Raw genomic sequence first — 122,625 nt, forward strand, 5'->3', positions numbered from 1 at the left:
AGTTCGAATTCGTCTAAGTTAATATTAAGGGTAGTTCAAGTTTGACTTGAATTTATGGCTCAAAATCATAGCGTAAATATATGATTCAAATTCATGGTTTATTAACAAAACGATATTGTTTAATAATTGTTTAATATAATTTAAATTGAGTCGTGAGTCAAGTTTGAATCAAATTGAATCATTTATCTAATTCGTTAGTCAAATCGAGGGAAACTTTCTATAGTTTTAGCTCGGTTTTAAAATGAGTCAAATCTCTTAATTCAAACTAGGATCATATTCGAAGCAAACGAATTTGAATCGAGTTAGTTCAATTCAGTTTGGATTTAACCCTAAGAGTGAGTGTTTTCATATAGTGTTCTATTATTAGTCAAATGGTCTAGATGCAATGTTAAAGTTTAGAAAAAAATATATATATTTTTTTTATAAAATTATATATATCTAATTTTAAATATTCAATTGATTAGTCATCTTGTGATATATAAATTTGATAGTTAAAATTAAATGCAATTAACAAAAGTTGATCTCAAGATCACACTTTTCTAGGTACAATAGAGACAAATTGTATCTTAATTTTGTGTACTCATTTTTTTATTATTATTTCTTAAGAAATCAAAATTTTCAAAATTAGATTTCCTTTTTTAGATAACTTTTATTCTCTTTCACTGGTATTTTCTTTTTTAACGAAATTAGATTTCCTTAAGAAATCATAATTAAAAAATTAGAATGGTGGGAGCTTGTGATTCCCCGTAAACTTGAGTGAAAGTTTGATGGGATATGAAGGGTAGAAAGAGAGAGGATGACATGAGTGGACAATTTTAAAAGGTCCATTTTTGTTTTCTTTATTTGTGATTGCAGAAAAATTAGAAAGATGGGAGGAAAAATAAAATAAATTCTAAATCCATATCTATGTATCATCTTAGTTTATGGGAGATTTTGAAGAGACATGAAAAAGAGTATGTGTGGAAATGTCCAAATAGAGAGAATCTTTCTGTAACGGGATCCTCCCTAGGAGCACCGCTCATACGCGGCGAACGGAGCCGAACCCATCTCTGTGCCACGTGTTCCCCACTCCATATTAAACCCTTTCCTTTTTTTTCAAGTCTTCTCCAAATTTGGGCCGAACATTTATAGATTTTCCACCCCCAAGTTGTAGTTAAAACAAGTCCGATTCTATGAGAATAAAAGTTTGAATCTCTTTAAGTGATATTCTACGATAAAATTCTTAATTTACTTATTTTAGTGATTTTAGATCAATCATTAGATTTAAAATTTTACATATTTAGTATAATTAATTTAATCTCAAATGAATAATTTTATTAAAATAAAGTTTTCTCAATAAAAAAAAAATCGGATTTTTCATATATTTTATTTAAGAATGATTAAATAAAAAAATTTTCATTTATTAAAAAAATTTTCATGATAAGATATGATTAAATATAATGATTAATTTTTTTGGTATTTTTACTTTGTGATCAATAACTTTCAATAGATTATAATTCAAAATAAGTTTGTGGGTTATATATTCTCCATTTTTATTTATTTTAAGATTTTTTTTTTTTTTGGGGGTCCATGCTTATTTTGAATAATTAGGACCAAACTAATTCAGTTGAAAATTTGAAACATATTTTGACAAATCCAAACTTTTTTTTTTTAATTCAAGCTTGGTCTAGACCGAACAATAAGCACCACTTTCTCACTTTCTCCTTGAGAATTTATATTGAAACAGGGTTAAGATGTGAAAAAAAGAAAAGGAGAAGAAAAGGGTTGACAAGGGAAAAAAATATTAGAATACAGGCAAGGTCAATAAGTGGAATTCATGTGAATGAGGTTACCAAGCACTAACAACAATAATAATTCCACCCAACAACTCTGAAAAGCAGACAAAGACACCCAAAACTCTAAACATTAAAAATATATGTATAAATAATATACATAATTTTACACATAAATAATGACATGTCATTGTATGATTGGATATTATTTTATCTTTAATTTAAAATTATTTAATCATATAATAATATATTATTGTTTGTGTATAAACAATAATATGCATAAAAACAGACAAAAACACCCAAAACTCTAAATAATAAAACTATATATACAAATAATATACATAATTTTATATACAAATAATGACATGTCATTATATGATTGAGTATTATTTTATCTATAATTTAAAATTATTCCAATCACATAGTAATATATCATTATTTGTGCATAAAGTTGTATACATGGGATTACTCAACTTTAAATGACAAAACTACCCTCTTAGAAAAAAATAACCCTAAGATTCCGATCTTCTTGACAATGTAAAAAAGATATCTTGAGGCAGCAAGCGTCATTCTCTCACACATTCACAAAAATGGGATGAAGAGACGTTGTCATCACGTGAAGGAAGCTTTCTTTTAAAAATGACAAGGATTGGTATTTCATGTCTTCTTTCTTCTTTTCAAAGCATAAAATAAGGTATCTTTTTTTTGGTTGTTTTGGATTCAATCTAGTTGCTTTGTCTCTTTCTTAAAAGTGAAAAGACATGGTCTATCTTTTTCTCTCTTATTCATTGAATAAAATCTTTACCAATAAAATTTTATATATCTAATTTTAAGTATTCAAAATAGATATTCAGATAACGTATCATCATATAATATAATGATTATAAATTAAATATAAAATACTACTCAATCACGTAATAATGCATTATTTAAATACTTAATTGGGTGCACTTAACATTACTTAATATTTATTTATGTTTTGTCATTGGTAAAAAAATATCAAACAATTATAAAGTTTTAAGAAATTACTTTAAAATTATGGTAATTAATATAGTTTTTAATTATTTAAAATGGTAACTAATTAGGGGTGTGTATGATATGATTTAATATGATAAAAATAATTTTAACCAAATTAAAAAATATTTAATAAAATATTAAATCAAACCAAACCATTTTGAACTTCAAACAAAAAAAATTGGATTCTTGATGTGTATAGACAAGAATTTTGTGTTCTTGGTGACTTTGAAAGAGGAAAAAGTTTTATTTGTGGTTTTATTGTGAGTTAAGTAATCAAAATAGAATCTTTTGCCTTTTTTCTTTGTCTTTTCCCTAGGAAAAATCCAATGGGATTATTAGTGAGGAAAGATACATTAAAGAAATTGTGAAAACTATAAACTAAGTTGAACACTTTGGTCAAGCGACATTAGATCATAGTTAGGGTTTATCTTTTTATTCTTAGAAAGGAAACTATAAAGTTTAGATAAATTTAAATAAACACTAAATAAAAAGTGTATGTTTAGCAATTTAAAATAAAATTTCTTTTAAAAAAATTCCATGCAAACAATGTCAATTAAGAATATGAAACATTTTTATTTGTCGAACAATATTCTCCTTTTGTATGGTGTAAATTTAACACTAAACTTGGGTTTTGCGACTCTTGTCCATATTATTAGTAGCACAGTAAGAAGAAAAAATTTAAACATATTATAAAATATCGGTATTTGATATAATTAGTGTAATATTAAGTGATATTGTCTCTCTCTTTATATATATAATATTGCAAAGTCTCAGTACCTATTATCGGTCTGAATTGGACCATAACGGATTTTTGGTCTATGTGGGAACAATAATAACATATTAGGTTAATTTTTTCATTTTGATGAATTATAAAATAAAAATGACATTTTTTAGTAATTTAATCAATTATCTGATTATTTTTTATCCTAAATTTAGTGTTTTGATTACCGTTGATACTAGTATCCGTATCAATCCAAGATTGAATATATAAAATGAATTAAATCTAGATGTAATTTTTAAAGTAAGCTTTTGAAAATGATAATTGAAGAAGATGTTTAAAAATTGATGGGTTATTGTAAAGATAAGAAGGAATAAAAGCAAGTTGGGTGGCAAGAGATACCAAGTCTTGGATTCCAAAGGATGAGAATGTGAAAGAGATGCTCTTTGTTTTTTTTTTTGGGTTTAATTGTTTGGCTGTCTTTCGGTCAACTCAAGCCCTTCTCTTTCTCTTTCTCTTTCTCTTTCTTCCAAGAATAAATTCCACACCTACCCTTTCATTTTTCTTTTCTAGAATTGACCAATTGTTTCTTTTTAAATTTTATATATATATATATACAATAAAACTGTGTACCCATTTTGGGTACATAAATATGTATACATTTATATGTATCATTATATGATTGGATGATTTGGAATTAAGAATAAAACAATAACCAATCATATGATGACACATATGAGTGTGTATATATTTATGTATCAAAAATAGATACACATAGTATTGCTTATATATATATATATATAAAATGTTATATTTTATATTGGGTCCAATTCCATACAATCATTTCCTTCATTACAAGTAGGATTTGGGCCACTTAGACTTGCAGAGGTTTGAGTTGGCCCATGGGCTGGCACGATCTATATTGTTTAGAGATAATTTAGTTTTGATACGATCTATAAATTTGTAGATTGATATAAAGTTTACAAATATGATGATCATATTGGAGTTTCGTAAAAAGAGGTTTATAATATAAATAAATACAATTTTAAATTAAAAAATAATTATTTTACAACAACTTACTCTTTAATACCAAAATAACTTTGGTGTTTATCGGCTACTTTATTTTTTTATTTTTCTATAAATATCACATTAATTTTTTTTTATTTCTTCACATTCCGCCTATTATTTTCAATTCTCTCTCGACCATCAAACTTACTTAATTTTTCTCAATTCCTTATTTATTTTTAATAAAATATTAAATTAAATCAAACTACTTTGTACAACCAACAAAAAATAAAGTTGGATTCTTGATGTGTATTATCAAGAATTTGTGTTCTTGGTGATTTTGAAAGATTAAAAAGTTTTGCGTGTGATTTTATTGTGAGTTAAGTCTCCAATGAAAAGATTCGTTTCAAATTACTTTTCGTACGTTGGCTAACGGTTTATAATAGACGGAGAAGGTTGTTGACATCAAAGATGCTAAGATTTAGAAGGAAAAAAATATAACTTTTCAAAAGTTATAAAACTTTAAATAGAATTAAGAGAAAAATATAATTAATTATATATATATTTTAATATTATTAATAAAATAATAAATTTATTTATATTTTTAACCAACAAAATTTAATTCTAATTAATCTATAAAGTGGATTTTAAATTTTTTTAAATTTTATAAATATAATTTTAAAAATATATCAAAATTTGAGGTAAAAAAATATCCAAAGGCCTAATTTAAAAGGAATCTTCATGTCTACTTAGCTAACAGATGTTTCAATCCAATCCAACCCAAAATCTCAAATGGGTCCCTCAAGATTCCTTCTCTCTCTGTTTATAACCACTTGTCATGTTCATTTGAATCATTTCAGAGAATTTTACGAATCCACTCCACGCGCTTTTTTGGTGCGTGTTTGAGACCATCCAAATTGAGACAGTCACAACATGTCAAATCAAATATTCTTCTGCCTTCAAAGTTCATCTTTATCTGTTTGTACTCTACTTATTTTCAAAGCCTAATTATTTTTTTTTGTTTTCTCATATTAACTAATTTCTTCTTAAATGGAAATTTATTTTTTATTTTATTATAAATGAATTTTATTGGACATTTCTACCCCACATTACTAAAGAACATAAAATTATCTTTTATTTATTAAGTTTTTGGATTAGATACAAGTGGAGATCAAATATGACAGAAAAACATCTTATTTCGCTTAAATCAATTATAAGTTTTTTTCGGTTTTCTTTTTATCATTCATTGTTCTTAATCCAACCTCTTATGAAAGACCAGTACGATCGTATAATTAATTTCTGATGTACAAAATCTCTTAAAAAGATAAATACATAGCATACTCATAATCACAGAATAACAAAGATCATTAAGTTAGAGGAAAATGATAGAATTAAATTATTGTGCCAAGTAAGAGACCGGGATTACTAAGTTAGAAGGGATATAATTAAGTTATTCTGCCGAATAAAAGAGGTTTACTAAGAAAAAGCTGGAAAAAAATATGATAAGGGTTTTTCTATCAAGTCTCATCTTCCTTTGAGAAGAAACGAGCTTATATAGAGAAATCAGTTAGATACAGTACAAAAAAATGTTATTTATAATTATATAATTAAATGTTATATTATCTTTAATTTCAAATTATTAAATTAAATAATAACAAATATATTCAAAAGTATGCATATAATTTTATTGATTGATTCTGAAAGATAAAAAATAACTAATTTTTTAATCGATAGTATAAAATAAGTTTCTGGAATCAACAAAAAGAACCTAATTTTATAGTCTACACTATCCATCAACCCACCTGCTTAGAAAAAAATGGTGCTTTTGATTCCCTTAGAAATTGCCAAATTGTTAGCCCCTTTTGTATTAAAATATTTCTTCCAGGATTTTGACCGGAAAATAGACATGAAAGCGGGTCATGACAGCTCGCAGGTCATGCGAGCTAGGTCATGGGTCTTAAGACGATGCTTGCGACTCATACGTATCATCATATAATTAGATACAATTTTATTTTTAATTTGAAATCATCTCATCACAATGACATCATAACATATATAAGTGTATATATTTATATATCTAAAATGAATATATATAATTTTATTAAAAACTTTAAATTATTAAAAAATAATAAAAATTAAAAAACGTGTAAAAACAGAGAAGTTTTAGGTTATACCACAGGTCTCGATATGTTAATAGATAGTGTCAAAGCTAACTAAATATGACCCATTATTATACATATTATAATACCCATAAAAAATTATTATTAGGTAAGTTAAGATTTGATTAATTCTAGATTTTCTATTCTAAATTACGGAATCTATGTGATCACAAGATAGTAGATTAGTTACTATTTGTTAATGTTTTCAAAGAGTCTATTTTGTCAAAATTTCGTTTGGCATGGGCTAATTAGTCATTCAGAAAGAAGTTGAGGGTAATTTAGGAAATAAGAAAATTGAAATTTAGAAATTTCGCAACATGATATTCTCCCCAAAGGCCTGCTAAAATAGCGGTAAATACCGTCTGCGCGAGAATCTTATGAACTGAAATTTATTAATTAATTGATTTTTTTAATATTAACTTTAAGTATTCTCCACAAATAAATTAAATATAATTTTTTTATAAATATTTTAATGAAACCCTAAATTAATCTCTAAACTTTGTTGATATCTAAGAATTTTTTCGATAATTATAACCATACGTATTTTTTATAATTATAGGTAAATATGGAGTTAAAATGGGTCGATATATAATATTTTCATATAATTATAATTTAAATTATATTTTTATAACAGAAAATGTATAATATTAATTGGTTTTTTAAATTTGTTTTAATTTTATAAGAAAAAAGTGGTGGGTAACCGACTAAGTTACAAGTGAGTCTTAACTGAGTGGACTCAGAGTTATGCATAGAGGACGCGGAGACGCGAAAGTGACTTTTTAAGATAGAAACGAGTAGCAGAATCTTCGCGTTTCCAAAATTTGGTTTCCAAGTACTCTCCTCACAAACAATCTTTTTCCTTTTCCATATTTCTTTCTTTCTTTCTTTCTCCCCAAACAAACAAAAATCAAAAATCAAAAGAAAATACTTCTCTCTTCTCATCTCAATCTCCATCTCTTATCTCATCTCAACAAACACATACACGTATTTTTGTTTTATTTTTTTTTCTCTTTTGAATCCATCTATTTTTCTATGTATTTTCTTCCATCTCTATATATACACCCAGATCTCGGCTTTCAATTTTCCTCTCTTACTTCTCTATCAGCTTCATTGCCCAGACCCTGATCAAACCTAAGACAGAGAAACATTTTTTTGATTGAATTTTGATACGAAAGAAGGGATTTTTCAGATATGGGTTCGGTTCCACCTGAACTCAGCTTGAATTTTAAACCAACTTTTCTACCTAAAACTGTCAATGATTTTCTCCGTGAGGTTTCGATGATCGGAAACGTTTCTGATAAGGTTTCTAAACTTGACGCCTTTGTCAAGGGATTAGAAGAGGAAATGAAAAAGATCGATGCCTTTAAACGAGAGCTTCCTCTTTGCATGCTCCTCTTGAATGATGGTTTGTTTTCTTTTTCTCTGGAGTAATTCGTTGATGCTTTGTTTTATTTGTTTTTCATCTGGTATTTTTATTATATGGTTTTGATTGGTGGGTATTGTATGAAATTTAGTAGTGAAAAAAAAAAGGAAATTCCAAAATTTAATGCTTTTGGTGTTTCTGATGATTTTGTTGTGATTTGGTGGTGGTTGTTGCAGCAATTGTAGCGCTGAAGGAAGAGCTAATGCAATGTATATCATCAAAGAATGTGAAACCAGTTTTGGAGGAATTTATTCCCTTGAAGAAGAGTAGTTCTGATGATGAAGATGAAGAGACTCCAACCGTTAAAAAGGAAAATGATTCTAGTAAAGATAACAAGAAAAATTGGATGAGCTCTGTGCAGCTCTGGAAAACTGATGACCATAAAACTACTGATCCCATTGTTAATCCCAAACAGAATACCGATCTAAAACTTAAGGTAAGTTTTGAAACAAGCAAAAGGAACTTATGAAAGACCGAAATTTTGATGGTTGATTAACTTTTTTTTCTTGTTCCGGCAGAGAAATGATGAAGAGAATCCATTTAAAAGCAGGACTGAAGCAAGGGCATTTATGCCGTTTAAAGCCTATCCTGGTTTTGCAAGGAAGGAAGACATAGAGGAATTCCCTGTTCATGGGTTGTCTCTGGTTACTCCAGGAATCAAGAATCCCAAAGAGGATACAGGTTCTAGTGGTTCAAGAACCAGTTGTAGCAAATCAATTTCCTCGTCTGCCCCTAATGCAACTGGACCACAACCACCACACCAGCAGACTAACAGGAAGCAGAGGAGATGCTGGTCCCCTGAGTTGCATCGGCGGTTTGTTAATGCCTTGCAACAACTTGGAGGCGCAGCAGGTTGGCTAATGATAATGAACTGAATCTCTGAATTATGTTGATGATTTTGTTGTGATGCATGATACTGTAATTGAATTGAATTCCTTCAGTGTTTTTCTTTCCATTGTATGATTAAAGATTGAATGGTAAAAGAGATGGAAACATTAGCACTGACACATTTATGTCGTTTCGTTTCGATGTTGCAATTTATAGACATGGTTAGAAATTAGCCCTCTTTATAATGATTTTCTTTATCTTGGAAATGTAATCTAATTCGATTGCTGAGCACTAATATGATCTTTACTGATCATTTGCAGCTGCCACTCCAAAGCAGATTCGAGAACTTATGCAAGTTGATGGCTTGACGAACGATGAAGTGAAGAGCCATTTGCAGGTGAGTTCTTGCTTTACCACCAGCTTTACTTTAAGAAGAATGAGTAAAATAGTAAACATCTAAAACACATAGGAAAGGAACTCTCTTCTAGATACAATAAACTTTGCAAATTTTTCTCCTTTTAATTTTGAATGAATGAACTGTAACAACAATTTTTTGGTCATTCCAGAAATACCGACTTCATACTCGTAGAGTACCACCTACTACTGCAGCTGCTCCTGCAAACCATTCCGAAGTTGTTTTGGCAAGTTTGTGGATGTCCCAGGATCAGTATGGCGACTCCTCAAAGGGAAGCAGTTCTCAGTCTGGTTCTCCTCAAGGCCCTCTTCAGTTAGCTGGAAACACTGGAGGGACATCCACAACAGGAGGCGATAGCATGGAAGATGATGAAGATGCAAAGTCTGAGGGTCATAGCTGGAAAAGTCAAATGAACAAACCCGGAAAAGATGATGTATAGTGTGCGTCCACCATGAATTTTGCAGATAAAAAGTATACATGGGAGGAATATTATGACTATATAGCTATAATTATATAATATATAAAGGAGAAGGACCTTTTGTGAGACAGAGGCTGTTAAATTTTGCAGGATTAGCTTTCTTTCTGTATATTATGTGAGTTCTGTTTTCCTCGAATTGATATAGGGACTCCAAAATGTTTCATGTTTTCACAGATGAAAGTGAGACCAGCTATTTCCATGTCATAAAACTTCTAGTTGCCTCTTAAATTCTCTGCTATTTTATTATTACTATTTGAACTTCCATTTTTTTCCCCATGAATTTGAGTTTTGGAAGAACGATGAAACTTTTGCTGGAACCCTTATGAGGAAAACCACAATAAATTCTTCCCTGTGCTTTGCCTTGTACACAGGGAAAGACAAGACAGAAAAAAGTTGGATGAAATTATTTCTTATTCTTTCCATCTTTTTGGGGAATTCAACAGTAGGAGTTAGGATTCCTTCTATTACAATGTTATATCACTTTTTAGTAGTCAATAAGATTTGACATTAGAATTGACAAAGAATCTCATAAAACTTGTTACACATTCTCAGAATCAGTTTACTTCTCCAGGAAAAAAGATATTTCTCGCATGAATTGAGGGCCATGATGCCCTTTCAACCTAAGCCAGACCCTTTTAAACCCCACCAAGAAAAAAAGATTGCCAAACCAAATTCCAGCTTTTTACAGTTGAAAATAGAGACAATTCCTTTTTCTCTCACAACTTGTGCTAGGATGCTGTGTACTGTATTTATCAGAGTTAAAATTTCCTGAAATGTTTCAACATTTGAGGTCCATCTGAGCAATGTACTGTTACTGTTGCATTTACCAGGATCAAAAGAATCATGTTGGGAAGAATCGTTATCATTCAATGTTCCATTTGGTGGTTTGAGAGTTGTGTCTCTAGCCTCAAAGAGCAACTTAAATAGCAAAAGTGGAAACTCCTTGTATAAGAGAATATGAATTCAAGTCTCTTTCGACGATAATTCAAGATTAAACTCTTGACTTACTTAATTCAGTAGTTGTGGAGTCAATCATTGAATCCGAGGTTTTACCTACTTGATGTAGTTGGTTTGGCTTAAAAGGGAAGGTTCAATTGGGCGGGTTCCTCGTTATAAAAAAAAAAAAAATGTATTTCTGGTTGTACAAATTGCAAGAACTAGATGTAGACTTTATCTTTGTGATAATATATTTATGCAGAATTCTCTTTATTCCTGTGATATCTTATGCTTATATCCAATTGTAACATCCCTGGTCCAATAACCCGGCCCACTGTCAAGATATTGTCCACTTTGGACACACGGTCCATCATGGGTTTGTTTCTGGGCTTTGCAACCCAAAACGCGTCTTAACAGTTAAAGAGTTCACAGGATATTTAACTAATCAAATTCTCCCACCACTAACCAATGTGGGATACATAGATAGACCCAACATCTCTCTCGTGCTTTGTCGATGTGGGATTTGTCTAAGGGTATCACATACACCCCCTCTCGTCATTTGAATATGTGATACCCTTATGCGAATCCCACATCGACAAAGCATGGGAGAAATGTTGAGTTTGTCTGTACTCTATCTATGTATCCCACATCGGTTAGAGGTGGGAGAATTTGACTGGTTAAATAACTTGTGTGCTCATTAAACTGTTAAGACGCGTTTTGAGTTGCAAAACTCAGAAGCAAAAACCATGATGGACTGTGTGTCCAAAGTAAATAATATCTTGACAGTGGATCGGATTATTGGACCAGGGATGTAACACCAATTTCAATCATTCTAAATGAGATTCCTCATGTCCTTGTTTTATATTTTTTATAATTAAATGATTCTTCAAAGGAGAGAGTCAATGAATCACATTATACCTCATAATTTATCCAACAAACTACTCACTTTACCAGTCTCAATTGAATGACTGCTAGCTAGGGAAACAGAATTCTAACCAAATTCAACTTTGACTTGGAGCCTAATTTATTCTTTTAGTTTAATGATCCAAAAAATTTATGGAACTTGTTTTGAGTTCAAAACTACAGCCCCATTGAACCCTCACAGTTCATTTGATCATGTAAAAGAATCTGGAAAGAAAAAACAATTTAACCTTTTACTATATAAATACCCACAAGGGATTTTGAATTTGTTTTGCAAACTTGTGTTGGAAACTGCAATCACACCCCAGCTTTAGAATCTATTCCTTGATCCAAATTAAAACATTATTGAAGCAAACTATGCAGGACTAACTTCCAGACCTTAGTTCAATACTAGATAACTATGTAACACGGTAATACAGGCATAGAAACGTGGAAACGCGGAAATGAAATATATACACTTAAAAATATAGAAAACAGGAATGCGAAAACGTATAAATATAAAAAAAAAAAAAATGTTTGAATACCAAATTTTATTTTAAAAAATGCAACCTATATTTTTCCTTTAAATAGGGTTTTTGATTTTAACACAATGAAAAAAAAGAGGTTTTATATACTAAAGGGAAGAGGAGACAACATAAAAGTTAGGATTTAAAATTGTAAATATTTAAAATATTTTTAAAACGTTTTATACTAATTTTAGGCATTTAAAATAAAAAACGTGACGAAAACGTAGGAATAGATTTATATGCTTTCTAGCTAGATAATAATAAAGGCATCAAGTCCTGTAAATAAAAGCAATAAGCTTTAATCATGCAAATTAGGACAAAGGTATCAAATGGGTTACATAGTTTAGAAGGAGGACCAATAATTTAGTATGAAGAAAAGCAATGGATTGGCGAAGTTGTTGAAGATCCCCAGATTTTTATCCTTTTCACCTAACCCAGTCATTTCATATTCCACTAAAAAAACACAATCACTTGTTGTTATGTTATGTTTATCTGGATGCATGACAAAACAGTCACAGGCAAAATAATACAGAAAATCTTTTTGACAAGACATCATGAAATGGGTTGAGCCCACTCTTGATAGTTAGTTCCACTTTAGTCTCTTGGTGAAAAATTATGGAGCCTCTGTTTCTAATCTTGGCTTCATTTTTTTCTCTTTTCTAATCAAGATTCTTAATTTCCAATTAGGGATTAGGGAATAGAATATTATGCAGCTAAGCAAAGGTTTTGGTTATTGACATCACATGGGCATTGAAAGCCTTGAATGATGCTTGATTCCTTATTTATTTTATATTATTGCTATGATTATCATATGTTTTCAATGGTAAAAAGAAAATAAATCTACCCAATTGGTTAATTTGATTATGCCAAACAGAACATAGAAAAACACTTTCAACTAACCTCAAATGATAACTTAAATGACGAAAAATAAGACTTTATATATAAAAGAGTATGAGTTTAAGTATCTTTTGATGACATATCAAGATTAAACTTTTTATTTATTTGATTCAATGATTGTGAGATCAGTCACTAGATTTAGAGTTTATTTTACTCGATATAATTGATTTTGATCCAATATAGTGGTTTGACTCTGATGAGGTTTCTCAATATAAAAGAAAGAAGACATTTGTAATTGTTGTTATTAGATGCTCTATTTCACCTAATTTACTTAAGCAATGAGATTAAATTTTGAGTTGTCCTTTAGGGTTTAAGCTAAGCTTTGGAAAATCTTATATGCACAATATTATATACATATACTTTTGAGTATATAAATAATATGTCATTATATGATTTAATATTATTTTATGTTTAATTTAAAATATTTAATTACATGATGACACATTATTTGTATATTTAATTATTATTTTGTAATGATTTTATTCTCATGAATAAAAAATTTCAATTTGAATTGGTTCCCACATAATTTAAGTCTAATATCATAGTTTTTTTTTTTTTCAACCAATCAAAAAAAAAAAAAAAAAATCGAATGGGAAGTTTTATGGCACAAAAGACACAACTTCAACCCAGAAAAGGCTCATTTTGGGTCTCAATGATTGGTCCATTAGTGGCTCATAAGCTCAATATAAGTGGGCCTAAAATCACAAACCAAGCCCTTAACATAATCAATAAGCTTCACTTTCTATTTTTACTTAATTTTTTTCTAATTACACATTTATTCTTAAATTAAATTACTAACTTGCAACTTCTACTTAGTAAAATTAATTTTGACATCTATTTTGAAGTTTATTTATCTATTAAAACTTGTAATTTCTTAATTTTGAAATGATCAAATTACCCTTAGAAAGATTTAAGGGAAAAGTGTTTGAAACTACCCTTTTTGTCAAAATCCAAACCTTAAAATACCGGTCAAACCCACAAGCAACGGTCAAGTGTCAGAAGAGTACCCATATTTTCGCGCGAAACGTGGATTCAATTCAATATCAAGTTTACAGTTACTAAAGTTGAGGGGAGAAAGAGAGAGAAACCAAAATCAATTAAACAACATTTCGCAGACCTGCAAAATCCAAAGAATGGCTCAAGCACAAGCCGTGAGGATTGAAGAAAAGACTACACAAGACAAAGAAGGGATGAAGAGCACAACAAATGGCGGTACTAGTAGTGGGAGTGTGCCCTTCAAATTCAATGCTCAGGCGCCTGAGTTTGTGCCCAGATCGCAAACCCGGATGCCCATTTCTGGATATTACTATCCTTGTTTTCACTATCTTGGTGGGACTGTTGGTGCTTCTGATTGGATCTTTGTTGGGGATCAAGAACCTGTTTATGCCATTTCAAATTCTAATGTCACGCTCCCCAATTCCTCGAAAAATGTCCTCACTGATGATCTCAAGCAAAAGATCATCAAAGAGGTTACCCTTCTTCTGCATTTTGATTATTTCTGTTTCATGTTTTGTTTACCTATGAAAGATCGAATATTGTTTGATGAGGATCGGTTTATGAAATGGGATATGAAAGACTAGTGAGATCACTCTAAACTTAGATGGAATTTCACCTTTAATTTAGATCAAGGGACATTTCCCGGCATTTCAAAGTTACGAGATTTTTAAAGGGTTGTCATGATTTTCTTGACATTAATTCAGACCTTTTCACATATGCTTTCCATTTCTCTTCATCCTCCTCCTCTCTCCTGATTCATTTATGATAGACTTTGAGCACATTAGAGTGGAATTACATTGATATGGTTGGATCCGTATTATGATGAAATGCTTTGCGAGTGTGTGTCACTCTTGAGTTCTGACAGGACTCTCGTTCATTCTATAAGGAGGGCTATTTATACATTTAGTCTTTCGGCATTGGATAGGATAATTTTTCCAGCTCAAAACATTGTGAAACAATATTTTCTAGTTCATAAGTTTCCCAGTTTATTTCCAGGTACCTTTTGGTCTAAGGGTGATTTATGACTTTGTGAACAAAACAGGTGGAATACCAGTTCAGTGCCATGAGTCTTCTTGCAAATGAAACTTTATCAAAACACATGAACAAAGATCCAGAAGGTTTTGGTAAGGATCGTTGCATTTTATTTGTAGAGTCCAATTTCTCAAGTTGCTGTTTCTTATACTTCCAAATGAAACAATTTTGATTTATGATTTTTGGCTCTTCACAAGTGCCCATATCTGTCCTTGCTTCCATGAAGAAGATCAAGTCTCTTGTTGGTAATAACCAGATACTTACCCAAGCACTGTGGTCCTCTTCAAAGCTTGTAAGTTTTTTCCGTTAAATTTACACAATCATAGCTTATTATGACAGTGATCGTAGAAAATTTACTATAATTTCTTCAGATCGCTGTATAAATATTCTCATTTTTTTTAAGGTTCTAAGTGATGATGGAAAGAAGGTGAGGCGTAAACACCCTTTCACGGAGAAAGAGAAAGAGGAATTGCAGGTAAAGACACTTTAATTTTTACAGTACATGGGTTATTCTAAACTTGTTCTTTGAAAACCTTTTGGTGCAATACAATTTGTGTTATGTTTTGCAGTCTTGTACTGTTGTAGCAGAGAACTTACCTGAAGATCACTCTCACCAAAACTTGGAGAAAATATTTAGTGTGGTTGGGAGGTTGGATCTATAAATTAGTCCTAATTTTTCACAAATGCCAAGATTCAAGATTGTCATTGCTGCATACTAATAGTTTATATCATCAACAGAGTAAAAAGCATTCGCATTTGTCATCCTCCTGAATCCAATTCTTCGCGCTCTAAAAGCGATTTCTTTGTGAGTAACAAGGTATACAAAGATAAGATTTAGCTCATTTTGTTTATTAAAGTTAGAGATATGACTTCAAAAAGTTTTTTATGTAACTTTTATTGTTTCTTTTGCTTAAGCTACATGCCCTTGTGGAGTATGAGAATTCTGATATAGTTGAGAAAGCGGTATGCTAACACTAGACTTCCATTGTATTTATGTTCAAATTCTTTTTAACTCAATTTAACAGCATTGAGAGTGTGCTACAGGTTGATAAGTTAAGTGATGAAAGAAATTGGAGGAAAGGGCTTCGAGTAAGGCCACTGATTAGATGCTCGGTATGTGTAATTATATTGTTGCTATTTGATCATAACGTTATCTTTGTTTATTCTGTTCTTATGCTTATGCTCCATACAACATTTATAGTTTCCAATTTACAATTTTGTAGCCAAAATCTGTTCTAAAGAACAGAAAGTCAGACTTTGATGGCATTTTAAACGATGAGGAAGAGGCTGAAGATACATATTGGCCAAACCACCCAGATTTGGTCATAGAGAACAATGTAAGTGTCATAATCACAGAATGGGAAAACTGGCATAATGATAACAACTCTTTTGCTGTTTACTTGAAAAATATGCAGAAAAAACTTATCTAAAAACAAAAAAAATAAGAAAAAAGTGAATGAAAATGTTACAATCTCATGTAAGGTGTTTTGGCAGGCTGAAGAACATTCAATAGGATCAAAGAAGGGATGGGCTAGAGGGCGTGGACGTGGACAAACCCACATTGGACGTGGGTTGTTGGCTCCATCTCTTCAATCGAGCAGTGCAATTCAGTCTGAAACATTTGTTAAACAGACTTCTAAGGGTCCTAGAATGCCAGATGGAACTAGGGGTTTTACCATGGGGCGAGGCAAGCCATCAAGTCCACAAGCTCTAGCCACTTCACCTTAAAGATTCTGCCCCTACTAGGCTGTGCTCTAGCTATTAGTTACTGAAATGGCTCTGCAATCCTGAAAGCAAGAATTGAGCAAAACTAGCAATAATAATATGTAGTAGATGGGTTCATCATTTTATATTTAGTCATTCATTGATTCATGTTCTTCTTAGTTATTCAAGATGTATAGTAATGATATGTCACAATTGTGACAACGTTTATTTACTAAATTTTTTCAAGTAGAAGATCGAAAGTAATTTTATGTGTATGAACAAATACATGTAATGTATGTGTCTTGTTTATGTTTGTTATGTCAGAAGACATAACATATTAATAAAAGCTACTATAAAAGTTTATCATTTACATTAACTATTTCATTGTTCATGGCAAAATTAAATATTATTCTATCTCTTAGACCATTGGTTGTTAAAGAGCAGGAGACAATAATTATTTGCACTGACCGACTGGCCTATTAGCTCAGTTGGTTAGAGCGTCGTGCTAATAACCTGAAGATCTCAAATTTTCATGAATTTTTTGCTGTAAACTCACATGGCTAGTGACTTGATCTGACTCCGGTGTTAAACTCTAGTGGGTTCAGTAAATTTCGTGAAGACAAGGCTTCTCAATTTCATGCAGCTTTAGGGTCTACTGGGGAATTCTTTCTTAATGTTATCTCTTAAATTTCTATACTAGCAGTAATTTCATTATATAATACAAAGTGCACACACAAGTATCTCATAATAACCTACCTTAAACTGACACTTGTATTAGCACTCGAAGAAACTGGTTAAGATTATATAAATGGTGTCTTTTCTTTGGAAGTTGACTAACTATTTCAAGCCCTTCGCATGCCTTTTTGATATGAAATCCTAGTCATGTTTTAGGGTTTGGTTTCACTAAGCACACGTATGAACATACTTTGGAATACTTTAGTTTACTTTTCTGCAATAAATGACTTCAAATGGCTATGTATTTGATGAACATGTGGCTTCTGCATCAATGGTGATAGTTTGCAGTCTTTGACTTGGATGAGTGTAGATTGTTATTAAGAAATAATTTTAGAAACTCGCACGTTATTATCTTCTCATATTATAATTCTGTTTAGATTGGATATATAGCTGTCTCTCTTTGTCACAGTCCACTACAGATTTTAGTGGGAATATAAGCAGAGTGAACATCTAACTTCGATTTAAACTTAGGGGTTAGGTTAAGTGGTTAAATGAAAGAATCTCCTCATAAAGGAGGGGATTCGATTAGCATGATTTCTCCCTTATGTGAAAAACTTGGATTGATTGACTTGAGATCAAATAGTAATGTTCCAGTGCAGTAATTGTGAGTCTAATAACTACATTTCGGAATTTACTTTTTCGACTTTGTCAGAACAAGGTTCTGCGGTCATAATCATATATATATATACACACATATAAACTTCAGATATGTCTTCCCTAGTTAAATTATGTGTAGTTGATATCATCAATATATTCAGAATTTTCTTAAAACTATGAAATAATTGCTGTGGCCACTAGGTACTGATCAGTGATCACCATAGTGGCATGGCCACCTTCCAAGCTTAAACCAATGAAAATCCTTCGACCCTCCATTCATTTTGCTTATAAATTAATCATCATTCCCGTTTGAGTTCATTAGAATCAGTAGTTTTAATCTTCTTCAAGCTATGGGTCATAAACTCTTCTTCTGCACCATTCCCTTCTTTTTCATCTTCTCTTTGCTCTCCCTCGTTTCATCCTTTCCTTCTGGGCAGTTCGGCCAGTACGATAACTTCTATGCTAAATCATGCCCCTATTTGCCAATGATTGTTAAAAATAATGTTCAGGCGGCTATCATGAATGACTCCAGGATGGCTGCATCCCTTCTTCGGCTCCACTTCCATGATTGTTTTGTCAATGTAATTGTTGCTGTAATCAGTGAATGCTTTGTGTTAATACTTTGTTTTGGCCCCCTTGAACCCAAGATGAACACTTGTAAATGTATGCATTCTTAAGAGTGTTTTTGTCTTATTTTATTCTCTTTTCTGCACAGGGTTGTGATGCCTCAATTCTTCTTGATGACACTGATAAATTGGAGGGAGAGAAAAATGCATTACCAAATCGGAATTCTGTTCGTGGGTATGAAGTCATCGACATTATAAAGGCAGACGTTGAAAAAGCCTGCCCATCAACCGTTTCATGTGTTGATATTTTGGCTCTTGCAGCTAGGGAGGCTGTTGTTCAGGTAATCATCAAAGTTCACAGTTAACTTATGAGCTCTTTCTTTCAACTAATTGTTTCTTTTGTTCTTTAATTTCTGGTAACAGTCTGGAGGACCCTTCTGGCCGGTTCAATTAGGCCGACGAGATGGATTAACTGCAAACAAAGCAGCAGCCAATTCAGAACTGCCATCCCCCATTGAGCCTCTGAAAAACATCACTGCCAAATTCATTGCAAAGGGCCTTGACATAAAGGATGTTGCAGTCCTCTCAGGTTTTTTGATTCACTTTCTCTTATTTACTAAATGTAATTGATATGGATTTTGTTGCTTTGCTCTTTTACAGGAGCCCATACCATAGGCTTTGCTCAATGCTTCACCTTCAAGTATAGACTGTTTAACTACAAAGGCTCAGGCAAGCCTGATCCTGCACTTGATTCCTCTGCACTTCAAAATTTACAAAGCTTGTGTTCGAATCAGGATTCATCAAACACCAATGTTGCTCCTCTCGACCCCTTGAGTATTTACAGATTCGACAATGTGTATTACACAAACCTTTTGCAAAACACAGGGCTTCTTGAATCTGATCAAGCATTAATGGGGGACTCAACAACTGCTGCATTGGTTATGGCCTATAGTATGAACCCTTATCTTTACTCCAGTGATTTTGCTGCATCAATGGTGAAGATGGGAAACATTGGTGTACTCACAGGGCAAGATGGGGAGATCAGGAAGGTTTGTAGGTCTGTCAATAACTGAAACCAGCAGATTAGAAGAAACTTGTGTAGTTTAACTAATACTCTAATCTATATGAGGCCACCAGCTATAAATAATCTGGTTCTGGTGTGTGCTAGCTTCTGTTGTAATTGGTAAGTGAAGTTAATGCAAAGCATAATTGCCTCTCAAATTCTGATGTTTATATAGTCTATATGTTTGCTTTCAAGGGTGTTTGATTGCCAATTAAAACTATCATGATTCCTTTTGACATATCACGACTAAATTCTTGATTTATCTTATACAATAATTATAAAGTTGATTATTGTGTTCAAAAATGATACTTTTTTGGTATGATATGTTCAACCTCGAAAGGACAATTTGTCTAAGGGTCTATGTAATATGAGTTGTAGAAATGTGTGTACTCTCCCATCAAGCACACATAATTTTATAAATAAAAGAAGTTGATTTCAGCTTTGAAATAAGAAGGAAAAGTGAAAATTAAGAGAGGGAATTGAATGGCACAATGGTTTGGAGCAGAAGCCGACAAGGAGTGCAAAGTTGGATAAAAAGAAAGAAAAGAAAAGGCGGTAGACGCCTGAGACTGAACCCATTGAGGTCCCAAAAATCACTCATAAAATGCCACCCTTTTATATAATTGGATCTGCAAAAACTATTCTAATTCATGAACATTATCATCATCCTCATTCATACACTCAGACAAATATACTGACTGTAGTTCAAAGTTGGAATCTCCTCCAACCCTGCCAATATTTTTTTGGGATCTCTATTCGAGGCTGGAGGAGTCAAGACTCTGATCTATTCACTACCCAATTGCCTTGCGCTTTTCAACTTCAATTTCAATGGTATACTTTTAGTTTGCAAGTATATCTCCCACAGAGTTGTAGCCGGAGCCTCAGCTTGAATGAGACAAGCCCAATTCATTTATCTCAAAGTCATCAAAGAAGCGTGTGTGTGTAAGTGAGCATGCTAGTAATTCTTAAAAGGAATATAAATAGGAAAGTGACTACTTGAGAAAATCTCATTATTTCCCCTTATAAATGAGACAATATTATTGAATTTGTTTCTAATTTTTTTTATTTTTAGCTCAATTTTAGATGAAATTATGGATGCAAAAATGTTTGTTCGACTAAGATTTACTTAAAAGGTTACAAATGGAGATAAAACATATATTAATTTGGGTTACTGACTATATTCTTATAATCTCTGGAGTATCATATAAATATTTTAATTAATTTCTCTTAATTTCACCTGAAACAGAAGAGAAAATGAGAAGGAAAAATGGATGGATTGTGAAAGTTGGAAAACATTGATGAAAAATTTCTGAATATTGTTTCAAATCTCCAAGCTTTTGCTGGTCAAGCTGTGAACATGTTATTCTTCCATTGCTATTAAGCTATCGCTTTACCGTTTCTAACTTATCCAGAAACAGTTTCTTTCAGTACTGAATGATCAGAAAAGAAACAACTTTCTTTCTTCATTTTAAAAGGTATTCTCTCAAAGTGCTTTTGTTTTTGTTTTACCCTCCAATAACTTGACACACTCTCCCTCTTTTTCTCTTCTTTCCTCTCCACTTTTCACCAAACTCTTCATCAAACTCCATTTTCATTTCTTAACACTGAATATTTCTTCTTTTTCGCCATTTTTGCCAGCCAAACTGACCGATTCAATTTTCAACCTCAAGAGTTTGCATTTAATATACTATTTGGTGGGTGTGTTTTCATTAGTTTCATGTCTACGCCGCCGCTGCTGGATCAACAGCCACCGCCTATGGTGGTGACGCAGCAAGAGTACACAACCCATTCGGGTCACGGGTCGTTCGGGCCTGTTATTGCTGTGCTTGCAGTGATAACGATTCTGGGAGTGATAGCTGGCATGATAGGGAGGCTGTGTTCGGGTCGTCGGGTCATGGGTCGTAGAGAGTACGATTTTGAAAGTTGGGTTGAAAGGAAATGCTCTTCTTGTCTTGATGGTAACATCGACCCGCATCCTACTCGACCTGAAATCCCTGTGGCGGAGCCGGTGGCACAAGAGGCACCACCTCAAGAGATAAAGGAAGAAGAAGAAGAAGAAGAACAGAAGTCTCATGGAGCACAGCCAAAGTAATGAATCTTAATTTGTTCCAATTATTGGCTTTCTGTTTGTAGTTCCCTTTTTTTTTTTTTTAAATTTTCATTTACATTCTTCTGTTTGGGTTCTTCTATGATTAACAAGGGAGGTTATGGCAGAAAGATTACAAAAAGACTAGAATTATTTTATTTGGAAGTGGGATAATCTTATTTATTGGTATTGGTTTCATTGGATTCTTCTGGTTTTGACATATTGAAGAAGAATAAATAATTTGTCTAGCATTCCTTTTTTAGGCAGAAGAAACAACATTAGGGAGTAAGACCGGGGGTTTTGGACTTCCCTAGACGATATTACCATTGCTGCACCTAGAGATGGCAATGGGTCTTATCGGGTCGAATATCCTAATCCAATCTTTGTTTTTGATATAACTATGATGGGTGATTCTCATCTCCCTTTGCGAAAAAATTTCTTTTCCCTTTCCTTCCTATTCCTGTCAGAAAATTTTTCGTATTTAAACCTCTTCTTTATTTTATATTAAATAATAATAAAATATTTATTAAATCTCAAATATATTTATAATAATTCAAAATTTATAAAAATAATTTAATAAATAAGCCTTTAAACAATATATAAGGAGAGGGACAAATATCTCTATTCTCGATTACAAAGATTTTAGTCTGATTAATCGAATTGCCATCTTTAATTGCAATATTATTCAAGTCTTCCGAAATAATTTCAATTTTCTGTACAAATAAATTCAAGTCTTTAATGGCAAGAGGTCTGGATATATCTTTACACTTCTCTGTTTACGACCAAAACAATAAGAGACACACAAGATTCAACTTTTTAGAGGGAAGTGAAAGTATAAAACCCATCATTCTGATAAAAGTATGGAGGAAAACAAGTTCTGGGTTTCAACGGTACTTTGTGACATGTGTCCATATTTACACCGTCAAAATTTTTCATGCGATTCAACGATGGAATCACCAATCAACCACAGAAAGGTTATCTTTTTATTTGTGAAAAGAAGAGAAGAGAAGAAAACCCTGTAGGCAGAAAGATTTAGTAATGGAAAAAAGACTGAATAGAAAAGAAAAGGAGAAAAAGTGGCGGTGGGTTTGGCTTGGCTTGGCTTGGCTTAGCAGCTAGCTCTTGAAACTTTGTCTCTTTGACTCGAAACGTTCATAATTTTCCCCAAGAAAATATAAGCTGAAAGCTACAGAGGCACTATGATGAGTTGATCACATGGGTCTGAGGACCGAGGGGCTAAAGTCTAAATCCGATGAGTTACCTGATACTTGAAAAGCCATGTGAAGTGCGCAGCTTTTGTCAACTCAAACAAAACTGAAAGCCACAAGGTGAATGTCCCTAGAGCTCTGCTTTTGTGGGCAAATTTTGTACTCTTCTTTTAACCTTTTGATTCTTCCGCCAGTCAGCCACTTTGGGGGACATTTTCTTTTCATCCTTAAGGTTTGGGATATGTTCACTTTACCCTAGCATTATTTGTAACTAATACACCAATCTTATCATTTTACCCTATCAAGAAAACTAAATGTATCTAATTTGAGTACTTAATTGATATGTCATTATATAATTTAATAATTTGAATTAAAAATATAAAAATAAAATTATATCTAATCATATGATATATTATCTTAAGTCTACATAGTATTATTTATATGTTGGTAGACTAATTGATATTTAACTTTTCACTTAAAAATTTACAATACCCTTTTGTTTTTTTTCTTCAACCTTAGTAATGATTACCCAAAAAATGCATTTTTGAGAGGCCAAAGGACTATTTCCCACCCAAGGTATACTTTTTCTGCACATTGTCATCTGTTAACTTTGAAAAGCCTATTTACCTATCCATGGGCTATTAAAAAAAACAGATTCAAGGGTAAAATTGTCATTTTATCTGTAAGATTAAAAATAAATTAAAAGTTAATCCTCTTTTCCCCTCATAACCCCGAAAAACTAACCATTTCCCTCTAGGCCAAGTTTTGAAAAATAGCATTCCCCCCCTAGAGTTTAGTTTTCAATCCCCGACACCAAATCCAACGCCATCGCTGACGACAAAGCTTTCCCGATGCACCACCATGCTCCGACGGCCTCTCTTCTCTCCTTTGGAACATCGATCAGCCCAGATCTGGTATCGTCTTCGCTTGAAAATTTGAAGAGCTTTGTTTTCCCAGACGAAGACGACGACCTCGTCTCTATCTGGGAAGACGATCGTCAGGGATTGAAAACTAAACCCTAGGGGATGCTATTTTTCAAAACTTGGCCTAGGGGGAAATGGTTAGTTTTTAGGGGTTAGGAGAGAAAAAGAGATAAAATTTTAAGACGTTAGAGTTCTGTTAAATTTAACTGTTTATGGGTGGATATTTGGTATTTTTATAGTTAAAGGGGGAAAACTTAAGAATGTAGTATACCTTGGGTGGGAAATAGTCCTTTGGCCTTTTTGAGATGACCATGTTCATCCAAACTGCATTTGTATAATGAGGTCACACCATATCATTAAGAAGAAATTAAGAATAAGATATAAGAGAGATAAGATAAAGGAAAAAAACATAAATAATTTCTAAAACATAAAAGTGCTTTAAGTGAATTCTCTTTGACCTTCTTTTATTCCTACATGTCGTATTTGATTTTATCACCTTCATTTATGAAGTTGGAATATGTCTTCCATCACTTCAGCCATTTTGTACCAACTTTGTCTCAGGCGAGACCAACTAATCTTTGACTGTCAATCACTGTGATAATGAGCTGCAGAATCCAGTTCAACTCTGGTTATTTCATTGTTGTCCCTTCATTCTCCTATCAACATTTAAGTGGATTCCAAAACACTTTGGTCAGGCCAGCCCAACTCAAAATATGGGCTGGACTAAATATAGACTCCAAAAACTCCAATGCTCTTGAAGATGGCACCCAAATGCAAGCTTCTTTGAACTAATGCATCTTAACCCACTTTCCATAAATCTAACTCGCCAAGCGGGGTTTAAAGGGATACAATTAATTATATACACCTAATTTTGAAAATCCATTTGAGTTTTTAGATAATATGTTATTATATAAATAAATATACGATTGATGACACATTATACCCAATTGGGTATTCAAATTTAGATGAACGTAGTATTACTCATATAATTATGATAAAATAATAAAATTATATGTATCTATTTTGAGTATATAAATATATAAATATTTAATATATATCATTATATAATTAAATAATTTTGAATTAAAAATAAATAATACTCAATCCTATGAAAATACTTATAAAGATATATATATTTACGTACTTAAAATAAATATACATAATTTTGCTCCTCGTGAAATGTCTCAATCAACTTGGTAGGTTGAATTTGGATTTGTCTATTATCCACCTTTCTAAACAAATCACAAGTAGTAGCAATTGGGATGTCGCAATTGAAAATGCACCCACTTGGCTATATGGGTAGGGCCCGAGTGGTTGTTAGACAAAGCGAATGAATTGATCTATTAGTTCGTCTGTTCAAACAAGATTGGATGAAGAGGCAGTATCTACTTGAAATGGATTGAAATTGAAGTATGGCAAGATTAGACTTGCCCAGCTGTCTTAGCCACAATTGCCCCATTCATGCACGTCTCAACTAAAGAATTCAAAAAAAATCCAATGCAACTAGCTTACTTTTGGTCACAATTGCCTCATCAAACTGCCCCACATTCCCAATTATTTACAAGAGACATTAAACATCGACATTGAAGCTTAGGTAATTTAGCCAATCCAAGTGCCCCCCACTTTTCTCCAAATCACACTATTTATGAGTCAGCTTTTAGTGGGATTCAATATTTTAGGTGGGCATTTTCTATGCTCTCATATGGTATGCAGGTATGGGTTCAATTTCCATTGACGTCGCCCACATAAATTGCTTGGATGCTTTAATTACACCACTACAATTAGATAAACACACAAAGTGAAATAGAGGCAAGCCAATTGGTAAATTCTAATTCCACCATTCAAATATTGTTGCAATTTTTTTTTTTTCCTCTCAATTGAAAGTTTAACCAATTGTTTAAAACCGGACCGGTATCGAACCAATTGTCTCCCTGGTTCATGATGCGACCAGTTTAATTTATTATCAAATTATAATGAATAAATTTTGTTTAAAATTTTGTAAAAAATAAAATCAATCAAAATACTTATACGTATGAAGATTAAAACATATCTGTGTTAAGAAGTAACAATTATTTATTTGATTTCAATAAAATAATTAAAATAAAAAAGTCTCAATCTCAAGATACAAAAAAAAAACATAATTCTGTAAATTATTATTTATAAAAGACATTTCAATTGATATAAGATACTTTTTTTTCATTTTTATTTTATTTTTGAACTTATTTTTCCTTACAAACTTTTAAAAATTTATCTAATCTAATAAAAAATAATCTAATTACTCAAAAATAATTAAAATTAAAAAAATCAACAGTCAAACCCAATCAAACTCGGTTTTAACCGGTTCATCTGATCAAACCTGATTTTTAACCAAATCAATAACAAAACTAGTTTTTTATATTAACCAGATAAAACTTAGAGTTGGTTTTCGGTTCAATCAGTTGAACCAATTGATCTGATCCGATTTTTAAATCATTGAGTTGAACTATAACTTAGCTCAAAACCTATAACACTCTTTGATTGCTCTCCTTTTGAAGATTTTGAAGGCATAGTAACTGTGCACATTTTCAATATTTGTATTACAATTTTCAATTTTCAAATAATTTATTCATTTTTCTTTATATTTCCATGTTTTCAAAATCTTGTAAAATATTAAATACAATAAAGTCATATATATGCATTTTTAATATATTATTTGGTTACATAGATAATATATCATCATGTACAAATAAAATAACGCCCAATAAGATAATAATATATAATTTGTGTACCCAAAATATGTATAAAAAATATATACACATAATATTATTCTATTAAATAATCCCCTATTACTTAAAATAGCTAAAAATTGCTTTTTCTCCTACAAAATGACAAATAACACTTAAGTCCACTAAGGATAAGTTAGAGTCAAATTAAGTTAAGCTACTCCACTTATTTTGAGTAGAACTAAAATTAAACTTAAACTTGTTTCAAAGGTATTCGAGTTTTGGTTTGTTTGAAATGAGTCAAACTTGAGTTTGACTCAAATTTGAGGTCAAATTGAGTTTTTAACGTATTGGTCAAAACAATATTGTTTTAGTTGATTTGTATCGAATTTTTTACCCAAAGCTTAAGTTTGAATTCAAAAATATTGAATTTTTAGACTCAAATTCATTGAGTTGAGTTTGTTTTAGACTCGTTCAAATTAAACTTGAATTCAACCGTTAATTATAGATGAATATTTTTAGTGCGTTTGGTCCACCAATTCACAATTTACATCAATTCTAATTAAAATTCATACGAATCTTTAATAAAAACAAGAAACAATAGACGAAAAAACCAAGTATCTAATTAAACTAAGATGAAATTATCATCAAATTTTGTAATTTTTAAGTGAAATTTTACTAAAATTCTTCATAAACATTGAGAGTAATCGGATGAAAGTGCAATTTGATTTTGTTGGCTTTATCTTTATAATCTCTAAATTATTGATTAAAATTGAATATATGTATGGGTAGTGGTGTCAATAGGCCGGGCTCGAAGCCCAAACAGTCATAGACTTTCGAACTGGGTTGACCTATTAATATATAAATGTCTGACCCATATAAAAATGGGTCTTAAATGGGCTGATTCGGGTTTTAAATATTTAAAAAAATTATTTAAAATTTTTAAATATAAATTATTTTTTAATTATTAAAATCGAAGACAGTATTCAAAATATTTTATTTATAATCTCTCACTTATGACGGAGGAATACCATAGTTATATGATAAAAAATATTATAAATTATAATACAGTATAAATTAATTAATTTACATACTATATCAATTATAAAACATAAATAAATATATACTATGATAATATTCAAATGGATTGAATTCATTTGATACTCGATTAATTTGTAATATTTTGTAATGATAAAATAAAAATAAAATTATAAATACAAAGAATTATTATTTATGAATTTAGATATTTTTTGAAAGATAATTGATGAGAAAAAATGAGATTAAAAATATAATAAAATAATTGAGATTGAGAGATTTATAAATGAAGGTGAAAATGAGAAAAAATTAAAAGGGTTTATATAAAAAAAATAAATTAATTAAAAAATTTAAAAAAAAAAATGAAGGAGGCTAGCAGAAGCATTGCTTCCCTCTGTCTGACAAGGCTTCTGTCTTGCGACAGAAGGCAAAAGGATACACAAGGCAGGAGTAGACTTCTGCTAGTAAAAATAAAAAAAAAAATTTTAAATAATATCGAATTGGTGACATGTTACAGTATCAAATCGGGTTTTCTTATATTTTTTTTTGTACTTTATTTCGAATTTTTATTCGATCCGATTCAATTAACATGTCTACGATCTTTTGCTGATGACGTGTCCTTAACCATATGGCGGTTCTCGCTACCCCCTCTCTTACAACAATTAATCTTCATTAATTTCATAAATTGGGTCACATCAATCTTTTTCTGGGAAAAAAGATAATTGCAGAAAAGTCCCTGGAAAGTTACATATTACAAGGAAGACAATACGACCATAACAAACAAAACTGAGAGCAGGGTCGTTCTAAAGAGGCAAGCGAGCGAGCCTTAATTTCAAACTATAAATAAATAGCGCGACTCGGGACTAGGGTTGTTTTGTTTTCTTGTGTTTCTTCTTCAAAGAAAAGAAACCTCTAGAACCTGTGCAGGGAAGAAGAAAATATCAGAGACGAAGAAAGAAGAAGATGATGAGACCGAGGTGTTTCCTGGACATAAGTATTGGAGAAGAACTCGAGGGAAGAATCGTTGTGGAGCTCTACAACGATGTCGTTCCGAAAACTGTTGAAAACTTCAGGGCTCTGTGTACTGGTGAGAGGGGCATTGGCCCTAACACCTCTGTGCCGCTCCATTTCAAGGTATCTTTTGTTTTATGTCTGTGGTTCTTGGCTATTTGATTTTTGATCTTTTGCTTGCATTTGAAAGATTGTGGAAATGGTGGGTTGATTGTGATGGCTTTTGAGAAGATAATGAAAGGGCATTGCTGTTTTTTTTTTCTTTCAATGAATGTAGTGTTGGTGGGTTGGCTTTTGAATCTTGATCATCGATGGTTTTAATTCTATGACGTATTGTTTTATTGACTGTTTGGTGACTGTGAGCAATTAGTTCTTATTTAGTTCTGCTTTAGTTCGATTTTTTCTTTCCTTTTTTCCTTTCATAGGTTTTTTAGCAATGTTTTGATTGTCTTTTGCTTTAGAAGGGATTTGGAACAGCAATACTTTGGATGAAGAAATGAATGAATGTAACAGCTGTCTTTATGAAATGTTGTTGTATTTTTTGCGGCGTGTATGTCTAATGGTTTGTTCTTTTTTATGGAATTTCAATTAGGATTGTGCGGATACGGGAAGAACTTATGCATATTGATTTATTTAATCAGAAGAGAAATTTAATTTTCTGTATTTGATCATCTGGTACTTGGAAAGCATTGCTTTACCTCATTTATGGTTTTGTGTAAGTTGTCATCATTTGTGTGTTTTTAGTATTAGCATTTATAGGAATAATTTCTTCTTTCCCATAAATTTGTTGCATACTGATATTTCCTCACATGTATTTTGTAGATTTACTATTTATTTTGGGTATTCAGTAATATTAGTTCTTCAATGCCATTCAGAGACTAAACTTCTTTTTTTTTTTTTTTTGTTTCTTTTCTCCATGATAATTATATCTTTGTTTCAGGGAGTATGTTTTCATCGTGTCATTAAAGGTTTTATGATACAAGGAGGAGATATTTCTGCTGGAGATGGCACTGGTGGAGAATCAATCTATGGATTGAAGTTTGAAGATGAAAATTTTGAATTGAAACATGAGCGAAAAGGAATGTTATCTATGGCTAATGCTGGCCCAAACACAAATGGGTCTCAGTTCTTCATCACAACAACTCGCACTTCTCACTTAGATGGGAAACATGTCGTGTTTGGGAAGGTAATTAAAGGAATGGGAGTTGTTCGATCAATTGAGCATGTTACAACTGGTGAAAATGATTGCCCCACTGTTGATGTTATAATAACTGATTGTGGAGAGATCCCTGAAGGGGCTGATGATGGGATATCTAATTTTTTCAAAGATGGTGACATTTATCCTGATTGGCCTGCTGACCTTGATAAGAGTCCCAATGAGCTTGTTTGGTGGATGGATGCTGTTGATTCTATCAAGGCTTTTGGAAATGAACAATACAAGGTAATGAGTGCCATTATGGATCTATCTCGCATCGATTTATTTGGTGAGTCAAATTGTACTTTGTGAAATATGTTATTGTAGGTGGAAGTGAATGTTGGAACATCTTTTGGGGTATTTGAATTACTCTTAAAGTTATTTATTCTAGTACCTTCACGTTTATCTGGCAATTCCTTTTTTTCTTCTCTCTCTAATGCATCATTAATGATAATGCTGATATCCTTTTTCACAGAAACAAGACTATAAGATGGCTCTCAGAAAGTACCGGAAGGCTTTACGTTATTTGGATATCTGCTGGGAGAAAGAAGGAATTGATGAAGGTTAATGAACTGTTTATGGAATTCTGTAGTTTATTGCAAGTTTCGCTTAGTGTAAGTTACACTGACTGTATGTATGCTTGATTCTTGTGTTTCTGCAGAGAAGAGTTCATCTCTAAGAAAGACAAAGTCACAGATTTTCACAAACAGCTCTGTAAGATTTATTTTTTGTTCAAAATATAAGGGACTGTTTGAGCATGGAGCATTTTATACTTTTAGTCATGCAGGTCAACATATCTCCATACACCATTATAGATGTTGAGAGTTTTAATAGGATTTCTAGAAGTCGTAGCAAGTTATGGAATTAGTTTTTCTTTAGTAAATAGAAGCCATTGCCTCAATGCCTCTTCCATATTTGTTTGACTCTTGTTTGGAGTGTTTTTAGTTGATATTTCTTTGCATCATTTCCTCCTTACTAAATTTTTGAGTTCTTGGACTCTGTGGTGGGATTGTATTGAAATTCTGAAACAGTGCAAACCTTTTATCAGCTGATTGTGTTTGCTTCAATTTTTGGCACCATGAAGATCACTTCTGTGAAATTTTTTTTCCTATGCTTAACTTCTTCCAATAATCGATGCTGTGTATCTTGCTGTAGGCTTGTAAACTGAAAATGGGAGATCTTAAAGGGGCATTATTGGATACAGAGTTTGCAATGCGTGATGGAGATAATAATGTCAAAGCATTGTTTCGTCAAGGTCAGGTTAGTATCATCCATCTGTAAGAATTTCAATCGTTGGTATGACAGATTCAATGTGTAGTTGTTGTGGGTGTGGTCAATGTTTCCTGAGGTTTACTCGTTTGACCAAATAGGGCGGGGTTCCCCCGGTTACCCAAAAAGAAAAAAAAATTATATAGTTTCCTGGGTGCCACATAGAAATTGTTCTTGGAAAAGAAAAAATTTCCTTCGGCGTGTAATAGAAGCTCTAATTGTTGTGCAATCTATAGCTTTCAGCTGCTTTGGTTTTTTGCTTGGTGGATTTTGTTGAATTTTATCTAATTATGCTTACAATTCCTTTATATTATGATGTTACCCGTGTAAAAATTTCAACTTTTAACAGTGGAGCAGCTAACTGACATGTTTCTTTATAGTTATCATTTGTTTAAGTTTCCTGCCTTTAGATATGGTTTTTTCTTTCTTTTTTTGGGGGGGGGGGGGTGGTGGTGGGTGGGAGGGAATGTTTACATCTATTTGCAAATTTGTTCTGTTGCATTTTGAGTTTCATGATAAGTTTCAAATTCTTATGTGTTCCTTATCTATCAGGCGCACATGGCCCTTAATGATGTTGATGCGGCGGTTGAAAGCTTTGAGAAGGCACTAAAATTGGAGCCAAACGATGGTGATGTTCTAGATTAACTGTCACATTACAATTGTAGATGTGTAGAGAGTCAATTGAATTTAATTGAATTAGTCATCTGCTAGCATGATGTTTACCTACACAAATGCATTAGTAATCAATTCAACTTTGCTTGTATCTTAACCTCTCATATGGATTCTATCAAAAGCTTCGCATGACTTGTTATCTTGTTCTATTCAGGTGGAATAAAGAAGGAACTTGCTGCTGCCAAGAAGAAGGTTGTTATATTAAACTTTATACTGTAATTTATGTTTCGATGATAGAAAGTTAACAGTCACACGTGTTTTTAATAATTAAACTTTTTACAGATTCATGATAGACGTGAACAGGAGAAAAAGCAATATCGCAAGATGTTTCAATAGCACATTGGCAATTAACTGGTATTTCAATTACCAGCTGAAAGTTGTTGTCTGCCCTTACTGTCGGCCTTACGGGGTTTTCTGATGCAGGCTGCTAATATCTTAATTTTCAAAAACTTTTCATATTTAGAGCAGTCATCTGGTTCAACCTTGTTTCTTTTTCCTATTACAAGCTCCAGCAAATTTGGTGGGAGTATTTTAGGTAAAATAATTTCAGAGTTGACTCTAATTCTTATTTGTTTCTATAGTTGATAATAAATTTTGGTATTGTTATTCTTTCTTTATCAGGTTCTGTTTTACTGCAAATTCAACTGTACAAATTTGAGGCTTGAACCAGTTCTTACCAGGGTTACCATACAAAATTTGGAGTGTAGCTTTTAGTGATATAGAACCGTCAAAAGATGTTGAACTTGTACTAAATTACATTTCCATTTTTTCCATTTGAAGTCAGCTATAAAACGGATAATTTTCATTCGGATTTAGTTTTTATGTTGGATTTATATCCTGCATAGCTTCTGTTATCAGTAGCTTCTTTGATTGTTCCCTTCCAAAATTGATCAAAGCTATGTGTATCTAGACTCTGAATAATTAATTAAGTACCCAGATGAATGCTGGAACACAACAAGAACAATGTCGACCAAAGAGTTATGATGCCAAAAGGTATAGAACCTTATAATAAGGCATGCGTAAGATTACTTTACCAATATACACTCCTATTGCTATAAAGTTTTAGTTCCTGATCACAGTAAAAGAACACACACACAAAGCAACAAAATGTGGTAAATCTAATGTGAAATAAGCTATTTGTTATAGTCATCAAGGCCCAAATCTCTTAATGCATCAGTAGCAGCATCCTTACAGCTTTCATGGTTCTCCTTTGCCTGCCTGATAAGTTTTTCAATGCCATTATTCAGCAGAAGTGTTCTGTCCCAAAAAAAAAAAAAAAAAAAAAATGTGAGACAAACTGTTAATTGTGATTCCATTAAGGATTATATGAAATGGTAATTTATCCCAAAATTAGCCACAGCTCTGCGTTATTTGACACAAATACAGGCTTTTGAATCAGCAGGTTAAAAAAAGGCAGTGCCTTATCAGTGAACTTGCCTGTTTTCTGGGTTTCTTACTACAAGATTGCGGATCATGAAACAGGAATTTCTTTGCAGTTGCTGTGCCTTGGGAAACTTTTGCATGACTTGAATAGCAAGGTCACCAGCTCCAGCTTCAATGGCACGGGCTGCATTGTCTGGAGATCTCAAGGACAGTACAGTAATAATAGACATAACCTGAAAACACAACAAAAATGGTAAGTGACCAAATCATGTATATTTATTTGTGAGAGACTTGCTGGAGGCTTACCTCTTGAAGAACAGAAGGATCATCAGAAAATCTTGCTGAGAGTTTGACGAGCCTCTCCATTCCGCCCTTCTCAATAATTGAACTCTTATTGGAGTCACTTCCTGCCAACTAATTAAAAGAACATTTTAAAAAAGTGCTCAAATGCTTCAAGAAGAAGCAAAAGTGATTTAAAGAAGCCAGGATATTGAATTTTAATTGACGAAAAAAGGGTGAAAGGGAGTGATTTTCAAGTCTACCTTGGATAACAAAGAACAAGAAGTTCTAGCTACAGCTTTGTTGCCTTGTTCGCCACTCTCATCAATACATCGGAGAAGTGCATCAACACCACCACATTCTGCAATGGATGTGCATATCTCATCCTGCAGCAAGAATAAAATAAAATAAAATGTCAATATAAATAACATACCTGCAGATAACTAATATGTGCAATATCTTTTCATATATGACATTAGCAACTCTAATCTTCTGAACTCTATGGGTGAGATTAAGAAACAATCTAGTGATATAATTTGAGATACTTACCATGCTTTACGCATTTGAAGGGGATTATTATTGAACACAACTTTTAAACTTTATGAAATCAGTTCATGTGATTAGTATCAGTTAGTTCCCTAGAACTAACTTTAGCAATACCGCCAGAAATATCAACAAATTGACAATAAGAATGTGTTTATATTAAGAATATGATAGCGGTAATAGTGTTTTTGTCTACACAAATTTACATAAATTCAACAAAAAAAATAAAAGAAAAATTATACACAAAGAGTTAAATTAACCAAAATGAAAAAGGAGCATCGATGCTGATACTTTCAACAAATTGAGCTAGTGCTAATGTATATTATATACATTCTGTAGAGGATTGGCTTTCATAATCACTAGAGTAACAGCCAATAGAATGTTTTAAATTTTTCCGCTGGACAGATATTGCAGACTCAATATCATTGTAACAATCAACAATTTAAAAAAGACAAATTGTTTAGATACATGCAGTTTGTTAGCTTGATTACTGTATCATTAGCAAGTCATACACTGTTAACCCACTAAATTGTGCGTGCAACAGCAAGATTTGGCAAAATACTTCATAAAAAGAACTTTCAAATTCCCCCTAACTTGCTAGCATAAAATGCTTAGACTATTCCAAATATCACTAATCATACTAGTTCACATTAACATAACACTCAACAATTATCGATACCTTATCAGTTTAAAAAACTTACATTGACAGCAATGGCTTTCATCACAGAGCTAGTAGCAACAACATTAGGTGAGGCAAGCCCTTCAGCTAATGAAACTGTAAGAGCTTTTGCAATTCCAATCTTTGCAAATCTACGGGCATAACCATAAACCTGAAAGTTTGCAAATTAGTTCCGAGTATCCTGATTACTTGAGGTAGTCCATTTCTATCACAGAAAAATTGAATTAAAATATATACATAATTACGAAAGAACTACTCCCTCTAACTGATGAGGTTTTGACACCATGACCTGGCTTCAAAACCAGCCTCACAAAAGTTTCACTATCCATCATATTGAGAAAAAGAAAATGTATAAATAAGCATTAAAATGGTCTTAATATCCTGCTTACATGAGGAATCCAGTCTTATAGTCCATTTCTAGCACAGAAAAAATTAAACTAAAAAATATAAATAATTACGAAAGAACTACCCAGTCTAACAGATGAGGTTTAACCGGCCTCACAAAAGTTTCACTATCCACCAAAATGAGAAAAAAGAAAACGTATAAATAAGCATTAAAATGTTTACAACTTCATAATCCGTCATTGAGCTTAATTTTGGTAATGCACAAGTCAACATATATTTCTATTAAGCCTTTACTTACTTGGGAAGCCACAACACGATCATCATCAGCAGTCAACAGAACGCGCATTGCATAATATAAATTTTGAATTCTGTCATTTCTCTGCCTACTCAATACTTCCAAGACAAGCTCATCAATTTTCAATTCCATAAATGATTCTTTGACCACCTCATTACCAGTTGCAGATGCAGTAACAATGGCAAAACAACTATTCAGAATCTCTGAATCTTCGCTGCCATTTCTTAGGATATCAACCACCATTTTTGGTCCACCATTTACCCGGAATGTTTCTGAACTTTGAATATCTGCTAGACAACACATTTAAAAAAACAGCCATAACAATGATTCAAAACAATTCAAGTTGTATTACAACAACTATCTGACATGTAAAATTCAAAACAATTTGGTCCAGCTTTCAGTTTAATTATTTTCTTCAGAGGTTAAAAACACAAATGGTGGTACGGTAAAGTTCAAGATACAATAAAGAACTTCTCTCGCTTCACTTAATCGTTCACTCTAACCCAATATTTCCATGCATCAAAAGATCGAAAAAAAAAAAAAGGAATCATAAACCAACCAAACAAAGGAAACCGAATCAACTACACATCTAAACTATTTACCATGAATGAACAATGCCATCATTTTCAAGCACGATAAGAGTAGTCGTTTTGATCCAGCTGGAATCTTGGAACAAATGGCACAAACCAACTCCACTGCACCATTTCTAGTAGCAATTGGAACATTTCCTGATACTTCATTGTTACACCCACACAACTCTATTAGCTTATCAAACAACTCCCCCATCTCATTTAAATCTTCACTGTTTATTCGATCCTTGGAATTTAATTGCTTCAATCTCTCTAATGATTGTATTACGGGATTGTCTTTAACACTACACTCTCCTGGAACGCATTTCACAATCCCTGTAATATAAGGTAATAAACTAATTAAATAAAACAAAAAAATCCATGAAGCATTTAAAAAGCTTGTAAATGTGATGCCACTCTTTAGTTATATAATGTAAGATAGATCAATGGATGAAATAAGATGGATGCTAGAAACCACATGAAATTGAATGAATGAGCTTCTGATTTGAAGCTTAGAAAATGCGGGAAAACAAAAGAAAGTGATTTCTACTCTTTTTGAAAAAAAAGATAATTACAGAGATATTTTAGGCACTTCCAGTTTGATAAACGAGTATGGAAGCATCCAAAAGAATGTCAGAAAACAGTAGAAGATTTTTCTTTCTATTTTCTGGGGAAACAAACGGAAAGTTAGAAGAAGACCGGAGAGATCAACGCCTTGAAGAGTAAGAGTCTGAATGGCGTCTTCGAGGGCCTCGACGGGCTCCATTCCTAGATCCTCCATGTTCTCCTTCACAACTTCATCGAACGCTTCCTGCGAGATCACACGGCCGGTGTTGGCGGGACCCATGGATGCTATAATCAACCGTTGGATCGGACTGCTCGGAGGATTGTCTTAGGGCGAAGCAACTGAGTGAGAAACAGGAGTGGCTGTTGTCGTGCGAAGATCTGTTTTTAAAATTTGAACAACCGTGTTTTGGATCTGATAGGCTTTCGGCTCGGGCCACTCCGCTACCCGAATCCGGTTTGCACTGGCTCACCCCTATCAAAGTAATATTTTTAACAACACTAAATAATATTTCCCACCCAGGGTTTAATGAGAGACAAAATTCTTACCTTCAAATTTTAAAATACTAAATTCTCACCTATCCTTCATCCACATCTATCGGTAAATTTATTAATTTTTTCTTAAAATAATTATTCTCATCTTTTATTAAAATTATAATACTATTATAAACATTTAATATAAATATCAAATCATTAATATATTTTTATTAATTATATTTTAGTTAATTTTTAAAAGTTGTAACAAAACTGCTATTAAGATTTCTGAAGTAATCATTTGGTTGAAACTTTTCTAAATTATGTGGGTTTTAATTAGAATTAAATTTGAATCAAACTAAACTCACACATGACTTAATTTACATAGAATTAAACTCAAACTCAAACTTCAACTCATCAAACTTGCTTTAAATAAATTTGAACTCAACTTGTTTCAAGAGAGTCAAATTCGAATTCAATTTAAACTCAAATTTTTAACTAGTTCATTATTAAAACAACATCGTTTTAATATATATTAATCAAAACAATGTCATTTTGTGTCAAAATTTTTAGCTTGTGAACTTGACAAATTAAACACTTCAAAGCTCGAACTCGAACTCAAAAATATTGAAGTTTTAAGTTCAAATTTGAGTTTATTTTAGACTCATTTGAACTAAACTCGATTCAAATCCAGCCTTAATTTTAATATTATATTATGAATACCTATTTGCCATTGGAAATGATTAAATAGCTAAACCGGATCTTGGAAACTAAGTAGTCAGAAAATAGATCAACGAATCAAATGCCAATGTGCAAATCCGCGGATAAAAGATACAAACAATGAATGGTCAAGACTAATCAAGGTTTGATGGTAAAATTTTGGTAAAGCTTCAGCAGTACTATAGATCAATAATTTGAATCTGGAGAGAAGAAAAGAAAAGTCCAAGTAGATAATTGGGATGATGTCTCTGTGCACAATATATTGTAACTATAAAGTGGCAGGATCACTTTGGGAACTTGCCTCTTGAAATCCATCTAACTACTTTCGCAGCTGAATGCTCACTTGCTTTAGATATTTGGAGAGTTCCCGCCTCTGGAAAGTGTGTCCGTCGACCGTAGCTGTAGCATTAAAATGAGGGGCATCAGCTCAGTCCTCAGTTATACTACAATACACTGGTGACTCTTGAATTTTGTATCAAGAATAATTCTGCAGTTGGACACTGTATTGGCATTTTGTTTACAGTGACACCCTTCAAAGAGCTCAGCTTTTTGTGTGCCTCAGCGGGAACATCAGCAAAGTATGCATGAATTAAGACACTCAAACGAGGTACTAATGACTCCAGCTCAGAGCACTCATGAGTAAATGCTTGTGGTTGATGAGAATCCAGATTCATCAAAAGATTTGGCTCATCAAACTGAATCCTGGTAGCACCAGCAGCCTTCCAACCCAACCACAACCTCCCTGCCTGGTTTAGTAAAATCAATTGGGACAATCAAGGAAAGAAATATCTACAGAGTACAATCAGCAACATGAGCATACTGACTAAAATCAAGCATATCTAACATTAATAAACATTGTTCCCATATGGCTTTTAGATAGGCAGAATCTGTCTAATAATGGGATTAAGGGAAAAGGATTTCTCCACACTCTGTGCTGGAATAGACAGTAACTACAAGGAGAGGAACAGAATTAACTCAAAACTGCAGTAGAGAAAGGCAAACAACATGAAAATTCGTCGATCAAAAAATTCATAAAAAGTTAAGTAAAGAAATTATAGAACTCAGAATATTAGTCATTTGATGTATATTCGTCAAAAGAAATTCCCTTAATCGAACATCAGCAACACAAACTGGAAAACTCTGTGATACAATCCAAAAGTTTCCTATTATCCTCAATTTACAAATGTTATACTATAAGAGCAAAATCATAAAGTTCAAAATATTGTGGTTAATTATACTGCTCGAAAACATTGAAGATTAATAAGAACCCTTGTATGTTTCATTTGGTTGAGATTATGTATACCCCACAAACAAAACTTTCATTTTAATTTCACAAAATTATAGATGAACTTCTAATTTATTCGTATTTGATCATCTTATAAGTATATCATTCATGTTATAATATAATATCAATAATATCTAAGCAAACTTATGTCTTTAGCCATGGAAATGGCTGTAGTCAAATCATATGTGAATTTACTTTTAACAATTGAGAATCAATAAGATGAAATGCATCCATGTAGTCCAATATTGTGCAAAAGTACAATGCACAACCAATTAGATATATAGCAGACTATTATCAAGTGCATGCTCGAAACAAGAGCTGCTATAAACCTTTCTCTTATCAGAAAAATATTGTCTAAAATTTTGAGACAGTAAGTTAATAAACATTGGATTGAAATGGAAGTAATACAACAGTTAAAATACAATATCAAGCCGAAGATATAAACACTTAAGGGTAAAACTCATTGTGAATCTAATTGGTTTTTGGTACTAATGCAGCAATATATGCATCAATCGCTCAAATATCAGATATTATGTCATTTAAATTTCATCATGAAGATAAAAGAACTGAAAAAAGAGGGCTTACTCAAACTATAATCTCTAGAGTGCAAAAACACACCAAGTCCTCAGTCAAATCCAACCATTGAGTAAATGAAATGCATTTTAACCTCAGCCATGCCCCTTGATCATCAACAATCTTGAGTGAGATTTATCTAAGCTTGCACTCCGCAACATGAGAGATTCAACAACTCAAAGCATAAAATAATAATGATGATGATAATAAATGAAGAGACACTCATATGATCAATCTGCACCTGAGAATAAGGAACCGATTTACTTTTAGGCCACAAGAAATGGGTGGAACAAAGTTGGAGATCTACACACATCAATTTTGCAGCTTCCCATTTATTTCACGCATCAGTAAACTTGAGTTATCAACCATGCATTTGGTTCCATACACTATCTCGCTCCACAGTTCGTGCCTAGGAGCTGGTTTAAGATATCTTAATTGCTTGAGAGGTTCTGAAATAACAGATTTTCTATACACCTCCTTTGCTGGTAGTACATGTTCCCACCAAAAATCAGAGAGTGCAATTTTCAAAACATCCCAGTACTCTGAATCTCTATATAACCTGAATAGACTACTACCTTTAGGTGTCCAAACATAAAAATCCATCCAGTCCCTGTCTAAGATTTCCATTAAGCCCTGAGCTTGTGGGATATAATAAGAGGGCACTCGCTTCCATGGGGAGGCCCTTGTCATATCCCCACCAAAATACGGGCACTTGATCTCAAGCACTCCTCCAGAAGGCAAACCATAAACAATGCCATCAACCAACCCATCTGGTGAAGCCGCCAACCAATCATCTTCTGATTTTTTATGGTCGTAGACCTGAAAATTAGGAAACAAGACAGTATTTCCCGTAATCAGCTTGTATCTTTCGAGAGCTTCCTCTTCTTTGATATTGCTCCAACACGTAGCCAGGTTACCAGAAAATGGTTCAATTGCCCCAATTTTCTCTAACCAGAGCTGAACTCTCCGACAAGGCCAGAAACCAATAGCTCCAGCAAAAGTGCTTGCTGTCAGCTTATGTTTCCTTGATTCTTGCCAGTTTTTGAACCAGTGCTGAAGACTGCTTGACTGGAGAATAGAATAACTCTCACCAGATGCATAATTCAAAGAATGACAATGGCTTGAATATCCTTTAGATGTACTGTTAAAACTTTGAACACCAAGGCCGAGCCCTCTGCTAGCTGATTCTAACAAATTATGAGTGCTATGGGTTCTTTTAAAGCTAAAATCAGTAAGACAAGCACTTATACTACGTCTACTCTTGTAATTGTTATATGAAAGTAGACCAACAAGGGGAAAGCAAGAAGCAAAACTTTCACTGCCAAAAAAAAAACCTTTAGTCAGTGGGATCGAAGGAATTATCTACATTAATATGATAGCATAATAATAGCAAACTCATCAAAACCTAGATATATGAACAAAAAATGGACAATCATAAATATCTGAACGCATAACAATGGAACAACATTGCCAAAGAAATTCTCAAACATGATCAAGATTTAGGGTAAAACCGAATTATGCTTTAACCCGAAGGGGAGAAAATTTCAAACATTTTGGCCTAACGACATTCATATCATTTCTGATTACCAAAAGTACACTCTGCACCTAAACCCAAAGAAGCCGAAACAAACTATTAACAATAAAAATAAACAATTTACAGTTAAAATAAAAAATAAAAAATAAAACCATCCTAGTAAAAACACTTTTCGTGCTTCATATTGCACTTTTCACATAAAAATAATCTCATATGAAGAAAGAAAAATCATTTGAAAGTTAGCACTGACTAACCGTGGGAACTTATAAGAGCCATGATGCATAGAGACTAAAGCAGGAAAAGCAGAGAGTGGATGAAGTAAGTCTTGCGTGTTCGATAAATTTCACTTTATCATTTGTCTCCCTGAAGCCAGTAAGGGTTTTAGGCGAAGGGCTTTAGATGCCTTTAAAAAGGGGTCCGAATCGTGTTTGGAATTTACGGTATGACCCACTGCTTAGTTTCCAATATTTTTTGACCCGAAGGGTATTATAGACAGAAATGCATAAACAAAACAAAAAACTTTTTGGAATTAAAAAACCAAGCAAAGGAACGTTTACGAGACAAGTGAGCACCAACCTCATCCAAGAGTTAGAATTCGAGTCTCTACTCTCCATCCCTAAACTCCAGCTAAATGTCATAAGAAAAGTGATTCTATGTATTGAGTGAGTATGACATAAGATGATTGAAAACAATTACTTTGGAGATGAAGACTGAAAATTAAAGAACGGCGGCGTAGACGGTGATGGATCCGAAGTTATAATAATGTAAAAGTACCTCTCAATATTTCAATATCGAAACTCATGAAGGCATATATACGGTCATCTTCTTTGTGTAAGGCTGCTTTAAAGGTGTGTATATGCCTTACTGATGAGAAAATTTCCTTTTTTATTCCCCTCCGGACTCTCGTTCTGCTTAGATCTAATGAATGGATATGATAATTTCTTTGTTGTTTTTGTTTGTGTGATTTTGGTTTTTTCGGTTCTAGCTAATATGAGATTTGCAATTTTGTTTACTTCTAATTCCCTTGATTACCTCAGTAATCAACTGTTTCACATGTTCGTTTCTTTGGCAGAACTGATGCCAAGTAAACGGTGAAATACTATGTTGAGTTGTTCTTTGCTTGCGTTCATATGACAAGGTTTTGATTACCAGGCAGTGGTCGATAGTCATGTGAATTAGGGATGGCAACGGAAAAGGGCGTGGAGCAATCCCCGTCCCTATCCCGTCTCGTTATGGGAATGAAAATGATTTTTCTTCATTTCTCCATTAAAAAAAATCTGCACCCCATCTCCTTCTCGTATCTACGAGAGAAAATCTCCGTTTTATATCTTATAAATATAGTATAAATATATTAAATAATAAAATTAAGTAAAATTAAAACTGATTTACTATTTTAAATATTACAAAATTAATATATTAATTGTTTTAATATGTATAATAAAAATATAAATAAATTTGAAAAAAATAAATAATCTAAAACTATAAAAATATGTTAATATTTTAAGTAAATATATTAATACAAAGCGATGAGAACGGAGGTATGTCTTTGATTGCGAGAATTTTTTTTATCTCCATCCCCGTCTCCTTTCTTGTTTCTCTCGAAGAATTCCCTTTCCGTTAAAATCAGAGCCCATAAAATTAGACCAAAATTGTCATCTCTAATGTGAATGATATGTCTGCTCATTCCTTTATCCATCTAAAAACTGTTACATGTTGTGAAAACTTGTCCAGCTTTCGTATAATTCTACCATATGTTTAGCATTATAATATTAATCATGAAGGAGAACAGTACTATGGGATAAGCTGACCTTTAAAATGTTCAAGTTGTGGGACTGACAACAATGAAATGGCGGTCTTTTTAGGACTATCCAATGATACATTGTATTCCCAAATAACAATGTATGCTAACCATGTTTGAGGTTTTAGATTATACAAATTCTTGGTTGACGTTTGGTTTGTAGACAGAACTTCTATAAACCTCCATTAATGGATACCTGTTGCCAATGATAGGAATTCAAGTAGGCTTTGGATTTCAACTCATGAAAATATTTTTACATTTCATTTGGTACTGTTTTATTGACATTGTTCAACACATGAGAATATTGTTCATTTGAAAAGATCTGATTTGTTGATTACTTAAACCATTTACTTTTGATCATCTGTCTTGCAGGTCTTGTCTAAGACATTGACTATTGATGAGCTTTTCTATTTGAATCAACAGTTTGCACTGTTAGAGCCAAACAAAAATGGTTGCATAACGTTGAAGAATATAAAGATGGTTGGTGTCATATTTGCCTCTCAGTCTCTCTCCCTATATCAGATAGTTATTTATGCTATTCATAGTTCACGGTTCAAGCCCTGATTAGAAATGCAACAGATGCAATGAAGGATTCGCGCATCCCTGATTTTCTGGCCTCAGTGTGAACTCTATCCCTATTGTTTAAGCATTTTGCAGAATTTTGATAATCTACAGAGTAGTAGCCTCCTAAAATGCTTACTTTTCATCTCCATTGTACAACAGTTAAATGCACTTCAATACAGAAAGATGGAATTTGAAGAATTTTGTGCAGCTGCTTTAAATGTCAATCAGCTGGAGGCACTTGAGAATTGGGAACAGCATGCACACTGTGCATATGAGCTTTTTGAGAAGGATGGGAACAGGGCTATTGTTATCAATGAACTTGCTTCAGTAAGTTAGAAGTTTTAAACAAAATCAAAATTTTCAGATTAGTAGAGCATGTTGCCCTTAGCTAAAATATCTTAAAAATTTTAACCATCAAATTGGGGCTCTGTTTATGTTGTTTGCAAATTGGATGCAGAGGGCACCGAGAGAGGGGAGAATCATGCACTTAACCTATCCCCTTGTTTTTTCATTTTCGGTTAGTCGATATTTTGCTTATTTCCTTCTGAAATTTGTTTCAGGAACTTGGACTTGGTCCCATTCCACTGCATACTGTTCTCAATGACTGGATAAGACACACTGATGGGAAGCTAGCTAAGCTTTCTTGGATTTGTCAAACTGTTGCACAGGTTGTCCAGCCGAACCCTGGTGAAGACACAGTGAAGATCAAAATTTGCGATACATGTGAAAGTAATTTTCTTAAGCTTCGATGCCAAAAAAAATGCACATGATGTGAGCATTCACATCCACAACCAGCAACAACGATTGATTTTTTTCAAGCATCATAAAGTTGCAATAGTTCCCCTAACACTCCACTTCAGCCAGAAGGCTTCTCGCTCATTTCAATTCACCCAGAGGAGTTTTAACCATCCAGAAATTGCATACAGAACCTCAGGTTCAGTTTAAGGCCTCCGAAGAATTTAGTGGCAGTACAGTGTCAAGATACAATTAGTTTCCAAGTTTGTAGGTACCCAATTGATAATGCTGTTGTGTTTTCACATTTGGAAGCCATAACAGTTGAAACATGATTCAGAAGAAAAATCCTCCTCAATTTTGTGAGAACAGAAGGCTTCTAACTGAGATGTTATTGCTGTATGAAAAGCAAAAATTCAAATTTTCGTTCTTAATTGGATTAGAGTTTATTAATTCAAATACTTAAAAATATTTCTTATTGACAAACATCTTATTAGCCAAACCATATAGGAAAAATAATAAAAATATCTATGAAGCTCTGGTTCAAACCTCTGCTAAATACAGAGTATTTTGACAGAGATTAAGCTATGAAGATGATTTGAGAGAAGCATATACAATGGAGAAAATATGTCAAGAAATTGAAGATGCATTGATTAAAATGATTTTCTCATAGAAATCAGCTTCAGAGATAATTGAGCTGACTTGCCAAAAAAAAAGATAATTGAGCTGATTAAGAATCAACATAGAAATACCTTAATAAACATATTAGCTGCATTCCAATAACAATCAAGAATTTTCAGAAATGCTACGAATAACTTAACAAAGTGCACATATGTATCAGGTGCAACAATTCAAATGTGTGCATTTACCTTCAAAATACAAGACATCATCATGCATCACAAACATAGCTCGTTAAGCTTATGAAAATGGACATATTACAAGACTACTCTCAGAGTCCATTACAGCTGAATCACCATGAATTAAGAAAACGACAACTTCAACAAAATTTGAATCAACTATGACAGTACTCACTCAAACCTGGCATAGTTAGTCATATTGTGAAGTCAATATACCATAATATCACAGTTGATCAGTTCCATTAACTTCTTTTCTAACCATGCATGTTTGTCTAACACAATGCAGAAGCAACTTCACGGCGAAACATCCTAGAATCAACTGTCGCAAAGATAGGTGAACTCAATTTAATGAACAAAACCATTATGGCAGTAGATAGTTGTACATCACCACTCCACACAAATCAAGATTAGCTAATTTCAGAATTCGTTATTAGATTAGTTAGCCCCATCACCAACACAATAGTTCTTACAACAAAAGATCTATGAATTTTTCCACAAAATCTACTTCAAATACTTAACAATATGGGATATGACAGAACTGAAATTAATTACACAACATGCTTTTTTGATGACTGATGTTGTATGAGAGATGATGGTTAGACTTAAAAGGGCATATCATTACAAATTCAAGTAGGTCCCTAATTCAAAAACAACATCTACTATCTGGTTGAAAGCCTTTGATGCAAATCATCAGCCAATGCATGCCTCAAGCTCTCCCCAAAATAATAAAACTGTTTCTCGCTCTCAAGCACCCTTGCAGGAGACCCACTCTCATCTGGCTCTTTCCAAGGCTCCGGCTCTGGCTCCCTCGCAATCTGACACAAATTATGCAAAACACAACAAGCAACAATAGTCTGGGGTGCATGATTAATTCCCACATTCAAATCCTGCAAAATCTTCCACCTAGCTTTCAACAACCCAATTGCCTCTACCACCATATTCCTCCCTTTCATCAACATCCCATCAAACAAATTCTGGGCAGGCGTCCCAGCCCCATTTGGTGAAAATGGTGTCATCAAAAATGACAACAAAGGATAACACCAATCCCCTACTACATATGGCCTCACATTGTGACCTCTCACATTGAGAGCCTTATCCCACACAATATCGCCTGAAATCAAACGATTATACAACAAACTATCCCTAAAATGTGTGCTATCATCAGTTCCACCTGACGCCTTAACACACACATCCCAGAAAATCTTTCTATGATCAGCTACAACCTGAAGCAAAACCGAATTAAACCCATATTTACATCTATACTGATTCTGATTCCCTGGAACGTGCTTTACTTGTGCATTAGAAATCTTAACATGACTCCCATCAATAGCCCCGCAAATATTCGGTAAAGATGTTAATTCCTCAAATCCTTGTGTCGTTTCAATTAGACGACGCCTACTAATAGGAATTTTAATAAACTCTGGGTACAATTTCGTGGCTAAAAGGCGAGTGACCATATTAGTAATTTTCGAAATCAAGTAGGGTTCAAGAGAATACCGAGAAGCTAGGGTTTTCGCAGAAAGACCGTGTGCAAGACGCGACAGAACCATCGCAACGGCATAATCGGACGGCAGAGAGAGATTCGAAGCCGCGATGTAGGGTTTTAACTTCTCGACGACGGTGGTGAACACCGGATAAGACAAGCCGTATAAAGACCGCCAGTGAGCTTCGCGAAGCGGAGCCTCTAACGACCAGATGTGTTCCGTGGTAAGAGCTCGGAAGGCCGAGACGGAATAAGCAGAGGAATCCGAGGCTGAAATGGGATCGCTTTTGTTATTAGAAGAAGAAGCCGCGGTGCCCGATTTCCCGGCGGTTTTTTTAACGGTTGAGAGGAAGGAGAGGAGGGAGGAGAGGGTGAAGAAGATAAGGGGTGCGGCGGAGGAAGAGGACAGGAGGGAATTAGCGGAGGTGGAGGCGGTGGACGAGGTGGCTGAAGAGGAGGCTGCGGCTGTGGAGGAGAGGAGGGAAGTCGTGGGGTCGAGGGAGTTATGAAGGTGAAGGAGGTTTGAGAGCATTAACATGAAGGCTTCATCCATGGTGCTTTTGATTCTATTTGAAACAGAATGAACTCTTTTAATGATTTAGGGTTAGGGTTTAACGGAGTGCGGTCGTTGCAGTGGCCAGCGAGGCGTCACTGCGGCTGGAAAGAGCCGAATTTTTTATACAACGAAATGAAGGAATAATTAAGGTATTCGAATATTATATTGGCTGACGCAATTTATAAATGTTTAATGATTGAAATTTATTGCCTTTTCTGTTGGCCTTCATTTCAAGTCCTTTGCTTTGATTTCACATAAGATCAGATTGGTGGAATCTGGATTGGATTGGATTTGATTTATCTACCTGAAGTATGATAAAATGATCATGTAAGTTTGAATTTTTTATTTCAATACAACTATGCATAAAGATTATGAATACAAAAATACATGTATATTTGTAGGCTAACAGAGTTATTTCCACTAGGGATGATAATTTAGGCCCAATTTTAGGGGTTCCAACCCTAACGGAGAGGAGATTCTCCGATAAAAATGGGAAAGGGGATGGGGACGGGGATAAAAAAAATTTTTGTAATTAGGAACAGGCTGGGGATGGAGATACATGTGTACCCTCCCCACCCCGACCCTTCCCCTCCCAGTCTCTTTATATTAATATATTTATTTAAAATATTAATATATTTTTATAGTTTTAAATTATGTATATTTTTCAAATTTATTTAGATTTTTGTTGTGCATATTAAAGTAGTTAATATATTATATTTATGATATTTGAAATAGTAGGTTAATTTTAATTTTGTTTAATTTTGTTATTTAATATATTTATATTGAATTTAGAAAGTATAAAAAAAATATTTTTTTTTTACAAGTACGGGGAGGGGATTTTTTTCCCGCGGGGACGGGGAAGGGATGGGGAGGGATTTTTCTTTGCGAAGAGGGGACAAGGATTCATTTTCATCCCCATAGCTGGGACGGGTCGGGGACGGGGATTGAGATCCCCTCCCCACCCCTCCCTGTTGCCATCCCTAATTTCCACCCACAGTTTGGTTTATTGACAAAGTTTAATCCATTAAATTTGAAAACTTTAAAATGTCACCCATCTACTAGTACTATTAGTGAAATCCGTTAGTAATAAAGGTATTAATGTAATTATATTTCAGGTTAAACTCGAAGAGTATCCCTTCGAGTCACATTAACAAATTTGACGAATCATAATAAACTGAATCCAAAGCAAGTAGAAAAACTATCACCCTAAACACTACACATAGCTTCTTCAAGTTGTTCAAGTTTATGAGAAACTTTTGCTGTGTTTGAAGACTTGATGTTGTAACCCAAAATTGTCAAGAGCTCATCCATCCCTCCATCAGTTGTCGCCATCGAGTCATCCTCCTATATCTTGGCTTTCTCGAGGTTTGATGTTGAATTGCAAGTGAGTTGAGTTGGTTATGCTCTCTCTTCATGATGGGTATAAAAAGGCAAACAAAAACTCAACGAAAATGAAAATTTTTGATTAGGCTGTTAGCAGGGTGAAGAAATGGATGATGGGTAAGTATATGACTTTTCCAAAACTAAGATGACGGGAATGTCCTTTAGCATTTCAATAATTTAGACGGCTTGACGGTGGCTTATGAGTTTTGACAAATCTGAACCCGGTCCGATTCAAAGTCGATTCTTCCATTTGGAACCAATCCCGCTGCATTTTGCAAAGGCAGGGAAAGATTTAGGGTTTGGAGCAAATTATTCAACAATTATCTATCATTTTTCGTAAAATTAACAATATTTTCTTCAAATTCTCGCCATCAGCTTCTCCAAAACTCTAATTGGGAGCCATGACTGAGGTATCATCTTTGTTGCCAATCGTAAACACGATCACTGTTCTCTATTCTCTTTTGTGTACTTCAATGGGTATCACATGTTTTCTTTTGGCTGTTAATGCCTCTCAAACTGATAAAAAATTCAAAATTTATGCGCTTAAGATTCTGATTCGGCGAGAGTAGTATTGGTTATTATTGTCATTCAATTGTTAAGGCAAATTTTGGTTACCAATTGGGAAAGTAGAGACTAACAGTTTGAGCTTTGTTTGATTTCCGAGTATTTATAAGTGCTTTTGGTCTGATTTGAAGCTCGCTAGTTTTTAGACAATTACGATTCTCTTTTCTTATATTTGATTGATGTTAATGTATTTTGGTGTGTTTTAAGCTGTGAATATGACTCGCTTTGACTAAAACTTGTTTGGAATTCTAGGATTCTTGTCATTGTTGTTCTGTAAGAATTTTCTTTACTTTGATGTCTATTATGAGCTAATGAGCATTAGTTTTTTAGGTTAATGAATTCAATTCTTTTTCCAATTTCCTTACAGATTTTCTTTGTTTTGGTTCTATATATTGTTAGTTTCATCATTTCAATTATAATTTTACTATTACACCATTTTAAGAGATGGAATGAACTGATTCGGTTCTCATTCTTTTTTCTTTATATAGTATTGGGTCAGCCAGGGTAACAAATGGTGTGACTTTTGCAAAATCTACATATCAAATAATCCTTCAAGCATTAGAAACCATGAGCTTGGTCAACGTCATAGGGAAAATGTTCGCAAGAAGCTTGCTGATATGAGGAAAGAGAATGCTGCCAAGGAGAAGGAGCAAAAGGAAGCAGCCCGTGCTCTTGAACAGATTGAAGCGGTAAGTGATTATTAGGAGCATTTCATTACATAAATTATTAGATCTATAAATTTCTTTGAAAGATGGTGGTTCTAGCTTTGAACATGGATCAAGTTAACTCAACTTTGATAGGCTTATCTGTGGATGGATAGAATATATGGTACTTTAATGTATAAAAGTATACATGTTGAGTTGAAGAGTTTGGCTTATTGTTGTTTATTTCATGTCCTGAGACATTAATTCATAGAATAGTTATACCACCCAAATCCATGCAGTTCTTGAGGCAGGATAACAAAGAATGTTTTAAAAGCAATTTGACAATTGATTGAGATATAGCTTGCACAAGACTGGTCAGAGAATTCCTTTGAATATAAACTTGTACTAAAGTAAATGTGTGCCGTTACTTTTTATTTTTAAAATTGATTGTGTTATTTTCTTTGGTCTTTAACATCTGCCAGAAAGCCAAGCGGAGCTATCAGAAGGATGTTGCTAATCTTCAGTCCAGACATTCCAATGCCGATGCTCTAGATGATCAAGAGAGTAAGTATCAAGTATCTATAATATCAGCAAGATGTTTAATCATTAGCTCTGGTATCAAGACAAGAATTGACAATATAGAATATTTTGATTATGTTTCATACATGGTAGGGACTCTTCTCTTCTCATGTAAAGTTTTATATAAAAGGTCTGGCGATGAGTTTTTGTGATCCTGGATACCATTTGGGTGTACTGTGCACAAAAGGCAATTTTTGGTTGAACTGAGCTTTGTGCAACTTAACTGCTCAAGCTTGATTTAATAGGCCACTTGCTCAGGCTTGAGAAAGACTCTTGCATTTTGTTGAGGTTCAAGTATAGTTTAGTCTGATTCCATGTGATTCTGGCAGCATGATCCCATAAATCATTACATCACAGAGCTTTAAAAGTAGAAAAGCTGTCATAGGATTGTGTTTTTTTATTTGCATTTGTAGGTTTTTGACTTTCGCTAATAGCACATACTTAATTATGAGAAGCTTTTTCTTTTTCATGCTTTAGGCTTGTGATTAAGCTTTATTTGGGTTTTGACAAATTTGAACTTGAAAAGCTCAACAGTCTGTTTCCCTTTCTCATTTGCAATCTGGTGGTAGTAATATTTTTTATCCCTCTGGTTGATTAACCATGTTAGGTTAACAGTTTACCTTGTGTTTTTAGGTTTGACTACTATTACTATATAATAGGACAGCAAAGTCCTCCTTTGCTTCATTCAATGCAGCCGGTATCTTGTAAAAGAGTCAGGCAGTGAACCAAATGGACTTTGAATATATCAGTTCCAACATCAGTTAATAAGTAATATATGTGTCTGATTTAATTTTAAATGTTTCGATAAGCATGATTATGCAAGTGTTTTTGCAATTATTTTTTTCTTGATCATGTTAGTTTCAAACTGATACAGCTCACTGATGACAGAATGGGATATCGACAGCACTTCAGGCTATTACTTCAATTCCAGCAACAGCCTTTACTATGACCCAAAATCAGGCTTTTACTATTCTGATGCTATAGGTATGGGATCGTATAATTAAACTTTTGACCTCCTTAAAATTAAACTTTTTGATCTGGAGCTCTTTTTGTTGTTTTTGTAAATTTACTCGAAAAATGAAACAGGCAAGTGGGTGACCCAGGAAGAGGCATATGCCACAGCTCAGAGTTCTGGGGATCCCAAACATAAACCCACAATGAAAGGTCCATTACCTGCTGCAGGAGCAGGACCAATTAAGGAAGATAAAGATTCTGCTAAAAGACAAAGTGGTCCTGCACCAGGGCCAGTAGTTCCAGCTTCACTGAAACCATTGAGATCTGTCAAAGGTGCTCCGTCATCACTAACTGTCAGCAAGAGAAAAAGGGAAGATAATAAGCCAAAGCAGAAAACCAAGACTGTAACTGCAGAAGAAGCAGCAGCACTTAAGGCTAGGGAGGCTGCAAGAAAGAGAGTTGAAGAGAGAGAGAAGTCATTGCACGGTCTGTACCAGTCTCGTTGATACAGCACTGCTCCAGAATCCTTTATTTCTCTCACTGACGTGGGAAGGCTTTGCTTGAATGTGGTAATAATCACATTCTATGCTTGAGTGAAACCATTTTCTCTTATAATGATTTTACTTTCACAACCATAATCCAATAACTGTTTGTCTGATTAGTAACTCTCAAAAATGAAAGTGCTCTTTCTGTTGGATCAAGTAAAAGTAATTTCCCTGCTTAGAGTTTGTACATTACAATCTAGAGAATACTAGAACAAACCTTGTAGTTGTGGAATCATTTAATAGCCTTAATTCTTTCTGAAGTTTGCATCTTGAACAGGAAAACGAACACTCTTCTATGGATGCATTTGGTTATCCTAATTGCTTGAAAGTGTCAAAAAGGCTTGTTTCTTTACATGTTTATATTAAATATTGTAAGGCCTATGCTTCCGCCTAGACGGTGATGCAGCATTGGACCTGGACTCAGACACAGACTCGAGAATTTGATCAGAATCGTTGACATCTCTAATTATATAGTTTTTTTTGTTTTTGTATGTTAATATGTAATTTTTGAGGAAATAAATGTTTCTTTTATCACAACTTAGTTAAGTAACCTTTTCTTCTTCACCAAACTAGATAAGATTCAAATTGAGTTTAAGTTTGGGTCAGTTTAAATTCAGTTTGATTTTAAAAAGCCAAAGTCAAGTCTAGGTTCAAGTTTGACGAATTCCTATTATACAATCGTTTTTATCTTTGTTTAAGATGTATGTGGCATGTAAAAAAATACTAGCCTTCTAAACTTATTCAAAAGGGTTGTCTTTGTTTCCAAATGCTTTCTACTAGTACAGCCATTATAAGTGTTGGCAACTCGATTCATTAATTTGCGTATCTCTTAAACAAATGCAGTCAAAAGTTTGCATTCCAAATCAATGGAAGAAATATTTGATGATGAAGAAGCTCTAAATATGCATAGAAGTAAAGCAACATCATATATCATGATTGAACCAAAAACATGTACAATTAGTTCATTACAAAAAGGGTTCAAACATGAGAGTAAGAGTTTAAAGGGTTACAAAAGATAGTTTGAATGATAAAAGAAGCCGATATTTCAAGATTAAACTTTTGACTATAGTTTTACAGTTGCTTTACAAAATAAAACCATGAATAAATACACTTTCTTTTAGCTTTTTTATTACCTAAAAGATGCTAATGAGAAGTTGTTAGTATAAATGATGAAGATCAACAACTTTGAAGCAACTGAGATGAACTGATGATAATCAATAATCAGTGGTACTCCATTTCATACTATAGATTTTTGATCACACTCATCAAAATCATGAAATGCGCAGCTATTATTGTCACCAACAATCACGCAATTGAGGCTGACAAATGTACACAAAATTGCTCAACAACACCCAATGGCTGATGGATGGTTGCGGATCCAATTCTAATCTTAGAGTATTTATGGTTCAATTATCGATTCTACGACTATTAAAATCAAATCAATTAAGAATATTATTTTAATATATCATTAAAGATACTTAAATCCCAATTATCCACTTTAAAGTCATATCATTTTATTATTTAAACTTTTTTTTTAGACGGAACATTTTAAACATCTCATATATATTATTAAAGAATTTATGAACTGAGCTTTTGGTACTTACATCGCTGTACCTTAATACTAAATTAACGGTAGACCATTAGTTTAATTTGATTATGCACTTGAAAATAGTTTTTAGGGAATCTTATGTCCACTTTCTTTCCTCTTTTTCCTTCTTCCCATTCATGGCAACTTTTTGAGTACAGCTGCAGCCCTATGGCTGCACACACAAACAAATATAATAGAGAGAGAGAGAGAGAGAGACTACATTATAATTTAAAAGGCACCACACATGCTTAAAGCTAAATTACTTTTGAAAACAAAACAGGAGCCCTCCTTCATTTGGCAAAAAAAATGCAGCAGCTGGCTGTAATATTTGTTTATTGTTGGATTACCTGTTTGTTCCCATTTGATTCTCAAATAAAATCCCCCTCCTACCACCAATTACTCAAACCAACTTTATACTGTTTTAATCTCATCATTCTCATAATTAATCCACACCCTTATCATTATATTTTATGCCGTTCCCTCTCTGTCTTTCTTTTCAAACCCTTTGTGATATAATTCTCCATGCATTTAGAGTCTTACCAATCTTTCCATCTGGGAAACCTCCCAATAAACCATTCAAATTAGGGAAAGAGCTTTGTAAAAACACTGTGTCCCCACTTGGGAGATTAAACATGGTAAAAAAGTGAATTTCATATATGAGTATAAGTTTAAATTCGATATAATTCAGTAACGGATTTATAATTACTAAACTAAAAGAATTAAAAATATTATCTTGATGTGTCGGTCAAAAAAATTTAAATCCAAACAAATTCTTCATCTTAAAATTCTACCATTTTATCACCCAAATCACCTCTCTTATCAATAATACAATTTTCTTACAGCTTGGGTCCATTTCATAGACAGAGACACCATAAAAGGCACAAATATACTTACATATATATAATTAACGCCAAAACATGTGTATATATTATCAAAAAGAATCATATGAAATTATATTCATCAAAGAGAGAGATGTAGAAATCTGAATCATCCATGCGCCAAAGACCCAACACCTCTGCAAATGTCTTGCACACCAGGTTTTGTGGACTGTGGGTCGATCCCCCAGATGAGGAAGGCTTCATTCATGACTTCTTGGACCTTATGTCAACCAATAATAATACTTTAATTTTTAATTTTTTAATAATTTTTTCCGATTTGTATTAAATCGACCTGCCGACACTATTCCAAGGCTTTGGCACGGGGCATTACAGTAGCCTGCCGTGGCTCCGCGGGCCGTGCCAAAAAAGCCTAAGCATCCCAACAAACCTTGCTTGTATGGCAAAAAAGTCTTCCTCTTCGACTCCTCCGACACCGCCCGGTTCGCTGTGTAATGTAACTCGTGAGCCGATACCAGCCCTCTCCGCCGAGAAATTGAACCAGAGCTATCAGTTGACCAGAAGATCGCATTCTTCACATCCTCTGGCTCTTTGTTAATAGTCTTGGACAAAACTGAATACTTTCTCAGAGGATTCAGGCCTGTGGCTCTTCTCTCTGAAGCACTTCTGAACAGTAAGAAATCCTTGAGCTTCCACATTTTGTAACTCTTTGAAAATGAAATGGCGGAAAGGATTGAAGCTGCATAAGATTTAATTGAATAGTTGTTGTTGTTGTTGTTATTATCCGTCGCGGAAGAAATCATCTTCGCGGTTGGTGAAATCTCATCATCTTGCTCGTAAATTATGTCAGTGACTTTCACAGGAGACAAAGATCGAGTTCCTTTACGAGAACAACTTAAAATCGAAACCCTTTCTCTGCTCCATTGTCGCTGTAATTCCTGCATATTTTCTACTTCAGGATCTTCCATTTTCTGAGAAACAGTAGCAATTCTCGATTCAGATTGGTAATGACTCGATGGCTTAAGAGGTCGAATCTTGCCGCTGTCGAAGAGCTCATCAGCAGACAGAGAAGTTCGGTTGAGTTGACCGCTGAAGTTAAACTCAAAATCTTCATCTTCATCGTTGTAATGTTGTTGAGCGGCAGCTAAGAAGAAGTTGCCAAAACGTTGAGGAGTTGAAGAGGCGGTGATGTAAGGCGAAGAACAAGTGCTGTCGAAAATGAAGTCCACGGCAGGAACTGGCATCACAACCTCCATCTCCATTAGAGGGAAACTAATGGAATTGAAGTAAGAGTCGTCGATAGGAAAAAGGAATAAATTGAAAGAAAAGGAGCCTCTATAAATCCACGCTCAGCTAAGTATGGGCCTTAATTACTTATTAAATGTTAATCGGATGCAAAAAACTTTCAGCTATTGCTAGGGGGGCAATGGCAATTAGACAACTGTACCATAGAGCTCGGTCTATGCGGTTGATGCTGGGGAGATTAAAAAAAAAAGGGGATCCGAGCTAGAATCACAGGCAGCTGTCCTTCAGTTTCGACTTCTATCCAGAGCCAACCTAACACAGATAGGTTTCACGCCTAATTTTATGGAACCAATCGATTCCAATTTTACTTAGATAGGATCATAGGACAACTTGATTAAGAGCCATATAATTAAAGAAGAGTAAAATTTTGCTAATACGATGGAATTTGATTGGCCACTTTATCACATAAAAATTAGGCAAAAAGTGTGCATTTAACATTGCTTTTGAAGTAATAAAGCCCTTCTATTAGCTCGCTTTCTTATATTGATTTCAACAACTGAAACAGATACAAGGTTGCCTTTCACTCAGACCAATTGGACAGAGACTAGAAACAAGTTAAGCCATTGACATAGGCAGAAACGCTGGACTAGATGATTTATGAGCTGTATGTTATTGTTCGTTTTGTTACTTAAAGAGAGATGAAAGGATCCACTTGTGTTGAACAACTGGCAATTATCAATGGGGGATTTTACTTTCAATGGAAATTATTGGCCGTTCTGGTACTCTGTAAAAGATGCTAAAAGAAGAAGACCGCATTGCTGTAACATCATTCGATATTACTAAACAATCTCAATCCATCCTTCAAAATTCTATGAAAGCATAGACTCACGGTTGTTTTCATCTGGAAGCATCAAACTAGCTTTCATTCAATAAGCTAATTAAGCTAATACAGCAAAAGCTAGTAATATGCAGAGACTGAAACAAAATATACAGCAACATCTAGTGCACTACTAAGTTGCTTAGCATTTTCCCATGACACAGATTGATGAAAGATCCTTCAGTATAATTCTATTGACATGGCAAAAAAATGCAATCCATCAAATGTAATATAATAAAGTAACACAGAGGCAAATGGTCAAGACATCTTAATCACTACTATTCCAAAAATTTTACCTAAACAGAGACAAAAATGAAAAATATTCAAAACCTTTGAAGTTTTATGCGTTCTTCCTCGAGTTATAGTTCAGAACAAAAAAAACTTGAACAAAGTTTCTCACTTTGTAAGAATCCCTCTCTCGCATACCCCCAAAAAATCATAAAATAATAATAGTACAAATCTAAACAAACCTCCACAATATTAAATTATTCCAACTATAAAATTCTGCAAACTACAGATTTAACTACGTTCGGGGCAGCTAAACCAACCCTACTTTAATTTTATGGGCTACATTATAGGGCATTCATGCAAGTTCAGAGTGCATAATTTTGGAAATACCCATACCCCTCTTAAGAAGCACCAGGAACGGCAGTTGCAGCAGCATACATGCTTGGATCTTCATTAGGCGGCATGGCATATCCATTCCCACCATAGTAGTGACCTCCATAATGTGCCCCATTATTCCAGTGGTTATGAGAATCTGGTCTCCACTGCCAAAAGCCACAAAATTCAAGAGGGAAAAATTAAATAGGACGACAACCTGATAATGAACGAAGGAGGAAAAACGGGAGGGGAGGGAGATCATTTAGGCTTTAATAGCTCTTCTCACAATAGTGAAACATAATTTGTCAGACATTAGCTAAAATTTTGAGCCCAGTTACAATTGAGGAAATAAATCGAATAGTAATTGCAGAGAGTAATAACAACTTAAAAATCTTGATCCATGGAATAACTCAAAACATAGTAAGGTGCAACTACAATCATTACATCAACATGTCCACATACACCATTACATCATGCACCACTAAGAACATGCCATTCATGTAAACTTGAACGCAGAAAACAAGAGCAAACCCCAAATTGAAGAAAAGTGACTTATGAGAGGGCAAAAGGAGATAATCACTTAATTATAAACATGCGCTTTAATTTGACCAAATTTACCTGCTTGTTCCCAGGATTGCGACCCCAAGAAAGACGAACGGTTTGCTTGCCTATAACTGTCCCTTGTAACTTTTGCAATGCATCCTCAGCATCCTTTCTGTTAGCAGAGACAACAAACAGGGATCAGTATGAAAAAGTTAAACAACCACTTTTACCAACAATCACATACACAGAGATCCTCCCAACATTAGTAACTAACATCAAATATAATCATTCTCCCAATAAAGCAATGTAATCAACCAATTTCATGAGTAATTATTTCCTCAATAATTGTAATTATACTTCTACTGGACATAATTTCAATGTGGTAAACCAAGGTACCTGTTTGCAAATTGAACAAATCCACATCCTTTACCAACTGGTATTTTCACAGAGACAATTTCACCAAACTGAGAAAAAGGCTCCCTCAGATCCTCATCAGAGACATCAGAATCAAGAGCCCCCACAAATATCTGCAACGAACATATATTAAAGGTAAATGAAATATGTAGGCTTAAGGATGATTAGCACATGACAAGAGAACTGGACTCACAGTCACATTATTTGACTCGCCATCAGATTGAGAACCCTGGACCCTAGCCCCATTTGATGCATGTCCACCAGCCAAAACAAGAGCTAATTAAAAGAAAATAAAACAAAATTATCAAATTAATAATCATACATAGAGAGATACAGCTTTCAATGATAACAAGCTTAGCAGTCATTAGTGTAATAATAAACAATAGTAAATGAACTTCTCCAAAGAAACCAACAATTCAAGAGACCAAAACTATGAATGGCATCAAAACATAAATTTAGACGAAATAAAGATGGATGAAGGTTTTTATACAGTGCAGCAACAGACTTAGTAGTTAAAATCACTGCTCAAAAAATTGTGTCATGCATTGACTGTCCCACAGGAGCTTTTAAAAAAGGACTGCTCAGCAGGTGCAAGACCATGGGAGAACATTCTTTCACAAAAATGAATTCCACGTGTGCACAGGATCATTCTAAGCTTACTCATTGGTGAACATTCACCTGGTTAGGAAGGGAATTTGATAATTTTTAGTAAGCCTAGTATAAGAGAAGACGATTGTAAGTGGAACAGTGAGAATCCACAAGGCTAACAATAACATACAGTATTATGGGTTCTTTTTTTGTTACATTTTTAGGCAACAAACCATATATTTGCAAAATGACCAATCACAACATAAAAACTACTGTTAAAGAGTGATTTAATTCGTTATAAACACCTAGACTAATAATTCAACTCCAGACCAGAACTTAATAGGAACCAAAAGCTACCACAAAGTCTCCTAGTTCAACAAGCATTTATAAAGCTATGAGCATTGCAGCATACCTTGTGAGGAATACTGTTGTTGATATCCAGAAGCCTTTTTGGGGGTTGCAATGTCTATGCGCATGGGCCTACTTGAACAATACACCCCATTCATTTCAGTCATGGCCCTTGATCTCTCATGTTCATCACCAAACCTCACAAAACCATAACCTTTTGGACGGCCAGTGTTTGAGTCAATGATAACTTTTGCTCCTTTCACAGATGGATATTTGCTAGAAAAAGTCTCCAGCAAAATGCCATCAGTAACATCTGAAGCCAAATCTCCTACAAATATGGATACATCAGAACCAGAATCTATTCGCCTTTCACCTGCAAAGGTTGCCCAATTAAGACGAAATGGCTGCTCAGTGTTTGGCATCACAGAACCGTTATAGCTCTGCACAACTTTTTCAGCTGCTGCACGCGTAAAAAATTCAACAAATCCATACCCCTCTGACAGGCCAGTATGCTTATTGCGTATAACTTTAACATTTGATACCTGCACATCAAAAAGCAAAACTCTATCAGGGAAATGGGAAAAACAATAATTCTCTCTCTTTAGGTAAACCTAAACGGACAAAAGGAACAATCAAGCATCTCTTTTCTGATAAAAAATACCCACAGGCTAGCAATATGATTGATGTTACACTGATGCATGATAAGTTGATGAGTGTGCAAATCATGAACTTATTTTCAGTTAAAAGAAAACAAAAGACACAATTATGATGCAATAACAAAAGAGATCAAAGCATTAAGACTGAGGACATTGTATTAAACTTGTAATTTTAGATCATACTATTGGCGAACCTCAATCTAATATCTTAAGGCACTGAGCTTGCAGGAATTTGAATTTCTAACTATCCCAACCTTTTTTTTTTTTTTTTCATTTTTATCCAGAGCCAAAACCATTTCTAGTAGGTTCAGTGGAGGCCCACTGAGTGAACAAGTTACACTAGGCAACACAAGATAGCCTCTCTCATCCATAAAAACATCCTTCCCTGAAAATAGACGCATTCCATCTGAGCTCAAATGTGCAATGACAAATGACTTTCTCCAATAAGCTAGGTCAAACCAGCAGAATAATTCCATTTCAAAAGCTTTTTATATGACAACAAAACTAAAGGGAATAAGGTTTGCTAACCCAGGGAACGGTTGCATGATGTTGTAAAATGCACTAGAACATTCAACCTATCAGGACTGATGTGTTAGATTAAGGTAATTGCCTAACCAATCAGACCGGCCAGTTTCCTGATTGTTGAATTTCAATTATCAACTTATTAATCTACTCAATCAAAGTAATTACAATAATCATACCCACAGATTATGGTTGTGCCATAGAAGGTATTGCAATAGTCTCATCACCTGAAGCACAAGGAAAAGGAACACTTTGGCAAAGAAGTTTAGCATATATCAGTCAGAAGGGCTTGACTAAATTAAGCAAACAAGGGTTGCTATATGGAGACAGAGTGGATAAATTGACCTTTTGTGATCATTGTGTTTATGAAAAGATGTACCGTGTGAAGTTTGGAATTGCAGTGCATCATTCTAAAGCTCTTTTAAGACTATGTACATCCGAATACTTGGGGTTCTTTGAGATTTCCATCATTTGGGGTCGTAGGTATTATATGAGCATTGTAGATGACTATTCTAGGAGAGTGTGGGCGTATTTTTTGTAATCTAAAGATGAACCATTTCAAAATCTTAAAAGTTAGAAAGTGTTAGCAGAAACTTAGACAAGGAAAAAGGTTAAGAAGCTTATAACTAATAATGGTTTTAATTATGTAAACAAGAAATTTGATGGCTTTTTGCAAAGAACATGGTATCTTGAGACACAAAACAATTAGGAAAGGTCCTCAGCCAAATGGTTTAGCGAAACACATGAAAAGAACCATTTTGAAAAGAGTAAGAAGTATGTTGTCACACTCCGAATTGCCAGTTCAACTATGGGAAGAGGTAGTTCACACTGTTGTCTAGTTGATAAATTGAGTCCCTTCTTTAGCAATTGGCTTTAAAACACCAACAGAGCTTTGGTCTAGGCATTTAGCTAAAAGAAGAACCTAAGAGTTTTTAGCTTTACAATCTTTGTGCATTCTAAAGATGAAAAGTTACATCCAAAAGCCTGGAAATGCATTTTCCTTGGCTACCCAAATGGTGTCAAAGGATACAAGTGTTGGAATCCAATCTCAAAGAAATGCATTATCAGTTGTGATGTTATTTTCAAGGAAGAAAAATTTCTTAAGGTGAAAGGTTCTAAGGAAGAAAGTAGTCCAAATGGTAGCACATCATCTATGGTGGAGTTGGAAGACAAACTTGAGTCTGTTACCCAAGTTTCAAAATAAATGAAATGCACTTGAGCATGAAGTATATGAAGAAAGAACAGGTCAAAGAGGAGGTGCCAAAACTTGTTGTAAATGATGATGGAGATGAACACCACAATTTGACAACCATGGCCTAGGGAACTATCAGCTAGCAAGGGACTATACCAAGAGATCTATTAGGCCACCTAATAGACTTGTATATGTTGATTATGTGGCTTACACCTTGCAAATTGAAGCAAAATTGGAAGACGATCTAAGGTCCTATGAGGAGGCCAGAACAAGTGCTAATAGTCATCTATGGGAAAAAGCTATGGATGAGGAGTATGACTTATTAGTGAGGAATGAGACTTGGTAAATAGTCAACAAACCAATGGGTGGGAGAGTTATTAAACAAAAATTGATTGACAACACAAAACTAGGCATTTTAGGAGTGGAACCAGTTGGATACAAAGCTAGTTTAGTTACTAAAGGGTTCACCCAAATTGAAGGAGTGGATTATACCAAAAATTTGACAACCATTCAAATGTTGTTGACTTTAGTTGTCCAACTTGACATTGAGTTGGAGCAACTTGACAATGAGTTGGAGCAACTTGCCATTGAAACAACATTCCTCCATGGGGATCTAGAAGTGGAGATCACGATGGGACAACTAAAGGGTACAATGTGAATGGAGATTCTGAAAAGGTATGCCTTTCAAGGAAATCATTGTATTTTTTGAAGCAATCACCACATCAAAAATATTTTGATAGCTTCATGATCTTTGATGGTTTTAAAAGAAACTAGTTGCCTCTACATGAAGAAAATTGACAAGATTGTTTTCATCTACTTTGTGGGCTATTTAGTGGCATGTAAGGACAAGGTTGAAATTGAAAATTTCAAGAGTAATAGCCTGAACTTTAAAATGAAGGCTTTAGGCACTATTAAATGAATTCTTGGAATGGTTATTCAAAGAAACAAGAAGCTCGACACTCTAACGGTTACTCAAAAGGATTATGCATAGAAAGTTTTGAAAAAATTCAACATGAACTTATCTAAACATGTACAAACTCCTTTTGAGTATCAATTTAAATTGTCCATATGCCAATGTCCTCATACAATTGAAGAGAAAAAAAATGGCACAGGCTCCATACTCAAATTCATTGGGAAGTATAATATATTTTATCATCTATGCTTCTATGGCCAGAATTGTCATATGTTGTGCATGTGGTTAATAGGTTTATAATTAGTTTGGGGAGAATTCACTGGGAAACTCTCAAATGGATGAGGGGCACCATTGACGTTGGAGTTGTTTTTAGGAAAAGCGAAGGAAAGACTAAAGACTTTATTTCCAATTTCGTCAATGACAATTATGCAAAGGATGTTGACCGAAGAAGATCAATAATTGGTTTCGCTTCTATTGTGTACCATTGAACTTCAGTACGTTGCAATTATTGAGGCAACCAAAGAAGCAATCTGGTTGAAAGGTTTATATGAAGAGCTCAATTTCAAGTCAAAAGTTGTGAAGTTGAATACTATTAGCCAAAATGCCATTAGCTTATGCAAGAATCAAATCCATCATGATTGCACAAAACATATTATTGTGTGTTTACACTTTATTTAGGATTTGGTGGAGCAAAAGGAGATTAAAATTTTCAAGGTGGTTGTGGTTTACTAATCCATTCACTTTCAATAAAATTATTCTACATTGCAAACAACACTATCTAAAACTACTATGTTAGTATCCAAAACTACACAATTCATGTGCTTTTCCATATAAAAGCAATTTAACCAAATATCCACCACATAGTTAACAAAAACCAAAAATAAACACCATAAAAACAGAATCAATAAAATTATATATACGTACTTTTGATACACAATTTGTGCGCACAGATGATGTATCATCATATGATTGAGTGAATTTGAATTAAAGATAAAATAATACTCAATTACGTGATTACACATTATCTATATTCACAAATTGTGTACCAAAAATGTGCACACGTCATATTGCTCAAATTGAATTAAGAACTAAAACCCACTACATTAATTGACTTAGAAGCCTAAAATGAACCTAGATCCAACTAATCCAAAACCCTCTATTCATCCTAACATGTTGTCATTATCAACAATAACTCCAAAAACACACCCATTTATAAAAATTAATGAACCGTCATTCAGTAGCATATAAATAGAACATAAGATTCATAAAAAGCTAATTTGACCTGGCCGGTGTGAGAAAAACAATTATGAAGATAAGTCTCGTCCATCCAATGAAACAAGTCGCCGATCCAAATCGTCTTAGTCTCATCATTAGTATTATTACCATTGATAAATCCGTTTTGTTTATGGTTATTATTATTGCCATTATTACCATGCTTCCCATTTTGATAATGGTGTTGTTGTTGCTGATAATACTGATGGCCACCGCCGTAAGCCGCCATGTAGTGCGGCGGATACATCAACATCTGTTGCTGCATCATGGCCATCGTCGCCGCCGAATAGGGGATCATTCCCATCCCCATCCATTGCTGAGGATGTTGATGATGATGCAGTGGGATCCACTGGTAAGGCCGAGCCTGCTGTTGCTGCTGCTGTTGTTGCGCCGGTCCCATTGTTGGTGCTCCGGGGGAAGCTCCACCACCACCAGCTGTTGCAGCAGCTCCTGTAGCTGCCGTTGTTTCTGATGTAGTGTTCACATCATCACCGCTGCCGGTGGCCTTTGACATCGCTGATCTGATTGATGTGACGTGATTTTGATTCGATTAGACAAAAGATTCCACTCTCTCCCTCTTCCCTTTTTAAACTTTGTGGATTTGTTTTGTTCCAGGCTCTGTTATTCCGAGCAACAGACACAAAGAAAAGAAAGAGAGAGAGGTGGAAGAGAGAGTTAACAAATGAGTTTGTGTTAAGGTTTTAAAGGAAGGGAGGCTGAGAGGGTGAGGGCTGTGGGATCTGGGTTGAGTTTTACCCTGCCATGCGGTTGTTTGGGGTTTAAGGCCTCGGGTACGGTGATCCTCCCACGTCCGTCACTTACGTGTACGGTCCTGATTCAACCTTCCTTTTACTGGCGTTACATTAATTCCAATTTTTAGTATTCAATGATATATTCAAGAAGATATATCACGAGACAATTTTATCTTTAATTTATATATTATTTAACTAAATAATAATATATTACTATAATATCTAATTTAATATTAAAATTAGTGTTTTAATTATTAATAAAATTATATAAATAAATAATTATATGAAATTATATGGTTAAATATTTTTTTTATTTCAAATTTAAAACTATTTAATTATATAATAACATATCATTATTTAGATATAAAATTATATATATATATATTTTATATATATAATCATACTACTTGATTATTTAGTTTCATGTTCTTCCTTTTTTCAAATATTTAGTGATACCAAATTTTAACTCTAACGATATATTAAAATTTTAATTTAATTTATTATTTAATAATTATAAAATTCATTGTCAAATCTATAATTTATTATACTTAATATAATTAGTTGGATCCTAAAATATAATTATCCAATTTATTTATTTTATTTATAATGGATATTAGGCTTGTTTCCTTTTCACTTCTCCAATTCATACACCTATAAATTCCCAGCATTCACTTTTACTTAAAAAAATATATATATCTCTATCAAGTTGATACATGATTAAAGCACCAATACTATTCTCTTATGTTAAATGTATATAATTATATAGAGTGAATTATTACATCCTCCTAATATTTTGGAGAATCACAAATTTGCATACCTTAAATTCTTAAACTACAAACTAACACCCAAACTCAATTATGTTAAAATTTAAAATTACAATAAGGGGTTAAAATGTTATTTCTCTGCTTAAAATTAAAAAAAAAAAAATCAATTGTAGAATCACATTACAAATTTGGAAGAAATTACATCGAAAAGGTGTGAATGTGATTTTAAAAAATGAAATAATTATGAATACTTTGTGTAACTTTTGGAGAGTAATTTAAATAACAAAAGAATAAACTCTATATATAAGAGAATATAAGTTCAAATCACTAGATTAAGAGTTTGTCTTATTTAGTATAATTGGTTTAATTCTAAAAAAAGATTTGGTTTAAATGAGATTTTTCGTTACAAAAAAAAAACACAAATTTGCATAGACATTTTTCTTGTTAGTGAGATTAGATATTGGGTGGAGTTAGAAGTTCGAAGGCTAGAAAGACTCCCCCCAAACCTTGGGTGGAAAATAGTAATTTACACTTATACAAATTAATTTCACCACCGTACATTAAAATAAAACTTGGTCCCAATCTCATTGTGCCGAATGCCAATTTAATTTAAGGTTTCTATTTTCTTAAGATGTAATCGTGTGTCGCAGGTGTATGTCTAAATGCAATCTTGACCGTTACTTTTAGCTGATTAAATCTGTGGCACAGGGTGCTTTATTAGATCGGATCCGAAGCATTTGACGGGTTGATAAAGTGGTTCAGTCAAAGCCTGGGCATCTAGCTGACTAGCCGTGTGGAGCCTACATTTCCTTGTGTACCGTTGGTGGTCCTCGTCAACACTGCCGCTTTGAGCTTTGAACAAGCCCTGACGTCTGTGCTGCGACCGCGTGGGCGTCGTGTGCTTGCGATTGCCACATTTGTGATAAATATGCCTTTTATGGGGTATACCGTGTCCACTTATTTACGTGTGTTTATAAATACTGTCACGTTACTATATATTATTTTATTTTTAATTTAAAATTATTTAATCAAATAATTATTTATAAATACATATATATATTTATATATTTAAAATAAATATACATAATTTTATTAAATTTGGTATTCGTTTTTAGTATAATATATAAACCAAAATCTATTTTAAATAATCGATCGTATTCATAATTATTGTATAAATAAATTTAAAATTTAATCTTATTATAAAAAATGATTTGAACACTTACTCTTATGCATAAAATCTCTTCTTGGCTATTCAAACTACCAAGCACTTTTAGTGCAATTTGCTCTTAGTTCTGTGAACCACAACGAAACATGGAGAATTATTATTAGGCAAGACGTCTGAATGGCCTTATAAGATGGTGCAAAAAATTGAGGCATTTGACAATTTCTTATCCTTCAACTTTGATCAACGGTTAGTATAATAAAGTATAGGTCAATGGGTTATTTTTTTGACCAATGGCTAGCTTGAAAACAATGAGAATGAAAAAAAAGAGAATCAATTAATTGCAAGGAAAAAGCAAAGTTGAAAGAAAATGGACATGCCGCAGCCAAAATTTCAACAGGGTGGTTTCCTGTTGGGTCCTGCTAGAAAAGAGTACAGAAGAAGAAAACCTCAGCTATTTAGGTGGCTTCAAGTGTTCTACTTTCGGTACTCCCCGTGTAGGAAGCCCTGGTACCGAGTTCCTTCTAGTGCCTTTTGGACAACATCCCAATTTTCGACATAGTTGGATAATGCCTCTTTGTGTATCTTGACTTGCCGACTCCTTAATTCTCTTCGGGGAACCTTTAGAAATTCTTGAACATCTACCAATTTCTGAAAGAAAAATGGTGTTGAATATCTCAGTAACTTATATTTCAATGAAAAGAAAAAAGAGCTTCTTGTAGCAATCAGTTTGGCTTACAGTGCAATTTTTTAGTACATCTTCATAGTAAAGGATTATATGCCGAGTGCTCTTGAAATACCCCAAAGCTTTGGCTTGTGTGTCTTCTGCTTGCTTCAGATTGCGTATCAATAGTGTTGTATTGATTAAAGGCTTGTATTTTGCAAGTATCTTGGCCTGAAACCGCTATATAAGTTGAAAACCATATGTATAAGTAGAATGCCAGAAAGAGAAAGAGACACAGCAAGAGGGAAAGACCTCATGGGGTGAATGAACATGTGATTTGTGGGTCCCATTTAATAGCTTTGCATCTCGATCATGAGAATTTGCAAGTACTGAAATCATCCTGCTCAAAAGATTTCTTCGGAAGAGAAATATAGCTGAAACACCCCGAGTCCTAAAGTACTCTACTATTTCGTCATGGTGCTGCAGTAGCCCCTGCATAGGTAAGGAGTTGCTCAAAAATGCTGTTTTGTGCAAGTTCCAAGTTCATACAGCCAACATCTCATTTAGGACTACCATAAAGAGTAAAGTAAGCCAATTGGAACATCCCCATCACAGTTATTTTCATGCGGAAGATGTAGTTATTAACTGCTACCAACCTATGCAGTTGAAAACCAGTTGACACAATATCCAAAATTAGCATTAAAGACAGGGATGAGTAGTTTTAAGTACTTAGCAAATGAAAATCCCTATGATATAATCTTACATGCTCATATTGTCAACTATGATTAACTGAAAAGTGAAAAACAAGCTCTCATTCCTTCTGTTGATAAGCTTACATCAAAAAGATTTTATAAACCACCACAGCATTACAGTAGGACCTTGTGGATAAGGCAGTCAAGTCTTGAAAAAGATGTTTTTAGCTAAAGGCATAAAAAACACAATGAAAATTAAGTAGCTTTATCATATGTAAAGAAATCTTCCACCTTAGTAGTGTGATTTAAGATTTACCTAGTGTCCCAATCGAGCCAACAGGAAGCTAATCTTCTAAAATAGAGTTGCCCACCTCCACTATAAGTGACTAATCTGATCTGTCTAAGTCCCTCCTAATTGCAAATGGTTTTTAGGACCTCATTTAATTTTTCCTTATTCTATTCTACTGTTCTCAAGAAGCCCTAATTCTCTGTTCATTTACTAATTCTCCAACATTATTCATTTGTACATCCTTTCCAAATAGAAAGTTGGGACTTGGCTAGCCAATATCTACTGGAGTAAATCTTTGCCAATATTTATCCAGAGAATGCATAAACCATAGTCATATCATGGGTTCAATACACTCTCAAGCCATTGTGTTCACATCACAACAAGAATGGAACTTTGTTCACACTATGAAGTTTTTGGAAACTGGTTAGCAGCATCTCTCGATAATGCTGTACTGCAAAGCACTTCAAAAAAATAACTTTCCAAAATGACAGCAGTACCAATAGACATGTACCATGAAAAAGTATGCTGATTATGCACCATTATCCAGTAAAATTACGGAAACCCAAAATCAAAACTAGCAAGAATAGTATTCTTCCCTAAAGACTGATATATTCAATTTTCAAATTGAAATCTAAATCAACTTTTTCCTGCTGTAACTTCTACAATCACCACAAAACCAAAGAAGAAATTACAAGAATCCTAACATTCAAAGTTCAAAACCTTTCGAGCCACTACATATTTGAAGACTAATGATGTTACAAAGTATGAAGCAATTACTACATATATACCATAATCATATATAAAGTAATAGGTGAAATCGATATCATGCTTTTGTTTTTGTCAATAAGAATACATAAGATTTTATAAAGGTATAGATATCTCTTAAAGATATGCTACCTGTAAAAATGCTGTGTTTTCAACCAACAAACTAAGGGACAACACAGAAAGCTAAAACGTAAAGAGCATTTGAAATGGCATTCTCACCTGATTAAGCATCCACTTCAAGCCAACCGCTGCAGTGCACTCATTCTTAGAAGCACTTGTAAACCAATCTAGATTATAAATTTTATCCAAAGTCTCAAAAATTGATGAGATATTACTCCTCCTTACTTTAACTGAGAAAATCTCCCCATTCGAGCTAATATTAGTATGATTATTTAGTAACGTCTCAAACCATCCACTGCCTGATCGCTGCATTGACAGAATGGCGAAATACTGTACAGGATTGCATTTACACTCAGCCCTAACAACACACATAGAAACCACATTAAACACAAGATCATCTAAACTAAATTAAGGAGAAATAAAACCAATATCTACCTGCTAAAAATTTTCGGCTCTGGGTAATGCACGTAAGGAATTTCCCATGGCTCAATATAAGGCACTGGACAAGGTCTATCAATGACTTGAACATTCAAAAATTCAGTATTGGTGCGGGTGCTGATTTGCTTTATACAAATTGAGCATATATACACACCACATACCATTACGAACATCAAGACAATCATCCTCAAAACGAGCGGAGACTTCTTAGTAGACTTTAAAATAAAAGTATCCTGTAAATCCAAGAATTACCCACATGGAAAAAATAGTAACAAATTATTAACCATATCATTAAATTCTTAAAGCTTTCATTAATCACATTAAATATAAATAAAAAAATTAATTAACGAAGCTGTAATAAATTTCAACCTATACAAAAATCATGAATAAATGGAAATCTGGGTTTGCTTGCGTTCGAATTAAGAAACCCGAAAACACAGGAAACAAGAACAGAAACAAATTGTTATAACATTCCAAACCCAGATCACAGCACCAACATGTGAACCCAAATTATAATAAACTAGAAATAAAAACAATAAATAAACCTTAAGAAAATAATATAAACAGACCTTGGTGAAGGAACAGAGATCTTCCGCCATGGATTGGAAAAGCTCAAAAAGGCATGTTTTAGCTCAGATTTTCAGCAGCCTCTTTACCCCTTTTACTCAAGCTTTTTCATTTAATCCATAAATAGATTTTAAATCAACTGAGAAAAAAAGAAAAATTTTAAAATAATGAAAAAATAAATCCTCGTTTTAACAAATTAAAGACCATTACAAGTTCACTTGTCTCTGTTCGTGTTTGCTTTGGTTTTTGATTCATAAATCTTGTAATCTGCTATCAGCACAAGGAAACATAACTCTGAAACAAAAACGATGTCGTATTGAAAAGTTAAATCAGTCGGATCAACCTTTGCCATGACACTGTCATGTAAATTATGAATTTATGAGTGATGATATGCATTTATATATGATAAAGAATAATTTCTGTATCAATCTGTTATTCTGTTACCATAATAGTTCATTTATGCGTAATTTAAAATTATAATTACTATATTATCTTGAATTAATTATTTAAATATATAATTAAATATAAAACTATGTGCACATCTTAAATTAAATACGATTAGTAATTTCACTTTATTACCTACAGGCTGCAGAAATTTAATTTATTAGATATAAATTTTTTATTTTTCTCCCGTTATTTTTTTTTTATGAGAAATCATGTTTGAGTAAAATATATATCATGATTAAATATGATAAATCTCAAATCTAATAACGAATTATACACCATAAGAGAAGATTTAAATTTATAATCTCTTATATATAGTTACTTTTTTTTCGATATTCAAGTTACCCGGGGCTAATGATAAACTATTTTTTATTTAAGTTATTTCTTTGTTTTTTTTTTCTCTTTTTATCGGAGTCCTCGTCTCATAGTTAATGAAAAAAGTGTAAAGATTAAAACTCGTATTACACAAAATTAATTAGTTTGTATTAAAATATAATCTATCACGTTTATATATTTTTACTTTACCCACTTTTTATTAAATATGAATTGTTTTTTTTTAAGTCTCGAACGTACCCTAACATGTCATATGTGAAACTAATAGAGAAACCAATTATCATGTGTATATTTCTACTTCATCACTCCATAGTAACATCTCATTTGAATACAAGAAGCTAGGTGCCTCAAGTTGCTATGTTTGAACCTATAATATAAATTACTTCCTTAAGGCTACAAATCAAGGCTCTTGAATAAGGGACTTTATACACATCAGTGCTCTAAATATCACTTTTTAACAAGTAAATCAACAATAATCTCTATATTTATAAGTCAAATATACATAATCATTAAATACCCTTTAAGATCTTTTACAGAGAAAGAGATCGAATGTATAAAAAGTGTAATTGCTCAACAAAAGTTATATGTAGTTGGGGCGTGATGTCCCTATAAATAATATTAAAAACTAAGATATTTATCGATCATCAAAGCTTCATATATTCATCTCATTTCCTTTAATTCAATATCTTTATGTTAACCATCACTATTACTCATTTGTCTCATTGATTTTTTTCTCCCATCAGTTTTCTTTTGCCGTCAACCATCTTAATTTCACTTCAATTATTATTTTTGTTTTTTATTTTTCCAAAACTCCTAACCTTTCCTTTGGTTGACTTATGTCTTTTTTTTTTTTATTTAGAAAATGAAAATGACGATTTTGCTTTTTAACATAAATTCTTCCTTAATGGAGAGAAAATGTGATTTATATTGTGAAAAAGATGAAAAGGGATTTTTGGACCAAATATTGGGTAGAAAAGTGATTTAATCTGTAAGATATGACGTCAGCTTTCGCTTTTTCTATCTGTATGAGAATTTGGACTCATATCCACCTATGGTGCCCGAATCCGTATTACACTCCTCACTAAGAAATCTCTGGTCTCCTGCATCATCGCCGTCTATTAATATTATTAATATTAATTAATTATAACAACTCCACGTGGCTACCATCGGTGATTATTGCGTAACCTCCCGCGCTACAGTGAACATCACCTTATTAATTTTTAGATTTTTATTTTGGAACGAAAAGACACAGCGAGAAAGACTGGTTGCCAATTATCGTTGTTGTTTGTTCTGCTTCGCTTGGTCGCTCCGTCTTCTTCACGGTACGAATACGATCTTCCCAAATTCAAATTTCTTGAGAAAACTTAATTTGCCTTCAAACATTGGGGGAGTGGATTAGTGATTTGTGTTCCGTACGTTACAAGTCAAATAGATTCTACTCGTTGAATTTGTCGTTGTGTGATTGATTTGAGAGTGATTTAGAAGTTCGGGGATTTTGGATTATGGCGACGGCCGCTGATGAGGACGGCGATGCGGTGCTGAGTGACGTGGAAGAAGAGATCAATGTGAGAGATTCGTCTGAAGAGGAGGTTTCTGTTGAGAGATATCGTGAAGTGCTCGCGGAGTTAAATCGAGAGAGGCAAGCGCGACAGGCAGCGGAGAATTTGACGTCTGAATTGAGTGAGAAATTCAATCGGTTGAAGGCTTTAGCTCACGAGTCAATCAAGCGGCGAGACGAGTTCGCGAGACAGAGAGACGAAGCTTTGCGCGAGAAGGAGGAGGTTACGAGATCGAATGAGAAGTTATCGGCCAAAATCGCCGAAGCTAATAATGCGAAAGAGGAGATTTTGAAGCAGTTAGATGAAATGACGAGAGCAAAAGATGGATTAAAATCGGAAATTGAGAATTCGGCTCATATGCTAGTGACAGCAATTGATAAAATATCGGGAAAAGTTAGTCATTTTAAGAATTTCTCGGCCGGTGGATTGCCCAGGTCGCAGAAATATACTGGATTGCCGGCCGTTGCTTACGGGGTGATAAAGAGAACGAACGAGATTGTTGAAGAGCTTGTTAGACAAATTGATTCGACTGCAAAGTCTAGGAATGATGTGAGAGAACAGATGGAGCAGAGAAATTTCGAGATTGCCATTGAGGTTTCGGAACTTGAAGCCACCATTAGTGGATTGAGAGAGGAAGTTGCAAAGAAGAACAATGTTATTGAGGGTTTGGAGAAGAGTGTGAAAGAAAAAGAAGAGAAGATTGTGGAGTTTGAAAATCATGGTTTGGAGCTGAGGCAGTTACTGGGTGAATGTGATGATAAGTTGAGGAATTTGGAAACTAAAATGGAATCTCAGAGGCCTTTGTTGGTTGATCAGTTGAATTATGTATCCAAAATTCATGACCAGGTTTATGCTGTGATCAAGTTTGTTGATGATGGTAATTTGGATCAATCAGAGTTATCTGAGTCTTTATTTCTACCGCAAGAAACTGATATGGAAGAGAACATACGAGCTTCATTAGCAGGAATGGAGTCTATATATCAGTTAACGAGAATAGTGGGTGAGAAGACAAGGGATTTGGTAGAGGACAAGAATCTTGAATTGAAGAATTTAAAAGAAACAGTAGGTCGATTGATTAAAGAGAAAGAACATATTGGTTCATTGCTCAGGAGTGCTTTGTCAAAAAGATTCACGGTAGATACATCTTCAAAAACAAATGAGTTGTTTCAGGTAGCAGAGAATGGTTTAAGAGAATCTGGGATAGATTTTAAGTTCAGTAAGCTGCTAGATGGTAAGGTTGCAGCTTCGCATAATAAAGCTGTTATGGAGACAGAGGAGGATGAAATATACACTTTGGTGAGTTTTTCTTAGACTTGATATATGACGTGTGCTTTTCCTTTTGTTGCTTGAATTCTTTTTCTTAGCATTAATTTTTCCTTAACAAGGTCTCAATGCATTTACTCAGGCCGGTGCTTTGGAGAATATTGTGAAGGAATCTCAACTGGAGATCATTGGACTACAGCATTCTGTGGAAGAATTAAGGTACTTTCTGCTGTTCACAAACTCATGAAGCTGCAAATATCTCAAAACACTTATGCACATTCAACATTCCCTGACCAGATATTATTCTGTTTGGGTTACCACTTTAATATTTTAAGGGCAGAGTCAGACTTACTTAAAGAGCGTGTAGAGTCTCAGGCCAAGGAACTCAGCCATAAAATGCGACGAATAGAGGAACTCGAAGAGAAGGAGAGAGTGGCAAATGAAAATGTCAGTAATATATCTTGTCAGATGTTGTTCAATAATGTAATATTAATTCTTTTCTAAGTCGGTGTTGATTGATTACTAGGTAATATCTAGTAAATGATAAGTATTATGTGAAACCATTTGTTGAATGGTCTACTAATTAGAGAACTATGAAATTTTTATTACCTTGCGAATGATTTGTCCTATCTCTATGAAGGTTGAGGGGCTTATGCTGGACATTGCTGCTGCTGAAGAAGAGATTACCAGATGGAAAGCAGCAGCTGAGCAAGAGGCTGATGCAGGCAAAGGTGTTGAACAAGAGTTTGTGTCACAGGTATGCTTGCTAAGTTGGCTGGAATGCTCCTGTTAGACCTGCGAAAGATACTTTCTGTGTTGTTGCTTTTCCGTACTTATTATATAAAGGTAAACTGAGTAGTCACTGATGAGTGTTTATTGATGCTAACTTCTATAAGTAATTGTAGGGCTGGACTCGAGCCGAGTCAGCTCGAGCTCGAGCTCGGTTCAGTCGAGCCCGAAACGAGCTGGGCTTGGCCGAGCTCGAGCTGGCTCAGTAGATTTTTTATAAAAATTTTTTATACAAAACGATGTCGTTTTGACTAATATATATTAAAAATGATGTCGTTTTGATAACGAAAAATGAGCCGAACCGAACCGAACTCGAGCCCGAAATGAGCCGGCCTTAGCCGAGCTCGAGCCGCCGATATATGAACTGAGCCGAGCTCGAGCTGGCTGCGAGCCGAGCTCGGCTCGGCTTGAATCCAGCCTTGTATAACTTTTTCGACAGTATTATTACCATTCAGTAATATAATTGGTTAATATTTGTACTAAAGAAGTAAACTAAGTTCCATTGCCAGAATGGTAAAGGTAATCTTTGTTGAACAAACAAGTGGATTTTGTTTTATACTAGAATTCTACTGCATACTGTAGAATTAGGAGAATAAAGGAGAAATGTGATCTGGTAGAAATATGAAGTGTAGATAGGAAATTTGTATAAAGCTTGTAATAATTTTCTGTTAGTTGACTATCCAAGCCAGTCTCTCTAGTTCCATCAGCAAAATGTTACTTTGAAGAAGGGCTATTGTTCTGTCGGCACAAAGGCATTTTAGATGCCACACATGACAGCTTGATGTTACCCAGCTATATTATGCAATAAATGACCTCTTTGATATTTTCCTTTTTCTCCCCGTGTATCAGTAGGTATTTGCATAGAAGTTCTGAGTATTTCCACTATACATTATGGTTTCTGCTGTACCATGCAGTTGTCAGCACTTAAACAAGAACTAGAAGAGGTGAAACAGGCTTTGTCGGAATCAGAGAAGAAGCTGAAATTCAAAGAAGAAACAGCTGCTGCTGCTATGGCAGCAAGAGATGCGGCTGAGAAATCATTGAGGTTGGCAGATATGAGAGCATCTAGGCTGAGGGAAAGAGTTGAGGAGCTCAGCCGACAACTTGAAGAATATGAAACAACAGAAGACTCAAGAGGCCGAAATAGACCTAGATATGTGTGCTGGCCATGGCAATGGCTTGGAATAGACTTTGTGGGAATCCACAAGCCTCATTCACTCCAACAGACTTCGAATGAAATGGAGCTTTCTGAACCCCTTATCTGAATACAAGTATTTCTCTTTCTTTTTCCTAGTTACTGAATTTATTTTAAACTCTAAATGTTACAAAAATGAAAAAAATCGTAGCTTATGGCACGACTTCTTTTATAAGATTCCATAAGAAATGAACCATCTGCAGGTCTTGGACAGGTTTTTTTGAGTGAGACTTGAGTGTGCGGGAGCCAGCACATTTCGATGCTGTCCAAGCAATCTTGGTAATACAGTCCAAAAGCTACACCCATTCTGTCGTTTTTTTATCAAAGTTGATTAAAAAATTTAACTAAATTTTTTTATTTACAATAAAAAATTGACTAATAATTTCATGAACAGTATCAAATCAAACCAATAATTGGTTATCATGTCTAAGGCCTCTTTAATGATCATTATAAGGGATCATTGAATATATTCAACCATTGTAAATTTTTACAATAACCTCTTTGGTAGTCTTAGAATTTGCTGACAATTTCTTGCGACTTTAGAACTCACAATAGATCCTTTAAAACTTGTCAGTGATATCTTCAACAACGTTAAACTGGTGTCAATGGCATCAACCAATGCCATCTCCCAAATCAATGGCATCAACCAATTCCGACATCGCCAAAGAGTTTCACTTCTTCCGAGTTTGCAAGGATGGTCGCATCGAGTTGTTCCGTCCACACTGGGACAAGATCTCGCCCACCGATGACCCCATCACCGGAGTTTGTACCAAAGACGTCACCATCTCCTCTGAACCTCTTGTGTCCGCCCGTATTTTCATCCCTCAACTCACAAGCCCCCACCCAAAAGTTCCCTCTCTTACTCTACGTCCACAGCGGCGGCTTCTCCATGCTCTCTGCCTTTTCTCCGCAGTACCATAACTTCTGCAGCACCGTTTCATCCCAAGCCGGCGTAATAGTCATCTCCGTTGAGTACGGACTCTTCCCAGCCCGACCCATTCCTGCTTGTTACAAAGACTCATGGGCTGCTCTCCGCCGGGCGGCGTCGCACGTAGGTGGAAACGGACTTGACCCTTGGTTGAACCACAGCGCCGACTTCAGCAAAGTTTTTATCGGCTGTGATAGCGCTGGAGGAAATATTTCGCATACTCTGACTTTCCGAGTCGATCAATCGGGTTAGCGGGTGTGAAAGTAGATGGTGTGATTTTGGTTCATCCGTATTTCGGTGGAACGGAAGATGATGAGATGTGGCTGTGTATGAATCCAAGTAACAGTGGGTTGCAGGATCCGAGCATGAAACCGCCTGCAGAGGATCTGGCTGAGCTTGGGTGTGAGAGAGTGCTGATACTTGTGGCGGAGAAAGATCATTTGAGGATCCCGGGGAAAGATTAATGTGAAGATGTGAAGAAAAGTGGATGAAGAGGAAAAGTTGAGCTGGTTGAAAATCATGGGGAAGAACACTGCTTCCATTTTCACGATCCCAAATATGAAAAGGGTGTGGGGTTAACCAATAAGTTTGTTTCATTTATCAAACAAGGTTAACGGGTTTTCGTCAAGATCTCGCTGTTGTAATAAGAGTAGTGAGTCTCTGATATTGATGAAATAATTACAATCCATGATTGAGCTCTGAAATTTACTTTAATCTCTTGGAATTAGGGAATCAATCTTGGAAGAAAATGTGCATAATGTGTGAAAAGAAACTGTAATGAAGCAACTAAGCAGCAGAAAAACTTGTTTAGATCAACCAAATCGAATCAATTACCGAAAGTATGACCGTAGACGGGGCGGTGAGAACGAAGGTGATGAGATGTGGCTGCTCATGAATCCAATTCATGGTGAATTGCAGGATCCTAAACTGAAATCGCCTGCAGAGGATTCCATCGTCCTCCCCGCCTCTACTCCTTCAACCTTGTCGCTTCCCTGTTTAGATTCATCGCCTGTGTCGTCACATCAAAGTGCCCAATCCTGCCACCTCCTGTTCACACGCGCATCATGGTTATGAGATCCTTAAAAATATTTACAAACCTAAATAGCTTCACTGTTACCACTAAACACCGGCTTCCGGCCCCCGAAGAACCCATATCTGTGTCTCAAACACTCAGTGATCCTCTTTGGCATGCTGCACTATCTAAAGATCTTAATGTCCTCACCTAGAATGGCACATGGGAACTCGTTCCTCTAGCGAAACACAAGCAGGGAGTCAGGTGTGAGTGGATTTTCCCGAGAAAGAAGAATTCCAATGGTACAATATCTCGCTACGAGGCCTGGTTTGTTGTCAAAGACTTTCCTCAACAAACAGGTGTTGATTGTTCGGAGACTTTTACTCTAGCTGTCAAACCGATCACAATTCAGACTATCTTGGCTATCAACAATGTTTTTCCATCCTTGTCCGATGAAATATACATGGCTCAACCCCCGAGCTTTATCGGCTCTAATCATCCTTCTCAAGTTTTCAGGATCTGCAAATCCTTATACGGCCTTAAAGAAGCACCCAACGCTTGGTATCTAGCTCTGCGCACTGTTTTTATTAGACTATAGCTTTCGGAATTCTTAAGTTGATGCCTGTCTTTTCACCAGTTCTCAAACTGCTCCATCACGTATTTTCCAGTCTACGTTATGACTGAATCTCGACTGGGAATGAATAATGATGCTTGTCTCAAGATCTTCATTGCAGAGTTGTCCACCAAATTCTCCTTGAAAGACCTGGGCAATTTGCACTACTATTTAGGGGTGGAGGTCATTCGCGTCAATGGTGGCCTTTTTATCACCCAACATTAGTATATTGGCGATATCCTACCAACGTAAGACCAATATGGCCGATTCAAAAGATGTAGGTTCTCCTACAGCAGTTTCAATTTGAATGATGGCAGTCTCGCAGCAGATGCCCCCCCGCAAGTACAGCAGTGTCGTCAGCTCCTTAACGATATTTATCTTTCACCCGGCCGATAATTCTTTTGTCGTCATCAAGTTGGCTCAATCTTTGAAAACCATAAAAACATTTGCTTTGTTATTTGAAAGGCATGTTTCATCATAATTTATTTTTGCTGTCCAATTATACTGAATGTATCTATTTCGGTTACGTAATTATATATAATTGATATTTATTATTAAATAATTAATAATTTTAAATTAAAAATAAATTAATATCTATTTTACCATTTGTAAGGATGGTATAACTTACCAATGGGAGCATTATAAAGGATGTTGTCTGAAATTATCATTCTTAACAAATTTATGGACAAGTATAAAATACTTCAAAAATGATTTTATCCGTATTTTCTACTGGACAAAAAGACTTATTTTTATCCAAAAATTATTGAATCCTTAAATTAGTATCTATTAAATATTAAAAATCTAAATTCTTATCTGTTAATGATTAAAATTATCATAATCTGTTAAATATAAGAGTATAGTTGTTATTTAACTAATAATATTTTAAAAAAACAAATTTTTATCTTATTTTTTTATATTATATTTAATAATTAACAATTTTCTCATATCCAAAGTTTTGAAAAATAACATTTTCACCTATTGAGTTTATTTTTCTTTCTCACCATTTTCAATCGTTGGAACATGCTTTGTCGCTCTCTCCCCCTTTGACAATCTCTCTCTCCTCCAAATTAGATGTCGTCACAGAGAGAGCATCGAAGAAACAAATATGTGTTCTACCTTTCATCGTGTTTGTCCACTGATCTGTCATGGAGATTTGTCTTTTGCTGCATGAATCAAACTGACAAATTTATCTTTTGTCACACTCCGATTTGATAGAAGCCATGAACGATTTGTGTGACACAAACGAGAGACGAATGTGGGAAAGAAAACGTGCTACACAAACTATTTCTCTTTAGATAAAGACGAATAATCTTTATCAGAAACATCTTTGTCAACAATCAAGGCACTAGAGAAAGGGTCAAGGCCACTAGAGGGAGAGAAGACTAGAGAAATATAAATTTAGCAGAAGAAAATATAATATTTTAAAGTTTAATTTTAAAGAAAAATTGTTAATTTTTTAAACCAAAGAGGAGAATAGATAAAAATTTATTATTTTAAATATATTACTAATTAAATGACAATTTTACTTTTGAAATTAATTGACTTTGTTAATTTTAACTATTTATATATAAGAGTTTAAATTATTAATATTTAACATGTATCAATTTAGAACGTAAAACAACCCTAGGGGGAAATAAGTCTTTTGGCCTTTTTTTAAATAATAATCGAGTAAAGTGTGACCAATTTTATTTGTTCTCTGTCAATATTTTCATACCAGACCTCTCAGAGCCTAACCAAAAGTTGGTTCTCTTATTCAAAGACTCGGTACATGGCTTAGTAAACTTGGTACGGAAATATTGGGCCGGTCTTCGTCATATTGGTCATTCGATCGTATCATTCATGTCATCATTTAAAGGTCACACTAATCTAGAGGCCAAAGACTAGTTCTCACAAAAGTTTGGATAAAATGATAAATATAAATTCATAATAAATAAAAAATTTAAATATTCACTTAAATTTTGATTTATTAAAACATATTTACAAATTTTTTATTAAAATTAAGAGATAAAATTATTATTTTATTAATAAATATTAAAATAATTAAAATAATATTTTATTTTTTCTTAAATTTAGAAAATTAATTAGGATTAAGTCTTAAAAAATTTATCTTTTCTCTTAGAAAACTAACCTTAAAATTTGGTCATTTTCTCTGATGAATAATAGCCCTATGATAGATGAAAACAACATTTTTTAGAGGATGAGCTCTGAACAACGAGCATCATCTTGTAAAGTTTAAAGTTTGAAATCTCTAACTATCGATGGATATTAATGTTAAAAGTTTTGAATTAAAAAAAAGAATTTAAGAGGAGAAAAGTTATTTTTTAAAATTGAGATATAACGAAAAAATATTAATTTTTAAAATTTAAAGAGAAATGGGATAAAATTTTACATATTTTAATATTATAATTTTAAAGATAATTTAGCGATAGAATAGATATTTAGAGTTTTTACACACGGTAAATATATTTTTGATAGTGCAATAAAATTTGGGTGGGAAATAGTCCTTTGCCCTATTCAAAATATCATCAGCTACTTTCAATCTTGGTGTAAATAGTTAATTTTGGCCGTCAAAATCATAAGACCATTTTTTATAAACTCAAGTCTTTCATCTGCAAAAACCAAACCGACAATCTTCGGTGCTTACTGCATCCATATTTTCTGCTCTTTTCTCTTTGCAAATGGATCCAGCCATGGAAGAAGAACCAGTCCACGACTTCTCTCCCTTCTTTCGCGTATACAAAGAAGGCCGTGTGGAGAGGCTCATGGGCACTGATTTCACCCCCCCTTCAGTTGATCCCAAAACCAGCGTTGAATCCAAAGACGTTGTGTTTTCTCCCGACACTGGTCTCTCTGCAAGGCTTTACATCCCAAAACTCCACAACCAAAACCAGAAACTTCCTCTTCTGGTTTACTTCCACGGCGGAGGATTTTGCTTCATGAGCCCTTTCTCTGCTATCTACCATAATTACCTACCATAATTACCTCAACACTCTAGTCCATGAAGCCAACATCTTCGCAGTCTCAGTCGAATATCGAAAAGCTCCGGAGCATCCTCTGCCTACAGCTTATGAAGATTCATGGACAGCTCTCAAATGGGTCGCTTCTCATGCTAACGGAGAAGGCCCAGAAGATTGGCTAAAATTTCTAGCTGATTTCGACAAGGTGTATTTCGCCGGTGAACGCTGCGGCGGTAATATATCACACCACATGGGCTTGAGGTATGGCAAACAGAAACTTCAGGGCCTCAAACTCGCAGGAATCATTTTGATTCATCCATATTTTGGTGGAAATGAGCCTATAGGTGCAGAGGCTAATGATTCAGAGAAAATAGAATTTACACAGAAGTTGTGGCGGCTGGCGTGTCCTGGGACAACCGGGTGCGATGATCCGCTGTTTAATCCCGCGGCTGACTCGAATTGGGTGAGCCTGGAGGCCACCCGGGTTCTGGTTTGTGTTGCTGAAAAGGATTTTTACAGAGATAGGGGATGGTACTATTTTGAGAAGCTGAAGGAGAGTGAATGGGGAGGTGCTGTGGAGATCGTGGAGTCCAAAGGAGAAGATCATTTGTTCCATTTGTTCAATCCTACTTGTGAGAGTGCTTTGGATTTGCCTAAACAGATTGTTTCTTTCATCAATATTCAACACAAAGCATGAATATTTCAGCACCACTTTTTCCTAAGTTGGTGTATTGTATTGGATTGGATTATTTACTTTTGAAGAAGCTGTGTAACAATTTCTGATTTATGCTCAACCAATTGGTGTCTTTTATTAAATTACAGCCTATACTCAGATTCTTTTTATATGAGTTTTACCCTGAATATATAAATGACTTGCAATAGTTAGTTTTTTCATGAATAAAACAAATACTAGCTTTATAGTCAATAGCACATGGTGTGGAAAATATTGGGCCTGCTTTCATATCTTGACAGTTTTATCATGACATCAATTGACTTATTGATATTTTTTCCGAGATAGCAAATATGAGCTATTAAAGTATCATTGATGGAGAGACCTTAATCTCCCTCCATCAATGCCGCCACACAACTCTTCTAAAACTAACGCCTCCAACTTCCCCTCTTGGCGAGCTCAATTCAAAGCTGTACTCACTAGTTATGATCTTCCAGTTTATGCCAGTGGTGACTTACAGTGTCCATCTCCAACTGATGAATCAAGCTTCTCTGGTGCCTTAGGGCTACGACGAGACCATCTTCTCCACCATGCCATCCTTCGTTAGTATCTAAAACTATTGTTTCCTTGATTGCAGCTTCAAATCCTGTAGGTTCTCCTATAACACTTCAATCCAACCTGTTTTTTGAATGATGGCAGTCCCGCAACAGATGTCCACGAGTACAGAAGTGACCAATTTTATATGTTCTCTGTCAATATTTTCATAACTAATCCTCTCAGAACCTAACCAAAAGTTCCCTCATTTATTTTTAGACTTGGTACGCGGCTTCGTCAACTTCACCTTGTATGGAAAATATTGGGCCTGTCTTTGTCATATTGGTTATTCAGTCGCATCATTTATGTCATCATTTAAAGCTCATATTAACTCGGTCTCTCATCTGCAAAAACTAAACCGACAATTTTCAGTGCTTACTGCATCCATATTTTCTGCTCTTCTCTTTGCAAATGGATCCAGCTATGGAAGAAGAACCAGTCCACGACTTCTCTCCCTTCTTTCGCGTATACAAAGAAGGCCGTGTGGAGAGGTTCATGGGCACTGATTTCACCCCCACTTCGGTTGATCCCAAAACCAGCGTTGAATCCAAAGACGTTGTTTTTTCTCCTGAAACGGGTCTCTCCGCAAGGCTTTACATCCCAAAACTCCACAACCAAAACCAAAAACTTCCTCTTCTGGTTTACTTCCACGGTGGAGGATTTTGCTTTATGAGCCCTTTCTCTGCTATCTACCATAATTACCTCAACAATTTAGTCCATGAAGCCAACATCGTTGCAGTCTCGGTCGAATATCGAAAAGCCCCGGAGCACCCTCTGCCGGCAGCTTATGAAGATTCATGGGCAGCTCTCAAATGGGTCGCTTCTCATGCAAACGGAGACGGCCCAGAAGATTGGCTAAATTCTCTAGCTGATCTCGACAAGGTGTATTTTGCCGGTGAAAGCTGCGGCGGCAATATATCACACCACATGGGCTTGAGGTATGGCAAAGAGAAACTTCAAGGTCTCAAACTCGCAGGAATCATTTTGATTCAGCCATATTTTGGTGGCAATGAACCAATTGGTGCCGAGGCTTATGATTTAGAGAAAATAGAATTTACAGAGAAGTTGTGGCGGCTGGCGTGTCCTGGGACAACCGGGTGCGACGATCCGCTGTTTAATCCGGCGGCTGACCCGAATTGGGTGAGCCTGGAGGCCACCCGGGTTCTGGTTTGTGTTGCTGAAAAGGATTTTTACAGAGATAGGGGATGGTACTATTTTGAGAAGCTGAAGGAGAGTGAATGGGGAGGTGTTGTGGAGATCGTGGAGTCCAAAGGAGAAGATCATTTGTTCCATTTGTTCAATCCTACTTGTGAGGGTGCTTTGGATTTGCTTAAACAGATTGTTTCTTTCATCAATATTCAACACAAAGCATGAATATTTCGGTACCACTTTTTATTAAGTGCATTGTACTGTATTGGATTGGATAGCAAATAAGTGTATTGTATTGGATTGGACAGTATTATTTACTTTCAAAGAAGCTTTGTAACAATAATGTATCAAATTTCTGAACTATGCTTAAACAGTTGGTGTCTTTTATCAAATTACAGTCTATACTTATTAGATTCCTTTGATCTGAGTTGTACCTGAACAGATAAAAGGCTTATAATGGTTGGTCATACAATAAGAAAACAAAAATTAAAGCTCCATAGTCACACTATTATTCTTACTAATTAATGGAGAGTACTTTTAATTTTCATGTCCGATTTGTTGATGCGAATTTATGTATATCTACAAGAAGTATATAGGGCTAGGCTAAGTGCAAGGATATATGATAGTGGCAGCTAAAGTTATTGGATGATTTTGTGTCCACTATGTGTGATTAGGACTGGATTTAAATCGAGTCCGAAACGACCTAGCCCTATATAAGCTTAATCGAGCTCGAGTTACTCGTCAAATTTTTCAATAAAAAATTTTGATACAAAACAACGTCATTTTGATCAATATATATTAAAATGACGTTGTTTTAATAACGAAATAATTAAAAAATTGAGTTCGAAACTAGTCGAACTGAATTCAAACCGAGTTTGAGCTTGACTTTCACGAGCTTAACAAGCTTGAGCTCGAACTTGAGTTCTACTATATACAAACTGAGCCGAGCTCGAGCTCAAATGAGTTCAAGCTCAGTTTGACTCGAATCCAATCCTATATGTGAAATTATGTGAATCCACGGTTATGTTAGTTATAATTATGAAAAAAATTTTGACACAATATTAATAATTATTACAAAAGAAGTACTATGCGAAGGACTTTGTGTATCTCTTAGATCCCTAATCAGGATTAAGAGTCTTCTCAAAATCAAGTTATTCATTTATATTTATAGGATAAAGAGTTAGAATTATATTCCTATAAGTCATACTGAAATTTCAAATTTAGAAACTCTTTTACATTTCATATGAAATTGGGATAATTAATATGATCTCAATTTGGTAATAAATTATTGGTTGACTATCTAGACACGAGATAAAAATGGAATGTATTATGATAGGTCATTATCTTTGAGTAAGGGGTTTTTATGTTTCTACATGCTAGATTGATTTATATGTAGAGATTATGTCTATCATTGTTCATATAACTTATCACTTCAGATTGACGTATTATTTTTTTATATGTTCTTTATAGAGTTTGGTCAATGAAGAGTTTTATCATATAATAATTGCTCATCAATTTTTGAAGTGCAAATAGGACTTCGTAAATGCTTTATCATTTTATATGGATAGATGACATGTAATCTTTCACAATTTGAAAACAACATTTTCACTTGTGTATTTATTGAGTTGTATGCTTTGTGTCATGCATATCTTACGTTGTCTCATAAGTTCTTTTTGAACACGTTTCGTGTGCATTGTCAAATTATGATACATTTTGTGTGCATCATTAGAATAATAGGTTGGGAAAAAACCACCTCTTGATCCCATTGTGGATAAAGGAAAACAACCTATGAAGACACAAAATAAAAGGTCATTCCTTGATGACATTCCTAATGTAGTTGTAGAGAATAATATCACGTGGGCCATTTGCATCTTCGAGAGGGCAAATGTGCTTTCCCCTTATCTTTTTTGGATAAATGATCCATTTATTGTTAGTGGTCCTTACTTTACCTCATGAATTCAATGGTGAGCAAATCATCTCAAAAGAGTCTTGGATTTGGTTATGAGAAGTTAATGTATCCATGAAGTTCATGATCTTTACAAAATGTAACATTGAGGTAGATTATTGCACCTTTCATTATGTCCTTTTTGAATGTTTCTCTTTTGAATCTTGACTAACCATTGCTCTTGTTTGCAATTTTTGAGTATGCTCCCTCTTTCATTCAACGAAGCTCATCTTGCCTTCTAGGGTAGAGAGCAAGGAAACAACCCACCTAAAGAAGGGCTGGTGTTGGTGAGTCATAGGCTTGTGGCTAGGGTTGGATTCGAACCGAGCTGAGCTCGGCTAGCAGCCAGCTCGGGTTCGGCTCGGTTTATTTATGGCCGGCTCGAGTTCGACTCATTTTTTTATCAAAACGACATCGTTTTGTATATATATATGAATCAAAACGATGTCGTTTGTATAAAAAATTTTAAACAAAAATCTACCGAGCCAACCCGAGCCAGCTCGAGCTCGGTTCGAGCTGGCTCGGCTCGAATCCAGCCCTACTTGTGGCCTTATGACTTGAACTTGTAGTTCGAATAGCGAGAAAAATGTGACTGAATGGCTTGAACTTGTTGTCATAATCAAATTACTTATACATCACTGAGTTTTTGCAATATTACTGAATTAGGACGTAGTATATTCCTCGTATTGATATTATATTCTTTCATTTATAGATAATTTATTATATAATGTTGTGGAAAAATCTCCCTTTTTTCCAAAGTATTGATCTTTTTCACTAAATGTCCACACCAAGAAGAAATCAAGTTAAGGGAAACTTGACCAATTTCTGATATTTTATTAAGGAATTTGTCAATAGTCTCTGGCAATTTCTTATCCTATTTGTATATAAAATATTTGTTCTTGTCTTGTTCAAATTTTATTGCCAAAATTGTTGGCTAATGAAAGCAAGAAGCTTCTCATACCCATATGATCTATAACAGCTCCTGAACTAAATCACTATGAACTGAGCTTTAAACCACTTTCTGTTTGATGCTGGTTCATTTAAGTTCTTGGAATAAAGCTGATCTCATGATTTTTACATGGCACCATTGATGAAATTCTTTTCACTTTCAACACAGGATCATTGTATAATATTGTCGTTTTACATGTGTTTTATGGCAAGTATTAGTGATGCATAAAGTAACAATTTAATTACGTATATAAAAAATATATATTTTGATAATATTAATAATAAAATTATTATATAATATCAACTCAAAAGATGAAATTATATCGGTAATAATTATAAATATATTAACTAATAAATATTATATTAATATAAATATGTATATTTATTTTAATTTAAAATTTATCCAACATCATTTCTGGTCCCCCATTGTTGCCACTTGACACTGGCGTGTTGCATTTTTTAGATGGGAATTTAATGGCATAACAGGACTCTTTTTCTAGGTGTTTGTTGTTTTCCTGAGAATGGTCAAATTAATTATTGGGCCTGCCTTCATTATCATAATCAAATTAATTATTGATTCAAAGTTTGAATAGTAATACTGGTTTGGTGATTGATTGATAGGCTCAGCAATGGATCCTGCAGGCATGGAAGAAGAGGTAGTCTTTGACTTACCTCCCGTCTTACGCGTATACAGAGAAGGCCGTGTAGAGAGGCTCTTCGGCACTGATTTCATCCCCACTTCCGTTGATCCCAAAACCAGTGTTGAATCCAAAGACGTTGTGTTTTCTCCTGGAACTGGTCTATCTGCAAGGCTTTACGTCCCAAAACTCCTCAACCAAAACCAAAAACTTCCTCTTCTGGTGTACTTCCATGGCGGGGGATTTTGCTTGATGAGCCCTTTCTGTGCTATCTACCATAATTACCTTAACACTTTAGTCCATGAAGCCAACATTGTTGCAGTCTCAGTTGATTATCGAAAAGCCCCGGAGCACCCTCTGCCTACAGCTTATGACGATTCATGGGCAGCTCTCAAATGGGTTGCTTCTCATGTCAACGGAGATGGCCCTGAAGATTGGCTAAATTTTCTTGCTGATTTCGACAAGGTGTATTTGGCGGGGGAAAGTGCTGGCGCTAATATAACACACCACATGGGCTTGAGATATGGCAAACAGAAACTTCAGGGTCTCAAACTTGCAGGAATTATTTTGATTCATTCATATTTTGGGGGCAGTGAGCCTATTGGTGCCGAAGCTGATAATTTAGAGAAAATAGAATTAACACAGAAGTTGTGGCGGCTGGCTTGTCCTGGGACAACTGGGCTCGATGATCCGCTGTTTAATCCGGCGGCTGACCCGAATTGGGCGAGCCTGGAGGCCACCCGGGTTCTGGTTGGTGTTGCTGAGAAGGACTTTTACAGAGATAGGGGATGGTACTATTTTGAGAAGCTGAAGGAGAGTGGCTGGGGAGGTGTTGTGGAGATTGTGGAGTCCAAAGGAGAAGATCATGGGTTCCATTTGTTCAATCCCACTTGTGAGAAGGCTTTGGATTTGCTTAAACAGATTGTCTCTTTCATCAATGTTCAATACAAATCATGATAATTTCTGCACCACTTTTTTCTTAGGCTGGTGTATTGGATTGGACTGGATAGTATTATTTACTTTTGAAGAAGCTTTGTAATAATAATGTATCAAATTTCTGAACCATGCTCAAACGAATTGTGTCTTTTATCGAATTACAGTCTATGCTTCTTCTGATCTCAGTTTTACCGTGAAAATATAAATGACTTGTAATGGTTAGTTAAGAATACAAAAGAAGTTAAAAGCTTTATATCATCTCATTATTCTTACTCATTGAAAATACTTTTATCTTTTGCGTTCAATTAGTTGATTCAAATTTGCGCATATCAGCAAAAAGTACATGAGGCTAAACCAAGGTTTCATGCTTTTCGAAAATTCTAATGTTCTATCAGTTTTATTAAATTGGTGTTTGTTTTTAAGTATGTCATTAGCATAGTTAGTTTCTTAGTTTTTACTACAGAAGCACATGCTTTCCTGTTCAACTATGCTTGCTTATCTTGAAGTCTCTTTGATCAGGCACGACCAACAGAGGCGGAAATGGCAGAGGCTGACCAAAATCAAAGAGAGAAAAGGCTCAAAAGGAGAGCTTTTCCTCGAGACACGTCAGAATACCAGGTCTGCAGAATTTCTGAGTTCTCTTTATGCGTCTTGCTGAATAATTTTTGCAATGATTCGCACCCAAATCTTGTAGGCTGCTTGCCTATTTGTCTGATGACCTCTGGAAAATGATTGACCCTAGTTATTTCATTTGAATCTGTGGGGCCTCATCCGTTAACCTTTTCGGCTGACCACTCAAATCCTGAAATACCAGCGCCAACTGAGAGAGATGCTCATATTGAGATCTTTTGTGCATTCCTTTCATGTTAGCAACTTGCAGAATGCTTTCACAATTTATTCCTGATTAGGATGACCAATTTTATATGGTATCTGTCAATAATTTCATTCCTAACCTCTCAGATCCTATCCAAAAGTTCCCTCTTTTCTTCGTAGTACATGGCTTATTCAACTTCACTTGGTATGGAAAATATCGGGCCTGTCTTTGTCATATTGGTTATTCAGTCGCAACATTCATGTCATCATTTGAAGTTCATGCTATTCAATATATCATCAATTGCGTTCAATCTTAATGTAAATTGTTGATTTTCGTAGATTACTGTCAAATCATAAAACAATATTGCATAAATTCGGTCTTCATCTGCAAAGAGTAAACAAACAAACTTGATTGCTTATTGCATCCATATTTTCTGCTCTTTTCTCTTTGCAAATGGATCCAGTCATGGAAGAAGAACCAGTCCACGACTTCTCTCCCTTCTTTCGCGTATACAAAGAAGGCCGTGTGGAGAGGCTCATGGGCACTGATTTCACTCCCCCTTCGGTTGATCCCAAAACCAGCGTTGAATCCAAAGACGTTGTGTTTTCTCCTGAAACTGGTCTATCTGCAAGGCTTTACATCCCAGAACTCCACAACCAAAACCAAAAACTTCCTCTTCTGGTTTACTTCCACGGCGGAGCATTTTGCTTGATGAGCCCTTTCTCTTCTATGTACCATAATTACCTCAACACTCTGGTTCATGAAGCCAACATCGTTGCAGTCTCCGTCGCATACCGAAGAGCCCCAGAGCACCCTCTGCCTACAGCTTATGAAGATTCATGGACAGCTCTCAAATGGGTTGCTTCTCATGTCAACGGAGATGGCCCAGAAGATTGGCTAAATTATCTTGCTGATTTTGACAAGGTGTATTTGGCTGGGGACAGTGCTGGCGCTAATATATCACATCACATGGGCTTGAGATATGGCAAACAGAAACTTAAGGGTCTCAAACTCGCAGGAATTATTTTGATTCATCCATATTTGGGAGGCAGTGAGCCTATTGGTGCCGAGGCTGATAAACCAGAGAAAATAGAATTCACAGAGAAGTTGTGGCGTCTGGCGTGTCCTGGGACAACTGGGTGCGATGATCCGCTGTTTAATCCGGTGGCTGACCCCAACTGGGTGAGCCTGGAGGCCACCCGGCTCCTGGTTTGTGTTGCTGAAAAGGATTTTTACAGACACAGGGGATGGTACTATTTTGAGAAGCTGAAGGAGAGTGGATGGGAAGGCGTTGTGGAGTCTAAAGAAGAAGATCATACGTTCCATTTGTACAATCCCAGTTGTGAGAGTGCTTTGGATTTGCTTAAACAGATTGTTTCTTTCATCAATATTCAACACAAAGCATGAACACTTTGGCACCACTTTTTCCTAAGTTAGTGTATTGGATTGGATTGGATAGTATTATTTACTCTTGAAGAAGCGTTGTAACAATAATGTATCATGTTTCTGAACTATGCTCAAACAATTGGCTTCTTTTATCAAATTAGAGTCTTTACATATTAGATTCTTTTATTAAATCCAAAACGAGCCTATCAAAGACGACTCCTCCTCTGTAGTCTGTATATTCATGGCGGTTGCTTTTGCTTCGGGACCCCTTTCTCCTCCACCTACCAGAATTCCGTTGACACTTTAGTTCATGTCTTCGTGAAGCTAACATCATCGCCGTCTCCGTAGATTACAGGAGAGCCTCGGAATTACTAATTAATTTTCTTGTGAATTTACTATAAATACGATTTTATTTCTTGGTTTCTTTTGAAAATTAAAAAAGTTAAGGACAAATTGGTCAATTACAATTGATCAATTTATTTTTTCCCTCGCAATAAATCCTTCAGGCTTCAACCAAACCCCTCCAAGACCCAACCGATCAACGCCGCCCAAATTTTCGCACTCCACAACCAAAACACAGGGGAAGCAGGCAACACTGTTAGCTTAGGGTTATTCTGACTGTCAGTAACAATGGTGAGAACGGCTTTGCTTCGCGCTCTCTCCTGTTCTTCTTTCGCGTGCAACAGATATTACTTCCGGTCTTTCCGCAAACTCTCGCAATCTCTCTTTTCTCGCGATTCTTCATCTTCATTATCTGCCACCAGAAGAAATCATCTCCGTTTGATTCCTAACCTCACTAGACACTTGCTGAACCATGGTCACACCAGATTACGTGCTCCCTTATCCTCTTCTCTTCACTTCAATAAACATTTCTCAACTCTCTCTGCGCGCGGGGTCGACTCTTCTCTTACACAGCCCTCTCTTGGTACCAAATTCGTAGTGGTTTCTTCGTTTTTGGAACATCATCTGTTACCTATTGCATATAATATTAAAATTACAACATAAATGTTTTAATATCTTCAATTGAACTAAAATGTGTTATATACCATTATATTTAAAATAATGTCATTCAAGCATATTATGAAGGAAAAACAATGTGGAGAAGAAATCATTTGAATAGATATGATATAGATGGATTTTAGGATATTTTGTTAAGAAGTTAATACAGGGACTGATTTGCATTTCATATTTGGCATAGATGTTGTTGAAGTCAGTGATGAGGCTATGGAAATGCATGGATTCGAGAAGGATTCAGAAGAGTTCATTAAAGAATGTAAATCAAAAGCTGTACTTTTCAAGCACAAGAAAACAGGTGCTGAGGTTATGTCTGTATCAAATGATGGCGAGAGCAAGGTGTTTGGCATTGTCATTCGAACTCCTCCGTAAGTATAATATAATGTACCTGTTTCCCTGATTTAGTACAATTTATTTAAGTATTCATGTGGAGCCAAAATCAGGGGTGGGATTTTAGTCGGTTGAACTGAGCGAGTTTGAAATCTTGAATTTTGTGGAGGGCATTGCCACTTTGCTTATGTGGCCAATTGATTAATATCTCCCAATATGAGATATAATATTGGTAAATCTTATTACATTAATTGGTACTTAAATGTTTTAATTGTATTGGGCATTGTTATGTTCCTTGATATGTGTCAATTCTCACGGAACTTTAAACATAAACCATGTTTTGGTTGATTGTTTAATTGTTAGCTGCTTAAGATTGTATCATCTCTTTGTACATAATTGACAATGCAGGAAGGACTCAACTGGGATTCCACACGTACTGGAGCACAGCGTACTGTGTGGTTCAAGAAAGTATCCTTTGAAGGAACCATTTGTTGAATTGTTGAAAGGGAGCTTGAATACTTTTCTGAATGCATTCACCTATCCTGATAGGACTTGTTATCCAGTGGTTTCCACAAATACTAAGGTAAGAATGATTTAGACTTATAAAGAATAGAGCTTAAAATTGGAAAATCTTGCTTTAATTTTTTCTTTAACCACACAATTTGTTTTCTGAACAGGATTTTTATAATCTGGTTGATGTCTACCTGGATGCTGTCTTCTTTCCAAAGTGTGTGGAGTACTTCCAGACTTTTCAACAGGAGGGTTGGCATTTTGCGCTCAACAATCCTTCAGAGGAAATAACTTATAAAGGTTTCATTTTGATATATCACTTTCTTTTATTATGATTGAAATGCCATTTTCCAATGGAGGAGGGTTGACTTATCCTGATGACAATTCATCCAACTTCTGGATTTTTTTTTTTTGACCTTCCTGCTTTATTCTGAACTGCAGGTGTTGTTTTCAATGAGATGAAAGGTGTTTATTCCCAGCCTGACAGTGTATTAGGCGAACCATTCAACAGGCAAGTTCTCCACTATTTTCTGGTTGTTTTCCTTTCACATTCCTTTCATGTTAGCAACTTTGCAGAATGCAATTTATTCCTGATTAGTATCCCTGAAGGGGAACCCTGAATCATATTATTGTATGTAGTGGTAAATTCATGGCAGAGTATTGAATTTCATTTCTTTCAATCTATTTGTTAATATGTTATTGTCTACTTGTACATCAAGATTGTCTAGCTATTCTATGATATTTGTTCAGAGGCCCTGTGTCTCTAACAGGTTCAAATGCTTGTATGTTGATTCACAACATATTGGTTGTCTCATGCAAATTCGGATACAGCCATCTTGTTGCAATTTATAACCATGTCTAGCAAATTTTTCACAGGCTCTATTTCCTGACAACACATATAGCGTTGACAGTGGAGGTGACCCCAAAGTAATCCCCAACCTGACATTTGATTATATACATCTAGTTCTTAGAATTTGGTGGCATATATCAGCCGGCATTGAAATCTTACATGGCTGACCAATTAGTTTATGGAAATGGAAATATCCTTCCTTATTTGTGCTTTGTTTCATGTTGCTCTGGTGAGGTCAGTTTGGATAAAAAAGATAGTTCAATATTATATTATATCTTGGATTTGTACCTGGAACATAACTCCTTCGATGACCCCTCCTCCCCGCCACCCACCGACACGCCCCCATATTGTGTTTTGTTATCATTTTCTTAGAGAAACTTCAAATTTTGGCATGTAGTGTTAAAGGAAGAAATATTGTTTAGGATTTGATATATGTATTTTGTTAGATCTGAAATATTATTTTTGGTCCTTACCTCTCAGTTTAGTTTGAAGGACAAATGGGTAACTTAGCAAACTTTTAAACAAAATGCAATCTCCTGTTTTGTTTGTTAGGGGTATTATTAAAGTCTACCTTCATTTCTACAACTAAGCTGCTTAGAGTTTTGACATTACATTCTATACATAATTGACTTTACTGATTTAAATAGTATTTCTTCTTGTACTTTTAGCTACTTAGAATTTCTGCAAGCTCTTGAAGAGAAAGTTGATCAGGACTGGGATGGCGTTTCTCCATCTCTTGAGGAGATTCGCAGATCTGTACTCTGTTGAAATCAGTGCCTGATTAATATGACTGCTGATGGCAGAAATCTCAAGAACGCAGAAAAGTTTGTTGGAAAATTTCTTAACATGCTTCCTACCAGCTCTGGTGTTGAAACAGCTAGATGGAAAGCTGAACTTCCTCCAACAAATGAAGCTATTGCGATAACTGCACAGGTACAGGTTTCTTTCCTTCATCGTTTGAAACCAAAACAAAGCACTCACCACTTTCTGAAGATCCATATCATTCCTTTCTCAGGTAAATTATGTGGGGAAAGCAGTTAACATCTATGACACCGGTTACCAACTGAAAGGGACCACCTATGTTATGTCGAAACACATAAGCAATACCTGATTGTCGGGTCGCATCCGTGTTAGTGGTGGGGCTTATGGTGGTTTCTGTGATTTTGACACTCATTCAGGTGCATTATCATTTTGTATGTGTTCACTAGCACTATTTAATTGCTGTTTGACAATCTGACCTCTGAATCTGTGTAGCTGTATTCTCCTTCTTATCTTATCGGGACCCAAACTTGATGAAGTCACTAGATGTCTATGATGGAACAGCAGATTTCTTACGGGAGTTGGAAATGGATGATGATGCGCTCACCAAAGCAATTATTGGGACCATTGGGGACGTACATTCATACCAGCTTCCAGATGCCAAAGGTTATGGTAGGTATGTGGACAACTAGTTTTGTTTCCTAGGAAATTATCTGTCCTTTTTATAGTTCCAAATATTATATAAATTTTTTTGCTTGCTTAACATTTCCTTCTGAAGAGATAGACATGGGAGGGGTTTGTTGCTATGCTGGAAACCTGTATGTTTGTGTGTGTGTGATTTGCACTGTCAGAGATTATGAGTTTTGCTCTTGAATGTACTCATTATTATTGTTGTTGATTCTGTTGGTATCCTCATGTTAATGTTGAATATTATATTCTTCTCTTTTTCTTTTTCCTTTTTCAGTTTGTTACGCCATTTATTAGGTATTACAGAAGAAGAAGAAAGGCAAAAAAGATGGGAAGAGATATTGTCTACAAGGTAAAGATTTTACTTGTAATTATTTGCATAGATCAATTATTGAACTTGTAAAACATGCAAAGGGTAGAAAGACTTCCTGTGTGATTTACATGGCTTTCTGTTGATGAAAAGCATTATAAAAATGATCTGGATCTGTAAGCAGAACTTGACATTACTCAAGGCTGCAATGACTTTTTCTTTGTCTTTGACTCATGGATGAAAATCTTGCTTCCATAGATTTATCTTTTAGGCTTTTTTACTGAGGTGTAATCAATCCTTTTTCCTTCAAGGAATTTGCTGATGCGGTTGAGGCCATTAAAGACAAAGGAGTTGTGGTTGCAGTGGCATCTCCTGATGATGTTGATGCTGCAAACAAGGAGCTCTCTAACTTCTTTGAAGTGAAGAAAGCCCTCTAAGAACCATGAAATTGCTCAAGACCTCGAAAATAGCTTTAACAGCAAGCATTTCTCTTACCCCATATTTTTCCATACGGTATGAGATGCCCTAAGTTTTTACTTTTCAATTTTTTTTCATGGTAACCATAGAAATAAGATGGCTAAGTAGAAGTATTCACAGCATATGATGCGGTAAGGACCATGTCAGGCCCTGCTGTTAAAAGACTCAATGTTAAACATTAACAGTATCCTTCAATTATTGACCTGTTGAAACTTGTCTTAGTCTTTCCTTCTCCATCTCAAATATTGATAACAGATTTAGTGAACTATCCTGAATATGGTCCATTATTTGTATCCCAGAACGTACAGTCGGTAGGAAATCCTGTTTCTATGCAAGCCTAGGCGATGTGAATGGTGTGAGGATCCTGTTATTCTGTTTGATAAACAACATAATGTTTATTCGAAATGCCACAGGATCCATAATATTATTATTAATAACTGATGGAATTCAGTTTCTAATTTGAATAAAGCTATACGTATAAAAAATTTTTCTAACTTATTTGTACACACAAAGGTGACAACTTGTGATTGGATGATGTAATTGTTTATTTTTTCTCTTACTTCAAAATCGTCCAATTAGATATTATCATATCAGATTGTAGGAGAAAAACCTTAAACATACTGGAATACTAACTGTATATATATATAGACATGAAGACTGATGATGCTGAGTAGACTAATTTGGCAGAGTAGGATGTCTGCTTTTGTAAAAAGTCCTTTAAGTTCCTCAAAAAAAGGCTTCTACAGCAGCACTTTCAAATTGGAAGCACATGGTATTCAATACATGGACCATCTTTGATGTAAATTATGGCATGTGCATTTCATTTATCTGACCCCTCCATGCATGTATTGATGCCTCCATTTTTCTCTCAATTAAATACACATGTTATTACTGCTCTCCTTGTTTTGTATCTGTTAGCTGTTTTTGTTCTTGACTTGTCCCTTCGCCAGGGCCAATTGTATTTACTGCCTAATTCAATTAGGTCAACCATCTCCGTTCCATTTATATGTTTACCGCAATATGATATGTTTTTTTTTGTCTATTCCCATCTCACAATGCTTTTAAAAAAAAAAAAAATTAGGGTTTATGCATGCACGTAATGAAAAAGTGCTATTTTTAATAATCATTTCACATGCAGCTTTTTCAAGGTAAGTGCTTCTGTTTCCCCCATGGAGTAACCCAGCCAACCAAACAGGAAATTTCCCTCTATAACTGCTTCATCATTACTGCAATTAAGACGAAGGACAAAAGTAGCATTAAATTAAATTTTTCTTTAGCATAAGAGAGGGAAACTTGTTTTTTTCCTCCCCTTTTTTTCCGGTTATAGCATGCACACCTAACTCCGAATCTCTTCTTCATTTATGTTTGCACAAAACTACCATACATTTATAGATTACTTTGTTCACGGTACAATAGATTGAATTCACCTTCTTCAATGAGCATCAGAATCTCTGAATCTGGGTATCTTATAATTATATAATATTGATTTCTTGTTTAGTCAAACTTCATATTATTTGATCCTGTGGCATTCATCATCTACATTATAGGCTGTGCTATATACGGAGAGAGAGAAGAAGGAAGAAGGAAGAAGGAAGATGAGTGCACGTTTGTTCAAGATTCAAAAATATTGCAGGTAAATAATGTGGCTAGGCATTAATATACGTGGAATCCTATTTCTCGACACAATTCCCAATGTAACCAACGAGCTACCCCTAACCACTTCCTCCTTTACACTATATTAATTCATTTTAAATTTCACCAACCAAACCACATTTTTTAGGGATGTGCTTTTATCCTAATTAATAAATATACGTATTTTATATATATATATATATATATATATATATATATATATATATATATATTTAAAATAATTTTTAAATTCAAAATATATTAAACACATATTTTATGTTATTTTTGTATTAAATATGAATTATACATCATATTTTTTAATTTCTGGTTAAACTTAAAGTACACAATTATTCATTCTATTTTTAATTATTTACAAAAATACCATTGTCATTTAAAAAAATCTAATGATATTTTTTTTAATTCCCAGTCATAATTTTGTATTTTCCTTCCTTGTGTTTTGTATAAAGATTCACTTTGGTCTGAAGCTTGAAATTTAAGTTGATTAATTTGTTTATTTTTTCTAATTGACTAGTATGTTACTTAATGTATAAAAAATTTTGATTATGTATTATGTTATATTATATTTAATAATTAATTAAATACTTTACATTTTAATTGTTTTATTGATTTTTAATAAGAGATTTGTGAAAGATACTAAAATTATTATGATATTGTCATATTTTTAGAAATGTATTATTGACAATATGTTATATTAAATTCGTATTTACACATTCCGTACTTTTCTTGTATGCAAATTTTAGGGTTTTTTTAATTAATTTATTTTTATTATTCGTTGTATTATCCATATAATTTACGTATTATTTTTTTCCTGTTCTTGTATTTATTAACTAGGGCTTCTACCATTGCACTTTCAAAATTTTTTAAAATTAAATTAAATAAATGGTTTAAATTTAAAATTAAATTAAGTCATTTTATATTTCAAACAAAATCAAATTAAATTGAAAAAAATATAATTTGAACTAGTTTGGATTATAGTGTAACCTTATTTAAAATATTCACTTTTACATATTTTATATTTAATAAATAGTAATTAAATTATAGTTATTTAAGATATAAAATAAACTTGTAAAATGAATATGAAACCTATATGCAATAAACATGTAAATTTTTATAAAATCAATTTCAAATAATTTTTTGTACAATATAGAGATTATTTCAATTTATATTGCTTTGAAGGCTTACTCCATTAGCCTTTAGAATGGAAGGAATAAAAAATGTATTGGATGTTGAGTTATGTGTAGTTTTGGAAGTGTAATTGTTTCTTTAATTAAAAAGGGGGTTAATAACACTCAAAACATTTTTAAAATTTTTTAAAAAGTAATATTATATACACTTATTTTTTGACATATAAATAAGTGTATATATATTATTTGATGATATATATTAAATATGTATTTATTTACGTATTCAGAGTGAATATATATAGTTTAATATTTTTAAAAATTCTTAAAATGTTATTAACAGTCCTTTATTTAATAAAAATTAATTAATTAATGAATCAATTAATTTACAATCAAATATTATAAAATTATATATACTTATTTTAAATATATAAATATGTATATATTTATATATATTATTATATAAAAAATAATTTTAAATTAATAATAAAATAATATTTAATTATATAATAACATATATTAATAGTTTGGTGCCGCAAGACAAAAGTGGCTCGTTAAATTTATCAACATCGTAACAGAATAACAGTAACTGCGCCGTTAGCGCTCCGTCATCTTACGTTTGACAGAAATTGGGGACCACATAGAGATTAACAATAATAAATACATTCTCTCCAAACGAATCCTGACCCTTGAATCAATCGACGGATCTTAACGCACCACACCACACCTCACCTCAATTTCCTTATTTTTAACTCCCTCCACGCTCTCTCTCTCTCGTTCGAAACCTGAAAACAGAAAAACGAAACAAATTTAAAAGTATTTTCAGAGTAATGGGAGACTGTACTAAGAACACTCAACGAATTTCTGGTACTGCAGAAGAAGAGATGAAAGAAGAAGAAAAGACTTCAAACACAAGCATGCTTTCTAAGAGAACAAAATTTACTTCACAACAGTTGGACGATTCGGTGAACAACGACAACGAACCATCAGCCAACAATGCGCCTAAAAAAGATCACGTTTCTGTGAAAACGGTGACATCCTCTCCTTTCCTCTCCGCTCCTCGATCCTCTAGCAATAACTCGCTTCAAGTCGTCAAGGATTCCTTGAGTTTCGCAGATCTGGAGGTGATTTTAAAATCCAACTTAAAATTTTTCTTCTCTCGAAATATTTTCTAGTTCTCTCTGTTTTCGTGTTTATGCTCCCAAAAAGCAAGTAAACAACTTACTGTTCTCTGAATTTCAGAAATTACCGCTTCTAATTCTTTTGTTGTAATTCTTTTTCTTTTTTTTTTTAGTTGGGACTGAGGAGTCATCATAATAAATTTCGCGTTTATTTAAGGGAGGTTACCAGCTTTGAAACGGATGTCGATACAAACAACAAAAATTTCAGGTTTACAATTATTTTCATTAATCAACCGAAAATCCAAACGAATCGTCGTTTTCAGTTTTTCTTTTTTCTCTTTTCTTTACGTTTCAGTTTCCTCTATAAAGCAAATTTTAGGTTTTCTGTCAGGAAGGCGAGTCCGTTGAGAGAGATTTGCGTAGGCTCACTGCAAGCCTCAATGGATTCACAACCGAATAGGCCGCAAGTGTCTCCCCGTAGAATTGCACAGGCAGAGGCTGTTTCAGCGGCTAGGATGCCGTCACTGGTGGAGATCGATGAGTTTTTCGCTGCAAGTGAGAAGGCTGAGCAGAAACGATTTGCAGAGAAGTGAGTAATTCTTTTAAGTGCACAGGATAAGAACTGATACTCATTCTGCGCATAATAGCTCACTACGGAATCAAATTCTAACTAACAAACAAACATTAACATGTTTTTTTTAATTTGTTTTTCATTTTAAGGTACAACTATGACATCGTGAAGGATGTGCCGCTTGAAGGTCGCTACCAGTGGATTCAACTGAAGCAATGAAATGGAAAAGAGAGAGGAAGAGACGGAAGGACAAAAAGGCTAAAGTCACAGTGGGTGGTACAGAATTTATACAAGTCGGGTGATTTGTTAATGGTTACACTGTACAGCTTTCCCTATCTAAATATATATAAGAAGCTAGCTCAATTCTGCTCACTCAGTCTGGTTTTCAGCACCAAATACTAATCAGAAGAGAGAAGCTTCTTATTCTACAAACATATAAAAATTAAAATTTCTCATACTCCCATCCCCACTTTGCTTGAAATTTCATATTGGGTTATTATTCTTATAATGAAAAATAATAATGAGAAACTATATATTATACAGATCCCTGACAAAATTTGCAATATTTTGTCGTTGTTTCTGGGTAGAAATACAAATGTCAGCGTTAACTGAAAGGCGTTTTTTGTTTGAGCCTTGATGTTGGTTTCATTTATTTTCAGCTTTTTTTTTTTTCTTTTTTTTTTTGAACGTTTATTTCTGCTACTTTTCTTCTTTTTGGGTTTGGGGGCTAATTTTGGAATATTCGTTTAAAATATCAGGATAAGATTCTTTTAGGCAAAATCATCACCAACCTGCTGTTCCTACGCCTCTGAGCCACTCCGGCCTTGCAGTTGCAGTTTGTTTGTATGGCAAGGCAACAGTGGGGCCGTCTGAATTCCTCAAAAGCAGAGGAAATTTCAATTGCGAATAACCGTTTTCCAAATTTCATCATGGCTATAAACTTCAGGTTAATTTTGTGTACAAGAAATCCTCCCAAATCTGCAGTTTAAGCTGACAGGATTTGCTGCATCTTGTCGTCCGCAATCAAAGTCGGAGCAAGCAATCAGAAAAAACAACCAGATCCGTGGCCACGTGTCAAAAACCCATAAAATTAAACACCATGACCCATTTGAATAAAAAAGGGAATAGGGAGTTGCACGTTGCTGTGTTACCGGTGGTGGGTTGGCTTTGGATCTGGTGAGGATTTTTTTATTAAATGAGGTGGTGGGGGATGGAATGTTGCTTATTAATGAAGAGCAAGTTTAATTTGTTTGTTTGTTCCCCCTTATGCTTACTGTAAACGACTGATTGTTGATTTTGATGTTAATCTTGGTAAACTAATGACATCAATCACTTGCCCAATAAGTCAATATGCCATGGGCATGGGCATGGATCCCTCTCCCTCTCGCTGTGCTTCTTCATGTATTAATTTAGATGGGAAAGTTTAGAAACCACCATCTCCATTTGGGCTTTCAAAATCTCTTATGAGGTTTCTCAACATAATATGGGCTTTTTGATCAAAACCCACTTTGTATCTTCTCCATCTTTTGGGCTCATAGGAGACCGCCCAACAGAAGAATTCCCAGTAAGAAACGAGCAAGGGCCGATCACTGGCTAATTGAATCCGAAGTTTTACTTTTTGGTGTGGTTAATTTGACTTTTATAAGGTAGTAACGTCTAACCAACCAAATGCCAGCTGAAACCTGCAACCAAACACCCGGAAACCAACCCGTCAAATTTCAAAAGTTAATTCAATGGCTGTCCCGTTTACGTGAAAGCAAATACCAGTCCCAATAACTTAATGCGACGTCGTTTCACAGCCCAATCCATTCTCATCTGACGTGGCACCTCCGGCTTTTTCACCCACTCAACCAAACTCATGATTTCTCAAAAAAATAAAATAAAATAAAATAAAAATAAAACTCTGGTGCTCAAGTTCAACCAAAACACGCATATAATCCGTTGGTAGAAATGCTAGGTGATGGCAGTAACAGCGACGGTACTGTGTTTTGGGGCCGGAGAGAGCCGACCTTTCGTGGAATTGCTGTGTTTTTCGCTTGGGTTTCAGTTCACGAGAACCGGCTCAGAAGTTTCGTCGATTTGTACTCTTCCCTTGGATGGAATTCCCTCGTCTCTCGTGCCCATTTTCTCGACGCGTAACTTCTCCCCTCTGTTAATTATGCTTTTATTTTGGTTTTGTTTGTTTATTTATTTATTCGGAATTTGTTTTAATTTTTAAAATGTTATTTTTGCCAAAATTTGTGCAGGTTTTATCCGGAGAGGGCAACATCGATAGCCTTTTTTCTTGTCAATGAGCTTGTGGAGGTAATATTTGATTCTAAGTATGTACCGAATGGGTGAGATTCTGATTGAATCTTAGTGAAAATTTGAGTTACTCATGAAATTAGATTTGTCAATTCAAACAGGATTAGGCTTGTATGAGCTTTGAAAAAATTTCTCTTTGATGCATGAATTAAAACTCATCATTGTTTTTGGATTTTGTAGGAGCTAAAGATTAAACCATGTCCCGTAGTTTTCGTGGCTTTTTCTGGTGGTCCGAAAGCTTGCATGTACAAGGCTTTTCAGGTAAATTAATGTGAAATTCTTGTTAGACTTTTGGTTTTCTGAGATGCTTTCGGCTGTAGAAATTAATTTTGCTGCATGTGATGCTGCAGATTATTCTGGAAACATGTGATGGTCATCTTACTGCGGTATGTGCCATGTCCTTGCTTGTTCCAAATTATAGTAGTGATTTTGTAATCAGGCAACTATTTTTTTTATTACTAATTGTAACTACCCATGTGAAGTTACCCAATCTTTGGTTCCTGTTTTTATGAAGGATGAAAGTCGATTGGTCAGACATTGCCTTGCTGGACACATCTACGATTCAGGTCCCATAGATTTTACAAGTGATTTTTGTGCTCGATTTGGTCTTCACCCCACTATTCAAAAGATTCCTGGACCATTAAAGATTGTCTCTTGGATTGCAAAAGGGGTTGCTTCTGGTCTAGATGGTTTATGTCTTACAAGGTTTGAGTGTCAACGTTCTGAGTTTTGGCATACTTTATACTCTTCCATTGTAAGTTTTTATCTCGTTTATGGTCCCTTTAAGTTGTCTTTAAGTCTTCCCTATTCGTTGATCTGACGTTTGTCTGTATCTTACGGAGGACCTGGGGGCTCCATTTCTTTTTTTATGCTCAGAGAATGATGAATATGCACCACTGCAAGTTATCTTTAATTTCACTCAGCGTATACAAGAACTTGGGGGTGATATTGAGCTTGTAACATGGAATGGCTCTCCTCACATAGGTTTGTCTCAACTCTCAAGCCCACTTGTTGGCTTTTATAATCATGTGGTAACATTTTGGCATTTAGACCTTGTTATAGCTATTTATTGCATTTAAGGTAATTAATATGTTGGATATTAAGAACTGTTGTTTTGACTATTTGCCAGTGTTTCCATTTAAATGCGTGATGCAATTAACAAAGTGCCTAAAGTTAAATGCAAAATGTGTAAGCAGGCTAATATGCTGAATTCTGGGTGCCGTAGACATTAGGCATTTTCTCAGTTACTCCACATTTGATTAAAAGGTTCTGGTAGATGAAGTTGGAATTCATGATTTCTAGTTCATTCATGTGATTAATCAAGAAGGTGGAAAGGTCCTTGCCTGTCAACTGGTACCAAGGGCGTTGATGCTAGTTGATTTGTTACATAAGATCATGTTATTTATGTGTAGACCCATGCAAAAAGATTATAGAAGATTTTTGGCAAATAAGTTTTGGTGGGATCTTGAATTCAGTAGGATGTCGTCCGTTGGCATCTTCATTTTCTGTAATGATGTGAGATTCTACCTCAGAGACTGGGGCTTGATATCTTGTTATTTGGTCAATGAAAGATTCTATTAGATCATGGTCGTTGATTTATGTTATCTTCAATATTACAGGATGTGCTATAAGCATTTCTCATTTCTGAATAATGCTTGCTTTTTTCATTTTTTATTGTTTTGTTTGTGACTTTTGATTTCTGATTCTAGATCAAAGGATGTATGTTATCTTCTTGATTGATGCAATGCATTTATTTTTCTTCAGGTCATTATAAGCATTATCCTATCCAATACAGGGCTGCTGTAACTAGTTTGCTTGAGAAGGCTATGTCAGTTTATTCCCGGAGAGTCCGACAACCTGGGGAAGGAGCTGGCATAGAGGGTATGCATGATGAGATATCAGAGTTAATTTGTGACCTTCAGAAAGTAGCAGTTAACTCAAACCGGAGCCTCAGAAGAGTTGCAGTTGGGCCAAGCGATCACTTCTTCTTGCCAAGTTCAGCAGAGCATCACAATGGTCAAGACTCTCGGTCTCTACACGATGAAGGCAATGAAAGATCAATATACATGCCTTCCCCCCCAAGAATCAATGCACACAGTGTTCTTGGCCAAATCCTCTTTGATGTTTGTGTTCCTAAGAATGTTGAAGGTTGGGATATTAGATTTTCTAGCTCTGCAAACCGGCTGCCATTTGCCTCTTCTCGTAGAAATTTACCTTCCCGTGGTTTCAAATGCAACCGTCGATCAAAATTATGATATCTTGAAGGCTATACTGGAGGAACTCTGCAGTTGGTTTTCTTTGGCTTGTTCAGAAGCTCCTAGAGACTATTAACATAAAGCTATTAATCAGTGAGGTGTGGCAGCAATGTGTGCTTCATCAGTGACGCCTTTCAGACATTTTGGAGAAAGCTTGGTCGGTCATGGTTTACTTGTCTTTAGGTTGTGGCTAAATCCTTCAGCGTGAAGTGTACAAACATGATAGCAAAAGAAATATCATCATATCTATAGAATGAAATAACTGTTAAGGACTGATCTGTATTTGTATGTCTGCTGAGCTACAGGATGTCAGTTAATAAACCAATCCTGTGGTAGAATATATATCACCCAGAAGCAGCGTCATGATAACCAACCTTGTGCTGTATATGGTGTGCCATCAGTATCTGAAGTTAAGGAGCAGATGTAAATTGTAAGATAGTCGTTGTACAAAAATCTTTTTTGTATGACAGTTAGTATATGAGCAAGAGGCTGGCGTTTGAAATTACTTTGGCTTGTGCTCTGACTACCTTCTTTTTACTGCTGTTGTTTATTTGGATATGTTGAGAAAAGTTTCACATTCGGAATAAAAAATCTCTAAATCGACTGTACATTAGCCTTCTTTTCTGTTCCATTGAAGGGATTTTTGCTTTAAAATGCCCTTCGAATAATTTAGATATAGCCTTAATTTGAAGAGTTTTTAGTATCTTATCTTCTCCACAGGCGGAGATAATTCTTCCAAAGTCAAGAAACAATTTCTCAAATTCTTTCAAGTCGTTCTGATTTAATGTGTGAAGCGTGTGCAAGTACCTTCCAAATCAAAACGCCCATTTGTTTGAATCTGGTCCACAGAAAAGGAAAAAAACAATTGAAGATTGACCATGAGTTTGGATTATCAACTCCTAAGTAATTCTGCGACGTCAATGGCTAAGAAAATTTGCCTATGGGTCCTCACAATTCACAAATATCTTTTTTTTATTTTTTTTTGGGGAGAAAAAAAAAACCATTTCTGTACAGTATTGTTAAATCCTGCTGTTATGCCCTGAAGAGCAGATAATCATTTAAGCCGGTTGATGTTAACTGAAATTGCTTGGTTTCAGATGTTATTTGAAGGGCTTCAGATGATAGTTTAGAGACGAAGGCATAAGATTAATAAAAACAAAACTGAAATGTGTTTAGTTACTGGCTACTTTGAGCATACTGAAGCTGGAGTTTTCTTCTGATAATGGCTATTTTTTGTTGGATTGCTAGCTTTAAAAGGTCGCTGGTATATTGTATTATTATGCTATGGAAGAAGCAGAAGTTCTCTGATTGCCATACTCAAACACAATTATTCCCACATGAAGTTGAAGTTTTAGTTTTAATTCCATTTGCTCATCGGGCCTCAGGGCTTCCAAATCTTTGCTTCCTGTTAATTATGTGCTCTGACAGGAATTTGGAATGCCAAAGCTGACATTTCAAATGTTAAAGGAGGAAGAAGATACTTTGATGATGCTTCAACTCATTTCAGGATTCCAAAAGCTTCTGAGTGACTATGAATATGACAGATTATCTGTAATTTATGATTAAAATTAGACCCAAAAGCCAAAGGACAAAACCTGATTACTCAGGAAGTTTTTGCATATTCCATAATGACACTGGAATGGTTTTTCTTAAGCTTAAATAAACCACTGTTAACAATTTGCCATCTTCAACTAGAAATAATTAGATTTAAACTTCAGGATTTGAACTTTTATTTATTTATTTATGCACATTTTTTGTTGGGTTAAAAGTATGCAACTTAATGGGATTATTAATGTAATAAATGAAACAGTAAAATTTCAGCGACAGATTTCGGATAACGCTAAGGAGACACAAAAATCTTACACATTACAACGTAAATCAACCTGTCCGGAACTCCCCACCTTTATCTCGTTTTATTGTCATTGGTGTAATACAATAATTGGTTAAAAAGGACAGAAACGGAGCACCGGGTAAACAACAGGAAACCCAACTCAAGAAACTTGAAAGCCGATTTCATTTCGGACTTTACAGTTTTCGGTTTCAGAAGAGGAGGCTGAATATGGATGACCCAGAAGCCCCACCCCCTCGTTTTTCTCTCTCTAAAGAAGATGCCTCGGATACTATTTCTTATCCAGCGGTTGTCCCTTTCTGTCTCTTTTTTCCTGTTCGTGCATGTTTTGGCTTAAATTTATTTGTTCGTTTCTTTTTCAGATTGATAAGCAGAGGAAGTCTTCTGAGAGCGAGCTGAAGCTTACTCAGATTTGTGATATGTCTCCGGATCCAAACTTCAGGACTGAACTAGTGAGTACGAATTCCGGTGATACTTTTCAGTGATCAGGGGTTTTGTGCTGCATAATTTACGTTTAAGAGTATTAACAGGGTTTATCTCCTGTCCTTGTTTTTTTTTTTTTTTTCGTTTTTGTCCTGTGAAAGTATAGTTTTTTCAATACTTTCTGTTCTGCAATGTTTTAAGGTTTATCAGTATTGAGGCATTTTTGTGCCTGGAAAGTGGGATTATATGAAACCCGATGCTGAGTTTGTCAAAGTGGTGATAACCCTGCATAGGTTTAGGCCACTGTGCTTCTGTATTAGGTATTAGGTATCGTTTTGTACCTTTTGGTGCTCTAGATGTATTTCAGTTTGGCAGTTGTTCTCCATTTTGTGCTGCTGTTAAACTGTTGGGGCAGCCTCCAGGGTTTTTTCCTGCCTTCGTCAGGTGACTCTAGAATTGGGGTTTAACGTGCCTGAGAATTAGTCTAGAGCTCTAAGAGTCTTTTGAGTGCCTCTAAGGCGAGAGAAGAAGATCATGCAAACACAAATAAGTTAGTTATTTCCCTTTTGCTTATTCCTGAGAGCCCATATCATGGATTTATCTGGCTAATTTCCAGGTATTTGTGCAATGACTACCATGTGCTTGGCTGCCACTGCTTTAAGAGTTTGAACACCTTGATAGTGAGATAAAAGAGAATACATGCACGTAAATAGAGTTCCATTTTTGTAATGCCTGCAGGCTACCCTTGGTAGCCCTTACCTTTAGAGACCATTCCGTGTTGTTCTAACTCAAGCTAAGTATGGCCTCACATGTTGTGCATTTTCTTACACTGTCTTCTGATCAAGGTGCCTCATTTGCAACCCAAGATTTGGAGCTTGTCCTAAACTCCTGATACCAAATATTATGTACTTAACGAGGACATTGACATATGGAGGATCAATTGATGAAAATCATCTACCCAAGTCCAAGACTTCCTGGACTGATAACAAACCTGTCAAAGCTTGAAATTCTTTTTATCTCATATATAGTTCTTATAGGTTTAGAAATTGTAACTGTCTCAGTGTTAAACAAAGGCCTGATATAAACTTGCTGCTTTCTTTTATTTCTTTTGTCTTCTTAGTTTTCCTTCAGTCATCAAGAATTTATTTCTTTTTTCTTGCGTTAGTTCTGTGTTATCTTTGATTGTTCTTCAAGGATTTATTATTGACTTTGTAATCAATCCTATATGGTACTGTTCTTGAACTGGCTAACTGGATTCAAGCTTGGTAGTCCTCATAGATTGTCTTTGAAATACTACATAACCTAGTGTCTATTTTACTTCTCCGTCATAAATTTTTTCAACTTATTAAATGGTTTATATGGAATCATTTTTCTTATAAATTGTGATAATGAGTTAATTGAAAATTTCTTGTGAATTTTTTAACAGGTAGTATATGAAAGTTTAAAGGAGTCTAGAAGGTCTGTGCTTTTACCTTTGATTCTTATAGCCTTAATTTCAGTCTCTGAAAGGTTTAAATGCTGTTATTTCTTATATTGATTCCTTGGTAATATACCTGAAGCTGTAGACGGAAGAGAGCCATGGTTGATGATCTCTATGATCATACCAAAGTTCATTCGCCTGTAATAGAACGAGCAGAACAGTTTCGAGCTAACCTTGAAGCTACCTTCCCAAGCTTTTGTAAAGCTTTGGTTAAGTCAAATGTTACTCATGGGTTTTGGCTGGTAGGGTTGATATTCTGCCCCAAAGTTAAGAAAACAATAGTTCGGCCAGTACTGAAGAGCTTAATTTGTTTCTAACTTCTATGGTGACAGCATCTTCCTATGCGATTCTGCAAATCACATATGCCAAAGAATGATTCAGTATTTACTCTGGAAAATGAAAAGGGGGGCGAGCATAAAGTAAACTATATTTCACAAAGGACAGCACTGAGCGGCGGTTGGAAGGCATTTTGTGATTCAAATGGACTAAATGAGGCTGATGTTCTAGTTTTTCATTTGATTGCACCTTTAAGGTTTAAGGTACCATTCAAATCTTTCTGCTATGCTTATACATCAGGAACTGTCTTAAAAATTGCTGACATCATTAGTAATTGTTTTAGTTCCTCATTTGCCTACTTTGCTATGCCTCACATTTCTGGTCCTTTGCCTACTTTTAATTGCATTAAGTTTTGTTTGAAGTAGTTGCTAAATCTTTTATAGTCTTAACTTATTTGTTGCATCTTGTTCTCCATTTATTTAGGTGTTTATAGTGAGAGCAAATGGATTTCCAAATGTAAATGCTGAAGCAGAACCGCTAAAGTCTGGTTTGTTTCAATACTAGAGCTTTTAGCTCTGTTGCTATTTCTAAATGACTAAAAAATTCATTTGATTTTTTTACAGTTCCCTTGGATGTTGAGTTTCAAGCAACAATACAAAATCAGATGGAGAAGGAAAAGATATCCAAGAAAAGGGCTAAACGCTTAAATTCTCGTCGAGGTTCTATACGAGACAGTATTCAAAACAGCCGCCTGATGGCATTAGAGACCACTAATGGGCATGCTATAGATCAATTTGAGAATGGAAGTGTAGATCTTGATTTTAACACTTCAGAAGGGCTTCAGTCTTCAGAATCCACCGGTAATTTTAAAGAAGTGAAGAGCATCGACAATTTCACCATTCTTGTGAATGATTCAGCTATTGATTTGGAGCTCTCTGATCGCCATAGGACTAAATACTATGAGCTCTGCTGCTCTCAAAATTCCTTTTTGCATAACCATCTTCTGAAGAGCATTAACTGTAAATTGGCTGCTGAAATAATTACCCAGACTGTTAATATTGCAGAGGCCATTAGAGCTTGTAGCCTTTTCACATCTCGAGCTGATTATGAGGTTTGGGACAAAACCTTAAAGGGCTTTGAGTTATTGGGCATGCATGTTGCATTTTTACGTGCTAGGTTGAACCGGTTGATGAGCCTCACACTGGAATTTGAAGAGTCTAAGGACTCAAAGAGGCTCAAAGAAGTAACCCTTGAGAAATCCTGCACCGAAGAGGAGATGCGAGCTCTTGAAACGAAGCTTTTGACATTGAAAGGGACAATGGGAAGATACAATTACGAGGTAGAGTCTTTGCGGGCAAAAGCTGAGAGGCATGCACGTAAATTCCAGGAGGAAGCGAATGCTCAGTGGTGATTATACCATTGCTGTTGTTGTTTGGATTTTCAATGTTATTACATGATGAGAGCATAGGGAGGCAGCTAGGATTTCAGGGTCAGAGAGAGCTCATTAGGTTTTTTTCTATATTTGCAGATTAAAATTCTGTGTGAATGCTGCAATTTACATGGTTTATAAGAGTTAGCCATGTGAGAGCTCAAACAATAATGTAAAATTTTGTAAGCTGATAATGTTGTAGCAGTAATCTCTAGTCTCCTTTCTCTAAGTTTTGGACTGGCCTTTTAGTTATTCTTAACAACTTTATGAGCTGTGATTGCAGAAAATAGCTACATTCCCTCAGAGAATAGCAGTGAGTTGGGATTAGTAATGATATTAAGTTGAGACTGGGTTCAGGTACTGTATTTTGGGTTTACCCATTTGACAAATAGGGACGATAACCCCGATTATAAAAAAATAAAATGACAGTAAGTTGAGTATGGCATTGCAGAAATAGACAAGCAATAAGTCTAGTGTATTTTGTAAACCGGAGGATATCTTCTGATGTCTTATAGAATAGAAAGTGAAATTTGCTAAATCAAGATGATACCCTCGGGCACCAGAATACTCAGTCTTGTTGCACCTCTAGAATCCTGAAATGAATACTAGTCATGGAAAGGCATCTTTTTCCATCGTTATTATGCATATAAGAAACCAATAATGGGGTGAATGTATGAATTCTAAGAAAGCATATTTTCCAAAGAAAGAACTGAAGATTAAGATTATTTCAAGAAGTAATAGTAGTGTCAATTTTATGGCTCAAACTTCGTAAATCCACTGTTATCATCTAATTCAAAGTTTTGTTTTTGCTAGACACACACATTTATTAGTGGCTACTTGGTCAGAACAACTATAAGAAAGACAAGGATATGTATACAGTAAAGCCTGATCTGAATTTCCCTGTACTTACTGTTTTGTATCAAGAAATAAGAATTGCATGTAAAGGATGATTTGGCAGAAGTTTATTACTCATAATTTTGCCATTTGTTGACTGAAAGTTGGATCTACACAGACAACCACCTGCCAAATTTTCGTCGAAGTTAAAAAGTCACTCATATTGCAGAGAGTAGAAATAAGTAAATTACTAAATAGAAGACGGGCATAGAAATAATTTTAAGTACAGTACACACCTTGCCAACGCTTCTACCAGAATGAAGATATTCCACTGCATCTGCGACAGAATCAAGACCTAAAAACGTTTTTGGATCTATGGAAATCTGTCATAATTAGGCATAAAAAAGCAAAACAAATCAGCCCACTTTTTTACCGCAGAACTCTTTAATGGAAAGCTAAAACTTCACTTCTGCACAGAGGACAATTATTTTGTAGCCATCTGTGTCAATAATGTGAAAACGAGTTCATAAGACACTAGCAATTTACATCTATCACATTTATGTTTCTACAGTATAGTAAATAGCAATATTATCAATATCAAGGGTGATTTTGGTATTCTATAGTTGAAAAAATATACAATTGTGCAAATGATATAAAAGCTGACCATCTTTTTGGAAATGATAGCAGCATTTACATGCAACACTATAAATATATCTTATAATTGCATTATTAAATCTGTCAGATTGGCTGACATAACCCAACAAGAAATATTCACAGGTTAGCCTTCAAGGCACTAACATATAAATTCTAGAAAGAAAATTATTAATTATTATATTTCTGATCATAAAATTTTGCATGTGATTCCAGTGATAGATGGATAATCAGTTGATATTTCAGTGTGTATGTATATATACAGCCTATGTGTGTTTGTGTTAAGTGAGAGAGAGAGACTATCTCAACTTAAATTTTTTACTTAAAATGGTGATTTAAATTTTCAACTTTTGATTTGAGACAATCGGAGGGTTGATGAATGGAAAGTTACAAGTACTTATTTTATGTGCAATATCACTACCTTTTTAATAGTTAAATTTTGATTTTTGATGGCTATAAATTAATGACTCAAATTAAATAAAAAATTTAAGTTATTATAGCCTACCCTATATGTATAGATGATATTGACATAAAATTTTTAACATGATCTAAAACAAATTTCTTTTCTTTCTTTATTTTTTAAATACACATATATAATAATTCTCCAATAATCTATATGCATAGTCTTGATAAATTCATATTAGAAACACACACACACACACTGAAATAGGATTCTTTTTTATTTGAGATAATAATGAAAACCTTATGTTGCCATCATCTTAGACATTATTATGCACAGTCCATAACCACAAGCCAATGAGGATTACCTTAAGCTTTCCTGTAGAGTAAAGATTGATGAGTCTGTCCAGATGTTCTTGCCACAGGTGACCATAATGTATCAGGAAAAAACCAGCCTGAAAAATATCAGCAACTTTAAACATCTATACAGAGAAATCCAATGTTTTAAAAGACCACAGAAGATATTCTACTAGTAGGTACAAGGGATCTGATGTCCATATCTTAACAACTAAAATGTGAGACTCAGCTATATGGAAATAGCCCCACAATATTATTTTTGCCAAACACATCTGTCATATGTTAACCAAAATCACTTGGTGGACTTGTTATGTGATAAATACATGGTGGATCCAAACAGAGGCCGACTTTCTTTTGTCCTTTTTCCTTTTTGTGGTTATGACTTAGTTTATGGTATAGTAATATTCAAACAAAAGACCTCTTTGTAGAAGTTTAGATATACGGAAATGACTTAACTATAACCTTTTTATTATTAAGGAGTAAAGACTAGCATATGAGACATTTATTGCTGTAAAATCTTTAATATCAGTCTAGCATGCAAAATTTCACTAGATATGATCTAGTACATCTCATCAATTTCAGAAGTCCAAATTTGACTAATGCATCTGAAGAAATTATATCCAATGAGAATGGAGCATAATTTCATCATTTAGCAGCTACATACCACTGTTTGGCTTTTTGCTAATATCTTTTCACATAGTCCAGCATAATTTGATGGCTGCCATCCTTTTTCTCCTTGATACTGAAAAAAGGTGAAACATTTATTGGCACTAGAACAAAAAGAATGAACAAATCCAAGAACAACAATTCATACATAAAAATAAAAATTAAATTGAAGAAACATAACACAAGAATATATATGTTGCTAGATATTAATTTTAGATATTAAACAAATAGAGAATTCAATATTATAAATCTTTTTAACTTAAATCAAGACTATGAGGTTAATATATGGAAGACATGACATTTTTTTAACGAAATATGTGGTGCAGTTTTATGCAATAAAAATTTAAGAAACCACCATAAAGTTGGCTGCAAAATAATATAGTTACAGAATTGGAATCTATGTAACATTCTCAACCAATTAATATTACCATGTTCAAAGAGTCACAATATGAATAATTTAACATAAAAAAGTTGAAAATACAGAGCATTTTCATCTCTGACTCTAGGCGAGTCGGTAAAGATGCAGTTGATATCAAGTTACTTTTAGCCCACAATATGAAGGGCATGAGCACAGCAGACCTTGTGGAAAATCATCAATATTGATTTATGACAAACTATGAAAGTTTGCAACATTAGCAATTCTAGTTACTAATAAGGGGCTTCAAAAGTTCAGTGCATCTCCTTCCCCTACCTCCATGCTTCTGATCCAGCATCAATTTATCAAAGGCAGCCACCAACTAAATCTATGATTACCTTCTACAATCTTGCCTAAGTGTTTGGGAACTGATGATCAATCCCAAAAATAAAAACTTGAAAGAGTAAAAACTATTAATCGAAATGAAGTTGTCTATCAACTTTCAGGAAACCTATGAATTTCTTCTTCTTTGTCTTCTTTTTGTGATGTGTAAGTTTTTGTATAGAAATGGCATACTACAGTAGTAAATAAAACAGCAATAATGCTGGCAAAGAATGATAAGAAGTTGTGAAACATCAGAGAAAACAAGTAAATAGCAAATAAACAATAAGGACTTGTAACTTCATTATAACACTGTGATGAGATGTATTTTCAGAGAAAACAACCTGGGAAATCATTCCAATCACAATAAGTCGTCCATAGACTGCCAAAGCATTCAAGCACAAGTTAAACATGTCACCACCAACAGATTCATAAATGATGTCAAAGCCTCTGGGAAACTCCTGCATTAGAACCTGGCAGAACCAAGTCATAACTCATAAGCTTCTCTAAATAGGAAAACAAGATTTGAACCATTTAAAATAAAAAAAGAAGGTATAAATCATCACATTGTTTATTTTTTAAAAACGATTCAAGGGTGTGAAAGACCTATTATGGGAGCGAAGCATGCTCATATATGGAATCAAACCCTATGACGTGCTTTTAAACAAGCAAATCCTGAAGTTCCTACTTACATTGTTTGGAAGTTTCGAACTTCTACAGAACGAAATTATAGGAAACAAAAGGCACATTATCACTGACGAAGAAGAGAAACAAAAGTGGACCAGGTGTCCACAACAGCAGAAAACAAAAAAGCTATACAAACAGAAATCAGTGATTTCTTGGCATTTGACCCTAACTAGAAAATTTAGACAAAAGACTAGTCCTCACTACAAAAAAATAAAAATAAAATAAAATAAAACAATTTAGCAACTCCCTCCCAATTGAATTCTAACTTTGCAGAGAGAATATATTTAAAATCCTATAACGGCTAAGTTGAAATATTGCTTGTGATTTTAAGATATTCCATCTTGTGATGATAATGAATGTGCACAGCATACACACATGTAAGGCTTAAAAAACATTTCTTTAAGCCTATGAAAAAAAATTATACAGAAGTGCCTAATTAGAAATCAGTGATTTCTTGGCATTTGACACTAACTAGAAAATTTAGACAAAAGACTAGTCCTCACAACAAAAAATAAATAAATAAATAAAATAAAAACAATTTAGCTACTCCCTCCCAATTGAATTCTAACTTTGCAGAGAGAATATATTTAAAATCCTATAACGGTTAAGTTGAAATATTGCTTGTGATTTTAAGATATTCCCCCTTGTGATGATAATGAGTGTACACAGCATGCACACATGTTAGTAAGGCTTAAAAAACATTTCTTTAAGCCTATGAAAAAAATTATATAGGAGTGCCTAATTGATCCCCACTTTCGAATCAACTAAATCACTGCATCAAAAAATGAAAACATTGATATATCTCAGCAGACCAACCCTCCCAATAACAGAAAACAGTAAAAAGATTTAAAAAAAAAAACTGAAACAAAAATTACATACAGATTTGATATCTTCAGCTTTATAATTTATGACACGATCAACTCCTAGGTCTTTCAAAAGCTGTGCCTTTTTATCTCCCCCACAAGTTGCAACTACTGTATTTCCTGCTAATTTTGCAAGCTGCAAATGTAGCAATTCATTACTAAAACTCTTGGTCAACCATGAAAATAATTGCAGAAGCATTGACTCGAGTTTACAGCAATCAAGGTTGACAGTGACCAAAAAAATAATAACGAGATGAACAGAGGCATATGCTGGTCAATAAAATATGCCAGGTCTTCAACAATGACACTGACCTAATATGTAAGTATAGTCATAAATTTATCGATGCCATAGAACCTCATGGTTTTTAAGTAGAAGTGACCTTCTATTGAAGCCATAGAACCTCATTTGTCTTGAAGTAAAAGTGACCTTCTGCAATTTACAATAAGAAGTACCTTTTCCTAGGTTACAACTGCAACCTCCATTCTCAAAAAGCATGGTAATTTTTTTTCTCTCACCTAAATCACTAAAGTCCTCAAACATAGTAACCCATGTATATATACCATGCCTACTGAGAAAAAAATATATTACACATAATGATTGGAAAATACTCTAACAAACAATATAAATCTTTTACAATTGCGGTATCACTTTATTTCATTAGAATTTTCTGAAAACAATTGTAGCATTTTCTATATATATAATGTGGTGCACAAGAGATAAATCAAAAGGACTAGAGAAAGTATATAAGCTCAAATATTTAACTGTCAAAGACAAAAAATTATGTAACATAATGTAAAAATAAAAGATTACTCATGACATAGCACAAGATTAAACAGCTTTATTAAATAAAGAAAATAAATGGCTGACCTGATTAGTCTAGAATAAGGATAGGCACAAAGAAAATTTCATATTTTTAGTGGAACAAAGTAAAACATTTATGAGAGGATAATTATTTTGAAAGTAAACCTGGACTGCAAATTGCCCAGTCCCTCCGGCAGCAGCAGTAACAAAAACTCTTTGCCCAGATCCCATCTGTCCAGCCTAAACGTCCCAACAGAAATTGTCAGAAGGGAAATGTATGCTTAATGAAGGCTTTCATTTGTGTTTGTATGTTGCACACAGAGAATCAGCACTCAGAATTGGAAATTATGTAGAACATTACCTTTTCTAGAGCAATTGACGCTGTTAGTCCTGAAGTAAGCATTGCAACAACTTCTGGATCTGGTCTGGCCACAGGAAGGATGTGTTTGGAATGAACCTTATTCAGGGATAAAATCCATAATCAATAAACTTTATTATGAAAATAACTCAAGCAATAAATCAATTATTTAACATAGCCCCCAAAAACTTGAAAGAAGTTTACAACGACAGGATACCATGACATATTCCGCATAGCCCCCAAAAACCATGATGGCAGCTGGAGTGCCAACTTTCAAGTCAATGACAGCATCCCCAACTGCTGCAATTATACCCACTGCCTGCAAGGTAAACCATAAGTAGCACTAGGTTTACATGATTATCAAAAACATGATCAACTATAGCATATCTACTAATTAGGTAGCATCGTCAAACCGTGTGACATTTAAAACATAATTTTTATGCACCTCAAAGCCAGCATCAAATGGAAGATGAGAGCTGACAGATTTGTTGCCAGAGAAATAACGACCTGAACTGAAATTAACCTGTTCAGGAACTTTACATTTTAGAGATATCCAATTAATTGAGGAAGACAGAGAGAAACAAAAAAAGTGATCTTTATGACCAGAAATTAAAAGAAAAAGCAATGCAATAATTCTTTTCAAGAGTCAAACTTACATCGCTAGCATTTACTCCAGCATAAATGATTTTGAGGAGAACATGATTTGGTTTAATAGGTAATCTCAACGGAGCTTGGACTTTGCGGGTTGCATTTCGAAAATCATGAGTCAAGGTGTGAACAACTCTGGAAAGCATAATCAAAATTAAGTTGTCAGCAACTGTCAAGTACTAATAAGCATGTTACTTTCCCACCACCAAGCTCCAAGAAAACTACACAAATTTGAATAAATGGTTGCATCTTTGCAACAAATATATGATAAAGCTAAAGATTTGGAAATTTTAAACGGTTAATAATATGATGCATGAGGTGTGTGCAAAATTAGTTATATCTGTACATTTGCATGACTGTGACTGCACCATATCGAGAATATTAACAGACTGTCACAACTGCAAGAGCATTTGAAACTGCACATTTCATATTATTTGTGCCATTTGCTAATCAACCCACCTAAGCTACTTTTTACTTGCCATTTGTAAAGCACTAAAACTTTGTAAAATTTCATAATCAGCATCTTTTTTACAACTGACATCTAAATTAGTCACCTCATTCATCTAACTCTCCTCATGTATTTCACAAAGAACTTAGCCACTGAATATGCATCAGATCTTTCAGAGTGAGAGTAGGACAATGGAAAGAACTTCAGATTATACTAGAAAAGAAAACCATTTGAATTATGATGAATTAAAATTGGAGATAATATGGTTTGAGATGAGAATGAATTATCCTAAGGAGAACTTGAAGAATTTTCAACTTGAAGAGAAGACGACCGTAATGAACTAGCTATTCTAAAATGAAAGAGTATGGTGGCCATTTTTAAGAATGCAGAGCTTCATATTTGAAATTACTGATTATTGTACCATTGCCAGATTCAGTTCACTTTGTAAACTCATGTTATCAAACCAATGACAAGCTGAATGCATTGCTTCAGTTCCACTTATATTTCCATCACCAACCACCAAACAGAAAAGCAAAATTCAATTTTTTTACTCACATTTTCTCAAAACTATGTGGAAGTTGGAGGTTAAGATTCAAAGGGATGATGACTGAAGACCTCTTCGTAGAACTTGAAGAACGCACCATGTATTTTGCTTCTTCAGTTGGGGAGGGCCAATACTCCAAGCCTCTGCGATTTGTAATCCATAGGCATGAACCAGATTTACTCTCATCGCTAATAAGCTCAAAAGCACCTAAAAATATAGATGATTATATTTAGCTGCAAAAAAAAGTGGGAAAAAATGAAAGACCAATTGGCCAATTATCTCAGATTTTGAATAATTTTTTACAACCAAAAAGCCACTTACATGAAGCACATTCTATTAGTAGCATCAATAAAATAAGGTATGGAAAGAACCCAAAAAGTAATAGAAAGTAGCCGGATATTTTTCTCCAAGTTTAAAGATTTTAATAGATAGGGTTCACATCCTGCAAAACACTTGACAGAGTATGCCAAAGATTTATTCACACTTCATCTCTTCCCCCCCATTCCTACCCACCTTCCATGCAACCAAAAGCTGATAAATGCACTGATTTTAACTCTAAGTTTCAAAGACAATAAATCTAAGAGTGGCAGGTGAATACAAAGGCTTTGAAGATGTAGCTTTTGGGTAAAGGGTTTCTGTGGAGCACTTGATGTTAAAAGCGGTTACTTTGATTAGTATGTTCAGCAGATATATGCAATCAAGCAGCAAGTCACCAATTTGAAGATATGTGATCAATGCATGATAAATATGTCATCACTAAAGAACATCAACTTTCTTAACTTCAGCTTCCACCCACTTGTTTTAAAAAACAAAGAATATAAAAAACTATAATTAGAACTGCCCTGAATAAAATTTACATGCAGAATTACCTTTCACCACCATTTGCATGGGCACAAAGCCTCCCATCAAACCAACAAATTTAGGATCCACTCTAGAGCCCATGTCAGTTTGAACAAACTGCATCAAAATTCATAGTATGGCCACATGAAAAGCCATGAACTCACCAAAAAATAGCATTAGACAGTTTATGTTGCATTAAGTAAAATGACTAGATGAATTAAAGACCATAATAGCAAACTCAAGCACTATATATGACAAAATTAAATGCTCAACAAAGAGTTAGGCTCCGTAATCAATCTTAGAAATATAATATTGCCAACAGACACCAAAAACTACAGTTGACTGACATATTTGATGTTACCCAGTTAAGAAAATGACGGCTACATAACTTGGTGGACCAAAAGTCACCTTTGTAGCCTTCTTAACATCATAAGACCACAAAAACAAAAAATATTCTGCAGAAAGAATATCCACAAAGCCCAAATACAGTCCTAGCACTCAAGTCCATTTAGCATATAACTATCTTAACAACCAGAAATTTCAAAATATTGGGCAAACATGATACTAGAAAATATCGCCGGAATGCTTCAAAATTAGAATTACCTCAGGGCAAAGCACATTGACACGAATTCCCTGACGTTTGTAGGGAGCCAGTGATCTGGTAAATAGAACAACCCCACCTGAAAGAACAAATGTTGTAAGTACCAAACTCTACATACACAAGTACATGCTTTAGGATTTTACTTGACAATGTTGATGCCTAAAGAAAAGCAATGAATTTGATAACATAAAGTGATAAAAGACAGCAAACCTTTAGAGCCTGAGTAGATAGGGTCCGCATACATCGGATAAAGACCGGATGATGAACCCATATTTATGATCACTCCAGGCTTTTTCATAGATTGCATAATTCCAATCTGTTAAGAAACAACAGATGACTACTCAGAGTTACCATATATATTCAACAAGTTAACCTATTATAAAATATAAGCCCCTATTGGAGTGAAACCTTAATGTCTCCAATTAATCAGACACCTTATTTTCCTGGGATGGACGGGGAGATTGCAACTTATCTAGCACAAATTGCATAAACTTAAACTTTTTATACAAATTTCCCAGAAAAATAAACTTACAAAAGGTAACCGTTGAAAATTAGAAGTAAGGATAGGCTATAGCTTGTGTGGTAAAAGTATAGAAGATTTAAAGAGGCTTGAGAACAAAAGCAGCTTGAGTTAACATCCAACAAAACCATAGAATAAATACTTATGTGCGAAAAAGCTAGTCTAGAAATCTCTGAGACCACAATAATTAGCAAACTACTTATGGTAATATGAAGGTGTCAAGAGCATTCATAAGAGAGTGAAACATGACAGGCTAGCCAAAGTTTAACCATACCGCTCGACGAGTGCAATCAATAATTCCATTAAGATTCACTTCAATGGTGAGTCTCCATGAATGTGTTCCATCAGTTTGATCCTTATGGAAAGGAATAGGATTGCCTATGCCAGCACAGTTGATACAGATATCCAACCCTCCATATGTTGCTACATGCTTCTCAAATGCAGCAGCTATATCTCCTGTTCATAGCATATAGAATCACATAAATATCAGAAGGGTATCAATACTACTTATTTTGGATCAATGCAAACATGCATAATGAGGAAAGTGAGCAATAGTAGAAGAATATGCACAATTTGTATTTACAGAGGTATATACGAGCCAAAGCCCTGTTTAGCTAATGCAACACTGAAAATTGAATTTTGTACTTTATTTAAAAAAAAAGAAACAGTATACTTACTGGTGTTGGTGACATCACATCTAATAAAAATAGCTGATGGAAATCCCAAGTTAGAATGGAACTTGGCATTTTCTTTCTCCACAAGGCTTGCAACTTCCTTTCCCTTATCTTCAGAAAAATCGACAATCGTTACAAATATTCCCTTCCCTCCAAGAGCTAAGCTTAGAGCTTTACCTGCATGTTCAAAAGCAGCATTTTACCAAACTAATAACTGAACAATCATACATCACAAGATCTAATATAAAAAACAAATATGCTTTGAAAATTTAAATTCCAAAGAGTTTTTACATTCTCTGACACAAACATTAATGATAGAGATTTCCTTCTATGATTTCTTGAAATGGAGATAATACCACCAAAATTATCATAGTTTAAACACTAAAGCTCAGTTTTAAACTTGAGTCAACTAAGTGGATTCATGGTTTTCCTGAATTATAAAAAGAAAATTACCCTATATTTTAAACCCAAATTCCTAAAAAAAAAAATCATCAGAACTGCATTATCATTTATGCACATATTAAATCTAAAACTGATAAATCAATCAATCACCAAAGTATCGTAATCAATCAAAATAGACGTAGCGAAACTTTGAGATGAAAAAGTACCAATCCCAGAGGCACCGCCAGTGACTAAAGCTGACAAACCCGGTTTCAGCTCCATTTTTTCTGAAGGAGGCTTTGACTTTACAATTCCTTAAGTAATACAACAGTTGCTACATATTAAACTTGTTCTTAATCAATAATCACATTCAAAACGAAGCCTTCGTCACAATTCTACAGAGTTTACAGATCGTTCACTAGGAGATAAGCATATAATAACGATGGTCGCTTTGCTTCCTTGTTTTGTCCGGAATTTTCTATAGACATGCACGCACGTCGTCCAGGCAGCGCGTGGTTCAATGCACCAGCTAAGATATTCTGTCATCAATCAAAGTTTATCCGCTAGATTTGGTGACATTTCTTTCAGTCCAATAAAAATTTTTTCTAAAATTTTGGTCCCTGGCAAATGGCAATAACTAAGGCCTAATTTGAGTTGAGTTGAGCTTAAACTCAATTTGGTTTGTATATAGTAGAGCTCAAACTCATGAAAATTAAGCTCAAATTTGGTTAGAATTCTATTCGAATTGTTTCAAACTGAAACTTTTAACAAATTCATTATTAAAATGATGTCGTTTTAATATATATTAATCAAAATGATATTGTTTTGTATCAAAATTTTTAATTTATAAATTTGACGAGTAACTCGAGCTCAAAAATATTGGTTTGAACTTGCTTGAGCTTGCATAGGCTAATTCATTCGAACTAAGTTCGAGCTCAAACTCAAACAAATTCGATTTCAGTCAAACTCTAGCAATAACACTTAGTACCGTGTCATTCATTAACAAATTTTGGTGACCAAAACGTTACTTACAGAAATATTTCAAATGCCTGATACTTAAGCTAAACTTTAGGACGAAATTGATTTTCCTTATCATGCAGGAATAGCTTACATTGGACCGCCGCAGCTAGCGCGTGAACCACGCGTGATGTGTATTTTCCTTAATCAAAAGTAATATATAGACTTTTTTTCTAGGGAGAACTTAATTTATTCTATAAAATTTGAACCAACTCCACACTATAAAATTATGTCAAACAATGATAAGAATAATTTTGTAATTAATTTTTTACTTAAAAACATACAATCAGGAACGAAAATATCTAGTTATTTTGTTTTTCGTATTAAAAATTTAAACGTAATTTTTCTTTGTTAACCAAAATAATATATTATTAGATTTTTAATATTATGGGGTAAATATAATTTATATACAAAGGTTAAATGATATTTTATTAATATATAGTTTTAAATAATTTAATTTTTAAATTAATTTTATGAAATTATCATCTAAAATTAATTAACATTTCAATTTGATTCTATAAATTTTGACATCTTTTCAGTTGTCGTTTTTGCTGAATCCTCCATTTTGTCCTTTACTATTCTTTTTGATTCGCTCGCCAATGCTGCAGGCCGAAGTAAGGCTCAAAATATTCCCATTTTTTAATAAGGCCAAATGACTATTCCCACCCAAGGTTTGATGTTTTTCGCAATTTTCACCATTTAACTATGAAAACACTAAATACCTACCCATAACCAGTTAAATTTAACAAAATTCTAACGGTGGTAAGGGTAAAATTATCATTTTGACTATAATATTAAAAATAAACTAAAATAAAATCTATTTTGCCCCCCTAAACTTTAAAAACTAAAATTTTCCCCCAGCCTAAGTTTTAAAAAATCGTCGTTTCACCTTAGGGTTTCGTTTTAAAATCTCTGACGACATCTCCAACTCCATTGCCGACGACCTCTCCCTCTCAAAGCTTCCTCTCCTTCCAACAAACTCTTTTCTCTCATTTGGATGTCCGATCGGAGTCGAATAAGTCGTGGAAGATAAAGAATTTTGTCGGAGAAGACAAAGTTCTTCGTCTTCCCAGTCGTTGTCTTATGGGAAGACGATCGTCTTCCCAGACAAAGACGAGATGACTCGTCATCCTCTGAGAAGACGAGTCGTTTTCATCTGGAAAGATAATTACTCTTCCCAAACGACTTCTCTCTGCGTCGGATGCGTAGTGCAAGAGTTAAGGGTGGCCATCGGTGGAAGAGAAACCGTCGGGAGGAGAAGACGGTCGGTGATGGCACCGGAGAAAGTGAAAAGATTTGGAAATAAACCCTAGGGGGGAAATGTAATCTTTTCAAACTTAGCTTAGAGAAAAAATGTTAGTTTTAACACTTTTAGGGGGGAAAATGAGATTAAATTTACCACTGTTAGGATTTTGTTAAATCTAAC

The 122,625-nt window shown here is 34.4% G+C and overlaps 21 protein-coding genes and 2 pseudogenes across 38 annotated transcripts; 16 read left to right on the top strand and 7 right to left on the bottom strand.

Annotated features, from left to right (window-relative positions):
* The first annotated feature begins 7,500 nt into the window (after window positions 1-7,500).
* LOC123226895 (transcription factor HHO6) lies at window positions 7,501-10,043 on the top strand. Its single transcript, XM_044651456.1, has 5 exons — window positions 7,501-8,076; window positions 8,271-8,530; window positions 8,613-8,946; window positions 9,243-9,319; window positions 9,489-10,043. Exons 1-5 carry the CDS (start codon window positions 7,863-7,865, stop codon window positions 9,774-9,776), a joined length of 1,173 nt encoding a protein of 390 aa, XP_044507391.1. The 5' UTR covers window positions 7,501-7,862; the 3' UTR covers window positions 9,777-10,043.
* Window positions 10,044-14,117: 4,074 nt separating this feature from the next.
* Window positions 14,118-17,149, top strand: LOC123228354 (la-related protein 6C). The gene is made up of 10 exons (XM_044653723.1): window positions 14,118-14,544; window positions 15,114-15,195; window positions 15,301-15,395; window positions 15,507-15,578; window positions 15,673-15,752; window positions 15,842-15,920; window positions 16,019-16,066; window positions 16,148-16,216; window positions 16,327-16,440; window positions 16,598-17,149. The coding sequence occupies exons 1-10, from the start codon at window positions 14,209-14,211 to the stop codon at window positions 16,829-16,831; spliced, it is 1,209 nt and encodes a 402-aa protein (XP_044509658.1). The 5' UTR covers window positions 14,118-14,208; the 3' UTR covers window positions 16,832-17,149.
* Window positions 17,150-18,458: 1,309 nt separating this feature from the next.
* LOC123228403 (peroxidase 10) lies at window positions 18,459-19,867 on the top strand. The gene is made up of 4 exons (XM_044653806.1): window positions 18,459-18,720; window positions 18,855-19,046; window positions 19,129-19,294; window positions 19,366-19,867. Exons 1-4 carry the CDS (start codon window positions 18,490-18,492, stop codon window positions 19,776-19,778), a joined length of 1,002 nt encoding a protein of 333 aa, XP_044509741.1. The 5' UTR covers window positions 18,459-18,489; the 3' UTR covers window positions 19,779-19,867.
* A 1,618-nt stretch (window positions 19,868-21,485) lies between these two features.
* LOC123227797 lies at window positions 21,486-21,860 on the top strand. The gene has a single exon (XM_044652927.1). The coding sequence runs from the start codon at window positions 21,486-21,488 to the stop codon at window positions 21,858-21,860; it is 375 nt and encodes a 124-aa protein (XP_044508862.1).
* A 6,650-nt stretch (window positions 21,861-28,510) lies between these two features.
* LOC123227995 (peptidyl-prolyl cis-trans isomerase CYP40-like) lies at window positions 28,511-32,684 on the top strand. 5 transcript variants are annotated; one of them, XM_044653166.1, is made up of 10 exons: window positions 28,519-28,856; window positions 29,674-30,174; window positions 30,404-30,491; window positions 30,590-30,642; window positions 31,084-31,188; window positions 31,750-31,825; window positions 32,024-32,061; window positions 32,152-32,223; window positions 32,293-32,404; window positions 32,491-32,684. In XM_044653166.1, the coding sequence occupies exons 1-8, from the start codon at window positions 28,686-28,688 to the stop codon at window positions 32,203-32,205; spliced, it is 1,086 nt and encodes a 361-aa protein (XP_044509101.1). In that variant the 5' UTR covers window positions 28,519-28,685; the 3' UTR covers window positions 32,206-32,223; window positions 32,293-32,404; window positions 32,491-32,684. The 5 variants fall into 5 exon arrangements, with proteins under 5 accessions (XP_044509105.1, XP_044509101.1, XP_044509102.1 ...); XM_044653167.1 differs by having other exon boundaries at window positions 32,333-32,404; XM_044653169.1 differs by having other exon boundaries at window positions 32,338-32,404.
* A 163-nt stretch (window positions 32,685-32,847) lies between these two features.
* LOC123227993 (armadillo repeat-containing protein 6) lies at window positions 32,848-36,966 on the bottom strand. 2 transcript variants are annotated; one of them, XM_044653163.1, is made up of 8 exons: window positions 36,662-36,966; window positions 35,996-36,298; window positions 35,397-35,683; window positions 34,776-34,904; window positions 33,795-33,917; window positions 33,559-33,666; window positions 33,307-33,485; window positions 32,848-33,126 (listed from the first exon to the last, which is right to left on the bottom strand). In XM_044653163.1, the coding sequence occupies exons 1-8, from the start codon at window positions 36,807-36,809 to the stop codon at window positions 33,003-33,005; spliced, it is 1,401 nt and encodes a 466-aa protein (XP_044509098.1). In that variant the 5' UTR covers window positions 36,810-36,966; the 3' UTR covers window positions 32,848-33,002. The 2 variants fall into 2 exon arrangements, with proteins under 2 accessions (XP_044509098.1, XP_044509099.1); XM_044653164.1 differs by having other exon boundaries at window positions 35,397-35,680; window positions 36,662-36,961.
* Window positions 36,967-37,743: 777 nt separating this feature from the next.
* LOC123226701 lies at window positions 37,744-41,658 on the bottom strand. Of its 4 annotated transcripts, none has more exons than XM_044651237.1 (4): window positions 41,367-41,658; window positions 39,820-40,896; window positions 39,591-39,685; window positions 37,744-38,466 (listed from the first exon to the last, which is right to left on the bottom strand). In XM_044651237.1, the coding sequence occupies exons 1-2, from the start codon at window positions 41,393-41,395 to the stop codon at window positions 39,891-39,893; spliced, it is 1,035 nt and encodes a 344-aa protein (XP_044507172.1). In that variant the 5' UTR covers window positions 41,396-41,658; the 3' UTR covers window positions 37,744-38,466; window positions 39,591-39,685; window positions 39,820-39,890. The 4 variants fall into 4 exon arrangements, with proteins under 4 accessions (XP_044507172.1, XP_044507171.1, XP_044507170.1 ...); XM_044651236.1 differs by having other exon boundaries at window positions 39,591-39,717; XM_044651235.1 differs by having other exon boundaries at window positions 39,591-40,896.
* A 7-nt stretch (window positions 41,659-41,665) lies between these two features.
* Window positions 41,666-44,640, top strand: LOC123226703 (CDPK-related protein kinase-like). 2 transcript variants are annotated; one of them, XM_044651239.1, is made up of 5 exons: window positions 41,666-41,960; window positions 43,283-43,390; window positions 43,490-43,530; window positions 43,634-43,801; window positions 44,035-44,640. In XM_044651239.1, the coding sequence occupies exons 3-5, from the start codon at window positions 43,495-43,497 to the stop codon at window positions 44,242-44,244; spliced, it is 414 nt and encodes a 137-aa protein (XP_044507174.1). In that variant the 5' UTR covers window positions 41,666-41,960; window positions 43,283-43,390; window positions 43,490-43,494; the 3' UTR covers window positions 44,245-44,640. The 2 variants fall into 2 exon arrangements, with proteins under 2 accessions (XP_044507174.1, XP_044507173.1); XM_044651238.1 differs by having other exon boundaries at window positions 41,667-41,960; window positions 43,283-43,530.
* Window positions 44,641-45,470: 830 nt separating this feature from the next.
* Window positions 45,471-47,287, bottom strand: LOC123228234 (protein ALP1-like). Its single transcript, XM_044653556.1, has one exon. The coding sequence runs from the start codon at window positions 47,097-47,099 to the stop codon at window positions 45,723-45,725; it is 1,377 nt and encodes a 458-aa protein (XP_044509491.1). The 5' UTR covers window positions 47,100-47,287; the 3' UTR covers window positions 45,471-45,722.
* Window positions 47,288-48,682: 1,395 nt separating this feature from the next.
* Window positions 48,683-52,026, top strand: LOC123226861 (zinc finger protein ZOP1). The gene is made up of 5 exons (XM_044651384.1): window positions 48,683-48,895; window positions 49,538-49,738; window positions 50,176-50,257; window positions 51,161-51,256; window positions 51,359-52,026. The coding sequence occupies exons 1-5, from the start codon at window positions 48,887-48,889 to the stop codon at window positions 51,730-51,732; spliced, it is 762 nt and encodes a 253-aa protein (XP_044507319.1). The 5' UTR covers window positions 48,683-48,886; the 3' UTR covers window positions 51,733-52,026.
* A 2,110-nt stretch (window positions 52,027-54,136) lies between these two features.
* On the bottom strand, window positions 54,137-56,429 carry LOC123227601. The gene has a single exon (XM_044652658.1). It carries the CDS (start codon window positions 55,455-55,457, stop codon window positions 54,489-54,491), a length of 969 nt encoding a protein of 322 aa, XP_044508593.1. The 5' UTR covers window positions 55,458-56,429; the 3' UTR covers window positions 54,137-54,488.
* A 143-nt stretch (window positions 56,430-56,572) lies between these two features.
* LOC123227600 (polyadenylate-binding protein RBP47-like) lies at window positions 56,573-64,132 on the bottom strand. Its single transcript, XM_044652657.1, has 6 exons — window positions 63,379-64,132; window positions 58,878-59,355; window positions 58,071-58,153; window positions 57,860-57,990; window positions 57,539-57,635; window positions 56,573-57,087 (listed from the first exon to the last, which is right to left on the bottom strand). Exons 1-6 carry the CDS (start codon window positions 63,880-63,882, stop codon window positions 56,947-56,949), a joined length of 1,434 nt encoding a protein of 477 aa, XP_044508592.1. The 5' UTR covers window positions 63,883-64,132; the 3' UTR covers window positions 56,573-56,946.
* Window positions 64,133-66,240: 2,108 nt separating this feature from the next.
* Window positions 66,241-69,931, bottom strand: LOC123227602 (nodulation protein H-like). 3 transcript variants are annotated; one of them, XM_044652660.1, is made up of 7 exons: window positions 69,792-69,931; window positions 69,584-69,720; window positions 69,012-69,247; window positions 68,676-68,934; window positions 67,023-67,202; window positions 66,786-66,950; window positions 66,241-66,697 (listed from the first exon to the last, which is right to left on the bottom strand). In XM_044652660.1, the coding sequence occupies exons 2-7, from the start codon at window positions 69,611-69,613 to the stop codon at window positions 66,524-66,526; spliced, it is 1,044 nt and encodes a 347-aa protein (XP_044508595.1). In that variant the 5' UTR covers window positions 69,614-69,720; window positions 69,792-69,931; the 3' UTR covers window positions 66,241-66,523. The 3 variants fall into 3 exon arrangements, with proteins under 3 accessions (XP_044508595.1, XP_044508594.1, XP_044508596.1); XM_044652659.1 differs by having other exon boundaries at window positions 69,584-69,931; XM_044652661.1 differs by having other exon boundaries at window positions 66,786-66,941; window positions 69,584-69,928.
* A 1,661-nt stretch (window positions 69,932-71,592) lies between these two features.
* Window positions 71,593-76,806, top strand: LOC123227603 (paramyosin-like). Of its 3 annotated transcripts, none has more exons than XR_006504548.1 (7): window positions 71,593-73,213; window positions 73,323-73,399; window positions 73,516-73,627; window positions 73,821-73,937; window positions 74,884-75,240; window positions 75,368-75,443; window positions 75,739-76,806. XR_006504548.1 is itself a non-coding variant. In XM_044652662.1 (6 exons), the coding sequence occupies exons 1-5, from the start codon at window positions 71,861-71,863 to the stop codon at window positions 75,232-75,234; spliced, it is 2,010 nt and encodes a 669-aa protein (XP_044508597.1). In that variant the 5' UTR covers window positions 71,593-71,860; the 3' UTR covers window positions 75,235-75,240; window positions 75,739-76,806. The 3 variants fall into 3 exon arrangements, 1 of the variants encoding a protein (XP_044508597.1); XR_006504549.1 differs by having other exon boundaries at window positions 75,379-75,443; XM_044652662.1 differs by lacking the exon at window positions 75,368-75,443.
* Window positions 76,807-80,281: 3,475 nt separating this feature from the next.
* On the top strand, window positions 80,282-81,490 carry LOC123227373 (annotated as a pseudogene).
* Window positions 81,491-82,248: 758 nt separating this feature from the next.
* LOC123227374 (probable carboxylesterase 5) lies at window positions 82,249-83,479 on the top strand. The gene has a single exon (XM_044652149.1). It carries the CDS (start codon window positions 82,350-82,352, stop codon window positions 83,310-83,312), a length of 963 nt encoding a protein of 320 aa, XP_044508084.1. The 5' UTR covers window positions 82,249-82,349; the 3' UTR covers window positions 83,313-83,479.
* A 3,028-nt stretch (window positions 83,480-86,507) lies between these two features.
* On the top strand, window positions 86,508-87,712 carry LOC123227375 (probable carboxylesterase 2). Its single transcript, XM_044652150.1, has one exon. It carries the CDS (start codon window positions 86,610-86,612, stop codon window positions 87,573-87,575), a length of 966 nt encoding a protein of 321 aa, XP_044508085.1. The 5' UTR covers window positions 86,508-86,609; the 3' UTR covers window positions 87,576-87,712.
* A 319-nt stretch (window positions 87,713-88,031) lies between these two features.
* Window positions 88,032-89,911, top strand: LOC123227376 (probable carboxylesterase 5). Its single transcript, XM_044652152.1, has one exon. The coding sequence runs from the start codon at window positions 88,822-88,824 to the stop codon at window positions 89,773-89,775; it is 954 nt and encodes a 317-aa protein (XP_044508087.1). The 5' UTR covers window positions 88,032-88,821; the 3' UTR covers window positions 89,776-89,911.
* A 129-nt stretch (window positions 89,912-90,040) lies between these two features.
* On the top strand, window positions 90,041-96,470 carry LOC123227798 (annotated as a pseudogene).
* A 1,751-nt stretch (window positions 96,471-98,221) lies between these two features.
* Window positions 98,222-99,614, top strand: LOC123227718 (cyclin-dependent kinase inhibitor 7-like). Of its 2 annotated transcripts, none has more exons than XM_044652837.1 (4): window positions 98,222-98,589; window positions 98,760-98,854; window positions 98,978-99,175; window positions 99,307-99,614. In XM_044652837.1, exons 1-4 carry the CDS (start codon window positions 98,296-98,298, stop codon window positions 99,374-99,376), a joined length of 657 nt encoding a protein of 218 aa, XP_044508772.1. In that variant the 5' UTR covers window positions 98,222-98,295; the 3' UTR covers window positions 99,377-99,614. The 2 variants fall into 2 exon arrangements, with proteins under 2 accessions (XP_044508772.1, XP_044508771.1); XM_044652836.1 differs by having other exon boundaries at window positions 98,223-98,589; window positions 98,966-99,175.
* Window positions 99,615-101,027: 1,413 nt separating this feature from the next.
* Window positions 101,028-104,324, top strand: LOC123227717. The gene is made up of 7 exons (XM_044652834.1): window positions 101,028-101,292; window positions 101,404-101,461; window positions 101,642-101,722; window positions 101,812-101,847; window positions 101,976-102,215; window positions 102,304-102,445; window positions 103,226-104,324. Exons 1-7 carry the CDS (start codon window positions 101,108-101,110, stop codon window positions 103,714-103,716), a joined length of 1,233 nt encoding a protein of 410 aa, XP_044508769.1. The 5' UTR covers window positions 101,028-101,107; the 3' UTR covers window positions 103,717-104,324.
* Window positions 104,325-105,588: 1,264 nt separating this feature from the next.
* On the top strand, window positions 105,589-109,402 carry LOC123227639 (B3 domain-containing protein Os01g0234100-like). Of its 4 annotated transcripts, none has more exons than XM_044652726.1 (7): window positions 105,589-105,853; window positions 105,928-106,017; window positions 107,415-107,446; window positions 107,554-107,710; window positions 107,801-108,007; window positions 108,228-108,291; window positions 108,368-109,402. In XM_044652726.1, exons 1-7 carry the CDS (start codon window positions 105,776-105,778, stop codon window positions 109,153-109,155), a joined length of 1,416 nt encoding a protein of 471 aa, XP_044508661.1. In that variant the 5' UTR covers window positions 105,589-105,775; the 3' UTR covers window positions 109,156-109,402. The 4 variants fall into 4 exon arrangements, with proteins under 4 accessions (XP_044508661.1, XP_044508660.1, XP_044508662.1 ...); XM_044652725.1 differs by having other exon boundaries at window positions 105,590-105,853; window positions 107,548-107,710; XM_044652727.1 differs by having other exon boundaries at window positions 105,590-106,017.
* Window positions 109,403-109,866: 464 nt separating this feature from the next.
* LOC123227638 (prostaglandin reductase-3) lies at window positions 109,867-120,644 on the bottom strand. The gene is made up of 18 exons (XM_044652724.1): window positions 120,410-120,644; window positions 119,805-119,978; window positions 119,402-119,583; window positions 118,818-118,923; window positions 118,610-118,686; window positions 118,036-118,123; window positions 117,178-117,373; window positions 116,183-116,309; window positions 115,972-116,049; window positions 115,744-115,845; window positions 115,530-115,625; window positions 115,334-115,408; window positions 114,383-114,502; window positions 113,161-113,289; window positions 112,079-112,156; window positions 111,426-111,512; window positions 110,304-110,390; window positions 109,867-110,193 (listed from the first exon to the last, which is right to left on the bottom strand). Exons 1-18 carry the CDS (start codon window positions 120,462-120,464, stop codon window positions 110,143-110,145), a joined length of 1,908 nt encoding a protein of 635 aa, XP_044508659.1. The 5' UTR covers window positions 120,465-120,644; the 3' UTR covers window positions 109,867-110,142.
* Window positions 120,645-122,625: the final 1,981 nt, after the last annotated feature.

The sequence above is a fragment of the Mangifera indica genome, chromosome 10, assembly GCF_011075055.1.
Source record: "Mangifera indica cultivar Alphonso chromosome 10, CATAS_Mindica_2.1, whole genome shotgun sequence".
In the NCBI taxonomy this organism is placed as follows: Eukaryota; Viridiplantae; Streptophyta; class Magnoliopsida; order Sapindales; family Anacardiaceae; genus Mangifera; species Mangifera indica.

Coding starts and splice junctions, on each gene's coding strand:
- LOC123226895 (XM_044651456.1), top strand. CDS start 7,863: ATGGGTTCGGTTCCACCTGAACTCAGCTTGAATTTTAAACCAACTTTT. Junction 8,077..8,270: donor CATGCTCCTCTTGAATGATG/GTTTGTTTTCTT, acceptor TGGTTGTTGCAG/CAATTGTAGCGCTGAAGGAA. Junction 8,947..9,242: donor ACAACTTGGAGGCGCAGCAG/GTTGGCTAATGA, acceptor GATCATTTGCAG/CTGCCACTCCAAAGCAGATT.
- LOC123228354 (XM_044653723.1), top strand. CDS start 14,209: ATGGCTCAAGCACAAGCCGTGAGGATTGAAGAAAAGACTACACAAGAC. Junction 15,396..15,506: donor TGTGGTCCTCTTCAAAGCTT/GTAAGTTTTTTC, acceptor ATTTTTTTTAAG/GTTCTAAGTGATGATGGAAA. Junction 16,067..16,147: donor CTGATATAGTTGAGAAAGCG/GTATGCTAACAC, acceptor AGTGTGCTACAG/GTTGATAAGTTAAGTGATGA.
- LOC123228403 (XM_044653806.1), top strand. CDS start 18,490: ATGGGTCATAAACTCTTCTTCTGCACCATTCCCTTCTTTTTCATCTTC. Junction 19,047..19,128: donor CTAGGGAGGCTGTTGTTCAG/GTAATCATCAAA, acceptor TTCTGGTAACAG/TCTGGAGGACCCTTCTGGCC. Junction 19,295..19,365: donor GGATGTTGCAGTCCTCTCAG/GTTTTTTGATTC, acceptor GCTCTTTTACAG/GAGCCCATACCATAGGCTTT.
- LOC123227797 (XM_044652927.1), top strand. CDS start 21,486: ATGTCTACGCCGCCGCTGCTGGATCAACAGCCACCGCCTATGGTGGTG.
- LOC123227995 (XM_044653166.1), top strand. CDS start 28,686: ATGATGAGACCGAGGTGTTTCCTGGACATAAGTATTGGAGAAGAACTC. Junction 28,857..29,673: donor CTGTGCCGCTCCATTTCAAG/GTATCTTTTGTT, acceptor TCTTTGTTTCAG/GGAGTATGTTTTCATCGTGT. Junction 31,189..31,749: donor CATTGTTTCGTCAAGGTCAG/GTTAGTATCATC, acceptor CTTATCTATCAG/GCGCACATGGCCCTTAATGA.
- LOC123227993 (XM_044653163.1), bottom strand. CDS start 36,809: ATGGGTCCCGCCAACACCGGCCGTGTGATCTCGCAGGAAGCGTTCGAT. Junction 36,299..36,661: donor TCAAGGCGTTGATCTCTCCG/GTCTTCTTCTAA, acceptor CTTATATTACAG/GGATTGTGAAATGCGTTCCA. Junction 33,667..33,794: donor CTTGTTCTTTGTTATCCAAG/GTAGACTTGAAA, acceptor TCTTTTAATTAG/TTGGCAGGAAGTGACTCCAA.
- LOC123226701 (XM_044651237.1), bottom strand. CDS start 41,395: ATGCATCATGGCTCTTATAAGTTCCCACG. Junction 40,897..41,366: donor GGCTCTTATAAGTTCCCACG/GTTAGTCAGTGC, acceptor TTTTTTTGGCAG/TGAAAGTTTTGCTTCTTGCT.
- LOC123226703 (XM_044651239.1), top strand. CDS start 43,495: ATGAAGGATTCGCGCATCCCTGATTTTCTGGCCTCA. Junction 43,531..43,633: donor TCCCTGATTTTCTGGCCTCA/GTGTGAACTCTA, acceptor ATTGTACAACAG/TTAAATGCACTTCAATACAG. Junction 43,802..44,034: donor TTATCAATGAACTTGCTTCA/GTAAGTTAGAAG, acceptor AATTTGTTTCAG/GAACTTGGACTTGGTCCCAT.
- LOC123228234 (XM_044653556.1), bottom strand. CDS start 47,099: ATGGATGAAGCCTTCATGTTAATGCTCTCAAACCTCCTTCACCTTCAT.
- LOC123226861 (XM_044651384.1), top strand. Junction 49,739..50,175: donor CTCTTGAACAGATTGAAGCG/GTAAGTGATTAT, acceptor AACATCTGCCAG/AAAGCCAAGCGGAGCTATCA. Junction 51,257..51,358: donor TTACTATTCTGATGCTATAG/GTATGGGATCGT, acceptor AAAATGAAACAG/GCAAGTGGGTGACCCAGGAA.
- LOC123227601 (XM_044652658.1), bottom strand. CDS start 55,457: ATGGAGATGGAGGTTGTGATGCCAGTTCCTGCCGTGGACTTCATTTTC.
- LOC123227600 (XM_044652657.1), bottom strand. CDS start 63,882: ATGTCAAAGGCCACCGGCAGCGGTGATGATGTGAACACTACATCAGAA. Junction 57,991..58,070: donor GCGAGTCAAATAATGTGACT/GTGAGTCCAGTT, acceptor TGTTCGTTGCAG/ATATTTGTGGGGGCTCTTGA. Junction 57,636..57,859: donor TTTGTTCAATTTGCAAACAG/GTACCTTGGTTT, acceptor CTCTGCTAACAG/AAAGGATGCTGAGGATGCAT.
- LOC123227602 (XM_044652660.1), bottom strand. CDS start 69,613: ATGGCGGAAGATCTCTGTTCCTTCACCAAG. Junction 67,203..68,675: donor TGAAGTGGATGCTTAATCAG/GTGAGAATGCCA, acceptor TTACCTATGCAG/GGGCTACTGCAGCACCATGA. Junction 66,698..66,785: donor ATGTACTAAAAAATTGCACT/GTAAGCCAAACT, acceptor TTTTTCTTTCAG/AAATTGGTAGATGTTCAAGA.
- LOC123227603 (XM_044652662.1), top strand. CDS start 71,861: ATGGCGACGGCCGCTGATGAGGACGGCGATGCGGTGCTGAGTGACGTG. Junction 73,400..73,515: donor CATTCTGTGGAAGAATTAAG/GTACTTTCTGCT, acceptor TAATATTTTAAG/GGCAGAGTCAGACTTACTTA. Junction 73,938..74,883: donor AACAAGAGTTTGTGTCACAG/GTATGCTTGCTA, acceptor TGTACCATGCAG/TTGTCAGCACTTAAACAAGA.
- LOC123227374 (XM_044652149.1), top strand. CDS start 82,350: ATGGATCCAGCTATGGAAGAAGAACCAGTCCACGACTTCTCTCCCTTC.
- LOC123227375 (XM_044652150.1), top strand. CDS start 86,610: ATGGATCCTGCAGGCATGGAAGAAGAGGTAGTCTTTGACTTACCTCCC.
- LOC123227376 (XM_044652152.1), top strand. CDS start 88,822: ATGGATCCAGTCATGGAAGAAGAACCAGTCCACGACTTCTCTCCCTTC.
- LOC123227718 (XM_044652836.1), top strand. CDS start 98,296: ATGGGAGACTGTACTAAGAACACTCAACGAATTTCTGGTACTGCAGAA. Junction 98,855..98,965: donor ACAAACAACAAAAATTTCAG/GTTTACAATTAT, acceptor AGCAAATTTTAG/GTTTTCTGTCAGGAAGGCGA. Junction 99,176..99,306: donor CAGAAACGATTTGCAGAGAA/GTGAGTAATTCT, acceptor TTTCATTTTAAG/GTACAACTATGACATCGTGA.
- LOC123227717 (XM_044652834.1), top strand. CDS start 101,108: ATGCTAGGTGATGGCAGTAACAGCGACGGTACTGTGTTTTGGGGCCGG. Junction 101,293..101,403: donor CGTGCCCATTTTCTCGACGC/GTAACTTCTCCC, acceptor AAATTTGTGCAG/GTTTTATCCGGAGAGGGCAA. Junction 101,848..101,975: donor GTGATGGTCATCTTACTGCG/GTATGTGCCATG, acceptor GTTTTTATGAAG/GATGAAAGTCGATTGGTCAG.
- LOC123227639 (XM_044652725.1), top strand. CDS start 105,776: ATGGATGACCCAGAAGCCCCACCCCCTCGTTTTTCTCTCTCTAAAGAA. Junction 105,854..105,927: donor ATACTATTTCTTATCCAGCG/GTTGTCCCTTTC, acceptor TTTCTTTTTCAG/ATTGATAAGCAGAGGAAGTC. Junction 108,292..108,367: donor AGCAGAACCGCTAAAGTCTG/GTTTGTTTCAAT, acceptor ATTTTTTTACAG/TTCCCTTGGATGTTGAGTTT.
- LOC123227638 (XM_044652724.1), bottom strand. CDS start 120,464: ATGGAGCTGAAACCGGGTTTGTCAGCTTTAGTCACTGGCGGTGCCTCT. Junction 115,409..115,529: donor CGTCAATTGCTCTAGAAAAG/GTAATGTTCTAC, acceptor TGGGACGTTTAG/GCTGGACAGATGGGATCTGG. Junction 111,513..112,078: donor TAGCAAAAAGCCAAACAGTG/GTATGTAGCTGC, acceptor GATATTTTTCAG/GCTGGTTTTTTCCTGATACA.